The sequence below is a fragment of the Schistocerca cancellata genome, chromosome 8 (genome assembly GCF_023864275.1).
Source record: "Schistocerca cancellata isolate TAMUIC-IGC-003103 chromosome 8, iqSchCanc2.1, whole genome shotgun sequence".
NCBI classification, from domain to species: Eukaryota; Metazoa; Arthropoda; class Insecta; order Orthoptera; family Acrididae; genus Schistocerca; species Schistocerca cancellata.
The window spans coordinates 63,521,210-63,665,388 of NC_064633.1; the positions used below are offsets into that span (position 1 = coordinate 63,521,210).

At 43.9% G+C, this 144,179-nt stretch overlaps 1 protein-coding gene and 1 non-coding gene across 2 annotated transcripts; one reads left to right on the top strand and one right to left on the bottom strand.

The window, feature by feature from the left end:
• Window positions 1-30,032: 30,032 nt before the first annotated feature.
• LOC126095242 (myrosinase 1-like) lies at window positions 30,033-109,327 on the bottom strand. Its single transcript, XM_049909994.1, has 11 exons — window positions 109,188-109,327; window positions 97,773-97,906; window positions 95,882-96,016; window positions 83,060-83,182; window positions 74,004-74,187; window positions 60,758-60,855; window positions 58,193-58,340; window positions 46,096-46,244; window positions 40,449-40,583; window positions 40,210-40,316; window positions 30,033-30,251 (listed from the first exon to the last, which is right to left on the bottom strand). The coding sequence occupies exons 1-11, from the start codon at window positions 109,324-109,326 to the stop codon at window positions 30,110-30,112; spliced, it is 1,494 nt and encodes a 497-aa protein (XP_049765951.1). The 5' UTR covers window position 109,327; the 3' UTR covers window positions 30,033-30,109.
• Window positions 109,328-113,796: 4,469 nt separating this feature from the next.
• On the top strand, window positions 113,797-113,871 carry Trnas-cga (transfer RNA serine (anticodon CGA)). The gene has a single exon. It is a non-coding gene; the product is annotated as a tRNA-Ser (tRNA).
• Window positions 113,872-144,179: the final 30,308 nt, after the last annotated feature.

Here is a 144,179-nt window from a genome sequence, read left to right on the forward strand (position 1 = left end):
TCCTTGCCAGGTTTTAGTAAAGCCACCACTCTCGCCTACCGCCATAGTTTTGGAATATTCAGCTCTTTAATACAGGTGTTCATCATTTGTAGTAGTTTCGTGCTTTGGGCCCAAACTGTTTTATCTGCTCCGTTCTAATGTCATCAGTTCCAGCGGCCTTATTTAGTTTCATACTCTGAATGGCGTCTTCCAGTTCTGTTGCTGTGAATGAAGCATTGAGGATTCCGTAATCTTTTTGTTCTTGGGGTATAACTCTTTTCCCTTTAGTTTTTCCATTCTTCAGAAGTTGGCTAGCAATCTGGTTTGCTGTTACCCCATTGTTCTTCTGCTGGTGGTCAGTTGGGTCCCCACTTAAGTTTTTCAGTAATTTCCATGCACGTCTGCTGTTTTGTTTCATGTCAAGATTCTCGACTAGTTTGCACCACCGTGATGTCTTATCCTCAGCAATAGCCTGCATTAGTTCCTCCCCAGCCTCCATCGTATCTTCGCTGAAGGGGTCCTGAGTGAACAGCTTTTGGTACCTGTCAAGTAAGACCTTGCCACTGCCGGTCAGACCCTGGATGTACTGGGTACGGCAACCCCTTGGGATGTTTTTCCTTGAGATCCCTTTCACAAGATCGATAAATCTACCATACTCATCTGGTCGAGGAGGGATTTTCTCAGTCTCTTCGTCCAATTGCTCTTTAAATTTCTGCCAGTCTGCCTTTTTGAAATTAAACCGTCTTTGGAAAGGCACCTCCTCTGGTTTAACCATGGTATTCACAACAAAAACGACGGGTCTGTGTTGTGTACTTGGGATAGGTTCTTCAACAAGCTTCATGCACTGTGCTGCCAACTTCCTACTCACAAAGATGTTGTCAGGATTATATCCCCTTCTCCATCTTCTGCTGTTGAACGATGCTGGCTGTTTTGGGTCATGAATGAGTTGTAGGTCATTAGTGTCAGCCCAGGATTCAAGCTGTACACCATTCTCATCAGTCTCATTATATCCCCATGCTTCACCATGGCAGTTGAAATCGCCCATGACAAAATTAATATGGTCATATGTAAAATTGTTTGGTTCATGGAAAACAAAGTCCATATCTGGTGGTTTGTAAACTGACGTCACAGAGAACTTCTGGGCGCGATTGGTAAGTACTTCAATGTTATTTACTTCTGTCATTGCGGCTGATGTTACGTTGAGCCCGGGTCTGATGAAAATCGCACTCCCATACTTGTCGTGAGGTCTTTCAATGGCCAAATCCATTCCTGCTATTTTAGGTCTATGGCTGGTGCCTCCCCGGTGTGTTTCCTGCACCAACAATACGTCGCATTTATGCTTATAGCACATGTCTGCTAATAAAACACTCTTACGACTAGAGAATCCCTCAATATTATTGAGATCGTCACAAGGGGTGGTCTTGATAAAGGCCGTTGCATCTTGATGTTAATTTGGTTTTGGACTTTAACTTGATCTGGTGTTAGAAGGATTAGCCGGTGAAATCTTTCACCGTTTCCAGGGTACGCCCGATTGTGCCTGTCTTCAGTCTTTAGGCTCACAATCTTCTAGGAGGCTCCTTCTTTGTACTCCACTTACCCGGCTAAAAAAAGGGGAATGGTTCGCAGATCCTTACCTCGGAGGGATTTTCGGAATAATCTCTGACTATTTTAGCGTAATGAAAGACTTCACTTGATTTATCAATTTTAACATTTTTTTTTCATTTTCCGTCTTTTTTTCCTTTTATTTCTTTGCTCATCATGGGTGCTTTGTCCTCGAGGATCTCGATGTATTGCTCCAAGTGCCCGAGCCCAGTTACCTCCTGCTGTTACCGCTAGATAGTTACCCTCAGTACGCAGTAATTTATTTTCCGCCTGCCCTCTGTGAGTAAACGACAAATGTCGACGCGCCGCAGTTGTCAACAATGCGGCGGTCGCCGCGGCTACCGCGCCGTCGCTGAGCAACGGTTTGAGACGAGGCGACGGGCGAGCAACGCCTGCACGTCCGCCCCCTGCAAGCAGCATCTCGAGACGAACGTGATACTCAGAGGGAGCACGGAGCAGCTGTGGCAGTCAGAAGGTAAGACGCCAAAACACATACGAATTCCACCAGTCAGTTTACTCAGTCGTCAAAATCCGTTGTACCTTTTTGTGGATGAGCGTCACCACCACGTAGACAGGGGGACAGGTAATTTCCAAGAATGATTGCCTATCGAAGTCGATGGGTCCAATCGAATTTGCGATCGTAAATCGATCATGCGACTCTGGTGGCGGGCGTTGTAATCAATGATATGTGATCGTCATTTTTATCTGTTTTCCGTCATTCCCTTACTTGTCTAAATTACATACCTCCGCGAATTATTTGCAAGTTGCTAGGGAAAGCCAGACGATTTACGTCATTGGTGAGTCGGATGTCTGGTGTTCTTGATGTTTCTTCGGCGGATTCCCTCACATCGAACAATCTAATTCCATGTTTATAAAGCATAGAAAATTGTTCGACTTTTTGTCGCAAATATGAAGTACTACTGGACGAGGAAAGAAGGGACTGTGTAGACTGTGGTGGTGCGAAGGGTAAGAACAGTTTCGATGCTATACTGAAATACCGTTACAATTTCATTGCGGACAGTGCGGAAAACGAACGAGTATCAGGAAGAATACACGGTTCGACTCTTCCAAATTATCCATCCAGACCACCGTAATGGACTTCCACATGACGACAACACCGACGACTAGTAAGGTAAGTCATCTCCTTTGCAATTACAAGTATTTTTGTAACGCACTTCTTTTGTCGTTACTGTAGTGGCCAACGTAAACATATTCATAACGCCCGCCACCAGAGTCGCACGATCGATTTACGATCGCACTTTCGATGTGTATCGTTTGGACCCACCGACTTCGATACGCAATCATTCTTGCAAATGTCCCCATACTATTTTTTTAAAGGCAATTTAGATTTTTTCAGTCTTTGTCGACAACAAATTACACCGTTGAATGAAGTTTAACTAATCACACATACTAAAAGCTCTTGTTCTGCAATAATTAATAGTTTTCATGTTTTACCAACATGCCATTAGATCAAATCCATCTATATTATTCACTAAAGAGACAAAATTACACGTTTTAACGAATTGTGCTGGTACGAGTGGTGGAGGACCGGTGTAAATAAAGTAATAGTCATGCTTCCAAGGATCTCGGGTGTACTGCCGGATGCAATCGTCGAACGTCCGCGATATTTGGGCTAAAAACCGTTTCGCGATCATCAGGTGGTAAAATCCAATCAATCGAAATATCGTGGACCTTCGACGATTGAATCCGGCAGTACACCCGAGAACCTTGGAAGCATCATATACGCCGGGAAAGCCTCAGGTCGCAAATAATAGTCAGTGTATGCGTCAAGGAGAGTTGCTATGAAGAGAGTTCAAGGCAATTCATCGATGTTGATAGTATTGAAATGTACTGATTGATATTGATTACGAAATGATACCCAGTTTACTCGGTTTACCCTTGCAATGTACTAGATCTCCTAATTTATAAAATTTATCACCTGTTTTTTCGATGCGATGTAAATATAGCATATAGAATCAAGAATCAAGAATTTTTATTCACCATTGATCATTTTACAATGAAGCAGCCTTCGTTATTGTAGTATAATACAGGATATAGTAATACATACTGGCGCCATACATAATAGTAAAATAAACTAATGTCAATGAACTGTGCTAAACATAACCACAGCGATAGAAAATATACCACAGGAAAGTTTCTAAAAGCTAGTGTCAATAAGATATAAGAAAGTACGGTATAAACGTTGAGCATTAATGGTTGGATAGCGTGTACCGGACATAATTACACAAAACATAAAAAGGTAATGACACAAAAGATAACCACAGCATATAACAATACAGTAAACTATAGGAAAATTTGTTAAATGCTAATGTCCTTCTCAAACATCTCAAAGAATTCTTTAATATGATAAAATGTGTGACCTGATAGCCATATGTGCCATATAATTTTAAAAATATTTGTATTCATAGACCGAACAGAGATTGGCAATTTGTCAAAAATGTTCGAGTTTGTTCAGTTTGTGAGAATTTTCAGTTCTTGCTAACCTGTGGCTTGGTTTATCAAAATTAGCCTTAGCTTTGGTGCTGTGTACATGTATTTCTTCCCTAGCAGAAAATTATGATATACTAGTTTTAGAACAGAGCACAGACACATAGGTATGCATAAATTTATAATTGTGAGTATTGTGAGACTGGAAATAAGGTAACGACAGTGCACCATGTGACCTGTTTTATACATTGTGGATAAGACTTTTTTTATATTTTTGAAATATTCTTCATTTGAAAGGAGTGTCCCCACGATTTCATACCATATGATGAAACACATCAAAAAAAGTTTTGAATCACCTCGGTTCCGAGAGCAAAAACTGTACAGAAAATTGGAATAGAGATCAACGTAAATATCATTTCCGCCCTTTTTATTGTTCATGAAAGTCACACATTGGATGTTGTACCGCCATACAGCCAGACCTTCAGACGTACTGGTCCAGATTGCTGTATACACCGGTACCTCCAATACCCAGTAGCACGTTCTCTTGCATTGATGCATGCCTGTATTCGTCGTGACATACTATCCACAAATTCATCAAGGCACTGTTGGTCCAGATTGTCCCACTCCTCAACGGCGATTCGGCGTTGACCCCTCAGAGTGGTTGGTGGGTCACATCGTCCATAAACAGCCCTTTTCAATCTATCCCAGCCATGTTCGATAGGGTTCATGTCTGGAGAACATGCTGTCCACTCTAGTCGAGCGATGTCGTTATCCTGAAGGAAGTCATTCACAAGATGTGCACGATGGGGGCGCGAATTATCGTCCATGAAGACGAATGCCTCGCCAATATGCTGCCGATATGGTTGCAGTATCGGTCGGAGGATGGCATTCACGTATCGTACAGCCCTTAAGGCGCCTTCCATGACCACCAGCGTCGTACGTCGGCCCCACATAACGCCACCCTAAAACAGCAGGGAATCTCCACCTTGCTGCACTCGCTGGACAGTGTGTCTAAGGCGTTCAGCCTGACCGGGTTGCCTCCAAACACGTCTCCGATTATTGTCTCGTTGATGGCATAAGCAACACTCATCGGTGAAGAGAACGTGATGTCAATCCCGAGCGGTCCATTCGGCATGTTTTTGGGCCCATCTGTACCGCACTGTCTGGTGTCGTGGTTGCAAAGATGGACCCCGCCATGGACATCGGGAGTGAATTTGCGCACCATGCAGCCTATTGTGCACAGTTTGAGTCGTAACACGAAGTCCTGTGGCTGCACGAAAAGCATTATTCAACATGGTGCCGTTGCCTTCAGGGTTCCTCCGAGCCATAATCCGTAGGTAGCGGTCATCCACTGCAATAGTAGCCATTGAGCTGCCTGAGAGAGGCATGTCATCGACAGTTCCTGTCTCTCTGAATCTCCTCCATGCCCGAACAACATCGCTTTGATTCACTCCGAGACGCCTGGACACTTCCTTTTGAGAGCCCCTCCTGGCACAAAGTAACAATGCGGACGCGATCGAACCGCAGTATTGACCGTCTAGGCATAGTTGAACTACAGACAACATGAGCCGTGTACCTCCTTCTTGGTGGAATGGCTGGAACTAATCGGTTGTCGGACCCCCTCCGTTTAATAGGTGCTGCTCATGCATGGTTGTTTACATCTTTGGGCGGGTTTAGTGACATCTCTGAACAGTAGAAGGGACTGTGTCAGTGATACAATATCCACAGTCAACGTATATCTTCAGTTCTGGGACCCGGGTGGATGCAAAACTTTTTTTGATGTGGGTATGTGACTGGATCAGTCCGAAGTACGTCACACTAAGGTAATCCAAGATCACTAAATCTTTTAATTTCAAAATAAGTTATGACATCTGAGACCTTTTTTTACGTGCATGATTGATATTTTCCTCCCAGCGGAATGCAGAGTCAATATAAATACCTAAAAGTTTTACAGACTTACGAGCCACACATTGGATGATGTACCGTCATACAGCGAGACCTTCAGAGGTACTGGTCCAGATTGCTGTACACACCGGTACCTCCAATACCCAGTAGCACGTTCTCTTGCATTGATGCATGCCTGTATTCGTCGTGACATACTATCCACAAATTCATCAAGGCACTATTGGTCCAGATTGTCCCAGATTTTCTATTTCATTTGACGTTCCCGTTATGAGCTGATGGGGTTTATTGGGAGTTTTTATTATTATTTTATTAATTCCTCTAACTCCTTAAGCATACGGCTGCAACAAAGGATCGCCAGCTTGCTCTGTCTTCTGCTAGTGTTTTCACTTCTTGTCATCCTATTCCTTGCTGTTAACCATCTGCTTCAACTGATCGTATGCATTACAGTATATCCCTTATTATGTCTGTGTACATTGTTGTACGTATCTGTACGTATGTGCCGATATATTGTACTGAAGTGCAATTAATCGTGCAAAGAAAACAGTTAAACTTGAAATAATTATAACTTGAAGCTAATAGAGATGCATCATTGTCTAAATCTGTGTCTACTGCTCTACGCTGAAAAAGTTTGTGTTGTGAATATGCAAAAACTCTCTTGCTAATGCTTGAAAGTCTGAATTAGTAGAGCACGAATTACTTTTCTTGTTGTACCTCCACAGTCTTATAGAACATGAGCATATATCCTACACTCTCCGTCCGCCAATAAGATTCTAACCTAGAAACTATATCAAATCTGTAGTGGCGAAATATCGTTGATCTCGTAGAGCAGAAGCAACTGCACATCCTCCCGTCGCCTGTAAAACTTTTACTGTTCATAAATACACTCCTGGAAATGGAAAAAAGAACACATTGACACCGGTGTGTCAGACCCACCATACTTGCTCCGGACACTGCGAGAGGGCTGTACAAGCAATGATCACACGCACGGCACAGTGGACACACCAGGAACCGCGGTGTTGGCCGTCGAATGGCGCTAGCTGCGCAGCATTTGTGCACCGCCGCCGTCAGTGTCAGCCAGTTTGCCGTGGCATACGGAGCTCCATCGCAGTCTTTAACACTGGTAGCATGCCGCGACAGCGTGGACGTGAACCGTATGTGCAGTTGACGGACTTTGAGCGAGGGCGTATAGTGGGCATGCGGGAGGCCGGGTGGACGTACCGCCGAATTGCTCAACACGTGGGGCGTGAGGTCTCCACAGTACATCGATGTTGTCGCCAGTGGTCGGCGGAAGGTGCACGTGCCCGTCGACCTGAGACCGGACCACAGCGACGCACGGATGCACGCCAAGACCGTAGGATCCTACGCAGTGCCGTAGGGGACCGCACCGCCACTTCCCAGCAAATTAGGGACACTGTTGCTCCTGGGGTATCGGCGAGGACCATTCGCAACCGTCTCCATGAAGCTGGGCTACGGTACCGCACACCGTTAGGCCGTCTTTCGCTCACGCCCCAACATCGTGCAGCCCGCCTCCAGTGGTGTCGCGACAGGCGTGAATGGAGGGACGAATGGAGACGTGTCGTCTTCAGCGATGAGAGTCGCTTCTGCCTTGGTGCCAATGATGGTCGTATGCGTGTTTGGCGCCGTGCAGGTGAGCGCCACAATCAGGAATGCATACGACCGAGGCACACAAGGCCAACACCTGGCATCATGGTGTGGGGAGCGATCTCCTACACTGGCCGTACACCACTGGTGATCGTCGAGGGGACACTGAATAGTGCACGGTACATCCAAACCGTCATCGAACCCATCGTTCTACCATTCCTAGACCGGCAAGGGAACTTGCTGTTCCAACAGGACAATGCACGTCCGCATGTATCCCGTGCCACCCAACGTGCTCTAGAAGGTGTAAGTCAACTACCCTGGCCAGCAAGATCTCCGGATCTGTCCCCCATTGAGCATGTTTGGGACTGGATGAAGCGTCGTCTCACGCGGTCTGCACGTCCAGCACGAACGCTCGTCCAACTGAGGCGCCAGGTGGAAATGGCATGGCAAGCCGTTCCACAGGACTACATCCAGCATCTCTACGATCGTCTCCATGGGAGAATAGCAGGCTGCATTGCTGCGAAAGGTGGAGATACACTGTACTAGTGCCGACATTGTGCATGCTCTGTTGCCTGTGTCTATGTGCCTGTGGTTCTGTCAGTGTGATCATGTGATGTATCTGACCCCAGGAATGTGTCAATAAAGTTTCCCCTTCCTGGGACAATGAATTCACGGTGTTCTTATTTCAATTTCCAGGAGTGTAGGAAGTTGTATAGGATCCTCGGATACTGGTTCTGTAAGACTCAGTCCGCATTTGGTTTTATGACTCGTAGACTTTCGCAGATTTCTGTTAATAACAGAAAACACTTCCAAATTCCCTTGAGGGTGCTTGCAGATCCACCAGCGAGAATTATCAGCCAAATGTCTAATATTGCTATTGAAACCTAGGACAATTTACTTCCTCGAAATTCTCTTCAGAGAATAACTGACATGAGTTGAATTACTTGTTTTATATATATATTCTCGCACAGGTTTTCAGTGATAAAATCTCAGGTATCTCTTTCTTTATACATCTCGGTACCAGTTTATTTTTTACAGAGTGGTGCTCAACAATCGACACTTATGCGCACCTGATTGCTATAGGTCTGTACATTAAAACCACTTCTTGGTATCGAATTCCTTTTTCCGATCGCAGCCTTTTTGCTATGGCCGACCGCGCGCCACGGAGCGACTCTATTTCTCGGAGTAAACGCATCCCTTCCGCAGGCGAAATGCGCTGACTCGACGTATTTTATGTTTCAGTTTTAACAGTATGATAGTTAAAGAGTATTGTGCTCTCATTTAAACACAAGTCCGAAAGAGTCAGCCTACAGGAAATGTGAATCGAACCTTGTCGGCCAGGACCGCGTGCCACAAAGGGCGCAGATTCACCACGAGATGGGGAAACTCACAGGCGTCTATTGTCTATTGAGGCCTAGGCGCTGTAACGTGCGAGTGAGACGGACGAGAACCTACGTCATAGGGAAACCCAGCAGAAGGCTTTTGTGACCAAGGAGACGTAGCAGTCTTAAATATGGCGGACCTAAGATCGGCCATAAAGGGAAAGATTTAATTCTGTAGTAGTGCAGGGAGTGAACCCACAGTAATTTTAATCTGCCATCCTCCATAAATTTTCATGGTGATCCCAATAAAACTTGAATATTGATCAGATCTACAACAGTTTATAATTTACTGTTAAAGTGAAATTAATAAGTTTTGTAACAAAGACCTGAATGCTAAAGTCTGAACGCTTTGGTCGATCTTAACGATCGATATTTCATATAGAAGAGCATCATTAAAATGTGAAACGTTATAAATATCAACTCTGTAACTTTATTTGTTTAAAAGATATAGTAAATTTAAACTATCAGTATCATCAGTTAAGCGTCAGATCATCATTTCCTCCACACAAAACACATTGCACGATGACAGCAAGACACATTATTGAATCATTAGGTAATCGAATATCTGTTGTAAAGTTTAGACCATAATAGTTACTTTTGTTCTTTATTTATTTATCAGAAAGTACATTAGTACAAGGCTACTGGCTGTAGCATTCAAAGCTAAGAAGCTTTTATATAAAGGTTTTATATAAAAGAATTTAACGTTTATTATGTAATGGATATTATTGTTACTTTATTTATAACGTGAAAGTGGTCAAGCTTTGATTATTTAAACATGTTAAAATGTAAAGTAATGTAGAATGAGCTGTAGCCAACCAGATGGACGGCTCCAGGAAAGGGAACTGCCCTAGTCAGTTGAGTGAGGATATTCGGTGGGCTGGTGGAGACGAGAAAGCGGACGGTCAGTCTTTAGGTAGCTAGGAAGTGAAACGACTTAGAAAATTTCGCGTTGTGTGGTATTGCGGGACTTAGTCTCTGAGCGGTGAGCAGCCGCGCGCCTGTTGTGAACTCTCTAATTTTTCGTGTAGTTTAGGAGGCGGAGTACTGGACTTGTGTTTCGCGATGAGATTGTGAATAATCGAACTGGATCAAATAGATATGCGCCCGAGTGTAACAGCAACTCTAAATACGACCACTTTCGCTATTAGTTTGTTTTCTGAATAAACATTATTCTAACCAATTCGCAACTGCGTGGCCTACATCATTTATGGGTCGTTAATTTAGTTCCCGATATTATTATCATTGTTATTATATCTTATGCTAACATTGTATTTCGCAAACTTGCCATCAGCCAGACAATTTAACCAAAGGGTCGCAAGTGTCTAATTTAGGGCGTGTAATGCGACACGTGCGGGTCAACCCATAGACGAGTTTGAGCCAAGACATTTCGACGAAGAGCAACCGCATGTGAGCCCGAACATCTATGGGATGTTAGCTCGCAAGTAGAAGGTTCATTGATCCGTCAGCTGGTCATGCCAGTTTAAAAAGGACAACGAATAAAATATCTCTGTCTAGCGCGGATTTGGTCGAGATATTATACCACGTCATTGTGGGCCAGCCGTATCTCCGCCGTCCCTGTGGGATCCAATACAGTGTTTCCTTCGCAATATGTTCATTTGGTCTCCTAACCGTATGCCCAAACCATCGCCACTTCCCGCTTGTTATTTGCAGCTCAGCTGGCTTCTGGTTGGTTTTTTCCCAGGGTGTTTCGTTAGAGATGACATTTGGCCACCATACTCCAGGATGTTCCTAGGACATCGGTTGTTGAATGTCTGCACCTTTTGGATTACCTGCTTTGTCGCTTTCCATATTTCACTTTCATATAGAAGCACAGAAATTACATTAGTCTCAGATATCCGCCATTTGGTCCTCAGTCTCATTTCCTATGATCTCCAGATAAAGCAGAGGATTGTAAAAGCGCCTTTTGCTTTGTTGATGCGGCTGTTACTGTCCTCTGTTTCACCACCATATGGTGTAATCATACTTCTAAGGTAACAAAACTCATCCATCCTTCGATTACCTGACTTTCAAGCGTAAGCATTGAGATGTTGTTGCCATTTGCCCGCATGTCTTTTGTTTTTTGGGCATTAATTTTCGCACCACTTTTCTTCGCCGCCGACTTCAGAACTTCTGGTCTCTCTTTTCTGTCGTTGAGGTTCAAATGGTTCAAATGGCTCTGAGCGCTATGGGACTTGACTTCTGAGGTCATCAGTCCCCTAGAACCTAGAACTACTTAAACCTAACTAACCTAAGGACATCACACACATCCATGCCCGAGGCAGGTTTCGAACCTGCGACCGTAGCGGTCGCTCGGTTCCAACCTAGAACCTCTCGGCCACACCGAAAAATACACATTATGAAGTTTTGAAAGGTATTCTTGCAAAGCAATAGGTTTCCACAATTCTCTATGTTTTAAAAGCATAGGTTTGTACTTTAAACTACAAAATACATTTTGTTCTGGCAGATTACTTTCATTTTCTTAAACAGGTTTGAATAATCGAATTAATGCAGTACCCAAAAATGTAGTGGTCTTCATCTGTTGCATTTATACTCAGTAGTCGCAACGTACATTTTAATCCACGCTTAAATTGGCACGTTTAAGGAGTTGTAAGTGCCATTGAAATACACTCCTGGAAATGGATTAAAGAACACATTGACACCGGTGTGTCAGACCCACCATACTTGCTCCGGACACTGCGAGAGGGCTGTACAAGCAATGATCACACGCACGGCACAGCGGACACACCAGGAACCGCGGTGTTGGCCGTCGAATGGCGCTAGCTGCGCAGCATTTGTGCACCGCCGCCGTCAGTGTCAGCCAGTTTGCCGTGGCATACGGAGCTCCATCGCAGTCTTTAACACTGGTAGCATGCCGCGACAGCGTGGACGTGAACCGTATGTGCAGTTGACGGACTTTGAGCGAGGGCGTATAGTGGGCATGCGGGAGGCCGGGTGGACGTACCGCCGAATTGCTCAACACGTGGGGCGTGAGGTCTCCACAGTACATCGATGTTGTCGCCAGTGGTCGGCGGAAGGTGCACGTGCCCGTCGACCTGGGACCGGACCGCAGCGACGCACGGATGCACGCCAAGACCGTAGGATCCTACGCAGTGCCGTAGGGGACCGCACCGCCACTTCCCAGCAAATTAGGGACACTGTTGCTCCTGGGGTATCGGCGAGGACCATTCGCAACCGTCTCCATGAAGCTGGGCTACGGTCCCTCACACCGTTAGGCCGTCTTCCGCTCCGCCCCAACATCGTGCAGCCCGCCTCCAGTGGTGTCGCGACAGGCGTGAATGGAGGGACGAATGGAGACGTGTCGTCTTCAGCGATGAGAGTCGCTTCTGCCTTGGTGCCAATGATGGTCGTATGCGTGTTTGGCGCCGTGCAGGTGAGCGCCACAATCAGGACTGCATACGACCGAGGCACACAGGGCCAACACCCGGCATCATGGTGTGGGGAGCGATCTCCTACACTGGCCGTACACCACTGGTGATCGTCGAGGGGACACTGAATAGTGCACGGTACATCCAAACCGTCATCGAACCCATCGTTCTACCATTCCTAGACCGGCAAGGGAACTTTCTGTTCCAACAGGACAATGCACGTCCGCATGTATCCCGTGCCACCCAACGTGCTCTAGAAGGTGTAAGTCAACTACCCTGGCCAGCAAGATCTCCGGATCTGTCCCCCATTGAGCATGTTTGGGACTGGATGAAGCGTCGTCTCACGCGGTCTGCACGTCCAGCACGAACGCTGGTCCAACTGAGGCGCCAGGTGGAAATGGCATGGCAAGCCGTTCCACAGGACTACATCCAGCATCTCTACGATTGTCTCCATGGGAGAATAGCAGCCTGCATTGCTGCGAAAGGTGGATATACACTGTACTAGTGGCGACATTGTGCATACTCTGTTGCCTGTGTCTATGTGCCTGTGGTTCTGTCAGTGTGATCATGTGATGTATCTGACCCCAGGACTGTGTCAATAAAGTTTCCCCTTCCTGGGACAATGAATTCACGGTGTTCTTATTTCAATTTCCAGGAGTGTATATGATGTGAGACATCCAGAATGCTCCAAAATGCAGTTTTAGGTCCTAATTTCGTCATTTTTTTTCAAGGACGACTCTCGTTTAGACCCTCTTCTGAACTATATTCTATCTACTGAATCGCCCCCCCCTCCCCCCCCCCCCTCCCGCCAATAATTTAGTGGTTGTGTCGGACATGTATCTGTATAATGAAGATAGAGACTTCAAAGTGGCAGCTATGTTCTGGGTAATCTGATTATGCAAAACAGCGATCAAGAGTATATATCATGGCTCTCCGAAGCAGTTTGTGGCCGACAAGGCAAAATTTTATAGATGTTATATCTGCAAGAAAATCGGAATACTACAAATTTTTCGTTACGCGAGAAGTTTCTGTACCCAGTGCACTTCTGCATTCGCTTATAAAATGTTCGCCAGTTAAGAGTTTGTTACCACTGCGTCTTGAAGCACACACTTTCCAAGCATGTCCCATGAGAAGTAACATATTTTACAACAATTTCTAACGCAGTGAGCTATGTTTTTTGTCTGAAAACTAGTTTGCCATTGAATTCATGGGGATCTTAAAAAGTTTCAGGATAGTAATGGAATGAAATGCAGTTTGAAATTGTATTTTTGATTAAATGTAATATACAAAGTGGATCAGCATTGTTTTCTTAGTGGCAGCGCATTGTGTATCCTCAGTCCCTTTACAGTGCGCCTGTATTTACTACGTTTCTAGTCTTTCTTTTACTGAATCGGTAGAGGCTGCTGGAATTAGAGCTGACAACATTTTGATTCCTCTCGCTGCCAGCTTTCGTGATCAAACAGTTCCCAGAGCGTTTGAGATATGAAGCCAAAAATTAAAAAAAAATCGATTTTTCAAAAACATGTTCATTTTGTAGCGCATATCTTCCAAAGGTGTTTGATATACAAACAATTATGTTCGAGGAAATGTAAGAAATGTTATTTGGTTTTAAGTGTGCCAACGTGCAGTGCCTCGCCTCCTCACACAGCATTCTTCTATCGCACGTCACTGGATTTCGCTCTGTGGAATTCAAACGTGTATTTTTTGTGATGGAAGCCATCAAACCTGTATTCAGGACAGAGGAAATTAAAATGTCCTGTGGTGCCTCTCCTGCTCCAAGTTGCCGGTTTGCCACCCTACTCCCTTAAAAAAATAAAAAAATAAAAAAACCTCATAATTAATACTGGGTGGGTTTATTTGTGACCGGGAGAGTAAAAACGCTTCAGAAAATTTGCGCTTTCCATTGCCTGTTAGCTAATAACTTTCTCTTTTGTGCGACATAAAATTATATATAGATAACATACAATCAGTAAAGATAAGAGACAACCAAGACAGTACACATTTGTTCAATCCTTTCTCAGCATTTTGTCTCTCTGTCTTGTTATAGTTCTACGCGGTGTGATTTTCTTTCTTCGAAAGACTCAGTTACCTCATTAAGGTTCGCCACAGATCTTGGTACGTGAGAAATCGAAATGTTGTTGTCTGATACTGAAAAAGCTGTTAATACGAACAGTGCCCAAGAACTGGCGTGGTTTATCTATCTGAGTATGTCTATTTTGTCGCTGTCAACTAGATAAAACGAAATAGGCCCTTCTAATATTGGAGCAGTTGTGACACACGCCCAATAAGCTAGAATGTTTTGGCACAAATGATCAATTTTATGTACCTCACGTACATGAATAACACGACAGAAAATACTTCACGAAATACCAGTATCAAATGCCTATTAGACCTACTACAAACAAAAAGTTTTATGATAGGGAATAGTTTCATATTTCATTCGTACGCTCCGCTTTATCAAGCATGAGGTCGAAAAGTAGTAATACGAAATTTTTATATACATTTGCAGTCGTCATATCCTTCCATATAATTTGTGCAGTGTACATACAAGCAGCCTTTTTCCCTCGCTGTATTTGCGAGTGGAATAGCAAACTAGTAGTGCTACAGGATACCCTCCACCACACACTGTACGACAGCTTGTGAAGTAAGCATATACATGTAAATTTAGTCCATCTATTTACAGGTATACAACACTCGTGGAAGAATATTGACTCATATTTATTGCGAAAACAAAAGACGGAACTTCTGCTGCTGACTGTCTCTCTTTTGAAGCCTTCATATTAACCCTTAATTTTCTCATTGCAGTAACTTCGTGAGACGTATGTGGGAGGTTGTAATATGTTTGCCCACAATACCTAGAAGAAACGGTGTAGAACTTCCCTTTCGTCACAGTATCGCTTACCTGCCATATTCCCACGAATCTTCCAGTCTTCGACATATAGCATTTGAATAAACCAGGTTTAGATGAGTAAGTGATGGCCCCACCAAGTTAGAGACCCTGCTAATTCTCTTGGAACTCCATCACACTCCAAAAGCACTGTTCCATTACTTGTAAGGCTGACAGGCAAAGTTACCGCAACGAGAAAAATTGCATGCCAACCCACAGGAGGAAACTCATAACCCAGCAGAATATACATGGACTGCACAAAGAAATTCAGAAGCATAACAACTACAATTCATCGATATCGAATGACTGACTTCAAAAATCTCTCCTGTACATGATGTAGCCCCCCCCCCTCCCTCTCTCTCTCTCTCTCTCTCTCTCTCTCTTCTCGTTATTTTTGCAACACACAACTGAATAAAACTACGAATTATAAAAACTTCGCTAACTTCACCTGCTAGAAAACTCGATGAGATTTTACCACATCTCTCTGTTCCGATACATTGGGAAACGAATACCCTCTGTGTGTTGGCATCAATCATACGTGGTGGTCCCACTAAATATACATGTATTGGTCCTCTGGAGCAGACGACCAGTGATCGAAATTGCTTCCATGGAGCTGTGTTAAGTTTTGTTGCCTGTACTGGAGGAAGACCATATTGACTATCAAATATACAAAATCCTATGACCAATACACTGGATTTTCAGATCTACAGTGTACACTTTCTGGTAGAAATGTTGTAAGCAATTTGGCATCATGTCTCTCCATTCCTATGGAGATGTCTTTTAATGATTACAGCGACTGGTGAATCATATTCGTGGCACTTTCATATCTCGAAACAAGTCACCTTTTTGGGACCTATCTCCTAAGGTCTCCTTACGGCAAAACTCCAGCGTGGTTTTAGACAGTCCCTCTGCATCTTGTAACTGTTCCTCACAGTCTGCCCTGCCCTCCCTGCCACTTCGTCCATGTGATCATTTTAAGTCGTAACTGAGCAGAAGTCGGAGACCACTGTATCTAAGACTTTCTGCATTCCATGAAGAAACAGGATGAGCCGAGCTAATGCGACAGGACTGTGTTTTGACCACTTGGCGGAAATGAGAACATGTTGTCCTAGCTCTGCCAATTGTAATGCAACAGGAGCGTGTTTTGACCACTCAGTGGAAATGAGAACATGTTGTCATAGCTCCACGAACTGTGTACAATGTATAAGGCCAGTGCCACACGAAGCTTTCTCCTGCAATGGGAGGTAGTACACTGGTATGAACAGTTACAATACTATTTCTTATTGGGAAAATTAGGAAGACTCCACATCATGCAGGAACTGGAAGAAGGATGAAGATTTTGCTACTGCATTATGGTGCATCTCCAAACTACAGTAGATAAGGGTGCTACAGTCCAAAGAAGATCCGCATCCCTCAGGGTGCATTCATGTCTGTCACCCAAACATATCTTTATTCTAGTTATTTTGTACCATCCAACAGAGAAAAACTACAAACTATAATAGATCCACTGATGTCAACCAGTGGAGAACTTGAAAATATATTACTGAGTCCCTCTCTTCTGATATATCGAAAACAAATACCGTCTGTGTGCTGACATTGAGCATATATGGCGATCCTATTAAATATGTAGTTATTGCTCCACTGCAGTAGGTGGACAGTGATCGAAGTCGCTTGCACAGACCAGTGTAGAGTTTCGTCACTTGTACTGTAGGAGGACCATATTCCACTGACTGTCAATTGCAACAGAGATTACATGTGTTGTTCTTTCATAAACAGTTTGATACGTTGTTTTTTCTGCTGTAACAGTTCCGAGCAGTGTATGACTGGAGCTTTGTACAGCACCATATATTTTCTTTTTCTGCCACGGCTTCAAGGTCTGCGTCAGGTACTAAACTGACATTAACGCATTTCAATCTATTGGCTCTCACAGAAAGCTGAGCATCAGATGGTGTAAACTATGCTGCTCCCACAATACACAGTATGGTTGAAATAAAAGACAGGCGGTGTTTCTTATTGACAAAAATGCGGATGGCATCACAACATATGGAAACTGGAAGAGTTTGTTGCATTATGGAGCGTTTCCAAAAAGCTGCCCGAAGGTGATGACCTCTTCATTTAATCTCTCTCTCACAGTGATGGGATAGTAGATGTCTAGGTGTTCCATTTTGAAGAGACAAAGAACACTGATTCCTTATATTGCAGCCACTTCCACTATCACTATTTCAGTGCTGACCAACCCCAGAAGGTCTTGCTCCTGCCAAGACTCTCTATCTCAAACGAGTGGTATCAGGCAATCATTATCTGGTAATCAACAGCGTACAAATGGATCGATGGGATGGAGAAGATGCTGTCGATTTTGCACAATGCACTGTAATAAGCACCAAAGTTGATAGTGTGATCAATTTTAGCTATTTTACCAGCTTTTCTGTAGTTTCAACACCGACCAACGACACAACAGTGTGGCTCCCAATTTCTGAATATCATTTATCCACCCATCCACTACTTTGCATGTATCATATAATAGATTGCGAACATAGATAGATGATTGTGCAGTACGTACATTCATGGTTAATTCTAGAATATATACACCAAAGTATACCAGATAGCATCATATTCCGATACAGTTAGGTTATCTACATATTTCTAGCACTTCTATCATAATGCGTAATTTACAATTACGATTGTCCATCTTTCCCTATGTGGATGGACTCACAGAGCATTCTCGCATTCCTATGATAAAGTTGGAAATCGGAAGATCTTCTGACTTTGGACCGACCCTCCCTACAACACTGTCAGTGATTTAAGTTACAGCTGACCAGAAGAAGGAAGCTACCATATCCACTACATTCCACATCTCATGAAGGAACAGAGCAAGCCGAGTCCATTACTGCTGTACACCAAAGACTGTTCTGCACTAGTCTTACTCACGGCACCCATCCAAGTGCACAAGATCTCTCCCGACACACTATAACGTTTCCTGGTAAAACATGCTTTATAGCTATGCAGTTACAATTTTATTTATATATATGCATTGATTACGTCTGTGGACTGTGAATAATAATAGAATAGAGACAATTATGTTATATTTTGTATCTGTAAAGGATTCTGTAGTGGATTTGTGAAATAATATCTGTGTCGGCGAGTTCTGAAACCGCAACAGAAAAGAATTAATAAAGAAAAACTCAAAGATTTCATGACAATCAGCCATTGCATAAATAGTAGTGTAAGAATAATAATGTAGTTGTCGTCTTCTTGGGGTTTAACGCATAGGTAGCTTTCATTTGTCTGGATTGTAAGCAGGATGCCATTAGGCGCTGATTATAAAGAAAGGTGTGTGAACTTGTTATTATTCGAGTTTTAAATATAGTTATTTAATGAGAATTCGTATGGTATTATTAGAAAGCTTGCCTGGTATTTTACCCATTTGTTTAAGACATTTTCAGCTTTTTAAGAAGTGTTCGTGGTGCAGAGCTGCGACACGGCGGAACGAGCCGCCGCCGCGGCAGATTCAAATCTGATAATAAGTGCAATCATACCGCGATAAGCGGTCAGGTAAAAAGTGAATTTACTATTGTTTCTTACAGCAGTTCGAGATCGGAGTACAAAGTAGCAGATTTTACGTTGAGTTTCACAGGCGGGCGCGGGCTGCTAATATTGTAAGGAAATCTTGCTATTAAAAATTATGGACTGGTAAAAGTTATAGAAAAATCATTTTCTGCTTAGCAATGATAGTCTCATGCTCTAGTGTTAGCCGTGGCACTGATTAATAATTAATGTTGACGAAAAATCCACTGCAAGGTTTGAGGTTCTTTAAGCATTGAGTACGGTAACTTCATTATTTTTGATAATAGAAATAATTCCAGAACATTTTTACGATAGTTGCAGCAGAGATGGATATGTTGTGCATTCTATTGAGTTACAGTAACAAAACTGTTCATTTAATAAGGAGCCAGCTGCAGTATAATAATAATTAATCTTATTTGTTCGCAACACACAATTAACCAAAATAAACCAGTGTACCAGAAAAAATTAAAGTGCGAAAACACACATGTTGAGGATGTTGGCACCCCTTATCGGTGTGTTGTAGATATGAGAGTGTTGTGATGAAAAACAGACAGTTAAGAAAAAATCTGTGGTTTAATCATGGTGAAGCTCCAGATGGAGGGAGTTTGAACCATTTTACGTAAATCAACTGCGCTGTCAATTGTAAAGTATTGTTCTAGCGTCTGGGGTCAGTACCAAGACGATACTGCAAAGAGAGAAACGAGCATAGAAGATAAACACACGCACTCCTAAGGCTACATCTTTCTGCACTTAAACATACTATAACTTCGAAGTCATGTGCTTTTCGAAATATTAGTCATATGGAGTGCAACGCTCTCAATACTCTAATGCAGGACATGTATGTCCAACATCTGACATACACCAATCCTTCAAGTTTTATGTCCCACTCAATACAGTGACAAATTTGAAGATGGCAAAACTTTCTTCTAGATCAAAGAAAAACATCTTTGTGATACATGGACAATATAGCTTTCCAGAGGAGTATGGCACCCACTGTTCACATCCTATCATGGTTCAGAAATTATACTATGCTCACGTCAGTTCTATAAAATGATTGTCAGCAATGGACAATGCCTCTTACAAGGAAACAGACAAAGACATAGCAGCAGTGTCTGACATGTGAAATTACATGCCATGCAGCTCTAACTCCAGGAAGAGAACATAGTCTGTTTCACATACACAACATCTGTCAAGCAAATGTATACACATGGATTGCAGTACCTGACATACACCTGCCACTAACTTAGCATCACTGTAGATATGAAACTGAAAACTCGATTTATGTCCCAGATGCGCCAAAGGAATCGAGTACATTGCATATATCTATGTTCATCTATAGGAGGGCGCTGAAACAGGTGTTCCATTGATGGACATATTTCATCACACGTGCTTTGGAAGTCTTCTGCTGACTGTGATATGGAGAGGTTTACTGGTAATGATCTCAGATAGATGGTGCCCTAAGTCACACACAGAACAGGCAGTTGTCTTCAAGTTGAACACAGACTATATCGCACAACGGATACACCCTGCTAGAACAATGGGAAAAAATGCTTAAACACATGATAAATGACCTGCAGCAACATCTCCCTATCTCTATAATGCATCATCAGTCTAACATTAAATCATATCTTGTTACAACCCCATCTCAACTGATTACTCCATCCATTTGCTATCATCCTTTAACGCAGATACAAGTCAATTTAGAGGCAGATGGTTCTCTTTGTTAAGAAAGCAGCAAAGACAGCAATCAACACTATTACCTCCATAGACATACAGCAGAATGTTGTTAAAAAAACCATACAGCAACTGTTCTGTAACGTATTTGTTAGCTGACACCGGATGGTTGAGATTGGTGGAGAGTACAGTGAAGCACATAGTAAATACTTTTTGTTAGTATTTAAAACACCTAAACAGTCCTGCACAGGGTCAAACACGCGATCAATTCTGTAGTTGCATATTGCAGTTCCACAGCTGGTAATGCAACACTCTTTAGCTAAGGACATTTAATAAAAATCTATAAGGTAGTTGCCGATAACTTTGGGCCGGCCGGAGTGGCCGAGCGGTTCTAGGCCCTACAGTCTGGAACCGAGCGACCGCTACGGTCGCAGGTTCGAATCCTGCCTCGGGCATGGATGTGTGTGATGTCCTTAGGCTAGTTAGGTTTAAGTAGTTCTAAGTTCTAGGGGATTGATGAGCTCAGAAGTTAAGTCCCATAGTGCTCAGAGCCATTTGAACCATTTGATAACTTTGGTTTCACACCTGGGCTTATCATACGACATATATAAATTTATTACTTTACATTTGATGGTCATCCATGTTAAACATTCTATTCCAGCTGTCGCTGTCGACGAAAAATATCTGTTTCCATGTCAACTTTTTTTCATATTGGTCTTGCTGCCACATACTCATCCTCATGTACAAGAATTTTCTTGTGACAAGCACAAGACACTTCAGTCCCTCTCAGTTCCCCCGTATTTTGGCATATTTTCTCTCAGTTTATGTGTATTTTCCGCCGATTTTCGCAATTTTATCGTTTTATGTCACTTCTGCCCAAGCGATCATGACATCACTTCTCGCCATGTATTCTAAAATTGTTTGTTAATGTAGTACAACTGTCATCATCTAGCGCAAATACACGGTTTTCTGGTCGGACAGTGTAGTATAGCACTGTAGGGTAAATCTTGGTAATTTCGTGAAGATTTCTGTATTAAGTAAATTTAAATTACATAAAAAATATTTTGAGAGCCTGCTAAATTACATATGTAAGCCTGTCCTTCAATGCATTACTTAATATTCACAATGTTATGATTAGTTGATTCTACATTCTCTCCCTTATGATTTCATTAACTGAGAATTTTGTAGGTTATTTCGTGATACCCCTTGGTAAGTTCGTGACATTACTTGGGTAATTTCGTGATAATGTATTAATTAAATAATGAAAGCATTGTATTTCTATAAAAGATTTTATTTTGACATTTTACGACATTGAGGCTTATTTATGATAATAATTATAAAGTACTGACGAGTTAACGAGCAAAAACAGTGAATTGAGTTTACTGATTAAATGGAAGCCTCATTTCATTCTTCACCAGAAAGGTTTTGACACTTGTTACACATAAAAACGTCCTCACTCTCTTCAAAAGTATGTTGACACTTCGAATGGTACCACATTAAAAGAAAACTACACTGAATCCATAGCGCCACTGATTTTTTCCTCACGTCTTCTAAATAACTGTGGCCACAGGATCCACATTTATTGTCATCCTTCGCCCTCTTCTTTGTCACTCCAGAGGTGCTGGGTGGTGGATTTAATGTATCTTCCTCTCGTGACCTATCTATAAATCAATCAATTTCATTAAAATAAATAAATAGTAACTCAAAGGAACAATTATCAACCCTGTTAGTGAAGAACGTGAGATTGTATTTTAGAAAATGCATAGGCCTACCTCTGGTTCTTTTGGGAGTTGCTTCTTGAATTGGAGTCAGACATTTGGCCTTGCTACCTGTCTTTCTCCTCCACTTGCATTTGTTTCCATCATCTGTTAAGACAGGCAGAGCAAGAAGTTCATTCGCCTCTGAATGACTTTCTGAATCATCTAATGCTGGTTCCCGATTGTCTTCTGCAGGCTGGTCAGTCAGCTTTGATGTTGCTATTGCCTCATCAGTCACAGCGGCAGGATAAAGTGGATATATCCCAGTCTTCCTAAAAGCTGATATGATGGTCTCAGGACTGAAAGAACTGTAGTAACAGGTTTCAACAATTTGTGGAAATCAGATCTGTTGGGTCTGAGGCCTAGATTCTTGACCACGTAGCTATTTAAAGATTTTCCCCATGATCTTTTAAGTTGACTATATACCCCTACATCCAGTGGTTGCAGAATGTGAGTAGTGTAAGAAGGAACTGTCAGAAGAAAGATCTGGTTCTTCTTGGCCGGATCAATGACCTCCTCTGGAATATGGGATCCGTGGGAATCCATTATTAAAATTATAGGTCTTGCAGGAGGTATACATTGTATTAAGTTATTGAACCATTCCAGAAAAAGTTCTCCATTTATCCACCCTTTTGGTGATATTTTCACAATGGAGCCAGGAATTACGTCTTTCAGAAGATCTTTTGACATTCGAACATTCTTAAATATCACCATAAGTAGCATCCAGTGGCCACTAGCATTGACACAGGCAAGCAATGTGTGATTGTCACCTCGATCAGCAAACGTTCTGCTATATACATACTTTTTGACAGTTGCTGTAACGATCTTGGACGCTTTCACCGCATATGAGAGCCCTGTCTCATCGCAATTCCATACTAGATCTGGACGAGCTTGAACTCCTAGATCTGTGACTAATACTTCTAATTTTTGATAAAAGTCAGTAATTATTGACTTATTTCCCAATGATGACCTATAAGCACTATATTTTCAGGCACTCTTAAGATAAGCCCATAACGTATTTGAAAATCTTTCCGATACCAGTGCCCTGCAGCTTGTTCTTCTTCATTGAATGGATGTTTCCTACCAGTCGCTGTAGCTAGCTTATATGGCAGTTTTCGAATCTGAATTACAGTCAGTCCGAATCCTAATTCCTGCTTGGAAAGTATGTAATTGCACATTCTTTGTTCCATTTGTACAGGTAAAGCAAACGGTTTCCCTAATTTAGGTAGACCTACACATTCAGCTTCAGTCCTGCTAAGAAAGTCTTTCAGGGTAGACCATGGCACTTCACATTACTTTGATGCCTTGTAAATTGAGTACTTCTCCTCTTTTACCGTCCTTGCTGCTGTAATAATATTTTGGTTGGCATATTTGCGATATTTTGGAGGCATATAAAATGCAGAAGAAAAAAAACTGGTTAAGTTCGTGATAGCTTGGTTAATTTGTGATATGTAAATTTAATATATTATCTGGTTTAAAATGAAGTGCTTTATCTATACCACGGGCATGCTACAACAAATAATTAAATATCCGCTTTTAAATACGTTTATTAGCCAGTATTTGCGAAGACTGTCTGGGGTGGCGTAAGATGGCAGTTAAAATGTTAAGATTTTTACTAGCGCAGCTAAGGCTGTCACGTCTAAACTAACGAACGCAAAAACACAAACCTTAATCAGAAAAAATTATTTATATCACATAAACAACTGTGCAAAATCAAAAAATGTTATCTTGTTAATATGAGGAGTAATCAGCACTTTGAAAACACGTGCGATTCGGCAGCGCGAAAGCGAAAGACAACTAACCCCAACGGAAGAAAACAATTCACTGTGGTGGCAAGGCCGCGTGGCTTGAAATGCCTCTACCGGTATGGGACATGGGCTGTTATCTGTGGGTCAGCGACTGCTTTTCTAGCGTGGTTGATAAATCCGTGAAGAGGAATCGACAATGTATCACGAAATAAGCAATGCCACGAACTTACCAAGGTTTACCCTACTTGAATGCATCCAGTCACTTCCAATCGCATATTCTACAGTTGCAGTGCATTTGCTCTGTTTTCTGTATGTGTGTTGCAAATGGCTCGGGGAGGAAGTGAGCACAGCTTCTCGTCTGCTGCCAGCTCCATGTGGCGTGATCGGTGTGAAAGAAAGTGGTGAGGGTGGAGAAAGGCTGGGTTTTTCCCACATGACAGAAAGTTTACTTTTGTTTGGAGGGATTAGCACAAGCCCGAGCACTCTGCTACTTGCAGCATCTCTGGCCCTGGCGGCTGTGGAGCGGCCCAGCAACTGACACATGTTGCAACCTGGCAGAAGCCGAGACATATTGCCAGATATATTTTGTGCGATCTGTGACAGTATAATTATGTGTTTCGGAATAAAAAATGTGCTACAATTCCACACACTACTTTGCATCCCATAAATTGTTTAACCTGTATTCCACACACTGCAGTTGATTTTCTGCCAATCAAACACTATTTCCAGTACCCCCCAAGCAAAACTGAAGGATATCGATTAAATTAATTAGTCAATCAATTTGATAGAGTGGGAGGTTGGCTGTTTGACCAACCTGAAGCAACTCGTGAATATCAAAATTGGGAAAGTAGTCTGTTTCCTGCAACACGGATGAGGGGAGGCATATTATTCAGCACCCCAGTATTTACCCCAGAGACATTTAATCTCCCTTCTGGGATAGGACAATTTTGCAGGTCTGGAATCCTTAATAGCTGGGTGGCATTGGGAATGGTGGGTTGTCAGCTGGTGGCGGTACAGCCCTGACATGCGAGCAGAGGTTTGAGCCCCGGTGACAGCTGTTCACGTGCAATCCATGGATGGAGAAGAGAGGGAAACATCATGCTGCTGCCATAGACCAACAGATCTCAGCAGGATTCAGGATTAGATTGGGTGTAGTATACCAGTATTCTAAGTAACTTACTTCCACCAGGATTACAAGACAACCTAGGACTGAGTGCAAATAGTGTAGGATCTCTTCAGCTATTTGATGATGGTTACTACCCATTTTGGTATCAGATGATGTGTTTACATAGCCTGTGGGAAGCTTCCATGGTTGTCACAGAAGTGTTTGTAACAGTTGCCTGGCGAGTGTAATCCGATTGCAGGAAGCAAAATTACTCACTATGCGAAGGGTGTCTCATCATCAAATTAATTAATTAGCCTATCAATTTAATATCAATGTCGTCGCACTGACTGGGTGAATCAAGCCCAGGGTGTCAAACAGACATTCTAAATAAATATGACCCTGGCCCTGCAAGACAGCTAATTTCAGGTGCAGTTCATAACAAAAATGCTGCAGTCACGTACCTAGAATGCATGAATTAATAAAAGTGAAAGTTTGCGGTCTATTCTAGAAAGACAAAACAGCTATTCTCTTTTTTATTCCACATATAATTTATCAACTGTTGCTTTCAGGGGTCAAGTGCTAAACAACAATCATGTTCAATTGCTTTTGACACTCAATAACAAAATATTTAATTCTTGGACATATTGAAATGACGATTATTAAAATCGTTTTCTTTACACATGAAAATTTCATATCACAGGAAAGAATAATTATTAAATCCTCATCCGCTCATTTAAATCTACATTGTCGTAGCTGGTCAGTGCCCTGAATTGGTGGAGAATAAATTTACCTTTTTGAACCAATGAAAAAACTCTCATGTACTCAATGTGAGGGTATGTTAGTATCCTAGCTTTCGATATTCTATGGTCAAAGCGTACGCAAGTTGCAGTGAGCAAAATTTAGTCTCAACTTTTACTTTGGCCTAATGCGTGATGGTACTTTATCAAGCAGCATCTGCAATGGCGTTGTCTCCATGCTGGATCTGAAACATTGATTCCTCGTTAATTCTATACTCTGGCCTTGACTGAGTTCACTCTGTCACAACTTTCTTGCATATCATAGAACGTTAATCTCTCCTTAGTCGAAATAATGGCTACTGCACACGCGCTATGGGCTGGAGCAACGTGCACAATTTCTTTGCCTGAAAAAATTCCCGCAGGAATAATTAACTACCGCTTTACAATCTGTTGCCACGATATGTGAAGCATATCATCCTCACTTCACAGAAAGCAAACTCTCAATGCCTTCGCTTATTTCCACACACTTGTGTGGCCCGCTGCGAGACAGAGACAGAGATAGAAATTTTAGGTCTCAAAATGCTTTTATATGATGGGGATCTCCCCACCATGTCGCGTCTGCATCGCCAAGTATGGCTGCAGCCAATCACCGTCTCGCTAGATGTGAATACATTTTTATTTTTGTAGCTGGGTCGCAGCCTAGCTCTAGAGTCAGTGACGTGCAGACACTTACCCTCAGTCCCGGCCTTATTTACGTTAAACGGAATAATGTATTGTTCTGGCCTTATTCCTTTCTGCACTGAAGCTCACCATTCACTTGCTAAATGGGAGTTTTACGAAATCATTAGCCACCTGCTCGGTTCGCTCCAAAATGCATTTCACTTTAACTTGTTTGTTCATGCCAGTCCATATATTGGTAGATATTGTTTGTTAGTTTTCGTACATGAGATTAACTGCAATTGCGTTTTGTTGATATAGTATAATTATTATTTTCTGAGGATCTCATATTGTATTGTCCTGTCATTATGGATGAAGCTCATGTAAGGTCTGTAAAATCCGGATGCCTTACACTTTAAGAGAGTTCAAAAATGAGGAGGCATCCTGTGACAAAGGTAGAATGTGCTCTTAGCACTCCATCATGAGCCAAAAATGGGTGTAATATTCTAGCCCTGTGATGCAGGATGTGGCAGATAAGGTCATATTTTCCTACCCAATGAGAATTTTCACAACAGGTAACGATACTTACGTGACATGTAAACATGTGTATGATCCAATTTCTTTTATCTTCGAAAATAACTCGTATAAACGGGACGAATTTGCATTTCATGTGAGAAGTTTGAGGTGTACTGACAAAACAACATCGGTGTTTCGGATATTTTTTTAAACTTAGGAGTCTATATTAGGTATGGGGCTGCAGTTAGCCCGAGTCAGGCTGCATTGTGCTGTTGATGGCAGCAGGAGTGCTCAGGTGGCAGGAAGTAGAGGGTTAAGGCCCGTCCACACGCGACGATCTGTCTGCGCAAATGTCTGCGCACATCACATCTGCGCAGACAGATCGTTGCGTCTGGACAGAAGATTTGCACCGACCTGAGGTGTGTGCAAACCTGGAAGTTGGAGTTGGAGGTTTGAGCGAAACCTCTCAAATCTGTGGGTTCAAACCACATCTGCGCAGACAAGTTGGAGCGTGTGGACAGGAGATCGCCGCAAATCTGGCACGAAACAGCTGTTTACTCAGTCTAGTGTTTGTATTTGTGCGTACAGGGCATTAAAATGGCTGATACTCGTCAGTGTTCTCGAGAGTTTGTAAGTGAATTCATTGAAATATATAGAAACCACCCATGTTTGTGGAAGATTAAAAGTAAAGAATATAGTGACCGAGACAAAAAGACAGCAGCATACAATGCTCTAATTGAAAAATTGCGGGCAGTTGACGCCTCGGCAAACAGAGAAACGGTAATAAAAAAAAAAATCGTTGCGAACTGGCGAAATTATTTGCGGATGGATGTCTAAACTTATAATTATCTCTTAAAGCTTGTAACCCCTCATATTATGAGAAAAAATACTTGTATGAGAAGGGCAATGTCTCCTCATGAACGGCTGGCGGTAACATTAAGATTCCTAGCAACAGGAAGGAGCCACAAGGATTTAGAATTTTCAACTGCAATATCGAAACAAGCGTTGAGTAAAATAATACCCAACACATGTGAAGCTATTTACGCTGTCCTGAATGATGAGTTCATGAAAGCAAGCTAAGTAAATTAAGTCTGTCAGCGAACTGTTTACCGAAAAGAGTTATCCAAAGTTCAGAAATCTACAAGATCTGGTCTAAGAGTAGATCGCGTATACCAGCCAACGTTATGGTATTTTGATCTGCTTGGCTTTCTTAGTGATCAAGAAACGCCAAGACCAAGCAGGAGTACAATTGAAGATTAAATTGGAGTGTCAATGAGCCAGGAAATGGAACACGAGGTAATGTAAACCAAAACGGGTTCGCCCTGCAACTCTCGCAGTAAATGTACGTGAGAAAACTCCTTTCGCTTTAGCAACCACTGTCTACACCATTTTGACCGCCTTCTCTGTTTCCTGCGGTTGGTCTGAATATTTTTTGCAACACAAGTTGCGAACACAGACCACAACAGAACTTCCTCCATTTCTATATTTCAAAATAACTGAATTAAATTTTTGACGTTTACGGGGAGCGTAGTCGCTTGCCACGGGTTTTTCTTTTCTACACCGACAGATGGCGGGCGAGTAGTAGATTGGGGTTTGTGTCGTGTGAACACACCACATTTGCAGCGATCTTTTGCATGTACAGACATCTGCGCCAATGTCTGCGCAGACAGATCGTTGCGTGTGGACCGGGCTTTAGCTCGGCCTGTGGTGGGCGGCAGCTCACCAGCTGGCTGGCTCTTTGGGTACACGAAACACCCGGTAGATGGTGCTGGACTAGTCTGGAGGTGACAGGTCAGTTTTCTTTTTCATCTTGAGACACAAAGTTCAGGTAACATAATGGTCGCTACATTCATAAAAAATATTGTATAATATATTTCCCATTTTTCTGTTGGATAGGACGCAGTTTGCAATTTATAACTAAGTATAAGTATGTTTCATTCTGAAATGATGTTGCTGCAGGAGTCCTGTATGTAGAGCAGGCTGTTACAGGCACACTGGGACAGTGGGTCGCTGTTCTAATATTATTATTACCCATCCTAAAGTTCCTCCCAGCATCAGCTATTCACTTGTAGATCGTCAGGAAGCTACTTTCCTGTACTTCAGTCATAGCTTGCTGTCCTGTCATTATTTTCTATATGGGGCTATTGGCTAGACTGACTGGAGCAACTCTCAAATGCTAGACTAAGAGCAAAAAATTGACTCCACATCCACCAGTTACTGAAGAAACTGGATGCAGCTACTGTCTCATGCTAGATCAATTACAACTCAATTTGTTTAAATAAACGGTATATTGCACTGTGGTTAAAATAGAGTTATGACAGTCCTATCCAGCAGGCCATCACAGACTGAGTCCTTTTCCCACCAATTTACAGATGGGAGAGGATGGGGAATGGGAGTGGATGTGGCAAACAGTGCCATCTGGTGTTGGTGTTACAAACTGGGTCAGTTGGTCTCTGAACTGCATGGTGAACACACAAAATTTGATATTCCCGCTAGTAAATTTAAATTTTCCGCCATTTGTTCTCAGGCCATTATCTTGGACATTTCATGGGAGGGGAGGGGGAGGAGTGGGGACTGAGAGTTCGCTGAGGGTGACTCATGTGCTGGCTAGGGCACACCCATGATGTCATCAGGGGTGGGGTAATTAATTGACCAATTAATTAATTTATATAATTAATTTGATATTAAAGTGTGTCAGAATCCACTTTGACCCACTACTGTCGTAGTCTTCACCATGATCACAACTTTCTTACTGTGAGCAAATGAACTAGGTTCCTGCTACTGACTTGCTGTCTTTCAAAGTAGAATGTTATCCAGATTTGAAGTAAATAATGGTATCTTCCCATTGGTAATTTGATTACTGAAACATTTTATAAGTTGAGGGTAAATATCGTGATAACCATATTAAAAGTTAACGTTTCTGGTGTGCAATCCATAGAACACACATGAGTGTAAGCAACTGCAAACTCTGGACAATTTGTACCAAGGGGCTCTGTCATTCTGACCACGAAAGCACTGAAAATGAGTTAGAACAATATGTTATCTGCTGATAGTTTAATAAAGACACACAAAATATACAGGTTTTTAAAAGAATTTATTACAGTGTTAAGCAATACAGAGTACAAAATTGACAGTATAAACATGGACCAGTTTATGAACATCATGTTGTTCGAGTGCTGTTGAAATACTCCAAGGGCACAGTCCTGGTGCTATAAATGTTGCCCATGAACTCTGACGATGCCTTCGGGCTTCTGGGTAGGTTTGGATCGTCAGTGTCCACTTTAAAAACTCCCCACCTTGGCCTGGAAGCAAACAAAATTACTCATGCTGACGTCATACAAACATAGAGTGAACTTTGGAGGCAGAGAAAAATAACACAGTGGACAATTATCAATACAAACAATATAGGTTATATACTCTTAAAGTAATATAGTAAAGTTGGTGATATTTCTGAGTCCAGTGTTCCAGCACTGGTGACTTCGACAGCAGATATTCATCGGATTTTTTCAGGTTTTTTTTTCAATATTTTGGCTTATGTAATTTATACAAGGTGGTTCGGTAATTATTGCAAAGCAGAAAGTACTTGTTAACGAAATATGGAATTCAAATGTTAGAGAACAGTTTTAATGTTACGAAATGGATTCCTAAATTGTGAATCTTGTGTGCATCTTAATGACACATGAAAATTTGTGCCAGAGCTGGACTCGAACTCGGATTTCCTACCAAACACAAGAGGTCGCCTTAATAACTTTGAGTATCCATGCATGCTCCCAAGACAGACACAAACCATTATATGTCATATTGTCCGTATTACCTACACTCGCACTCTGTGATTCCTGCACAAGAAGAGAGAAATTTTAGTATGCCTTTGGAGACGAAATGGGAGATACGATACTGCGTGAAGAGTTTGACAGAGCACTGAAAGACCTGAGTCGAAACAAGGCCCCCGGAGTAGACAACATTCCATTGGAACTACTGATGGCCTTGGGAGAGCCAGTCCTGACAAAACTCTACCATCTGGTGAGCAAGATGTATGAAACAGGCGAAATACCCTCAGACTTCAAGAAGAATATAATAATTCCAATCCCAAAGAAAGCAGGTGTTGACAGATGTGAAAATTACCGAACAATCAGTTTAATAAGCCACAGCTGCAAAATACTAACACGAATTCTTTACAGACGAATGGAAAAACTGGTAGAAGCCGACCTCGGGGAAGATCAGTTTGGATTCCGTAGAAATGTTGGAACACGTGAGGCAATACTGACCTTACGACTTATCTTAGAAGAAAGATTAAGGAAAGGCAAACGTACGTTTCTAGCATTTGTAGACTTAGAGAAAGCTTTTGACAATGTTAACTGGAATACTCTCTTTCAAATTCTAAAGGCGGCAGGGGTAAAATACAGGGAGCGAAAGGCTATTTACAATTTGTACAGAAACCAGATGGCAGTTATAAGAGTCGAGGGATATGAAAGGGAAGCAGTGGTTGGGAAGGGAATAAGACAGGGTTGTAGCCTCTCCCCGATGTTATTCAATCTGTATATTGAGCAAGCAGTAAAGGAAACAAAAGAAAAATTCGGAGTAGGGATTAAAATCCATGGAGAAGAATTAAAAACGTTGAGGTTCGCCGATGACATTGTAATTCTGTCAGAGACAGCAAAGGACTTGGAAGAGCAGTTGAATGGAATGGATGGTGTCTTGAAGGGAGGATATAAGATGAACATCAACAAAAGCAAAACGAGGATAATGGAATGTAGTCGAATTAAGTCGGGTGATGTTGAGGGTATTAGATTAGGAAATGAGACACTTAAAGTAGTAAAGGAGTTTTGCTATTTGGGGAGCAAAATAACTGATGATGGTCGAAGTAGAGAGGATATAAAATGTAGACTGGCAATGGCAAGGAAAGCGTTTCTGAAGAAGAGAAATTTGTTAACATCGAGTATAGATTTAAGTGTCAGGAAGTCATTTCTGAAAGTATTTGTATGGAGTGTAGCCATGTATGGAAGTGAAACATGGACGGTAAATAGTTTGGACAAGAAGAGAATAGAAGCTTTCGAAATGTGGTGCTACAGAAGAATGCTGAAGATTAGATGGGTAGATCACATAACTAATGAGGAAGTATTGAATAGGATTGGGGAGAAAAGAAGTTTGTGGCACAACTTGACCAGAAGAAGGGATCGGTTGGTAGGACATGTTCTGAGGCATCGAGGGATCACCAATTTAGTATTGGAGGGCAGCGTGGAGGGTAAAAATCGTAGGGGGAGACCAAGAGATGAATACACTAAGCAGATTCAGAAGGATGTAGGTTGCAGTAGGTACTGGGAGATGAAGAAGCTTGCACAGGATAGAGTAGCATGGAGAGCTGCATCAAACCAGTCTCAGGACTGAAGACCATAACAACAACAACAACATTTGGAGGCAGATAGACCATTGTGTTTCAGAATGTTTGTCTCTATACAGTTTCTGTATGTAACATTACGATGTCTTTCAGACGTGCAGCATGCCTGTGTGTATGTTACAACGTCCTTCAGGCATGAATTGTAATGTCACCTACAGACGCTGCAGAAACAAAGACATTGTATCATCCGTCTTTAGTGTGACGAAGGCTGAGATTTTTAGGGTATAGAGGAGAAGCTTGCATGCTTCTTAGTCTGGTAATGAGAGACTGTGTTATTTAGATAGAGTCCACTTGTTCACATTGTTGCCATTACTGGGCGTAGGCGCAGAGCCTCGTCTGGGACTTTTTCCAACAACCGATTGGACATTCGGTTGTTTTTTCTTTCAGGTAGTTTTTTCTGTCTAATGAAAAAAAAAGACATCCAAAATGAATGGACACATTCTCCCGGCTTGAGTGGTTTCACTTAATGTGAGACAACTGGTTATTCCAGGTATATGAATGATAATTATATGAATGTTTCCACTCAGCCTCTGGGTTTTTTCATTCACCCTTTTTCGTCGAGTGTTAGGTGGGGCCGCGTGGCGCCGCCGCCGTAGCCTCTTCCTGCTTCTTCCTGGACCAGGGAGGCAGCCGGCGCAAGGAGGTGGCGCACCAGTGGCGGGACATGCGCCAGCGGCGATTGGCCACCTCCTCGCGCCGGCTGCTCCCCTGGCCCAGGCAGCAGCACGAGGTGTCACTCAGGTGGATTAATTAATTAATTTATTTATCCTCTCGCTTTCCTTCAGTAAAACAGAATGCAAACAGTCGCAAAATTTGGCAATATTCCTTTCTTCTTTGTGTACCCCTTTATGCTTGCTCAGCTTTTGTACTCTCAACGAAGCTGCTTTATTAGTTACGCATTCATTATTAATAGCACCTGGAATACACAACAGTCTGTTAGTTTTAAATGGTGAAAACAACAATTAATCTTTCAGTGCATAATTAAATAAATATTTATATTGTTTACTTCAATCTTGACGTACCCATTGAAATGTCTTTGTGTGCACCTGGGGGTGGGTCTATCTGGTGATATGTGTACCCCTGTTTCCGTTGTATACCACTGCTTTACTTCACTTAAAGAAAGCACAACAGACTGCTTTCACTCAGAAGAATAACTAGATAACACAGTCAACTAAACTACTAAGCACTGCTTTCAGCTGAATGAACGAATGAATACATGCTTCAACCGACAGAAAAAGTGAAGTGAAGACTGGTTTCACATGGAAAGAAAGGATTGAGTAACTCAGTCAGTACTCGTAACACCACCGGATTGTGTCAACTGTTTTCATTTGGAGCATCTCCTCGCAGAGACTGCTTTCATGCGAGAGAAATGAATGAACAGTAATGCAACAGATACGTAAAACGACAGCCAACTGGTTCGATTGTTTTCATTGGGTTGTTCCCATCACTACCTCGTCAGTTGAGGTAGGTTTTGCGGTGCGCTGTCGGCAGAGAGAGCCTGGCTAAGCAGCATCCCGTGACTGGCGTGTTTGTTCTAGTACAGCTACAGAGCTCTCATAAATCGAAATAGATTTCCAGGTACAATTTCTTCTCACGTAAAAAAAAAAAAAATGAAATGATCGTATGGCATTGTTGGCTGGGAGGCCCCATGCGGGGAAGTTCGGCCCCCGTATTGCAAGTCCTTTTTGTTGGCGCCACTTCGGCGACTTGCGAGTCAATCATGATGAAATGATGACATAACACCCAGTCATCACGAGGCAGAAAAAATCCCTGACCTCGCCGGGTATCGAACCCAGAACCCCCATACGTCGGAAGGGAGAACGCTACCACAAGACCACGAGCTGCGGACTTTCGAGATGAGAATGGCTGGAAGTCCGATAAGATTCTGTTCATTCGCTCCCAACTGCCAAAGCACATTTGTGATTGAGTGCATTGGCCTAAACAAAGATGTTCCAGTTTCTCCTTCGCTGCACAGGGTTCTTCTCGAGTATTGTGTCATCGACTTGGTTCAGAAGGCGTGCATACCGATCCTAGGTTTTCAGTTTACCTTGTTGTCATGATATTCGAACCACAGACTGGTTTGAGGCAGCTCTCCAAGCTAGTCTGCCCTGTGAAAGTCTCTTCATCGCTGCATAATTAATGCAGCCTGCATCCACATGGACCTGTTCTTGTAACCAAGCGGTGGAATTCCTCCACAATTTCTACCCTCCATCCCTCACACATCCCTCCACTGATTGCTCACGATGGAACTAGTATTATTACTCTTCTTTTAGTCAAATTCTGCCACACATTTCTTTTTTCCTCCATTTCATTAGCACCTCATACGTTGATTTACCCATCTAATTTTCGCCATTCTTCTGAAGCACCAAATTTCGAAAGCTCGATTTCCTTCTCTCTCTACTGCTTATCTTTCCACATAAGGCTACAATCCAGACAAACACTTTCAGAAAAGGCTTCCTAACACTTAAATCTACATAACGTGTCTGCATTTTTTTTAAGGTGTGTCTTTCTTGCTATTGGGAGTAGCTATCTATTTTATATCCGTTTTACTTCTGAAAACGTCATTTATTTTGGTAGCGAAATAGCAAAAATCATCTACCACTTTTAGCCTCTTGTATCCTAGTCTAATTCCCTCAGTATCATCCGATTTAATTCGACGACTCCCCATTCATTCCCCTCATTTTGCTACTGTAGATATTCATCTTATAATCTCTCTCCTTGACAATATGTGTTCCGTTGAGCTTATCTTCAAAGTACTTAGCGTGTATGACAGGATTATGTTGTCACTGGCAAACCTTAAAGTTTTTCACTTAGGCCTTTTAAATATGTCTATACAACTACTAAAAATGTACTTCGTTTTATCGGTCAGTGGTACCATTTCCGTCTGTTTTCTGCTTACATCAGGTATCAGCGTCTGTACGATATTTCTCCAGCCTTCGGCTCCGTTGACTTTGGTGTGTTATCATTCTGATATCTACATCCACATTCATATTTACATATGTACGCTGCGAACCATTGTGAATTCCACGGCAGAGGGTATATCCCAATGTGCCAACTGTTAGGGTTTATTACCGATCCATTTACACCTCGAGCACGGGAAAATTGTTGTGTAAATGCTTCTGTGTGTGATGTAATTAATCTAATTTTGTCCTCACGATCCCTATGAGAGCTAATTGTGGTGTTGTACTACTTTCTTAGAGACATCGTTTGAAACCGATTCCTAAAACTTTGTTAGTAGAGTTGCCCGGCATAGTTTTCGTCCATCTTGAAGAGTCTGATGGTTCAGTTCTTTCAACGTCTCAGTGACACTCTCGCGCGGGTCAAACAGACTGTGACCATCTGTGCTGCCCATTACGTTCAATATCTTTGGTGTGTGTCTCACACACTTGAACAATATTCCATGACGTGTCACGCGAGTGATTAGTAAGCACTCTCCTTTCTAGACTAATTGTTTTTCCCTAAAGCGAACTCTACTATCTCATTCACCCACGACTGAGCTTATGTGATCATTCCATTTCGTGTCTCTGTTAAGTGTTACACCTAGGTAGTTGTAGGAGTTTATCGATTCCAACTGTGACTCCTTGCTATTATATTCATAGGAAACTATGTTTTTTCGTTTTATGAAGTGAGCTATTTTATATTTCTGAACATTTAAATCTTATCAAGGTCTCACTGAATATTTGAGCAGTTTTGTTCACACTGTACTTCATTGTAAATAACTGCATCATCTGCGAAAAGTCTGAGGTTACTATTAATATTGTCCGCAAGCCCACTAATATACGGCGTGAATAGGGAAGGATCAGATACACTTTCCTGGACTACACTCGAAGTTGCTTCCACACCTGTCGATGTCTCTCCATCCAAGATAAAACGCTGCGTCCCCTCTACCAAGAAATCCTCAGTTCAGTCACAAATTTCGATTGTTGCCCCGTACGATTGTGCTTTTGATAATAAGAGTAGGTGTGGTACTGAGTCAAATGCTTTTCGGGAATCGAGAAATACTGCATCTACGTGACTGCCTTGATCCACGGATTTCGAGATGTGATGTGAGAAATGTGAGAGTTGGCTTTCACGTCATTCAAGTTTTAGAAATCCATCCTGATTGGCATGGTGGAGGCGGCCCTGTCCGAGATACCTCATAATGTTTGAGCTCAGAATATGAAATCGATGTCTATGATACTGGACGACTGTTACATGGATCACTTGTGCTACCTTTCTTGTAGTCAGGTTTGACCTGTGCTTTCTTCTAGCTGCTGGGCACCCTATTTTATTCAAGGAGTTTACAATAGATTATAGTTAACAGAGGGTCAAACTCAGCCGCAAGCCGGGTGTAGAGTCTGATAGGGATTACATCGGGCCCTTGGGCTTTGTTTACTTTTAACGACGTGAGATGTTTCTCAGCACCACTGACACTAATATCTATTTCACTCATGTTTTCAGTGGTACGGGGACTGAACTGGGACAATACACTGGTTTTTCTTTTGCAAAGGGGAGTTAAGGATTTCTGCTTTTGCTTCGCTACTCTTCTTGTTCATGAGTGATTTGACATTAACTTTGGTGCCACTAACAGCCTTTATACACGACCAGAATTTCTTTGGGTTTTGTGAAAGACCTTTCGACAATAGTTTGCTACGGTAGTCACTGAAGGCTTCTCGCGTTGCTCTTTTTCGACTGCCACACACGTTTCATTCAGCATGTCTCTACCTACAGTCCGTTGCTTTGTGTTATATCTATTACGCAGTACTCTCTGTTTATTTTAGAGGTTTCTTTACGGTTATTGTATGCCATGCAGGATCTCTCTCATCATGAACTGTTCTACGGGGTACATATCTATCCAGTGCTTGGTCAACTAATCTTTTAAACTTGAGCGATAGTTCCTCTTAGTACTTCTGCGCTGAGGTAAAAGTTTGAATCTCCTCATTGAGATTGCTGCTAGTGCTTTTTTTATCTAGTTTGTTGAACATATAAATCCTTCTATTTGTTTTTGTTTATCTTCCGTACTTGGTATTCATTGTCGCTATAACTGCTGCTCTAGGTAGTTTTCGGAGGAGGCATTCAGTAATGCTTCACAGGTCCACCTCTCACAGAACTGTAACCATCTCAAACGACTATCGGATGAATCAAGTCTCCCGCAATGACTACTGTATAATTGGGGGCTTATCTACAAGTGAAATGAGGTTTTCTTTAAAGTTTCGGCTAGATCAGGAGGTGAGGTTGTTGGTCTATAGAAGGATCCTATTGTAAGTAAGTTTATGCTCACCCTTTATACTGAGTCTTGCCCAAACAATCTAACATGCAGCTTTAGTTTCTATCTTACTGGATATATGTTTGTTGTCTACTGCGATAAATACACCACCTCCATTACTCTGTCCTTCATTTCTCCAAAAATCTTATTACTGTCAGCTACAAGTTTTAACAAACTTTCTGTGACATTCCTGTAGACAGGAGACAGCTGTGCTTTCTTCCACTTGCTGGACACTCTCTTTTGTTCCAGGGATTTACGATATATTCTAGTTAACAGAAGGGCTCACTCAGCCACATTCTGGATATGGAATCTGATGTCTTTTAGGAGAGCTTCAAACTCTGGCTCTTTGTTGCGGATGCTTCGACGGTTAACAACTAGGATTTTAATACTCTCACCAGCGGGAGGGCGCTTCTTTGGATCTTACTCCGTTACTTCCGGGTTTCCTACAACTAACGTTATTTGCGTAGAATGGAGATTTGCCTGATCTACAAAAAGAGCCTTGTGTGCACTCCACACACAGTCAGCTACCTGGATAACGGTTTCTTATGTGTGTTGCACACCCGACCCCTTTAGGTGGGTCCTACAACTCTCCATCCTACGGCACAATTCAAGGAAGTCACAGAACCTCGTCAATCTCTGGTTCAAGCCTTCCACTAGCTTCATGATCAGGGGGGTATGATCTGTTCTGGAGACAACGCTACAGATTGTGAGAATAATTGAAAGTCCATGAGCAAAACTGGTATTCTCAACCTTCTCTACTTGTCGCTGAATAATGATCCAAGTATGACTTGCGAGTCCAGACGACAGGCATAATGTGTTTCAACGTGCGTCACAGTCTGCAGTTCGTTACACTCTGACCCTCAACGGCTGCCGGAATAGCTTCTTCAGCATGCTGAATGAGGCCCCAAGGCATACACACTGAGCGAACCTGGTGCTCCCTCCCATGTCTTGCTGCCATTTACCAAGTGGTACATCTGAACTGCCGACGTTTAATAGGTCCCTACCCCTTTGCGTTCGCTGGCCCTTGGCACAGGATGCAGCAGGTTTCCCAACAGGTGAATCGAGTCTCACTGGTTCAGTTTCGGTTTGAGTGGAAGACGCCACCTCTAACTCATTTCTTAGTCCTGAGTCCTTCCTGATCTCTGTTTCCCCCATACAAGACGCCCAGACCTACCCCTACCACGCTGTTCACAGTCACATGGACGAGTGATGAAAGGCCCCACATTTCCTGCAGGAGAAACTGACTCAGCAGGAGAGGATAATGCCGGGTGGTTCTAATTAAAGTGCAGCTACTGACATAGGTTCATTGTGGGCTGTAATTATAGTATGGCAGAGAAACTTTGTAGATACTTTGTGTTACTGTGGAACACATGTGGAAAAAGTCGGGTAATGCTGAGGGAATTAGATTAGGAAATGAGACACTTAAAGTAGTAAAGGAGTTTTGCTATTTGGGGAGCAAAATAATTGATGATGGTCGAAGTAGAGAGGATGTAAAATGTAGACTGGCAAGGGCAAGAAAAGCGTTTCTGAAGAAGAGAAATTTGTTAACATCGAATATAAATTTAAGTGTCAGGAAGTCATTTCTGAAAGTATTTGTATGGAGTGTGGCCATGTATGGAAGTGAAAGATGGACGATAAATAGTTTGGACAAGAAGAGAAGAGAAGCTTTCGAAAAGTGGTGCTACAGAAGGATGCTGAAGATTAGATGGGTAGGTCACATAACTAATGAGGAGGTATTGAATAGGATTGGGGAGAAGAGAAGTTTGTGGTACAACTTGACTAGAAGAAGGGATCGGTTGGTAGGACATGTTCTGAGGAATCAAGGGATCACCAATTTAGTATTGCAGGGCAGCGTGGAGGGTAAAAATCGTAGAGGGAGACCAAGAGATGAATACACTGAGCAGATTCAAAAGGATGTAGGTTGCAGTAGGTACTGGGAGATGAAGAAGCTTGCACAGGATAGAGTAGCATGGAGAGCTGCATCAAACCAGTCTCAGGACTGAAGACCACAACAGCAACAACTGTGGAACCACTTTACGCTAGGAAAAAAAAAAAAAAAAATGTTCCCGTTTTGACCACCAGGTGCAAATCTGGCGCTGTGAATGCAAGTATTGTGACACGATATGTTACTTATTCATAGGAACTGTAAATCACTAACACTGGCTTATTACGAAATAGGTTATGTAAATCACTCATGGCTTACGAAAAGGTTTGTAAACGTCCGAACTTTGTAAAAATACAGCTTTTTGTCCCAAATATGTAATGGAATTTCGGAACTGTTAGTTGCGAACAGGAAAAATACGTTAAAATTGTACGTCAGTTTGTTATGTCTAAGTTTTCGAAATTAATTTATATGAAGACAAAGGAAATGCCGGTAGTTATATACACTCTCCCAGCCCTTAACGGTTTTCTGAACCTAGTAGCGCTACTCCTCGCTCAAGGAGTTCCCTTATTGGCATATTAGGACTGCATATGGGATATACAGGCCTTAAAGTACTTGAATAAAACAACATACTTCAACAATTTATGGACATTAATACTATATGACTTTTGTTTAGCTTCATGTTATTGCGCAAGACCCTAAATAAATTTATGTTCCTTGTACACGGTATTTGCTTACCTGAAACCCTGACCCCACTCAAGATTGTCAATAATACTCCATGCCATGTACCCAATCACGTTACTTCCGTCAATATTGATTGCTTTGAGTAGCTCCGCCAAGTAGTGCTAAAAAGAGAAGAAAATAAACAGGTAAGATATACATTGGAGGTAATAATAATTCTTGCAGGTCACAATTTCTTAATCTTTTGATGGAACTACTACACACTGGACACACGGGAAGAGAAAATGGTCACTCACGCCGTGGTAACTTATACGCTGGTCGTCCTGCGTTTCGCCCAGGTCGCTGAAGCCGTTCTCAGTCACGATGATGGGGTACTGCGGGTACGTGTTGGATACCCAGTTCATCAGCTTTCTGAATCCCCATGGCACCATCTGCGTGTCCAGAAGAAACAAATGACGGCGTTAAATAAAAATACCGCTATACAATGACCGATATACTCTTGGAAATAAAACTTGCATTTACAGAATCCTTATCTCATTTACAACTACTTAGCGGTGTTAGCTTCTCAGATGAAATGTAATTTTTTACAGTTCCAAATGGTTAATAGTTAATTTAATAGAAGATGCTTAAATGTCATTGATGAGAAATTAATACTTTAATCTTTGAATCTTTTAAAACCTCACGAGGAATTAACGGAGAAATTATTAAATCTTCGTCAGTTAGTTGGAATCTATAATTTCGTACACTATTTATTAATGCCTATTTATTCTGTATGTACATCGTAAAAACCATGTATGTGACTTGTATGGGTTCCTGACAAGTTGTGATTTACTGACTTCCACATTTGTGCAAGGTCCTTACCGAAAGCTGTACAATGGTTACAATGTTGCGATCGGTGGCGTGCTCGCACGCATGCGGAAACACGGTAGCCCTCCGTCAAACAACTACAAACGTCGTAACAGGTAATGGCGCGCGAGGAGCGGTCAGTCTTTAACAGCCCGCAGTTAATTGTGCGTTCGATGACACTCAACAGTGATGGTTAGCTCGTTCTTCGGAGTATCATGAACTTAAAAAAGTGAAATGAGCGAAGTCACAAAGGACTGTTACATTCTTGCCAAGAAGACGTTCTGTTCGAAGCTGTTGTCACAATGGAAGAAAGACACGGCTGCCTGATGAGTAAGCCAATCTGATTTGTTTATGAAAAGTAATTTCAGTTGACGTGCTGAACGAGAGTAGTCACCAGTTATAGATAATAATTTATCAAAAGGTAAAAATTAGTTTACAAACACAATTATTAAGACTACCTTTATTGAAAATTTACTATTTGTAATATTTTATTAAAAGTTATGCGCGTATGTGTAACAAGCATCTCAGATGTAATTGAGATATTCATTAAATACGTCTCACTGATATAATTTTGTTCCAAATCTGTTTTGTACGTTAACGTTCCTGAAGCAGCCATTAATGGAAAAATAAAGAGTTAAGGGTGTTTTTGAAGGAAAGATGACATTTTCCCCGATACGTTTGTGTTTGCGGAGACACGATACACGGTGTAACAGGTTTCGAAAATGTTTACCTTAAAAAATTAGATCAAATAGTTTCTTTTGATTAAGAAAAATCACTAGGATTCGTACCAGATCTGATCTCGTTCTACAAATTTGAACGAAACAACAATTACTGAAGTAAACTGACATCGTTTTCGATTTTTAACGCTGTTTCAGAACGACTGCGTTGAATGTTTTCTGGTTTGAGGCAACACAGTGAACTGTTTGCTAGAGAGTGATTGGTGTTATGTCTGTTGGCTATTGGTACTGTATCGACCGTAAGTGACTATCGTCGTTCAGACTAACGGCTGCCCAAGAAATTAACATCGCGGAAAAGGCACACTTTTTTAGAGAAGACTTGTCACTTATCGTTAACGCAGACCGATCCGGCAAATTTGGTAATACCCCACCATAGATAATATCAAGTGCTTGCTTGTTCCACTTCCGCATTTTGTACATTAGAATTTTTGTCCTTGATATTAAAGCATGAGTATCGATTTAACGACACTGTTAGAAATAATTAAAGGCAGCTTCCGACACTGAAATAGGCAGCTGTATTTGCTTTTAGCCGAAATATAAATTAGCAAACTATGGTCTCAGTGGAAGTTCAAAATAATAGTAAAAGCCTAGGCAAAGTTCTGTTTTTGTGTCAAACCGAACGTCATCTCGTCGAACATAATGTCAATGAACTTACTATGTGCAAATCGCATCCAGCGATAGGAAGCGCTGAGTGAAGCCCATCAGGACGTGCGTGGGCTGCAAACTACATTGGCGGTCCGTCGATCGGTGGGTGCGTGTTTATGGCATGTGTTGTCAGTATGCTCATCTGCTCAGGTACTGGTTACGGTTAACAAAGCCAGTAGAAGACGATTCTTGCGCTTGATAACCTGATTGTACCGATTCGTGTTCGCTGTTTCTCTGTATGACATATTTCATCTACGTAACAGAGTGTTTGGATATAACAGCGAAAATGCACAGAAAAGTGGTAAGGCTATTACGATTCTGCAAAGGAAAATGGGTACTGCACGGCAACACGGGAGCGTGTGAATACACGAGGGACGAGTGTCTGGTGCAGGTGCATTTGAAGGTCACGTTTGTGCGTTTTTCTTGAATAACTCGAAAACCGTGGCCTCCAGCGAAAACGTACCCCGGTACAAAACTTGACTATATTAAATTTCTTACAAAAAGAGCTTTCGCGTAGTAATTGAGAGAATAGTAAAATCCCGCGACTGGTTTATGAAGCCCAGCTATAATCATATCGGGTTGCATAAAAGGACGGTGACGGTGGTAGGAGAAGCTGAAAAAGGTATATATATATATATATATATATATATATATATATATATATATATATATATATATATATATAAAGGCACGTAAAGGAAAAAGAAGTGTGTTCCAATGCAGTGCAGTGTGCTAAAAACCGAACACCTGTGTGCAGAAGAAGGAAGTGTGAAATAACGTGGAAGCGAAGAAACATAACAATGGTCATTTTAAAGGTAAGAATTGTTTAAGACCTCGATTTGTCAGAAAAACACAATCTTTACAGTGACCGCTGAAAATTCCTTAAATAAAGCGCTACTCTTCTGGTCCTAATAATGGTTTATTACAGTCACTAAAGACGGAATAAGTTCCATATTATTTATAAACTAAACGGTGTTTTCTAAATGTTGTTAAAATGTGGTGTAAATGGAATGTGCGATAAAAGTGAAGGTCAAAAGAACTTATTTACCGGACGGTTTTATTGAAGGTCAGCAGCATATTACATGACCTCGAAAATCAGCTCAAAGACTTATCTTGCAAAATGGTGAACGACACATAGAAAGCAGTTATTATTTGTTTTACATATCGTTTTTCCACCACTTCCTATTCTCACTGGTGAAGTTCCATCTTTCTCGTATTTTGTATACATTGCCTTTTTTTTCCTGAAGTTGAGTGAGAGTTCATTTCTGTGAAACCAGGAAGTGAAATTATTTGTTTATGTACCTGCTCTTTTGGGCTGTCCCTAGCCTCTTTAACTGAATTTTCTGCAAGGAAAACTATTACCCCTTTATCATAGAATATGAGTTAGATGCATGGATCGGCCCTAAGTAATACTCTGTTAAATGATAGTATAAATAATGATTAGTTGCCATTAATTGGTACAATTTTGGGGTTTCTCTAAGAACACATTGTGATTCACACCATCAAATGCTTTAGGATGGCCTTAGATCGATGATATTTCACATTTATACAGGGCTATTACAAATGATTGAAGCGATTTCATAAATTGACTGTAGCTCCATTCATTGACATATGGTCACGACACACTACAGATACGTAGAAAAACTCATAAAGTTTTGTTCGGCTGAAGCCGCACTTCAGGTTTCTGCCGTCAGAGCGCTCGAGAGCGCAGTGAAACAAAATGGCGACAGGAGCCGAGAAAGCGTATGTCGTGCTTGAAATGCGCTCACATCAGTCAGTCATAACAGTGCAACGACACTTCAGGACGAAGTTCAACAAAGATCCACCAACTGCTAACTCCATTCGGCGATGGAAGCGCAGTTTAAAGCTTCTGGATGCCTCTGTAAGGGGAAATCAACGGGTCGGCCTGCAGTGAGCGAAGAAACGGTTGGACGCGTGCGGGCAAGTTTCACGCGTAGCCCGCGGAAAATTGGCTCATCCCACAACTGGAGACCGACAGCACCGACTTCATCTTTCAACAGGATGGTGCTCCACCGCACTTCCATCATGAGGTTCGGCATTTCTTAAACAGGTGATTGGAAAACCGATGGATCGGTCGTGGTGGAGATCATGATCAGCAATTCATGTCATGGCCTCCACGCTCTCCCGACTTAACCCCATGCGATTTCTTTCTGTGGGGTTATGTGAAAGATTCAGTGTTTAAACCTCCTCTACCAAAAAACGTGCCAGAACTGCGAGCTCGCATCAACGATGCTTTCGAACTCATTGATGGGGACATGCTGCACCGAGTGTGGGAGGAACTTGATTATCGGCTTGATGTCTGCCGAATCACTAAAGGGGCACATATCGAACATTTGTGAATGCCTAAAAAAACTTTTTGAGTTTTTGTATGTGTGTGTAAAGCATTGTGAAAATATCTCAAACAATAAAGTTATTGTAGAGCTGTGAAATCGCTTCAATCATTTGTAATAACCCTGTATATTCAATTATTTGAATGATGAATTAATATTTTATGTGTTCAGAGCTATGATCCTTATGCGAACCTAACTATAACAAATAGTTACTCTGACAGCTACAACTGCGACTGTAACATAAGTGTTGGAAGTACTGTGTTTCTGGGCTAAACATATAATAATGTAAAAAGGTAATAACTTGAGAAGTAATTCAGATATTTACTGACGGTATGTTTCTGCAAGTATCGTAATTCAAAATGAATTTTTACGGACCTGATTACATCTTGATATGCGCACTGTTAGTGGTGTAATAGACATCTAATTTGTACTCCACTTTACTCCAAGTTTCTTGCAGCATTGCAAGCATAAAATTTGCGATAGCTGTGCAGATCTGATGGCTCTCGGCCTGTTCCTGGTACACTTAATTCTTGGGGGGCCAAGCAATCGATGGACTACCTTTCCTGATCCAGCAATCTGCGATCCAAGAAATGCCACACAGAGTTCGCAAAATGACTTGGTGGCCCGTCTTTTTGAAAGACCGAGTCACGAGGAAGTTGTGGCTCTCTCCGCGAAAGAAAGCTCGCAGAACACCTTCTGCTGTGGACACCACACGGATACTGAGGCGCGTTTACGTGAACAAAGCAGGTGCTAGCATGCGCACACGGTACCAAATGCCGCAAGCAAACATAGAAAATATTCTGAGTTGCCATACTTGTAGAAACAAACCAACAATAAATACCTCAATTATGCCACAACTTACCACATTTTATACTATTAATTGTCTAAACCTGTATTTGGAGCGCGTCCGGAAAAAATACTCGAACGCCCTGAGGGCATAACACGTGATATCTGCAAACGAGAGATTGTGGTTTCTGGCATCAAGTTCCGCAGCAAAAAGTGTGTGTGTTGGGGATTGTCTTCGCCATTGTTGACATCAGCTTTCGCACAAGTGTGCGAGGTTTATTGCCCGTGTCCACACGACTCCAACAACAGAATAACAAGCTGCGGAAATTATTCTGCGGTGCTCCGTTTGTCCAGTCTGCACCACTATCAACGAGCGTCATCATTTATTCATTCATTTTCCTTTTTCATCAGACGTAAACAAACGCAGCATTTAGCAGAAAGTTATTCGCATGTCTACAGTCACGTTTAATCAGGTAAGCAAGTCCAGCCACGTAACACAACACGAACAGGAAGATGGTACAAGCAAAATATCTGCTGTGCACTTTGTGCTGTAAACGTGAGAAAGCATGATTCCTTACGTAGACGTAACCGCTGGCGCCGACAACCCAGGAAGGATCCCTGGAGACGATGACGCCCTGGTCGTGGGCGAAGGACGGAATGCTTCCCGTCTCGCCCAACGTCACCAGGCCGGTTCCGTACGTGTTGATGCCGATGAAGTCCGTCGTTCCTGTCAACACAGCCACAAAAGTTGCAGTTTATCCCCAGGCTGCCTATTTGGAAAAGCAGAACGCCTTCCCCCATGCTTTCGTGAGAGCAATAGCCAATCTGTCAGTTAAAAATATTTTACGTTAGTGTTTCATTTGAGTAATTAGAGCAAAAAAATGGTTCAAATGGCTCTAGCAACTATGGGACTCAACATCTTAGGTCATAAGTCCCCTAGAACTTAGAACTACTTAAACCTAACTAACCTAAGGACATCACACACACCCATGCCCGAGGCAGGATTCGAACCTGCGACCGTAGCAGTCCCGCGGTTCCGGACTGCAGCGCCAGAACCGTTAGACCACCGCGGCCGGCCAGTAATTAGAGCACTAGAGTATTAAAATGTTTACTCAAATGATTACACAAATAATTAATCTTTACAACAGACATGTCAAAATGATGAACTTCTTTCCGGTATTGTACTATTTTTTTGTGTAGAAACTCCCCGATGTTGGATATAATGTTTGGATGATGTTCTTATGGCGGTGGTCTCCATTCCGAGGGCTGGTTTGATGACTCTCATTACGGTGATCTATACTTACGAGCCTCCTAATCCGCACACAACTACAGCAACCTGAATCCACCTACGGTCCCTCCATTCCAAGTGAACTATTCCTTGATGTATCAGGATGTATTATATGATCCTATCCCGTCGTTTAGTCAAGTCAGTTCTCCTCTATTAGATTCAGAACCTTTTCATTATCAACTGAATTTGTCCACGTAATCTTTAGCGTTGTTCTGTAGTTCCCACAGTTCACGTGTTTCTATTCTTTTCTTGTCTGCACTGCCCTTCGCCCACGTTTCATTTTTCTACAAGATTTAGAAGGAACGCCTTGAGTGCGAGGTCACAGGTTCAATCTTTGATAACGCTCATTTGCATGCGTTGTGTTAACAGTTATGACAGGAAAAATGTTAGCTGCTAAGTACTCGCCATGTGCACCAGGAGGGCGACAGAAAATGGACCGAATGAAAAATGGCGCGACACAGTGACCACAAAGGTTCGTACTATGAAGATCGAAGCCGAACCCCTTGGGAGTTACGAATCGTGCAGGACGTTCAGCTAGGTATTCGGTCTTAAAAAATGGGTATAGAATTATATTGGTGTAATGGGGTGATGAGAAATAGCGGAATGTGATGGCATGCAACCGAATGTGAAACAGAGTGTCGGGAGCTTATCGTGAACTGGCTATTCTGTAAGGTGTAGCTGCAGACAGTGCGATAGCATGTTTTATAGGTACGGAAGAAACAAACATCAAGGACCTGAGTTTGTCCAATGGTTTCGGGTGCTATGAACTGCAATGTCACACAGTTTTCAGGAAGAATAGTTTGTCCTAAAGGAGCATTTTCATACGCAAATCAGCAATCAAGCAAAGGCAAGTTACTTTGACCAGCTATTGGCCAAAAGCAGTAGTGCTCATGCATGTGGCGGATACATATGGGGGGGGGGGGCGCCCCCCTCCCCCTTGCGGGGCCGGCCGCATTGCCACCCGCGCCGCCGCCCCCTCCAATCAGCCGGCACGCTATTCGTTCGTTTCTTTCGTCAGTAGACTCGACTAAATCGAGTTATCGAGTAGCTGTACTTTTCTATGTAGCACGCGCGTCCGCGTCATCGTATTTTATGCGTTTCTGTTTGGCACATATATAGCTAACACATACCTACGAGAAAAGTCGCGGCCATTCTAGTGATCTCGATACGTTAATCTGTCCGGCATTTGTTCGAGAAAAGAAGCGAATATTCTACTGTTTTCTTGCACAGAGGACCTTCGATACGTAGTGTTATAAATACGTACTATTCGCCGAATAGGAAGCTACTTAAATTGATTGTCCTATTGACGATGTAATTAACCAATTTGCCAGGGGGAATAGGCGCGTAGAATTCATCATTTATGGAAGAGAACCACATTTGTAACTTTCGTATGTCATAAGATGGCATTGTCTTGTATATGTGTATGGAAATGGAAATTAAGTCAGATGCTTCTTGGCAGAGCGTTGGTGAACGATGCGGGAGACCCGCACCGCCGTACTAATCAGTTTAAATAAAACTTTCTTAAATTTTGCATGTGACTTTTTATTTCTTATTGCGGTAAAAGTATAGGTAGCTCAAGGCATCCTTAGCGGCCCCTCCTTGAGGTTTTTCTGTATCCGCCAATATAGCACAATTGTAGTCCTCTTCCCCCCTTTTTCCCTCTCGTGCTTGCTGTGACCTAAATGTTCCCTACTGCCCTTGCAAGACCACACACACGACAAACAATCGTAGGAGGCAGAGCACCTCCAACCTCTGGCTGTACAATAAATAACTTTACCATGCAGATTAACAGTCGACATAATTGTCTACAAATGCATCAAGATACTGATGTTAGTTGGTCCAGGTACAGCTGTCTTGGCTTCTCTAATCCACAGGGTTTCTTTGATATGCATTTCTTCTTCAAACTCCGATTGTTCGGACTTGAAAACAAGCTCCTTGCTGAACGATGGGATAAGTTTGTCTATCTCACCTACAAATTTTCGGGCTGATTCCGCAGTTTGCCGTGCATCATCAAAAAATGGCTCTGAGCACTACGGGACTTAACTGCTGAGGTCATCGGTCCCCTAGAACTACTTAAAGCTAAATAACCTATGGACATCACACACATCCATGCCCGAGGCAGGATTCGAACCTGCGACCGTAGCGGTCGCGCGGTTCCAGACTGTAGCGCCTAGAACCGCTCGGCCACCCCGGCCGGCCGTGCATCATCAGTTCGACGCTTCGTTTGAAATTTCATTATCTTACGTCTTCCAATTCTGTAGTTCTGTTTGAAGTTATGCAACCATCCACTGCTTCCCTTCAAATCATTGTAACCTACGCCGCGTGCGGTCTGTTGTTCATAACGTAGAAGATCACAGTCATACACAACCTATCGATCGTCCTTCAAATGCTCAAACACCGGTCCTTTGCAACAAGTGTGCCTTGTCCTACCTTGAATATCCGTAGGTTTTCTTATGCACAACACGGTCATATTGCTACAATCTTATTCGAAAACTGTTCATAATTGTTTTTTTACTATGCTGTGGATGATCTTCCGTGTATGTAATTAGTTCAGTACCCGCCCCTCGGACAACAAATGTTCTTTTTGCTACGTTTGACTAGAGACGAGACTTGTGGCTCCATGTTGGACAAGCAGTGGCGGCTGATCAGAGGAGGCAAGGGGGGTTGGACCTCCTCACTTTTCTGTGGTGGTGGTAGTAGTAGTAGGAATAGTTGCTTTTACAGTAAACCTTTATGCACCTTCGTCAGCATTTCTTCTAAACCCTCGGGACTAAAGAGCAACTCAAAATGCGAAAGCAGCTGGAGGCGCGAAGCACGTGGCCGGGAGGCCAGAACCTTTCCAGGCCGCCTGCAAACGCTGGGTTGCCATTGTAACCTGACGTCACTATACGAACAGGAGAAGGGATGGAGGCTGTCGTAGACATACAGTGGTGCGCTTCGGTGGCGCGGGAGGCCAGCAGCTGTGGTACTGTCCCTCAGGGTTTCTCTTAATGTTAGTTGTCGCGTGTGCAGTGAATAGGGAGACTTAAATGGGCCGCAAATTAAGGTCTGTGAAATTGCCCCACCCTCCCCCCTCCTCCAAGCTCTTTTTACACACTGTTTTACACGTCGTGGAAATTTAGTTTTGCGGCAGAGCTGTTCTTGTATAACACCAGTAAGAATTTCCTAAGGGGGGTAGGACGTCAAACGGGCCGACTTGAAGCAGGAAAGGCGCCACGGGACATTTCATTTTCTACTGTCTATACTTTTACAAATAAATTCATAAAACTTTGTCAGAACGACAAGGAGGGATTCACGATTCAAACTCATAGCAGTGGAAGTGCAAAAACATAACAAAATAATTGTTTTTAGATATAAAATTTCATCATTTTTTTCACTTACTATTGGCTGCATTTGTTGCTATAGGTACATTTTTATTCACAAATAAGACAGATTCTTTGATGAATTTTGCACAGCACACAAACCATACTTACAGGTGTATAAACTCTAGAATTTTCCAAATCTATTAAAAACTGTGGTAAAAATTGAGATAATGAACTAAAAAAATTGATTTTTTTCCTAAACATAAAGTTTAAAACGTAACAGCTCATTCATTTTTTCACAAATTAAATAGATTCTAGAGTTTCAGACACCTGTAAGTATGGTTTGCATGCTGTGCAAAATTCATCGAACAGTCTCTTACTCATGAAGAAAAGTGTACCTATAGCAAACATCAGCCAATAATAAGTGAAAAAATGATGAAATTTCACACGTAAAAAAATTATTTTGTTATGTTTTTGAACTTCCGCTGCTACGAGTGTGAATCCTAAATCCTTCCCGGTCATGCTGACATAGTTTTATGAATTTACTTGTAAAAGTATAGACAGTGGAAATTAAAATGTCCTCTGGTGCCTCCCCTGCTCCAAGTCAGCCCGTTTGACGTCCTACCCTCCTTAAATTTAGTTTTGCGGCAGAGATGTTCTTGTATAATACCTGTAAGAATTTCTTCCACCAGTCTTCCAAACGCACGGCAATTCCCGACAGAGAATTCAAACAGGTGTACTTGGATGTATTGGACAATATTGTAACACAGCTGCAAACAAGATTTTCACATGGTGATGAACTTCTATTCGTTATATTAGGCGATGCTTCGTTATATTAGGCGTAGGTATGCCTACATGCTCAGTTCGCCATTAGTTCTCAGCACCCATTGTGGTGTGTCTTTCAGTCGCTCGCAGTTGCGCTCTGTCAGTTTAGGAGACGTTAGCAAATGAATGATTGAGAACGGGGTAGATAAAAATCTTCCAGAAGATTTCAAACTGTTTTGTCGAAATGCTTCAATTCGTGCAACAAGTGTTTCAGTTGAAAGGAGTTTTCATTGACTTAAACGCGTAAAAACGTATTTGGGGAACAGTGTGGCCCAGGATCGCTTATCAGCTCTTGCTTGGACGTCAGTTGAAAAACCAGTACAGCGAATACTTGGAAGCCGAGATAGAAGATATGACGATGTCGTCGAATGATTCGGGAAGAAGAAGGTACATCGAGTTTGCTTGTTACAAGTAACAACTCTCAAACGCTCAATCTGTTAGTTCGTTTGTAAATAAAAGTGAGTGTCTTTGGCAGTAGTAGTAGTTATGGTGGTGGTGGTCGTCGTCTTGTAGTAGTAGTAGTAGCAGCAGCGGTGGTTAGGGACGGTAGGTTCTTTCTTTCGCTTCTGCCTTTTTCCCGCAGGTTGGCAGGGTCGGCATGGTTAAACGGATGTGGCAATGTTAGTGGAAGGGGTGGCCGGATGCCCTTCCTGCCGCCACCCCGTACCCCCCGGGACGGAATTTGTGTACCCCAACTGTCTGCGATTAGTGTAATCCATGGAATAGTGCGAAAGTGTTCAAATGTCTGCGAGCCGTGTAACTGAGGCGAGATGTGGGGACCAGTCCGGTATTCACCTAGGGGGATGTGGAAAACCGCCTAAAAACCAAATCCAGGCTGGCCGGCTCACCGACCGCCGTCGTTAATCCACCGGGCGGATTCGAACGGGGGCCGGCGCGCCTACCCGAGTCCAGGTAGCAGCGCATGAGCGCTCTCGGCTAACCTGGCGGGTGGTTAGGAACGCTAGGTATGGCCACATAAAAAGAAAGGAAAGAGGATTTTCCAAAATGTTTCCTGACCTCCCCAGTATTTAGGCCCATGATCCGTGACAACAGACAATGATGATAAACTACAGGGCTCAACACCTGTTTCAATATCACTTTCACTTATTGAGCACCTATCATCACTATACAGGGTTCTTACAAATGATTGAAGCGATTTCGCAGCTCTACAATAACTTTATTATTTGAGATATTTTCACAATGCTTTGCACACACATACAAAAACTCAAAAAGTTTTTTTAGGCATTCACAAATGTTCGATATGTGCCCCTTTAGTGATTCGGCAGACATCAAGCCGATAATCAAGTTCCTCCCACACTCGGCGCAGCATGTCCCCATCAATGAATTCGAAAGCATCGTTGATGCGAGCTCGCAGTTCTGGCACGTTTCTTAGTAGAGGAGGTTTAAACACTGAATCTTTCACATAACCCCACAGAAACAAATCGCATGGGGTTAAGTCGGGAGAGCGTGGAGGCCATGACATGAATTGCTGATCATGATCTCCACCACGACCGATCCATCGGTTTTCCAATCTCCTGTTTAAGAAATGCCGAACACCATGATGGAAGTGCGGTGGAGCACCATCCTGTTCAAAGATGAAGTCGGCGCTGTCGGTCTCCAGTTGTGGCATGAGCCAATTTTCTTTATTCGTCGACTTCCGCGGGCTACGCGTGAAACTTGCCCGCACACGTTCAACTGTTTCTTCGCTCACTGCAGGCCGACCCGTTGATTTCCCCTTACAGAGGCATCCAGAAGCTTTAAACTGCGCATACCATCGCCGAATGGAGTTAGCAGTTGGTGGATCTTTGTTGAACTTCGTCCTGAATGACTGATGTGAGTGCATGTCAAGCACGACATACGCTTTCTCGGCTCCTGTCGCCATTTTGTCTCACTGCGCTCTCGAGCGCTCTGGCGACAGAAACCTGAAGTGCGGCTTCAGCCGAACAAAACTTTATATGAGTTTTTCTACGTATCTGTAGTGTATCGTGACCATATGTCAATGAATGGAGCTACAGTGAATTTATGAAATCGCTTCAATCATTTGTAATAGCCCTGTACTCCTCAAGTACATTGTCCGCACAGTCGAGCGCACACGACACCACACATTCCACTGATTCATCTTGCAGAAACGATAATATTTGATCTGCCACTTCTTTCTCACTTTGCGATAATCCTTGGGTTCCATTCTGAGAAAATCGTATGTGGGAGTCTACTGTCTTAAAGATCACAGGCCTTTTGCGACCCCGCCCTCGAGGGATTACTTGTAAATTCTAGAGAAATAAGTTCAGAAAAGCCTCCCAAAGTTATATTTGTAGGCAACCGCAAAACGCGAGGAACTTCCGCGCTGCCTCTCTCTTTCCATAGTCCAGACGAGTCCATACACGCGTAAAGGAAGCGCAGTTGAAAATAGAAGTACGTGGTTGGTAAAAGTGGACTATATGTTTAGCACTCCAATGTGGGGCATAGTTTCAGGTGCGTCTGCCCGGTTTGTCGGTCAAGACCTGTCTCCCCTAGCTCTGCCCTCGGCCGGCTGTCCCGCTGTGATAAGACCAAGTGGAAATCGTTACTTGCAACCACTGTCCGATCGCTGCTGCGACCTCGCGAGGGAACCTTGCACCAGTGCAGAGCAGTGTTAGATGTTAACATAATTATTTTTTTTTCAGAAAAAAATTTCTTACTGTTACCAGTCTACGTATTACTGTTGCCATCATCGGTTATATGCAACCCAAACAGCAAAACTCATCTTCTAACTTTATTGTCTTATTTCCTAATCTAATTTGCACATCATCACCTTGTTTCCTGTTTCAGATGTTCGTCGTATAACCTCAATTCATTGACATCTCTGACAGGATGAATCAGAGAGAAACCTTAGTTTTTTATTTCTTCTCCCAGAACTTCAATTCCTTTTCTTAAATTCCCCATTAGTTCACTTTTGCTGGTTGCCGAGTGTACATATTGAATAACATGCGGATAGATTACAGCCCTTTCACTATCTTCTCTATAAATACCTATCATGTCATTCGATTCTTCGAACTGCAAGGTAGTTTTCTGACAAGCTATGGATGAAGTATATTGGATAAAACATGAAATTTCATGTAATATCTTTGGTTAACGTTACCGGTTTAATAGCGATCTCATTTTATCACTAAAATTATCCAAACCTGGAACAGGTAAGAGAGAAACGCTGAAACAGCGATCATTTTCGGTGGATCATCCTGTGTATGTTTCACCTCTGAAACAGCTGTCCTGAAACTGTTCGTAATTGAGTCACGGTTGTCTACGTCTTTCAAAATATACTGTATAATGTTGAAAATTTTTCTGCGAATGTTTCACACCCATCTCACAACTCAGAAAAGTTCCACACCTGAGGAAATAAGTCAGGTAAGAAAAGTCTGTGTTCAGTTTCAGGTTAAGTGACACAAAATAATTGGTCCCTTACAGTTTCTAATTCATAATTGTCGTATTTTAGTAAATTTTACGAAATACGTAATCTGATCTCTTTTGTGATGGTTTGTGAACAATTCCGTGTGCGTACCTCCCTTTCCAAAAACTTAGGGCCTACTGGAACGCTGCCTAGCAGCAGCGGTGACTGCAGTAGCTGCAGATGTGCCTTGAAAGTAGTGGGATGTGTGTGACTATCTGGATGTTTGTACTGGGTCCGATGGGGTACGTTGATCGGTTGTGAAGGTTGAGATCGCACTAGAACACTTGGCCCCTGTGCAGAAATGTATTCCCGTTCTCAGACTCTGGGAGAGTCCACACATCGGTTCTGAAGGGGTGGCCGCCACAGTCTGCTGTCAGCTGATGAACCGTGCACTTTGTCCGTCACGAACGAAACATCCTCTGTCCACTTCAACTGTACTACGGCATTGGCGGAATGTGCATGCTGCCTACTCTGCAATGTTTCTCAAACCATTTGAAGGAAACTATTTGGTGAACAGATGATCCTCTCTGATCTCGGAGCCTCATTCAGCAGCTTTACAATGAAGTGCCTATCCTTCAGTTAACGGTCGTAGGACTAGTGATATTCTGACATTAAATAAGCTACTGCACAAAATTCGATTAGTTTGCAATGAAAAATTGGGATCACTATAAGTCTGCATTTGGTGCGTGTTGGGTCAATCATTGCTCTGAACTAAATTTAGGTAACATATTGAATTTTTATTTAAATTTGAGGCAAGATCTATTTCCAGTCCAGAGAAAAAGTTTTTTATGTGATGCACTCACTTCTGGTCACCCGTGCAAATGAAAGAGTAAAAATGAAATGTTCGTAACATCCCTCATATCTAGTAAAACGCTTGAGCTACTTCAACGAGTTTTTAACAAATGATAGCATTCAAAGTTAGTATGGGTTTACAATAACATAAGTGAAGGAATCACACATTTATTTACATTCAGAGCGTGAGCTTTTCATAAGCTATTGTTTGTTTAGTAACGGACCGTTTCAGCATTCTGTCACTATTTTAACCGTGTTAGCACGTTTTTGAGGTGAAATTATGTAAATATCGCTGTATTTTGGCAAATGAAACTAATTTTAATATGGAAACAAGAGAAAGAAGAAAAAGCTTGCAAGTCGTTTGAAAATAAATCGCTGCTTCTGTTGCAATTTCAGCATAATCCTGTGGCCCATTTCGTTTTCAATAATAAATGATTGACTTGTCAAATTATGGGTTATACTGGAATAAGTGTGAATACTATCGTTTTTAGACTCGTTAGTGTAGCATAGAAGATCTGTGACATTAGCGATTGTGTTAAGGCTTGAGCTAAAGTTGTAGAACTACTGTAGGCTTCCATAGACTACCACAAGTAAGTGCAGACTGTAGAAGTTTTCCTATTTGCTTTGGTCACTTGATACACGAAATGGATTTGCCATTGCGAACATGGACAACCATCAGCTGTAGAGTGGAGTGACGACAGTGAAAATCTGTGCCGGACCGGAGCTCGAACCCTGATGTCCCGCTTGTCGCGAGCGCTCGCCTTAGCAGTTTTACTCGTAACTGTTCGTCTTGTTTCTCCTGTGGTGTCTGTCTATTTGACATGAGATACGCCTGTCAGTATTCTGTGGCAAACTACGTCAGGTTTCTGTACAATTTCACTGGATAATTCGATACTGTTGATCTTAAAAGGAATAGAAGACGCTTTTAACTAATCTGTTGTTCCCTACATCCGGGATGATGGTTTATAACTACTAGATGACTAATGGGAGAAATAAGCACCTGGTGTTATAATGCATTTTACAGAACGTTTTTGTTCTACATACTCGTAGTTATCCTCCTGCATATTACTTAAGAATAAACACTATTTATGGTAAAACTGAAATTGCCGAAGTTTAGTTCGAAAATTGTTGATTTGTAATGTGAAACACAGGGATGTTGCAGTAAAAATAAAGAAAACAATACAGATTTATCGTTTAGCGCCAGAAAACGCGATTTACTCAAAAAAAAAGATAAAATAAAAAGAAAAGGAAAATAAAATATATCAAACGTAGCTTCAATACTTCGTCGAACTTGTATAAAACGTGTTTCTGTTAATCATTAACAGTTTCGTATCTATCAGTAATAACAGGAAACTCTTACTGTTGACCATGATGAAGAACGTTCTATTGAGCAGAAAATAACGGCAATAATTATGTGCATTTTTTAATATAAACGTAGGCTTCCGCTGTCATCGTCACATCCAATAAAATTTTTCTGGAGGTATTAAATACAGTCACGTTTGAAGCTGCGAAATATGGATGAAATTAAATTTTTCTCGGATTGCGACCGCATTGTCAATATATAAAACTACCGGTTGATAGATTCAAATACCTGGGGGAGTGGATCCAAGCCAATGGACTGGATAACACAACAAATAAAGAAAGAATAAAAAAGTTAGAATTTGCATATAAATTAACACAAAACTATTACAATAAGAAATCAGTATCCATACAAGCGGAGATTAGACATTATACTTCAGTTATTAGGGCACAAGCAACGTACGGATCAGACTGCCGAACACTGAATAAGAAAGGCGAATTAAGAGAACTAGAAAAAAGAGAGAGAAAAATACTAAGAAAAATTCTAGGTCCTGAAAAAAAAAACAAAGAAAATAGGTGGATTAAAAGGAGAAATGAAAACTTATACAAAAATACAGAAAAGATCAGAGATACAATAAGGAAGAGACGGCTAAAATTTTATGGACATTTAAAAAGAATGGAAGAAACACGGATTACGAAGAAAATTTTTAATTACGTTAGTAAGCTGAAAAAAAAACTGTAGGATGGATAGAAGTAGTAGAGAAAGACGCCAACAAAATAGGTGTTACAGAAGAAATAACACGTGCAGGAATTACTTCAGGCAACTGACAGAAAACGCAAACTACGAAGAAGAGGAGCCAAAACCTCGACCCAAGAGAGTGTGGACAGATGAGCAGAGACGAGCAGTTGACGAGAAAATGAATACTGGGAAGAACGGAAAAAAATAACACCATAAATCTTAACTTGTATGCGGTCCATAGCTGGCCAAATTCATAAAAAAAAACTACCGACGTTTCTGGGTGTGTAAACAAAAACATTTGCAACAGGGACCGAAACGTCGGTAGTTTTATATATTGAAAATGCGGTCACAAACCCAGAAAAATTTTACTGTACATTTTTCTATGTTTGTGCGTGTAAACTGCACTTGTATCAATAGCAAACGCTTTGGTTACATAAAAGCGCAGAAGTTACACAATCAAATAATTTCTATTACAAAATGCAATTAATTTTCTGTAAGGATATATAATACACAACGGACTAACACTGATTGATATCCCGTTCTAATTATGTGCAAAACAAATTACCGAACAAAAAAAAAGCAACAAAAGAAAGTTGTGGGCTCCAGTTTTCTCTCGTAGACATTCATTTACATTTCTTTCCCCGCCAGTTCTATCACCACTACCATTTACTACGTTATTCTACATTTCGGTAGTTTTAGTAGAGCGGAAATCTAGCTTCAGCTGCAGAGCTACACCTGGCTAGTGCCCTGGCCCGTCCTCAAGGGAAGCCCCTCCCCTACCGTACCGTCTGCGCAAGAGGGGACCAACTAATTTTCTAGGAACTCTAAATGAAATCTGTTATCCTAAACATAATCAGTCCCCCACATAAGCTAAAATTTGCTCAAACTTTCTATCTTCATTCACGTAGCTGATACAGTTGTGTGAAACAGGATGAATCTATTCGAAACGCCACGTATTGTGGTTGACGACGAAGGAACTGGACGTAACACAGTAGACGATACTCACCCCTGTTGTACTCGATCTCCTGCTGCGTGAATGTTGGCAGCCTTGAGCGGGGCCGGCCCTCGGCGGCGCTGTTGGCGTCGATGCGCTCCCTCATCACGGGCGGCCAGTCGCCCTCCGCCGTGAACAGGGCGTGTCCGAAGGCGCCGATCTGCGGACGTCAGAGAGGAGTGAATGTTTGGTCAGCTTTTACCAACTCAACTTTAGCTGCACTCTTTCACCAGAGGGGGTGTGAAATTGTTTCCAGGCAGTACGCGGGACAATATAAGGTGCTGCAAAACGCCAAGAGAATTGTCACACCCCTCTGGAAGAGCGATGAGATGATTAACGCGATGGGCGCCACAGTCTTTCCTCTGCGACGTACATCGGTATCGAGGCAATTATGCAAAATGACAGTCACAATCTCATTATTTTGTCGCCAACCAGTTTCAACCCACGATGGGGTCATCTTCAGGGCAATTTTCACCATTTGGTCGCCCGCTGGAGTCGTCACCCTGCCTGTGCATGCTTGGTAACTATGCATAGCGACCAAATGGTGTAAATTGCCCTGAAGATGATCCCATCGGGGGTTGAAACCGGTTGGCGTAGTTACCAACCGTGCACAGGCAGGGTGACGACTCCAACGAGCGACCAAATGATGTAAATTGCCCTGAAGATGACCCCATCGCGGATTGAAACCGATTGGCGACAAAATAAATAATGCGATTGTGACTGTCGATTTCAATAATTGATTATAAGTAAAATTCAAATGGTTTAAATGGCTCTGAGCACTATGGGACTTAACTTCTGAGGTCATCAGTCCGCTAGAACTTAGAACTACTTAAACCCAACTAACCTAAGGACATCACACACATCCATGTCCGAGGCAGGATTCGAACCTGCAACCGTAGTGGTCGCGCGGTTCCAGACTGTAGCGCCTAGAACCGGATTATAAGTAAACCAATCGCTGTTATCTCCACGCAACTATGTTGTCTAAAAATGTAAAGGTGTCGAGGCAACTGTGGAGGAGGGTGTCGCAGTGCGGCGCCCGCTGCTGTGCACATCAGATGGACAGTACTCGTTGTTGCAAGACGACAGATACCGATGCACAAAAGAATTTTTCTGTGGAGCTCAAGGACTTAGATCTGGTCACGAGACTTGATGGCATCTGCAGTCTTTATTTACAAAATCACATCGACTGTTTTTTTTTTAAATTTCAGAATGAGGTCGAAAATTGGTGGGCATCCACAGGTCGAGAGTCCACAGGGTGACAGAAAATTTTGGTCTCTGGAGACTGATAAGCGTTGGACAGTCGTTTTGAGAAATCGACAATTCTCCGTAGTCGTACTCACTGAAGTACCGCACATTCCGTAAACATCATAAAATCTAGAGAGATTACAAGCTGGTTGCCGTAGTTAGCAGTTTTTTGTAAGCACCAATCATATTGTCGCTTCCTACATAATGTCTCTTATATTATACTCATTGATAGACTAGGTGCTGCTGTCTTGCTGATTTCGAGCATGAATGGCTCATTCAAGCCTCCATATTTCCTGAGGAGAAATGACAGATCGTTTCCTAAGGAGAGAACATGAGAACATCAGTGTGCTACATGGATATCACTATGCTACATGGATATGTCGTGGTGTAGGACCCTGTGGATGTTCTGATTTGTTACATTTCACCGCAAGGCCTTTTCAGGCTCCTAATAGGAATCCACGTCAATAGTTGCGGAACTTTCTGGAACGTCAACATTGTGTCCGATCACAAAGACAGACTGCGATAGCTTTGTTTCTTACAGTTCTCCATGAACTAACACTCTACATACTTTGCTTCGTGACACTGTTCTTTGACTTGTGGGAGGGAGGGGGGGATGCGTGGGTTGAAAGTTTTCAATTCAGCCATTGCTGGAGACTACCTGATTGTGTGATCCCGAGTAGCTAAAAGCAATTCCATCCTCAGACATTGTAAAAAATCTCAAGCGACAGACATCTCGGACAAAGTGGTACTGATAGTCAAAACCATCATTGATGTGCCTGCATCAGTGTATCTTTTATCACACTGACGTGCCGATGTGGCGTTGTTGCTCCGATAGAAGCAGGATAAATGAGAATTAGAAAGAAAAACATACAAGGTGAACCAGAGCTCCACCGACTAACTTTCACAGCTGGTAGTATGAACCAAAACAACAAAAAAGTGTCTAGTATGCATGGGCTGTAAAAGGCATACCCTAAGAGTGGGAGCACTTACTCATCCTCACTAATGACGTACACATCTCTTCTAAGGAAAGCCTTTAGCTTTATATACTTTGAGAGGTCGTAGTACGGACCAAAATAAGAAAAAGTTTCCAGTAAACATGTTCTAAAGAGCTATGAGCACCTGTTTATCGTCGCCATTGTGAGACACATCTCTTCTACAGATAAGTGTTGATAGCCCCTGAGGTATGCGTTTTATAGCCCATGTTTACTTGATGTACTACCCACCCCTGACACTTTGTCGGTGGAGTTATGTTTCACGCTGTATTTGTCTGTAGTTGGTAGTAGCTATCGCTGGAGGTAGATGGTAACATCTTTCTTTCCCCCTGAAACTTACCCCAAACTGCAGACTCCTCTCCGAAGCCTCCTGGTCGGTGGGACTTGACGCGTTGAGCGGCTCGGCCCAATCGCTGTTGAGCGTGATGCCTACGTAGCCTGCAGCAGGACGAGACGACAGTAAGGTGAGAAAGAGCGAAGGCAGAAAAGGGCGCAGCTGTCGCTGAAAACGCATTAGTGCGCAAACAGTCTGTAGCACACTTACACTGCACGCCACTAGAACTGCAACACCATGAGGACGACATGCAACACTATGAAACTGGCATGACATCGCTAGTAATTAGCATTTCAGTGCGAGCGTATGTTTAGGTAGGACTGATGCCATCTACAACCCCCATGAACCATGGACCTTGCCGTTGGTGGGAAGGCTTGAGTGCCTCAGCAATACAGATGGCCGTACCGTAGGTGCAACCACAACGGAGGGGTATCTGTTGAGAGGCCAGACAAACATGTGGTTCCTGAAGAGGGGCAGCAGCCTTTTCAGTAGTTGCAGGGGCAACAGTCTGGATGACTGACTGATCTGGCCTTGTAACATTAACCAAAACGGCCTTGCTGTGCTGGTACTGCGAACGGCTGAAGGCAAGGGGAAACTACAGCCGTAATTTTTTACGAGGACATGCAGCTCTACTGTATGATTAAATGATGATGGCGTCCTCTTGGGTAAAATATTCCGGAGGTAAAATAGTCCCCTATTCGGATCTCCGGGCGGGGACTACTCAGGAGGACGTCGTTATCAGGAGAAAGAAAACTGGCGTTCTACGGATCGGAGCGTGGAATGTCAGATCCCTTAATCGGGCAGGTAGGTTAGAAAATTTAAAAAGGGAAATGGATAGGTTAAAGTTAGATATAGTGGGAATTAGTGAAGTTCGGTGGCAGGAGGAACAAGTCTTTTGGTCAGGTGATTACAGGGTTATAAATAAAAAATCAAATAGGGGTAATGCAGGAGTAGGTTTAATAATGAATAAAAAAATAGGAGTGCGGGTTAGCTACTACAAACAGCATAGTGAACGCATTATTGTGGCCAAGATAGACACAAAGCCCATGCCTACTACGGTAGTACAAGTTTATATGCCAACGACCTCTGCAGATGATGAAGAAATAGATGAAATGTATGACGAGATAAAAGAAATTATTCAGGTAGTGAAGGGAGACGAAAATTTAATAGTCATGGGTGACTGGAATTCGTCAGTAGGAAAAGGGAGAGAAGGAAACATAGTAGGTGAATATGGATTGGGGGTAAGAAATGAAAGAGGAAGCCGCCTTGTAGAATTTTGCACAGAGCGTAACTTAATCATAGCCAACACTTGGTTCAAGAATCATAAAAGAAGGTTGTATACCTGGAAGAATCCTGGAGATACTAAAAGGTATCAGATAGATTATATAATGGTAAGACAGAGATTTAGGAACCAGGTTTTAAATTGTAAGACATTTCCTGGGGCAGATGTGGATTCTGACCACAATCTATTGGTTATGAACTGCAGATTGAAACTGAAGAAACTGCAAAAAGGTGGGAATTTAATGAGATGGGACCTGGATAAACTGAAAGAACCAGAGGTTGTAGAGAGTTTCAGGGAGAGCATAAGGGAACAATTGACAGGAATGGGGAAAAGAAATACAGTAGAAGAAGAATGGGTAGCTCTGAGGGATGAAGTAGTGAAGGCAGCAGAGGATCAAGTAGGTAAAAAGACGAGGGCTAATAGAAATCCTTGGGTAACAGAAGAAATATTGAATTTAATTGATGAAAGGAGAAAATATAAAAATGCAGTAAATGAAGCAGGCAAAAAGGAATACAAACGTCTCAAAAATGATATCGACAGGAAGTGCAAAATGGCTAAGCAGGGGTGGCTAGAGGACAAATGTAAGGATGTAGAGGCTTGTCTCACTAGGGGTAAGATAGATACTGCCTACAGGAAAGTTAAAAGAGACCTTTGGAGAGAAGAGAACCACTTGTATGAATATCAAGAGCTCAGATGGCAACCCAGTTCTAAGCAAATAAGGGAAGGCAGAAAGGTGGAAGGAGTATATAGAGGGTTTATACAAGGGCGATGTACTTGAGAACAATATTATGGAAATGGAAGAGGATGTAGATGAAGACGAAATGGGAGATACGATACTGCGTGAAGAGTTTGACAGAGCACTGAAAGACCTGAGTCGAAACAAGGCCCCGGGAGTAGACAACATTCCATTTGAACTACTGATGGCCTCGGGAGAGCCAGTCATGACAAAACTCTACCATCTGGTGAGCACGATGTATGAGACAGGCGAAATACCCTCAGACTTCAAGAAGAATATAATAATTCCAATCCCAAAGAAAGCAGGTGTTGACAGATGTGAAAATTACCGAACTATCAGTTTAATAAGTCACAGCTGCAAAATACTAACACGAATTCTTTACAGACGAATGGAAAAACTGGTAGAAGCCGACCTCGGGGAAGATCAGTTTGGATTCCGTAGAAATGTTGGAACACGTGAGGCAATACTGACCTTACGACTTATCTTAGAAGAAAGATTAAGAAAAGGCAAACCTACGTTTCTAGCATTTGTAGACTTAGAGAAAGCTTTTGACAATGTTAACTGGAATACTCTCTTTCAAATTCTGAAGGTGGCAGGGGTAAAATACAGGGAGCGAAAAGCTATTTACAGTTTGTACAGAAACCAGATGGCAGTTATAAGAGTCGAGGGGCATGAAAGGGAAGCAGTGGTTGGGAAAGGAGTAAGACAGGGTTGTAGCCTCTCCCCGATGTTATTCAATCTGTATATTGAGCAAGCAGTAAAGGAAACAAAAGAAAAATTCGGAGTAGGTATTAAAATTCATGGAGAAGAAGTAATAACTTTGAGGTTCGCCGATGACATTGTAATTCTGTCAGAGACAGCAAAGGACTTGGAAGAGCAGTTGAACGGAATGGACAGTGTCTTGAAAGGAGGATGTAAGATGAACACCAACAAAAGTAAAACGAGGATAATGGAATGTAGTCAAATTAAGTCATGTGATGCTGAGGGAATTAGATTAGGAAATGAGACACTTAAAGTAGTAAAGGAGTTTTGCTATTTAGGGAGTAAAATAACCGATGATGGTCGAAGTAGAGAGGATATAAAAAGTAGACTGGCAATGGCAAGGAAAGCGTTTCTCAAGAAGAGGAATTTGTTAACATCGAGTATAGATTTAAGTGTCAGGAAGTCATTTCTGAAAGTATTTGTATGGAGTGTAGCCATGTATGGAAGTGAAACATGGACGATAACTAGTTTGGACAAGAAGAGAATAGAAGCTTTCGAAATGTGGTGCTACAGAAGAATGCTGAAGATAAGATGGGTACATCACGTAACTAATGAGGAGGTATTGAATAGGATTAGGGAGAAGAGAAGTTTGTGGCACAACTTGACTAGAAGATGGGATCGGTTGGTAGGACATGTTTTGAGGCATCAAGGGATCACAAATTTAGCATTGGAGGGCAGTGTGGAGGGTAAAAATCGTAGGGGGAGACCAAGAGATGAATACACTAAGCAGATTCAGAAGGATGTAGGTTGCAGTAGATACTGGGAGATGAAGAAGCTTGCACAGGATAGAGTAGCATGGAGAGCTGCATCAAACCAGTCTCAGGACTGAAGACCACAACAACGATGCCATGTACAGTCTGCATATAAGGAAAGACTGCAAAGCGGGTTACTCATTCAGAAATGGCTTTTTCAATGTCGTTTAGTCGTGAGAAGATCGTGTCGGTCCGCGGTACTGTTGCTCGCGTTGCTCGGAATGCAACTACTCTCAAGCAAATATGAAATCGAAGGGTTTCATGAAGGCCGTACCCAATGCCGTGCAGGATCTTAACGGCCCCGCACGGCTCTAGGGTAAGTTCGTAGCTTTCGCTCGACCGTGCACTACTGTACAGCCACGTCACATATCTTGAGTTGACGAGTGGGACTGTTAGCAGCAGACAGGGCGATGACGTCTGGACCACCAGGCATTGTCAGCAAGGTGACCATTGTTGCGGCTTCCCTTGTGGTCACAGTAGAGAGAGGCGAGCCTCTAGCGGTGCGGCCGACAACAATGGACACAGGGGGGGACTGTATACGTCTTACAAGACAAGCACCGGTCTGTGCACAGCGCTGCGATGCACGTATGAGGATATGGGAGCTACCAGGACAACGAACGTTACTAGGCTGCGTTCTTCTGCGTAATACGGGTGCAGCTCTTGTAGCGATGGTACGCAATACGACCACCTCTCGTCCGCATAGCCGGTAATAATGGACAGCAGGCATTATATCTCTGACGCATTAATACCGGTGGTTGCACTGTGTGATCCAAGTCCCGGAGACGATATCATTCAATAAGACCGCATGCGCTACCTCAGTACATACGGGGTTCATCTGTCGTCGTGGCCAACATATTCTCCAGATCGTTTGCAGTCATACGTTGTCAATGGGCTGGTACTCCGCCAGTTGGCAAGCACTACGGTACTATTTATGGGCTCAGTTACAGAAATTGTAAGGTGCTCCTTCTGTTAAAGCCACATTTTGTTTCCTCATTTCCCAGTTTCACAATTTTGTATCGCGTCTGCAGATATCATACAGCACTCAGTGAGCAAAGCGGACAAAGGCCAGAGTAACATTTTAGTTCCCATCTTGCTGAAGGAGGCGGTGGACCATATGGCGTTGCCAGAAGACTGTGGTGTGGGGCGCTGTGGCTAGACATGAGAACGACCGCTACGTCAGCAGCGAGGGACGTAGGGAAGGGACATTTATTCTGTCTCGAAGCAAGGAATGCCGCTTAAAAAATATTTGCTGATAAAAGTCGCTTTTTCTAATACAGATATCAGGAGAAGTTATAGGTCATAAGCACTTTCTTACATCGAGATGTACAACGCCAGAAATCGATCATCTTAACAAATAAATGAATAATGTTTAAGGTAACAAAAATGAACAAACGGTTACTGTAAGTACGAGCCACAGGCTGCGCCATATAGTCCCCTGTCGGCGATAGGATGCCTTCCGAGCTAGTTTTGCCGTAATTCCATGCTCTCAGGAAATAGTTAGTTTCCATTTAATCATTATTAATTCTGTCGATATTACCAGCTTATGGTGTTCAGTGAATAAATATATCATAATGGCATCCCTTTTGAACGTTAATCTGAATAATATAGCTTCCCGCTTCATCACTTACAATCACTGGAAGTAGACTTGCACTTTACAGGGAACCCGAGGTACCGATACTGCTTCTGCGAAGGACATAAACTTCGATAGAAAGCTTCTCGGCAAAACAGGTAAAAGGAATCCTACTTGGAGACAGACTAAGTAATCCAAGGACGGATTGTCTCAATCGGATAGAAAAGTACGGCCAGTCACACTATAACCCTCTTATACCATCTTCTACGGAGTCACTGGCTAAACTGAAACATTTCTCGAGGTTTAACGCAAGTGGGAGTTTTCTTGCAAGGTGAAGTAGCAGGGAATGACTCCACTGCTGAGGTGACATCTCTATGCGCTGAATTTCGCGCAGTGTATGTGCCCAAATCACCTAAAAATTTAATCTTGTCTTCTTCCTACTGTTCTTCATATTTGATATTTTATGGTGCTGCAATTTTAATCACGTCCTGTACACCCCAAGTAAGTTTTTTCAACCTAACTATTGATATAATTGTGGTGTCACCGCCAGACACCACACTTGCTAGGTGGTAGCTTTAAATCGGCCGCGGTCCATTAGTACATGTCGGACCCGCGTGTCGCCACTGTCAGTAATTGCAGACCGAGCGCCACCACACCGCAGGTCTAGAGAGACGTACTAGCACTCGCCCCAGTTGTACTACTACTTTGCTAGCGACTACACTGACGAAGCCTTTCTCTCATTTGCCGAGAGATAGTTAGAATAGCCTTCAGCTAAGTCTATGGCTACGACCTAGCAAGGCGCCATTAGCCTTTCAGTGCTTGTAGTTAAAGACTCTCACTTGTATTATCAAGAGCGATGTACCACAAGGATGAATTAAAGTTAAGTATTCTAGCAGCTACGTACTTTTCTTATAGCATTCATTACGTATCCTGTTTGAGACATCACGCCAGCCGGCGTGTGTACGCGTGCCTTTCGGTTACCCGTCACTGTGGACTGGCTGTCTTGTCAGTCCACAACAATAATTATAGTCCGTTCCTAGCTGTGGTATTTTCTCATCTATCCACAGTATTTTCTTGAGAGGTTTGGAATTCTGGCCTTTGCTGTTAAAGAGATTGCCAGCTACGGGATACTATGTGGTGCCGTCTGAAGAACGACGTAGCATGACAAAGTTGGTACCTCTCGACGGAAACACCCGTAAGTACGCTCGCTGCCAGACGCAGGGACGAATGAGAGACGTCGGCGTGGACGTACTCCGCGGCTGCTGAAGACTTGAACATACCCCAGAGCGGAGTGTCGCTCAGCCCCACTCCCCAATCGTCGCCGAAGACGACACTTCCATATCACTACGCAGCCAGCTCTTCGAGAGTTGTACGAGGTGTGGCTGGAAAGTTTAAAGAATGGATCCGCTTCTGCTTACTGGTTGGCAGGCAGGTACACAGAGGGTGGGCAGTGAGTCATTGCCTTGTCCTTGAACGCCCTCTGACAGCGAACTGCGTTTCCTTTATTCAGTTCGTTGTGGCACATGGTTGAGCTTGGGTCTGTTAGGGCTTGTTGCCGGATTCTGTCAGCGTGAAAGTGGACGTAAGAACGGAGCAACGAGTTTGCGTGAAATTTTGTTTCAAAACCGGAAAATCAGCTTCTGAGACTTACGAACTATTACAAACAGCTTTTGGAGATAAGTGTATGAGCCAGTCAAATGTTTTTGTCTGGTTCAACAGATTTAAAAATGTTTGCGAATCATTCGACGATGAACCACAGTCCGGCCATCCTTCCACCTCAAAAAAAAAAAAAAAAAAAAAAAAGAAAAATGAAAATGTTGTGAAAGATCGCGACTTAGCACACTCTGATCATGCGGGATATCTGATGAACTTAGTTTAAGTTTCTATGCAGTTCAGTCAATTTTAACTGAAGACCTGAACATGCGTCGAGTGCCCGCAAAATTCATTCAAAAAGTGTTGTCAAGTGACCAGAGACAATAGCGACTTGAAGTGTGCCAAGAACTGATTAATCGGACTAAAAATGACACAGATTTGTTAAACAGTAGGCACACCATTTACAGTACTGTGGACACGCACCAACTGTGATTTGAGGTTGTACCCAATAGCACCTCAGAACATAAGGCCTTGAGTTAGGGCTGTATGCCTTTTGCGAATGCAGTCACTCTATGCCGCACCTCCTTTCTGTGGCGATCCAACATGCGACCATAATTTTCAAAGATTCTGAACCTTGATTCGTCCAAACACACTATCTGATGCCATTCCTGTTCCCAGTGACGTCGTTCCATACACCATTGCCGTCTAACATGTTTCTGTACATTTGTCAAAGGTAGTCGGAGAAGTGGGCGACGCACACGTGACACATGCTGTAACAAACGGTGACGGACTGTCGCCCCCGATAATGTACGATGTGTTACACTGTTCCAATGTTGCGCCAGAGCTGAGGAGGATACAGGTGTGTCCTGCAATGCCATTCGTATGAGGTGTCGATCTTATCGGGGGTTGGTCTGGGTGGTGCGACCTCACCCATCTCGTCGTGTTCTACGGCCTTCCGTGAACCACTCTGCACATAACACTTGCACTGCCGAAACGTTTCGTCCCACAGGAACTGCAGTTTCCCAGATGGATGGATCACATTCTCTCATGCCAATAATGTGCCGTCTTTCAAACAGTGATTTGACGGTATGGTTCGTGCATATGTCTGCGACGCGCACGTCTGCTCAAGTGACACTGACACATTACCTGCGGTTTATTGCGACAACGAGAGCTGCAGACACATTTTACTGGTAGGTGATGCTGCGCCGCTATATCGATAGTGACCTCGAACGCGTAGGCCGACAACGTTAAACTGCTAATCATTTCAAGATTTTCATGATCTCTATGTATATGAAAATAGTCGATTACGCAGTGTAAAAAAAAATGTAACGGAATTCTAAGATACTGCTGGTATGTCCTTATAATTTATCTTTTAAACGGGGAAATGTTACAATACTTCTTTCACTGGAATAAAATTTGTGTCGCTTCATTCTCTGGCTTCATCTTGGCTGGAAGCATATTGTGGTACTCACGAAACCAATTTTTGAATGGTTATTGAATAATCTGAAAAAGTGTTTTATTTGGTAGAAATGTTTCAAGTACCCATTTGCATACCATTATCTAACCAAAACTGTAAACTCTCATGTACACAGAAGATCGTTTTCAATAGGACTACAACCTACACCGTTCAGTGACGGGACGATTTGAGCTTCACGTGTTTTGTTTTCGTTAATCATTCTCGCATTCGAGAAATAACTTATCTTTGTATGAAACAGTCTGATCATATTAAGTTTTCTCCTGTTTTACATTTTCACATTGTAACAATTTCATGAAAATTTCACGGCCAAAAGGTTTACTGAACAATGTTGAGTGCCATCCATTATGCATTCGCCTAACATTCAGCTATGGGAAAAAAGTAAATACAGTTATTTAAGATCCAAATTTTTTTTTTCTTGCGGAAACTACTGAGATAATGAGAAACAATCACATAGTAGTTGGAATGTGCTTTCATGACGTGGCAAAATATGTATTCGAAACATTTGAGTTACTCTTATACACTCCTGGAAATGGAAAAAAGAACACATTGACACCGGTGTGTCAGACCCACCATACTTGCTCCGGACACTGCGAGAGGGCTGTACAAGCAATGATCACACGCACGGCACAGCGGACACACCAGGAACCGCGGTGTTGGCCGTCGAATGGCGCTAGCTGCGCAGCATTTGTGCACTGCCGCCGTCAGTGTCAGCCAGTTTGCCGTGGCATACGGAGCACCATCGCAGTCTTTAACCCTGGTAGCATGCCGCGACAGCGTGGACGTGAACCGTATGTGCAGTTGACGGACTTTGAGCGAGGGCGTATAGTGGGCATGCGGGAGGCCGGGTGGACGTACCGCCGAATTGCTCAACACGTGGGGCGTGAGGTCTCCACAGTACATCGATGTTGTCGCCAGTGGTCGGCGGAAGGTGCACGTGCCCGTCGACCTGGGACCGGACCGCAGCGACGCATGGATGCACGCCAAGACCGTAGGATCCTACGCAGTGCCGTAGGGGACCGCACCGCCACTTCCCAGCAAATTAGGGACACTGTTGCTCCTGGGGTATCGGCGAGGACCATTCGCAACCGTCTCCATGAAGCTGGGCTACGGTCCCGCACACCGTTAGGCCGTCTTCCGCTCACGCCCCAACATCGTGCAGCCCGCCTCCAGTGGTGTCGCGACAGGCGTGAATGGAGGGACGAATGGAGACGTGTCGTCTTCAGCGATGAGAGTCGCTTCTGCCTTGGTGCCAATGATGGTCATATGCGTGTTTGGCGCCGTGCAGGTGAGCGCCACAATCAGGACTGCATACGACCGAGGCACACAGGGCCAACACCCGGCATCATGGTGTGGGGAGCGATCTCCTACACTGGCCGTACACCACTGGTGATCGTCGAGGGGACACTGAATAGTGCACGGTACATCCAAACCGTCATCGAACCCATCGTTCTACCATTCCTAGACCGGCAAGGGAACTTGCTGTTCCAACAGGACAATGCACGTCCGCATGTATCCCGTGCTACCCAACGTGCTCTAGAAGGTGTAAGTCAACTACCTTGGCCAGCAAGATCTCCGGATCTGTCCCCCATTGAGCATGTTTGGGACTGGATGAAGCGTCGTCTCACGCGGTCTGCACGTCCAGCACGAACGCTGGTCCAACTGAGGCGCCAGGTGGAAATGGCATGGCAAGCCGTTCCACAGGACTACATCCAGCATCTCTACGATCGTCTCCATGGGAGAATAGCAGCCTGCATTGCTGCGAAAGGTGGATATACACTATACTAGTGCCGACATTGTGCATGCTCTGTTGCCTGTGTCTATGTGCCTGTGGTTCTGTCAGTGTGATCATGTGATGTATCTGACCCCAGGAATGTGTCAATAAAGTTTCCCCTTCCTGGGACAATGAATTCACGGTGTTCTTATTTCAATTTCCAGGAGTGTATTTAAATGTTGCATGACTGGAGTATTTTTCCTTTGACGTGATCTTCTCTATCTTGAACGCCCACGTCAGCATCTCGTTGTTATTGCGATAGACAGATATCGCCTGTACGTCAGATTGCAGCGACCAGCCTACGAGCTGCTGCGACTTCTCCCGGCCTGGCTATAGTAAGCCCAGTGCCCGAACGTAGTGTACTCATCCCGAATAGCATTGCCAGTTATTTCACGTGTCCTCAATAAATGAGACACTTAAAGGTAGTCTAGTGATTAGGAACTTTACGTCACCACCTCTTCTCCCCTTGCAAACCAAATACTTTTTCCTTTTCTCGCATCTTTGTTCCGCATCACCGCAAGGTCTACATGGTTCTTAACGGACTTTGCACGGATAATTCCCTTTCTGTCGCAAGGTGTCGCACAGCTCGCAGTGTTCAGTGGTGGGTCGAAGAGCACCAGGATGAGCTGACCACATCCCCTGGCCACCATACTCCGTGGATTCAAACCCAGTCGAGAATCTGTGGGACCACAGTTCACGCCATGGATCCTCAACAGCAAAATTTAGCGCATCTGGACACAGCACTGCAGTCCGCAAGGCTCCAAATCTCCGTCGGTACAGTCAAGAACCTAACAGACTCTCTTACTGCATATCTCGCAGCTGTTCGCGCTGGAAAGGGTGGCTATTCAGGCTCTTGACAGGTGGTGACATTAGTGTGGCTGGACAGTACATCTGCACCGTGCTGTATGTCTGCTACCACTACCCAGCAGCACTACCCAGTTGCTCCTGGAGCACTGGCCACTCTTCGTGCTCTGCAGTCACCGTTAACACAGATAGGTCCTAGTCTCTGTAGTTGTACAGCTTGTCATGTTTCTGATCTTGTAGTTTGCCCTGTTTTTCTGATGGTAGATTGACAATAACATGTGATAAGGTGGAAGAAACCTTGTGTTTTGTGAGAAAATGAATAAAACGAATTTTGAGCGATTAAAAAGAGCGACAATAAAAAATGAGTATTTTAACATATTTGAAAGAACAGGAAGCAAGATTACAGCCTCAGAAACCATGACAAACTGTATAATGTATGGTACAGGTCAAAGTACAAGCACAAAATTGCTATGGTCTCATAAGAGGCAGAATAGTAAACAAAAAACGACTGAAGAAAGTGCAGAAACCTTTGGAAAAATAAAGAGACTGTATCTTTTGCACAAGGCGTAATTTCTTTCAAACTTTTGCGTTCAAAATACGAGGGGACTTCAAAATGTAAGTTACCACATGTCGTCCTGCTGTAAGACTACCGTGCACCAAAACTGGCATGCTGTCAGAAGACAGTATATCCTTTGGGTTCCCTGCAGACGCATTTCTGCTGCGGTACGGTTCACAGGTGCTTTACAATGTTGGAGCGAAATGGCGCGGCAACTGCGAAAGTACTTCAAAGGTGAAGTGCGTGGGGCAGTACGATTCTTGGGGGAAACACGTGTAAATTGCCCACCGGTACACCGTGAAATTCTGGCGGCCTGTGGACGAAATGCGATGTCACATCTAGTCATTGGAAATGGTGCCAACAACTTGGCCAAGAGCGCACAGGCGTAGGTGATGCCGGCCAGGAACGAGGGCCGGCGACATCGAGCACAGAAGACAATGTCCAGGTTACCGACGAACAGATTCGCAGCAGTCACAGAGTATTGAGGACGTCCAGGCAGTGGTTCTCGATTAGTTCTACGACTGAGGAGCAGATTTGTGGTGTCGAGGAACTGAATGATTGGTAGAACGTCCCCACCGTTGATGACAGAGACTTGCTAATCCTGTTGGAAAATACTGTCATGTGTCTGTGTGACTATAAGTGTGGTGTGGCATTCAGTAAAAGTGGCTTGGCCTGTCACATTAACGTGCAACTTACGTTTTGGAGACCCCTCACAGCAAAGATTTGTAGCATGGTATGTGGTTCTCAAGCCAGCACGAGGGTTTACTTGTCGTACAGTATGGCTCGTGCAGGGTATGGTGGCTGATGCTCAGTGACCAGTTTTAGTCCAAAGCGCTGGCGAGTTCATTCGTTTGTTCGGAAGGGGAGGCAGACACGTGTTTTCCACCTTTTGGCCAGTCAGAGATCACAGAATAAAGGTGCGCACCCTGCAATCTTTCTCAGACGATTTTACAGAAACTATTCGGTAAAAAATTTCATTTTTGGTTTACTTGTAGCTTTATGGTTCAGGTTCATGATGACATGCCCATTGTTTTGTTAATGATCATAGCTACTGTGATGTTTATGTAGAAGTAAGACACTGTGCACAGTGAAGAATAGAGGTCAAGAAAATTGATCTGATTTAGCACACTCATTTGCGATCGCATCATGCCAGCAATACAGCCAGAGTGAAATATTCAGATATCGAAATGAGATTTTGGCAAATGATAGCAAGCAAAAGAGGAGGGTATTTTACCCTATTGTTGTTATGTAAAACTTCATTATCTACCATGTTATTCCAGTAACTATAGACGTTTTTAGTGAAAGAATGTAATTTTTAAGGGTCACAAATACCTGGTGAAATGAGAAATGGTACGGGTTTTGGAACAAGATATGTGAAGACATTACAAGTTTTTCTGTACTGAGGATGTGCATTTTCATAAGCTACTGACTTTACTTTTCCACTGTTCCTCACTTAATAAACTTAATAAACCACTGTTTCAGAAATCTCTCGCAACTGTGTCTGCACAAAATGTTAGTTAGGTGAGATAGTGTAAACTCCACTGTGTTTTGGTAAAAGAAGCAAATTTTGAAATGGAAACCAGGGAAATGTGTATGTTGTACTAAAAATTCGCCACTTATGACGCTTCACTGAAAATTGCAGATGGCTAAAAAGCCAGGCAAAAATAAATTGCTGCATTTTCGGCGGAATTCTTTTTAGGTGCTGACGAAAGCAGAGATGACATTGGATCTTTTTTAATGGTCACTATGCAAGCGTGCACATGGAAGGGCCCCACTTAATATTTACAAAAAATGTGAATGTAGGCTTCAATTTAGAACACGGCACTTCCCCTGCAGCGCTCGTCATTTCTCCTACAGCGCTCTGAGCGAACCCCCACCACTGCCGCTCTCCCCACCTTCCCCTGCCGACTGCGCATCTAGCGGCCACGGTATTTTGCGCGCACCCCTACCTTGCTGCGTGGCCCTGTACGTGTCGTTGTAGAGGTGCCAGACGCGCGCGTGCGCATTGATGACGGTGTAGTAGGTGAGGTAGTCGCCGATGCCGACGGCGTTCTGCGCCGGTGCCTGGCCACCCGTGCTGGCGTAGCCGCCTGCGAACACCGACGGTTCGTTGAACGTGATCCACCACTTCACCTGCAACAAAGCGGAAGCCACATCACGAGGTGTACGCCAGTACTAGAGTCTTAAAAAAAGTCTGTGGAAGCGAAGTACAACTGAACACACAGGTGCAGCCGGCTCACAGAAATCGTGATAAAGCACAATGGAAGCAGCAGAATGAGCCCTGTGCTATTCCGTATCACTAGACTATCGCTAGACTCAAGTCTGAACACCGTATGTCAGGGACACTTTCAAGCAGTTTTCTCTTAACGCGCGTTTATTCGCTCCTTTTCGTGTACAGCAAGAATCTGTGTAGATGTGCAGACTGCCTAAACTCGTTACTCCCACCCTGCTGCTACATGTAACAGTGAACCAAAGGCAAGTCTGTGCAGGGCGATTTTTTCCACCATGTACAAACTCTAGGGATTGATCGATGAGAGGATATGGAACGGAAAAGGTCTAATGAACTTCCATCCGGAAATGCATGGTTTCCATGCTAGAGACCATTCATTCATTCTTTGTTACAGAAACTGTGGTCTAATACACGCTGTATGATGCAGCTACAGTTGCAGTATGCGTGGTTTCCCCCTAGAGGACGGTACTGTTACTCATATGTCATGCCCCAGCACTCTCTCCTACCATAACACCTGATTCACTTCTGTAGCTGACTCACCTTGTAGTGAATGTGATACAGCACTGTACACAGTGGTTCTATATTCGAATCGAGAGCTTGCTGACGTGGTGTTTACTTACGGAAAGGCACATGGCATGGGAGGCGAGTAGCAAGGTTGTATCAGGAGACCTATCCCCGCAGATAGCAGCCACAGCATTCAATGTTTGCAACAGTGTCTCGCCGTTTGTCTGAGACAGTCATTTCAGGAAGCAGGAAATCATGAAGGACGTACCCGAAATGTTCGGATACCAGACTTGGAGGAAAATATGATAAAACTGTGGAAGACGACCGCTGTGGCAGTCAGTATCAGACAACTGACCCGCCAGTACAGGGTAAACCACAGGACCGTGTGAAACATTCTTCATGACAATTGTTACCACCCTTATCACTCACAGCGTCTGCAGGGCATACTAGCTACAGGATTTCCACATCGGAAGCAGTTTTGCCACTGGCTTCTTCACCAGGCAACCATCATTCCGGGAATTGTGTCATCCATCCTACTCACAGATGAGGCTGCCTTCACACAGAGTGGTGTCTTCAAATTTTATAACAGTCATCTGTGTGATAGTGTGCAGAACCCCTATGGTACGCTGACAGAGAACCATCAGCATGGGTGCAGCTGGAGTCTATGGGCCAGGATAATTGGCAACCATATTTTGGGACCAGTCTTCCTTCCACGTCGGATAACAGGCCGGAACTATCGGGGTTTCTTGCGGGTGATTTTGGCTCCTCTACTGGAAGAAGTGCCAGTGATGATCAGAAGGGTTATGTGGCTGCTACATGATGGTGCTCCAGTCCACTTCGCCGTTAACGTCCGAACGTATCTCAGTCGTGTCTTCCCTGTTCGATGGATCGGAGGAGGGAGTCCACTTGCATGGCCTTCTCGTTCACCAGATCTCACCCTGTGTCGTTTCTGGTTATGAGGCCATCTCAGAAGTATCGTGTATGCAGAGCGCATTGCAGGTGTGGAGACACTGGTTATACGTACTCATGCTCCCTTTGAAACTGTTCAAATGCAACCCGGCCGACGTGAATGTATACCACGGCACGTATAAGCATGCGTTGAGGCACTCGGAAACCATTTTCAGCACATACTGTAACAGTGGCTGAATGGTACAGCGCGTATTAGACTGCAGTCTATGTAACGATGTATGACTGAATAAATGGTCTGTGGTGTGAAAACCATAGATGTCCAGACATAAGTTCAAATGGTTCAAATGGCTCTGAGCACTATGGGACTTAACATCTGAGGTCATCAGTCCCCTAGAACGTAGAGCTACTTAAACATAAATAACCTAAGGACATCACACACATCCATGACCGAGGCAGGATTCGAACCTGCGAGCGTAGCAGTCGCGATGTTCCGGACTGAAGCGCCTAGAACCGCTCGGCCGCAACGGCCGGCCCAGACATAAGTACACTAGACCTTTTTTTGTTCTGTATCCTCTCATTGATCAGTCCCTAGCGTTTGTACACTGTGGACAAAACCACCCTGTATATATGCCCGAAGGCACATCAGATGATACACAAATGTTGCCGGTAGCAGCAAAAGCGTTGAATTAGAGTCTCTGCTGTGAAACACTGTCAACTGAGCTGATAATCACAATCCGTCTCAATATCAGCACATTCCTCCTCTGTTAAGTCTATTTGTGTCATTACGTGACGCATCTCGTTGTAGCGAATGTTTTCAAAATAAACATTTCGCTACCGCTAGCGATGACTGAAGACAAGCAAGTAATGTACCCACTCACGTGCGTACTTTCCAGCAGATAAGACGTCTGTTTCATACATGAGGCGCACTAACAAACTGATTTCGAGAAGAATAAACGTAGAAGTTGGCAACTTGCCGCAGAGAACGCGTGAGTGTTTTAATTAAACAATACGAACCGAAACCGTGTTGTTTTGACGACAAAAATAAAGGTTATCACAACAGCAACAAACGTGATACAGCATCAATCGTAATATTGTGCATATTAAAAGAGTGTAGGCCGCAGACAAAAATGGCTCTGAGCACTATGGGACTCAACTGCTGTGGTCATAAGTCCACTAGAACTTAGAACTAATTAAATCTAACTAACCTAAGGACATCACACACAGCCATGCCCGAGGCAGGATTCGAACCTGCGACCGTAGCGGTCGTGCGGTTCCAGACTGTAGCGCCTTTAACCGCTCGGCCACTTCGGCCGGCGCCGCAGACAACGGTGGAGGGAATAATAAAAATAAGAACTCGGTGTTCACAGTACTGCCGAGAAACATGTGGCACTGTGACCCGAAGAGAATTGGTACTGGCAGTGAGGGTGTTTACATAACGAAAGTACAGTTACTTGACAGACTTCGATTCAGAAGTAGAATCTTAAAGGTTGCCGATTACTTCTCAGAAAAAGTAATCGCTTTTCTCGTCACATTCTCATGCTACGTTAATTTCTGTTGGGCAAGGTCCAGTAGGATTTGATAATTATGTTCGGTCATCCCCAGTTAATTTCGATACAGGTCTTTCCTCTGAATTTATTTTAGAAGAAATGTCAAGCTTTTCGTCTCCTCTTGTCTGCTCAGCCGTGATTCGCCCATAAAGACTCTTTCCTACTTTTAGCGCTGTCCAGAGCCATAGAAGATAATGCAGCGGCCCCCTTGTAGGACGCGACGCCGCGACAGCTCCCTCCTTGAGCACGCAGCAGTCTGTCTCGCCGACAACGCGGACTGGCCGAGGTGATGCAGTGGATGTACACCCGACACAAAATCAGGGAGGTAGTTGTCCAAATCCCCATCCAGCCATCCACATTTAGGTTTCGCTAGATTCTCAAAAAAAAAAAAAAAAAAAAGGTTCAAATGGCTCTGAGCACTATGGGACTTAACATCTATGGTCATCAGTCCCCTAGAACTTAGAACTACTTAAACTTAACTAACCTAAGGACATCACACAACACCCAGTGATCACGAGGCAGAGAAAATCCCTGACCCCGCCGGGAATTGAACCCGGGAACCCGAGCGTGGGAAGCGAGAACGCTACCGCACGACCACTAGCTGCGGACGATAGATTCTCCTATATCAGTTAAGACCAATGCTGGGATGGTTCTTTGAAAGCATACATCGGATTTCCTTCCTCAACCTGAACTTGCACTCCTTTCTCGCTGCCGACGGGGCACGAAACCGTAATCTTTCTTCTTTCCTTTCGTGCGCCACGACATTATCGTGCCAATTCGCAAACAGATTTTCCATGTACGTAGTACTGTCAAACAGCGAATGGTACTGATTGCACAGGATATCTTTGCCCCGGCGCAGAAACGCATTCTCTTCCTGATTGCGAGTCATGGAAGAACAGACAGGTTTTAATTACCCATTTGGGCAGTCGACCGATTTTTCACTCAGTCCGTTTTTTCAGTGGAGTGAGACAACGGAATGAAGCTAGTCCCTGTGGGCACATCAACTATATCAGTGTTTCGCGCTCACCCTCTTGGTGTGAGTCGTTTCTTTTTAACATGAGACTATCAACTGATCCAGTGTCTGACGGCACGTCAGTCATATCAATGTTTTCCCTCGGTCTCCAGGTAAGAGTGCTTTCACTTGCATGCTTGTTCAGCATTTCCAGTTACACATTAGCCATGATTAGGCCTGCCAACCGTTTTGGAGATAAATAACGTATATTATTAAAAGGAGAGGGAAATAGAAACTATGTTTATAGTGACGAAGTATTTTCAAAATTTATTATTTATTTATAAGGATCAGTGAAGAAAAAGCGAGACAAATGGATAAAATAAGTAAACTGTTTATTATTTCAGAAGTAATCACCATAACTATTAACACATTTATCCCACTGTGAGACAAAACAGTCAATGCCTTAAGGGAAAATGGTTGGAATTGCCTGCGGAACCGTAATCGTACTGAGGCGTGCAGCTCTCCGTACGAAGCAAATCGACGGCTGCGAATGCCTTTTTTCAGGGCTCCAAAAACGTGGAAATTGCATAGGGAGAAATCGGGACGGTATGGAACTGAAGCAGCGCAGTCGATACAACAGGCACACCATTTCCGGGAAAGTCAAGATGACCTTTTCCTTTGATTGCAACAGCTCGCTGCTCGATGACTTTTCGGAACAAGGCGCCACAATTAACGCTCACCGCTACGTGGACACACTGCAAGAACTGAAGCGCGCCACCGAGGTTGACAGACATCACTCTGTTTCAGGACCAGTGCCAGCTCGTATGTTCCGAAGATTGCTTCGATGACGCTGCAGCAGTATCGCTGGGAAACCCTGACACATCCTCCATACAGTCCCGATCCCGCCCCAAGCTATTTCTGTACTTTTAGAGCCCTGAAGAAAGACATGCCTGGCCGTCGATTTGCTCCGTACCTAAAGGTGCACGCCGCGGTACGATCATGGCTCCGTAGGCAATCGCAAACATTTTGCCATGGAGACAGTGACCGTCTTGTCTCACAGTGGGATAAATGTGTTAATAGTTGCGGCGATTACTTTTGAAATAGTAAACAGTATACTTACTTTTTTCTCGTTCTCGTTTGGCTGCCCCTTATACTTAAATACGAATTGAATATAAATGTTCGGTTGGTTTGAAAAGTTTGATAACTGGTGTTATATGGTAAATTTACGTTTAAATAAATGAACATTTAATTTTTTAATTTAAATTTATGAAAGTTCTCTCTCTCTCTCTCTCTCTCTTTTTTGCAACCATCACCGATAATTATCTTTTGTTCAATGCCGAAGTCTTTGGTGACTTAATTATCGTTTTTAAGCGTATGCTATCACTTGTAGAAGTATTTTTTCGCACAAAATATTCATCACCATTCGATAATTTTCCTTTAATGGTTAGCGAGCTCAGCATTTACATCGACGAGTGAGGCGAAACCGTCGAAAACCAGGCTCAAATTGGACAGACGAAACGACAGAAATATTACAGACTGGTTTCACTTGAAAAGGTAGGATGAATAATTCAATCAAAATGGGAAACTACAACAGATGGTACAGACTGCTTTCATTCGGTTGCTCCCACATACCGGTTCCACTCGAAAGAAATGAATGAATGAACTCACGAATGGACACTAGTCCAACCGATACGTAAAAGTACTATTGAATGAGTCGACTGTTTTTCAACAATAGATAGAACCTGTTGTTTCAATTCGATTGTTCTGAACACTACTCATTGCTGAACAGTTTGTCAGGAGACTAATAGATAAATAGTAGTGGCACATAAAAAGTGCCGATATTAAAGTCGTTAATTCCACTACTCGGAGAAGATAAGTCTTTAAAGGAGGCATTTTGTCACCACGATCCGCGCCACACAAGTTAGGCTTTACGCACGTCAGTTTTTATTCTTTTTGTTTCTCTTTTATTTACATGTTTGAATGCTCGTATAATGAACACTGTGTAACACTACCCAGATGCAAAAGGTCATCAGATAACAGAAACGTGCTACTTGAACCTTTAGATATACGAAATAAATATATCCACTTTTTGAAGAAAGTGAGAAATTATCGTAAAAAGGGCAGATCTGTCATGTATGAATTATTCACAGTTCTGACACTAGACCTAAGACGTGTGGTCAGATGAATCGAGGGAAGGAATAAAAGCGCCTCTTTCAAAAGAACAACGTCTCACACTCGTAAATATATTATATCATGTGAATGTAAGGTTGTGCAGGATGCAATAAATGTTTTCGTCTTTCGAAAATAAGTAAATGGTTCTCACTACGGGAGGAAAGTAAGGTTTTACTCCAAATGGACTTGCAATGTTCAAGTCAGGGAGTAAAATGTAAGAGTACCATGTAGAAACGAAGGTAATTATTTGAGCCGTTGCTATTCTCTTCGTATGTCTGCATAAAGCGGTATTGCAGTTCGCCTGAATTACTGTCTATTTTCTATCAAGTGACTGGAACAGAAATTAATACTCAACTTACCAAGTAACTCCATTAGCGTGCTTGAAAATGCCAGTTTGGACTTTTGTATTAGTTGACGTATTGGTCGTATTAACATAACATGATAATTGGCAGACTCGGTAACTGGTGCTTACAAGTTTTGTGAGAGGTGACTGTGCAAAGGCAGCTACGTCTGACCTGGAGCTGGGTATAACCCAGTGGCTCATCACAACATGGTGGCAAGGCTATCACTGGAGTGATGCTCTACAAAACTAGTTGGGTATGCACTTTGCCATTAGCTGTTATACTCTCAAGATTTTACATAGAACTGTATCACTGAACTTAATGCTCATATACACTCCTGGAAATGGAAAAAAGAACACATTGACACCGGTGTGTCAGACCCACCATACTTGCTCCGGACACTGCGAGAGGGCTGTACAAGCAATGATCACACGCACGGCACAGCGGACACACCAGGAACCGCGGTGTTGGCCGTCGAATGGCGCTAGCTGCGCAGCATTTGTGCACCGCCGCCGTCAGTGTCAGCCAGTTTGCCGTGGCATACGGAGCTCCATCGCAGTCTTTAACACTGGTAGCATGCCGCGACAGCGTGGACGTGAACCGTATGTGCAGTTGACGGACTTTGAGCGAGGGCGTATAGTGGGCATGCGGGAGGCCGGGTGGACGTACCGCCGAATTGCTCAACACGTGGGGCGTGAGGTCTCCACAGTACATCGATGTTGTCGCCAGTGGTCGGCGGAAGGTGCACGTGCACGTCGACCTGGGACCGGACCGCAGCGACGCCAAGACCGTAGGATCCTACGCAGTGCCGTAGGGGACCGCACCGCCACTTCCCAGCAAATTAGGGACACTGTTGCTCCTGGGGTATCGGCGAGGACCATTCGCAACCGTCTCCATGAAGCTGGGCTACGGTCCCGCACACCGTTAGGCCGTCTTCCGCTCACGCCCCAACATCGTGCAGCCCGCCTCCAGTGGTGTCGCGACAGGCGTGAATGGAGGGACGAATGGAGACGTGTCGTCTTCAGCGATGAGAGTCGCTTCTGCCTTGGTGCCTATGATGGTCGTATGCGTGTTTGGCGCCGTGCAGGTGAGCGCCACAATCAGGACTGCATACGACCGAGGCACACAGGGCCAACACCCGGCATCATGGTGTGGGAAGCGATCTCCTACACTGGCCGTACACCACTGGTGATCGTCGAGGGGACACTGAATAGTGCACGGTACATCCAAACCGTCATCGAACCCATCGTTCTACCATTCCTAGACCGGCAACGGAACTTGCTGTTCCAACAGGACAATGCACGTCCGCATGTATCCCGTGCCACCCAACGTGCTCTAGAAGGTGTAAGTCAACTACCCAGGCCAGCAAGATCTCCGGATCTGTCCCCCATTGAGCATGTTTGGGACTGGATGAAGCGTCGTCTCACGCGGTCTGCACGTCCAGCACGAACGCTGGTCCAACTGAGGCGCCAGGTGGAAATGGCATGGCAAGCCGTTCCACAGGACTACATCCAGCATCTCTACGATCGTCTCCATGGGAGAATAGCAGCCTGCACTGCTGCGAAAGGTGGATATACACTGTACTAGTGCCGACATTGTGCATGCTCTGTTGCCTGTGTCTATGTGCCTGTGGTTCTGTCAGTGTGATCATGTGATGTATCTGACCCCAGGAATGTGTCAATAAAGTTTCCCCTTCCTGGGACAATGAATTCACGGTGTTCTTATTTCAATTTCCAGGAGTGTATGTCTTAATGATAACTCATGTCTCACAATATTTGTATCGCTCAGATACAACTGTTTGTGCTCTGATGCTCAAGATAGCATACGCTTTGACTATCGAAAAGTACAGGCTAAAGATACAGGACGAGTGGGGCGATGTAGTGGTATCCAGCCGCAGAAATTTCAGCATTGAGTGACGAATAGGAGACTGTAGCGATTTCCTTACGTATTCAGAATGGAAACCAATTTGCCGAGCTCGAATTTACGAATTTTATTTTTGTCACTGGCTACCTTTCCCTACCACCTACTAAGCGCCTCTTCATTTCCAAGTCCTACAAACAGTCTCGTGTCTATTTTAGCGTGTTAACAGTTTGCGTATCCTCTGTATGAAGAAATAGTGGAGGCTACATCTCAGAACCAAAGCAGGGCAAAGGTTGTTATTTCGGTGCAGCGACTCTGTGTGAAATTGCGTCCCTTTCTTGTGGCGCGAGATAACATTGGTCTGTACAGTCATATTCCTATTACAGTTACGGTATCCATGCCACTTAAATCGACAAGGCGTCCATCATTCTACGAGCAGATTAAGAGAGTTCACCGTTGTATAGAAGAAAAGAGGCGAACTCGTACTCACCCTGTCACCGTAGGTGTCGAAGAGCAGTCTGGCGTACTCGACGAAGTAGTCCGCCATGATGGGGTTGGGCCAGCCTCCGATGTACTGCAGCGCCTGCGGCAGGTCCCAGTGGTACATCGTCACCTGCGCAACCAAATAACGTCCTGGTGAGAACCCTGTAGCAGCGCCTACAGATCAGTAGTAGTATAGGTCCATCGAATGGAAAATTTAATTGTAAAAAGCACACCTCTACTTCTGAAACTCGACGTTTATTAGTCTGCTGAGGACATAAATACTGGTTATGATCAAATTGTGTATTATCATACAGTAACTAACTTTTTGGAATGACGATGTAATATGTCGGCTATACGAGACGGTTAGCCTGTCGCCCATATACAACAGCAGCCTGACACTGAAGCAGGCAACACTGTGCGGCTTGGAGCCAGAGGCCCTACCACGGCCACTATTATACGTCCGAACAGGTATCGAATCTGTCGTGGACCAAACCGCATTTTGGCATGCTGAAGATGCAGATGTAAAGGCGCTCTTAAAAGGCAGAAATGACAAAACGGACGCATCCACTGGATACGAGACGTTAATACTTAACAGACGAAACGCAACTAGACAAATGAGAGAATGCCTTCTAGTAATAACGTTGCTGGCGGTTGTGTGTGGTCTTACCGTGGAAATTGTGTGTGGTATGCAACAGTTAAGAAAGCTGTTGCAATATGATCTGCCCGATAAAGAACATAAGCTGAGCACCAGGTGCCAGACCGTGCCAGCAGAGAGATGTCGGCAGAACTCTGGGAGAGAAGTCGTCCTTGTGAAGAATTTGACTTCGAGACAGCAGAGTAACTCCTTGATTGTTAGACTGCACAGTACTCCTGGAGACGCCAGAGGAGGGACGTTGACGGAGGCCTTGACGAGACTTGGCTGCTACCACGCCGCCCGTCCCACCCAGGTCGCCGTCGCCGCTATTCGCTGCCAGCCGACCGCAGCGCAAATTCAGCCCGCAGTCATCCATGGCCAGGTAAACGACTTTCCATTGCAACGCTCTCATCAAAGTCCGCCTACCAGATCTCTCCTAGCAACCATAATTTCAGGCCCTGGTAACGACCTTCAGAGGTTCTTATCGATAGTAGGCACACTGTTTTTTATTTTACTTCTACACTGGTGTGCTAACCTTAAGGGCGAAAGTAGCTTTCGCATGATGTGCCACTTCCAAGTAAATACGTTGAAGATATTTGAACCATACATAGACAGAACTGTCAGAGTATAGTACAGAAGGTACTGTTGTTGTTGTCGTCGTCTCCAGTCCAAAGACTGGTTTTATGCAGTTCTCCATGTTACTCTATTCTGTGCAAGCCTCTCCATCTCCGTGTAACTCCTGGAACCTACATCCTTTTGAATCTGCTTACTGTATTCATCTCTTGGTCTACCTCTACGATATCCCCGCCCCCCTCCCAGCCCCCCCTCTCCCAAGCGTTTCCCTCTATTACTAAATTGGTGATCCCTTGATATCTCAGAATGTGTACTACCAGCCAATCCGCTCTTCTAGTCAGGTTGTACCACAAATTTCATTTTTTCCCCAATTCCATATACCCCTATAATCGTCAGCATTCTTGTGTAGCATCACATCTAAAAAGCTTGTATTCTCTTGTTGTCTAAACTGCTTATTGTCCATGTTTTACTTCCATACATGGCTACCCTCCATACAAACACTTTGAGAAATGACTTCCTGACACTTAAATCTATACTCGATGTTAATAAGTTTCTCTCCTTCAGAAACGCTTTTGTTTCCATTGCCAGTCTACATTTTATAATCCCTCCCCCCTACTTTGGCCATCATCAGTCATTTTGCTTCCCAAATAGCAAAAATCATCTACTACTTCAAGTGTCTCTTTTCCTAATCTAATTCGCTCAGTATTACCTGATTTAACTCGACTAGATTCCATTATCCTCATTTTGCTTTTGTTGATGTTCGTCTTACTGCTCCTTTCAAAACACTGCCGATTCCATTCACCTTCTCTTCCAAGTCCTCTGCTGTTTCTGACAGAATTACAATGTCATCGGCAAACCTCAAAGTTTTTATTTCTTCTCCCTGGACTTTAATTCCTACTCCAAATTTTCCTTTCGTTTCCTTTACTACTTGCTCAATATACAGATTGAACAACATCGGTGATAGGGTACAACTATATCTAATTCCCTTCTCAACCACCACTTCCATTTCGTGCCCCTCGACTCTTAAAACTGCTATCTGGTTTCTGTACAAATTGTAAACAGCCTTTTGCTCCCTGCCACCTTTAAAATTTGAAAGAGAGTATTCCAGTCAACACTGTCAATAGCTTTCTCTAAGTCTACAAATCTTATAATCGTAAGTTTACCTTTTCTTAACGTGTCCTCTTTGAGAAGTCGTAGGGTCAGTATTGCCTCCCTTGTTCCTATATTTCCCCGGAGTCCAAACTCATCTTCACCCAGATTGACTTCTACCAGTTTTTTCACCTTGGAACTGTGAGTTATTAATCTGATAGTTCGGTAATTTTGGTAACTGTCAGCACCTGCTTTCTTTGGAATTGGAATTGCTATATTATTCTGCACTGGAACTGAAATAAATACGCGACGAAACGAACAGAAACGACAATTTTGTCCAAAGATAGTGATATTACAATGAAGCCATCACGATGCATGATGTCCACTGGACGTTACAGGAGGTGTGGCATGGTTTTAATACCATGGATGGCAATGCAGGACCTGCACCGTGCTACTATGTGGCCACGGCCTGGGTAAGGAGTTGTTGCACCATGGCGTGCCACTCCCCCACCACAGCGGTTTACAATTGCAATCGTTCGTGCGTGTGGACGCGCTGCAGTTCATCTCCCCAACACACTTCCCACGGTCTTTATGGGATTTAAGTCGGCGAAAGGGTGGGCCAGCCCACTCGCCGAATATCCTCTATTTCCAAGATCTCCTTCTTTTCGATGCGGTCGCTCGTTGTCACCCATAAAAATGGAGCCAGGACCGAATGCATCCGTCAAAAGACGGGGTAGGAGTACGTTGACCCCTGAGTGTACGGTGTTCAAAGATTTGCAGGTCAGTGCGCCCGTGTAACATTATGCCCCCGCACCATACCACCTGGCCGACCAAAACGATCATGTTCGACAATATTCGTTGGCGCATTAAGTGTTCCCATTTCTCGCCGTATGAGCGTAAGTCAGTTGTAAGGTGGCAGAATAAATGGTCAGATTTGCACCTTACATGGGACCTTTACAAATCGCAGTGAGAAGGTTAAGATGACACCTAACCTAAATCGACAGTTATGAGAACATTTGCCTATCAAAATGTAATGCAAAAAGGGATGACAGTCAATCGACGGTAATTAACACACCATTCCTATAAATGCATGTCTTTGAGCGGAAGGTAGAACATGGAACGCTAGTCTAGTCGCTTTTAGTTTTGAAAAGCCAAGTTCACAATGGCATAGCAAAGCCGTGCTGTGGGAGTTACGCCGGCGACCACTTAAAGGGGTGGCAGAAAGGAGGACAGCGAACCCAGGCCAGGTGATTCAAGCTGGAGGGCCGCCTGTAGCGAGGGCATCGGTACAAGAACAGAGAAGAAGCTTTAGAAAACTGCGTTTCGAAATTCCAGTGGGATACGAACAAAAGCAAGTGACGCATTTTCGTCCACTGACTGCGACACACAGAAAGATCAATATACTCTAGGCGTCTGGAACGGGCACAAAACATCCAATTGGCGGAAACTCACTAGGAAGTAGAAAAGTACTGAAGTTTCGACGCAGTTTGATAGAAGGGACGTAGCGATTGGTAGAGGGTGTTTCTACAAAATGAGAGGAACGCTCCTATTGGTCGAAAAAAGCCGTGACCTGGAAAAGGAACCCAAGTGGAGGGAGGCAGTTCTGCCATGAGAGGACAAGAGAGAAATTTTGTCTGAGGGACTCTTCTCTGGACTGGTGTCAAGTGCAGAACGGAGCGCTTAACGCTCCGTACGACGCAGAGACGAAATTGGTGTGGACACTGCGCCCACAGCGGCTGCAATCCAGCTAGAATTTAGCTGTAGCAACGTTTAGCTCCAAATGTGGAGAAACGAACCAGCCAAAGTAGTTAATTGTTCTTGGGAGAACTGAGAGGCCACTATAATTTGCACGCTGCTCCAACCATGCGCGTGTATATCACCATACAATAAGACTAGGGCTGACTACCTGTTTTCTCGTATAAAGAGAAACATAGAGAAAGTTTCTGCTGGAAAGTTCAGCAAAGGCCAGGTTAGTTTTGTAGGAATTTCAGTGGGAGAGAGCGGCCTTGCAGACAGCAGCAAGTCGCAGCTTAAGGTAAATATCGCGTGCAAAGGCGTAAACTTTGTTGTGTCACCAGCTTGCGTCCACTGTAAACTCGAGCGGCCTTGGGTAATCTTGCGCTCAAATTTGTCACTTGACTAACCATCCACTGTAGACTTGATTGTCATCCTAAATAGTACCGAACTTTGAACCGGAATCGGACGATTTTCGTAGTACTGACCAACATCATAACGTATGTGTAGGAGCGATTTTGTAAAGAAACGTCTAATTATACCTTCATATTATTGTGCTTAGGATTAATGTAAAGAAACTTCCAATTAAACTTTCATAATATTGTGCTTAAGATTAATGTTCTTTCAGAGAGTTAATATTTAACATTGTTGTGTATGGACTTATTTCACTTTTTGATGTTGGCAAGATGTGTTATCCATTGCGCTGTTTTTATGTTAGCGAGTTGAAAACTGTGTGAAAAGCTGTAATTTGGTGAGAAATATTGTGACATTAAACTTGTCATTTCACCTCACACAGTTGTTCTCAATTCAAGAATAAGCAATAACGAAACCCCGATACCCTTACACAGTCATTGTCGAAAATGATCGTCTTGCTGGTCCAGGTGTTACGGTAAGGAGAGGCATAATGTTACATGGACGTACTGATGTCAAAACCCTTCAACACGGGCCACTCAACAGTTGTTATGACACTGTTGTGGGCGTCTTTTCAGGTGTGCGTTCGGTCCTGGCTTCACTTTTATGAGTGAAAACACCGAACGCATCGAACAGCGCTTTGGAGGATCTCTTGGAACGAGACGGTATTCAGTGAATGGACTGGCTTGCTCGTTCACCCGGCTGAAATCACACTGAGCACGTGTGGGATGCTTTGTGCAGATGTTTCGCAACACCTCCACGTAAGCAAATGACGCCCTCGCTGTTGTCAACCACGCTGGTAGAAAAATGCAACGCCCTGGTACAAGAACTCCTCACCAAGCTTGCGGCCAGCATGTCTGCACAGAATGCAATGCAGTCCCAGATGATCACACGGCGTTTAGGAACCAAGGCCCACCTTTCGTAATGTCCAGGACACCGCCATGAATCTGGATGACTCCAGTGTATTTATCATCTTTGAATGAAAGTGTTTCTTGTGTTCGTCGTACTGCGCATTTCTTTCAGTTACAGTGCCTTCCGTACTATATTATGACAGTTCTTTCTATGTGTGGTCCAAGTTTCATCGAGCTATGTTACCTGGAAGTGACACATCATTCAAAGCTTTCAATGTGTGTGAATTCCTAAGGGACCAAACTGCTTAGGTCATCGGTCCCTAGACTTACGCACTACTTAAACTAACACAAACTAACCTATGCTAAGAACAAGACACACGCCCATGCCCGAGGGAGGACTCGAACCTCCGGCGGGAGGGCCGCGCAGTCCCTGACATGACGCCTCAAACCGCGCGGCCACTCCGCGTGGCGACATATCATTCGAAAGTTACTTTCGTTCTTATGTTTTGCTCATCATTGTAGCAATGGAAGGAAGTCAGGTATTTTCTAACAGAAATTTGTTAGGTTTCTGTAGTTTTGGCAGAAAGCACTTTTTTTTTGTCGAAATAAATGTCTGCGACAACCTGATTACGTTCTTACAACTGGCGCTCTCAATCCCTTTATTTGTTATCCAAATGCCGCACCCACGTGCATAATAATTCGTAACCAGTGAACGTCACAGAGTAAAAATACAGTCACTATAACGTATGATTACTTCTGCCCGTGAATTACGATTGTCATGATTTTAACCATCCCGATTTCCAGATTGTCACTCCATGTATGTTTCTGATTATGGTGCAATAACACGTATTTATAAATCAGGACTACTGGATAGTAGCCATGCCATGTACGTTTTCGATTATGATGTAACATCATTTCTACATATTTACAAAGGGGTCTATCATTTATTTCCTTTCCTGTTCGAAGAAAGAAGAATTATATGGCCTGTTACTTCTACTCTGTAACTACGCTTCCCTAACCCAGTAGGAACGTAATAGATCAGTGAATTTCTCCTAAGGAAACGAAAGCGTTAGTAACAACACACCATTTCAGCATCTACACTCCTGGAAATGGAAAAAAGAACACATTGACACCGGTGTGTCAGACCCACCATACTTGCTCCGGACACTGCGAGAGGGCTGTACAAGCAATGATCACACGCACGGCACAGCGGACACACCAGGAACCGCGGTGTTGGCCGTCGAATGGCGCTAGCTGCGCAGCATTTGTGCACCGCCGCCGTCAGTGTCAGCCAGTTTGCCGTGGCATACGGAGCTCCATCGCAGTCTTTAACACTGGTAGCATGCCGCGACAGCGTGGACGTGAACCGTATGTGCAGTTGACGGACTTTGAGCGAGGGCGTATAGTGGGCATGCGGGAGGCCGGGTGGACGTACCGCCGAATTGCTCAACACGTGGGGCGTGAGGTCTCCACAGTACATCGATGTTGTCGCCAGTGGTCGGCGGAAGGTGCACGTGCCCGTCGACCTGGGACCGGACCGCAGCGACGCACGGATGCACGCCAAGACCGTAGGATCCTACGCAGTGCCGTAGGGGACCGCACCGCCACTTCCCAGCAAATTAGGGACACTGTTGCTCCTGGGGTATCGGCGAGGACCATTCGCAACCGTCTCCATGAAGCTGGGCTACGGTCCCGCACACCGTTAGGCCGTCTTCCGCTCACGCCCCAACATCGTGCAGCCCGCCTCCAGTGGTGTCGCGACAGGCGTGAATGGAGGGACGAATGGAGACGTGTCGTCTTCAGCGATGAGAGTCGCTTCTGCCTTGGTGCCAATGATGGTCGTATGCGTGTTTGGCGCCGTGCAGGTGAGCGCCACAATCAGGACTGCATACGACCGAGGCACACAGGGCCAACACCCGGCATCATGGTGTGGGGAGCGATCTCCTACACTGGCCGTACACCACTGGTGATCGTCGAGGGGACACTGAATAGTGCACGGTACATCCAAACCGTCATCGAACCCATCGTTCTACCATTCCTAGACCGGCAAGGGAACTTGCTGTTCCAACAGGACAATGCACGTCCGCATGTATCCCGTGCCACCCAACGTGCTCTAGAAGGTGTAAGTCAACTACCCTGGCCAGCAAGATCTCCGGATCTGTCCCCCATTGAGCATGTTTGGGACTGGATGAAGCGTCGTCTCACGCGGTCTGCACGTCCAGCACGAACGCTGGTCCAACTGAGGCGCCAGGTGGAAATAGCATGGCAAGCCGTTCCACAGGACTACATCCAGCATCTCTACGATCGTCTCCATGGGAGAATAGCAGCCTGCATTGCTGCGAAAGGTGGATATACACTGTACTAGTGCCGACATTGTGCATGCTCTGTTGCCTGTGTCTATGTGCCTGTGGTTCTGTCAGTGTGATCATGTGATGTATCTGACCCCAGGAATGTGTCAATAAAGTTTCCCCTTCCTGGGACAATGAATTCACGGTGTTCTTATTTCAATTTCCAGGAGTGTATAATAATGCAGTTACATAGCAGCGTATCTCAACAACGCCACAGAAAGTTCCAAAGCCTGGTGCATGCTTTACGGAGAGCAAACATTACCGCTACCAGTATAAATCAGTATCGCGAAGAAAATAAGTATTATACTCAATAAAGAAACTAACCATATATGGTTACAAATTATATATCGCATAAGAAAGGATTAATAATGTATAAGCATCAACGATCCACTGGTAAAATGCCCTCCTTCTTCTGAACTTGATAGACTAGCCTTTAAACATGTTAAATCTCTTCGTATTATGTTTCCAATTCTTCCTTGGTCGTTCTATATTATTCTGCCTGCAGGTTTATAAGCTAATACTAAAATGGGTAGATAAATGTTACCCATTCTCCATATGTATTCATGTTAGATGTTGCAATATATAATTAGACTATATTGCGCTGATTACTTTTTTAGACTTTCGAAAATCGGAAAAAATTAATGAATAAGTTTTTAAACCGACTTTAAACTTATTTTAATTTAGTAATCACGACATCAATTACACAGCCTTATGGCACGCTCTCTGGCGGGAAATCAGGAAAAGATCGGCAACAGAAACTCATTCCATCATACGACACGAGCTGCCAAAACATGATACAAATTTGTGATGTCAAGATTTATGAGGTATGTTGACGGCAAATTGTGATAAATCTTCATTACACTGGGCACATATTCTGCAACTATGGTGTTGAACCCAAACAAAACAAAAAAGACCAGAATCAACGAGTTTCAGCGTGGAAGCCCCTTAGATCATGAGAAACAGCAAGCGAACCTGGTGATTTATTCATATCTGCCGCGATATGGAAAAACTGGCCCTTACAAAAGCATAACTTGCGGCTTCGTCATACAACTCGACGAGCTGTAATTTGGCACTGCTTTATGTAAGACTCATATCTATATCCCGTAAAAATTTCCTCCAACTAGGAGAGGGTCGAGTGATGACCTTATTTAAATTTTGGGCCATTTGAGATGAAATGACGCTATTAGGAATAACTACGTTTTAAAGGTACGCTGTACAAGCCTAGACGCAGAAATTTCGAGAGCTATATTGTGTAAGCGTTTCATTCAGACACCCAAGTAAAGCGTCATATCACTATACTCCAGTTTTTAACAACTCTTGAAAGCCTTTGAAAACGTACGTCGTCGTATTCTTAAGAAATACTGTTTATTCATTATTAATTGAGATAAAAATTGACGGGTAATTAAGGATATAATAGTGTAAAGGGGGCAGTGGTGTGCCACAAGATTTTTTATGCAGGTCAACAGCTTTGCTTGATTTGTATCAGTTATCAGCAACCATAAACGAGTGAAAACTGTCTATCATCTGGTCGCTTGTAGAGGACAGAGTGTCAAATGGGACAAAGCAAACCGCATTCAGTTTCTGCCATAGAACTCTCATAAATCTGAAATTTTGTTGGCTCTTATTGATCACGTAACGTGGAAACTCGTATTCTCAAACTCGTAGGACTGAAAACAGATGAGAAGCTTCCTTAGAAATATCACGTTCATAATATTGTACGGAAACTGAATGCTGCCACCTTCGATACGAGAGTAGTCTCTCGTTTGCTGATTCACGCTTACGGGAAGTTTTTCCTTCTGTAACTGTATGATTGTACCCATGTCAGTTTTCCTATTAAATATGATACATCCTACACATTAACGCAGCTAATTGTTTTCTTATTTTCCATATTACTTGATACCACGGGACGTGAGAAAAATAAATAAAAATACGGGAAAATCGGCGTCTCTTAGCGTAATACAGGATGATTCAAAAAGAATACCACAACTTTAGGAATTTAAAACTCTGCAACGACAAAAGGCAGAGCTAAGCACTATCTGTCGGCGAATTAAGGGAGCTATAAAGTTTCATTTAGTTGTACATTTGTTCGCTTGAGGCGCTGTTGACTAGGCGTCAGCGTCAGGTGATGCTAAGATGGCGACCGCTCAACAGAAAGCTTTTTGTGTTATTGAGTACGGCAGAAGTGAATCGACGACAGTTGTTCAGCGTGGGGCACTGAGAATCCGCGAGAAACAACTCAGTATGAACGTGACTCGCCTAAGGTGAACGTTTTCTGTGCCATTTCAGCCAATAAAGTTTTTGGTCCCTTTTTCTTCGAAGGAGCTACTGTAACTGGACTACAGTATCTGGAGATGTTAGAGAATTGGCTGTTCCCTCAGCTCGAACAAGAAGCACAACAATTCATATTTCAGCAGGATGGAGCGCCACCACATTGGCACTTATCTATCCGTAACTACCTGAACGTCAACTACCCGAGGCGATGGATCGGCCGCCAGGCAGCCCGTGACAGAGCACTTCATCACTGGCCTCCAAGAAGCCCTGATCTTACCCCCTGCGATTTTTTCTTATGCGGGTATGTTAAGGATATGGTGTTTCGGCCACCTCTCCCAGCCACCATTGATGATTTGAAACGAGAAATAACAGCAGCTATCCAAACTGTTACGCCTGATATGCTACAGAGAGTGTGGAACGAGTTGGAGTATCGGGTTGATATTGCTCGAGTGTCTGGAGGGGGCCATATTGAACATCTCTGTACTTGTTTTTGAGTGAAAAAAACCTTTTTAAATACACTTTGTAGTGATGTATAACAGAAGGTTAAATTATGTTTCTTTCATTAAATACACATTTTTGAAGTTGTTGTATTCTTTTTGAATCACCCTGTATATTACTGTATCCAAGGGGCACTGCGGCGTTCCGCAGCACAGCTGTATCTGCAGGGCTGCCTGCTCGCCAGGCGTAAACGGCACAACCAAAACGTGGCACCGGCCAGGCTCACGGCCAAGAGGCGATCGTTTCACGCATTGCTTTGCAGCGGCAGTCACGTGCGCTGAACTAGAGCGTGCCAGTATCCTTCCGCTCATCGGGTATTTAGAGAGCCGAATAGTCCACCAGCAGAAAGTTTTTCTCGCTCTCTCCTCTAGTTACTCGTATAAGGTGTGCCGAAATGAAAAGGAAACTACTGTTATATGTACAGAAATTTTTAAGAACAGTGTTACAGTTACACTTCATGTGGAAACCGTCGGGTTGCTGATGAATCCAATTTCCCACAGTGTCGTGTACTTCCTTGCCACAGATGAACCTCAGACATTTCAGAGATTGATAAGCGAGCAACAGGGGGGGGGGGGGGGTATCGGCGCTGTAAGGTGGATGCTCCAGGAACTCCCATCGGAATTTTTGAAGGAAGTAGAGCTCTTCTTGGCCACATGTGGCCTATCGTTGTCCTGGAGTAGTGATATCTCATTCGAGAGCTTGCCCCTAAGCTTGTTGTTTAACCTCAACAACACGGTGCGATACTGCTCAGCATTAACTTTTGCACCTCGTGGTCGCCAGTGGATGAGTAGACAACCTTCTTCGTCCAAAAAGAAACTAAGCAAATTTTTTCTCGCCTTGGAGGCAGAGTGGGCATTTTTTGAATGAGGAGAGCAGGGGATGCCGCCGTTCCATGCTCATTCGTTTGGCAACATGGTCGAAATGTTTGACACAACGTTTCATCAAATGTCATAGTCTGAGCAACGAAATCCGTTCCTTGTTCGAGGTATATCAACACATGGGCCCGGTAAACATCCACTGTCACAGTCCTTTGATTCTCTGAAAGATGCTAGTGCACCCAATGCGCACAGCCTTTGCCATAACGAAGCTTCTCGTGGTTTATGTGATGCACAGTTCCTTTGCTTGTAGACAGTGCAACAGGAATGTTACGTGTGGTGATCCGACGTTTCGTCAGTTTGAGTTGTTCCACAGCCGAAACTGTGCCACCAGTGGTGACAACGTGTGCCTGTCCAGGGCATGGCGTGTCATCTGTGTTTACAAATCTCGCTTCATAAGGCTGATACCACCGAAATATTGTGCATCATGCGAGATACTACTCTCCGTACACCTCTTTCATCCTGCGATAAATTCGTGAAACATGCTACCCTTCTGAGCGAAGAAATTGGATAACCGCTCTTTATGCTTATCAGGAGGAATCCGTCATGAAATGAACTGCGGAAACAACTCTCCAGAAATGAGGAAATTGCTGCGAAGCAAATGCGCCTAAGCAACTGGGAATACCACCTCGCCATCTCTCTGCAGACAGTCACTCACTGGGATCATATACAACGCTGCTACAGTGAAGGTCTACTTCTCAATTCCGGCATACCTTTTATCAGCGGGTTGTCTGCAAGTTGTACACGAATGTGATCAACTGCTGTACACGGATCTATAAGTGTTTACTTTCTGGACGACCCCTGCAGACCAATGTCCCTCGAATGGACTTAATATATGGGACGAGTAAAGTAATTTTCCTTAGGACTTTGTGATCATTAGTGCAATTGCATATTTTACGTCGATAAGATTATGTAGTCAGAATTGTATTTGCTGATCTTGTAGTGAATGTGCTGAGTTTGTTTCAGCTGTGTCACTTAGTAACTGTGTACCTACCTTCACAATCTGAGGCAATAACTTCTGAACGTAATGCAGAGCATGGTTATGACAGCCACAGGACATATCTTACTTTCTTAATGCAGATCCGATTTTGCTTTAGTGGTAACGTTAATTGTCACTGCCCGGTCCTAAGGTTGCGGAACATGTATTGAAATTCAGAACCACGTCTTATTCGCAGCGACGTAACAGGTTTTGTAGGACACAGCTTCCGTGAAGTAGGTCTAATATGAGAGCAGTGCTCAACTTGCTTTTTGACACTTTGTTTAGAAAGCATTTTCAAGCAAACGAAATATCACTGTCGGAGTCAAAATACTTTGAACAGATAATTTGGTTCATACAAATGACAATTTTGTAATTAATATTAATTAATTTAAACATCGATAAAAATGCCTATATAATTTGAGAGATACTTTGCTTTACTGCACACAAGATCAGGGTACACCCTTCATCTTAAACGTATAATTTTCTGAGGCACGAAATTGTTACAAGTGGAGCCGAATTCCACATGATTGAAAACTACAAAGATTTTGCGTAAGCTGAGGGCTTACCAGAGGCTGGATGTTGTTGGCGAGCAGCAGGTTGATGAGGTTGTTGTAGTAGTCGATGCCGGCCTGGTTGATGTTGTCAAGGTCTCCAGTCGGTAGTATCCGCGGCCATGAGATGGAGAACCGGTACGCGTCGGCCTGCAAGAGAAGTGAGCATCAACTATTTAACAGAGATGGACGCCTCCAATCCACATCTACATCTTACTTCGCAAGGAAAGGTACTTTATGTGCCACTGTCGCTTTCCGCTTTTCCTGCTCCAGTCACGTATGGTTTGCGGAAAGAACGATTACTGGTAGCACTTCTTGCTCGCCAGGGAAACAGTCGAAGACCCTCTTTATAGAGGTGGATCAGAATAGCATGGGTAACATATGGAAATCGTTATCGCAATGAAAGGGATCATCACGGAAACTTGCAGGCAGGCCATACAACTATCGGGCTCAGCATATACTGGCTGCTGACTAGATTACCGACTATGCGAACTAAGGTGATAGTGTGGCGTATCCAATGGCATCCCATTACTACTACGCGAGGTACTGGACCCATTGGAGTTCTTTTCCTTCAGCTATGTAGTGACAGCTCTGGGCACTACATAGTTATGTGGAAATGGTTCAAATGGCTGTGAGCACTATGGGACTCAACATCTTAGGTCATAAGTCCCCGAGAACTTAGAACTACTTAAACCTAACTAACCTAAGGACATCACACACACCCATGCCCGAGGCAGGATTCGAACCTGCTACCGTAGCAGTCCCGCGGCTCCGGACTGCAGCGCCAGAACCGCACGGCCACCGCGGCCGGCAGTTAGGTAGATTTCAGAGTCTTGGGCGATGTCGGGAAGAGTATTTACATACTTTTCTGGCACGACACTCAAATTGCTGTGAGTATCGAGTAAGCAGGTAACGTTTTCCAGACGCTTGCCAAACCCTATGCGTTCCACCAAACTTAGCAGAGTATCTCGCGATTCTTCACTCCAAATCACTAGATTCCAGGCATCGACTTTCCAGTGACGTCGCTCTTTACGGCACCTCAAGCGTCGCTTAGCTTCGACTAAAGAGGTGTGTGGCTTATGAGGAACTGCTCCATCACTGTATGTAATTGTTTTTAACTCCCTACACACAGCCATTGAGCTAGCGGGACTACTGGAAGCACTTATGAACTCACAGGTAGGTCCTTCTGTTGATTTCGTACGATTTTGTGGAACCCCTGTCCACAATGATCGACAGTCGTTGTCCGTCGCTGCATGAGGTCTGCCTGGCGCTGCTTTGGCTGAGGTTGTTTCTTCGAATTTCAGCTTCGCAGTCACATCCGCATCCATCGACTTGGGCAGCACCAGGAGCGTCTGAAATGTCCCTGGTGGTTCTGTTTCTCAGGTGACATCCAGTGACTGGTCCACCTTGGGAATCACTAAGCTCTCCTGACTGGCCCATTCCGCTCTTATTGCTTCTCTACTGACAACACGCTACACCCTACCTCCTTCTATATTGGCGGTCCACATCTTGTGGCATCTAGTGGTCCGATACAAATCACAAAGGGTTGTCCGGATACTTTTGATCAGGTAGTGTTTGGTCAGGAAAGTTGAGTCGCCGCACCAAGAGCAACAGAACTTACTTTTTTCTTTTCTAAGTATTGAAGGATTATGGGGACCATGTTATTCATGTATTTGATACATTTTTACCATATTACAAAGTTACGAGTTGACATGGAACAGGGCTTTAAGAAAATTATAATAGCAAGCTGTGTCACAATGTGGGAAAGAAATGGAAGTGCTAAGGTGACAATGTTCATCAGACTGTCAAAGACAATAAAAAACCAACCGCTAAGAGAATCTACATAACCTTACAACAGCTGCACATCAGGCGGATGAAATCCAGCTGTAGGTGGCCAGCGACTTACCGAGGCGTTCACGAGACACTCCACGTCGTCGGCGTACTTGTGGTACGAGTCGCAGGCCACGTCGCCGTTCTGGCCGTTCCAGCCCCACTCTGGGTGTTCGTGCAGCATGTGGTCCCAGATGCTCTCGCCCTTGCCTGTGGGAACACATCAGGAACACCACTTCAGCACTGTATCAAAAAAAAAAGGTCAACATTGTTACCAAAGGACTACTTTAAACATGTTTTGAAAACATTGTGCCCCCTCATACATGTTTCGGTGACGTTTCATCATTTTTGCTGTGTTTGACTTTATTTTTCTGTCAAACAGTTGTACGTTACATGAAAACTGAACTATGGGAGCAAGCGAAACATTTAGAAAGAACAGAGAAATTAATGATAGAGAAACTGAAGTCCACGTTCGAAATCACCGAGTCCACTCTGCTGTTACTGCTTTTCTGCTGACAACAACCTACTTCCTTTTACACAGGGCTCAGTCACCTTAATGTGATCACGGCCTATGTTCGACGTGAACGTGCAATAATCACTCACCTGACAGGTGGCACCACTAGCACTGGAGGGTACCGGGTGATCAAAAAGTCAGTATAAATTTGAAAACTGAATAAATCACGGAATGATGTAGATAGAGAGGTAGAAGTTGACACACATGCTTGGAAGGACATGGGGTTTTATTAGAACAAAAAAAAAAAAAAAAATACAAAAGTTCAAAAATGTCCGACAGCTGTGACTTCATCTGATCAGAAGAGCAATAATTAGCATAACAAAGTAAGACAAAGCAAAGATGATGTTCTTTACAGGAAATGCTCAATATGTCCACCATCATTCCTCAACAATAGCTGTAGTCGAAGAATAATGTTGTGAACAGCACTGTAAAGCATGTCCGGAGTTATGGTGAGGCATTGGCGTCGGATGTTGTCTTTTAGCACCCCTAGAGATGTCGGTCGATCACGATACACTTGCGACTTCAGGTAACCGCACGGAATGAGGTCTGGGGACCTGGGAGACCAAGCATGACGAAAGTGGCGGCTGAGCACACGATCATCACCAAACGACGCGCGGGAGAGATCTTTCACTCTCCTAGCAATATGGGGTGGAGCGCCATCCTGGATAAACATCGTACGTTCCAGCAGGTGTTTATCAGCCAGGCTGGGGATGATGCGATTCTGTAACATATCGGCGTTCCTCTCACCCGTCACGGTAGAAGCTACTGACGTTTTGCTGTCCAGCGCCATCTGTCGGACATTTTGTGAACTTTGTTTTTTTTTTTTGGGGGGGGGGGGTTCTAATAAAACCCCATGTCATTCCAAGCATGTGTGTCAATTTTTACCTATCTATCTACATTATTTCGTGGTTTATTAAGTTTTCAAATTTATACTGACTTTTTGATCACCCGGTTGTAACATTATGTGATTGTCTTATCATTTTAAATCATTCACTAATCGAGCAGTCGCTCGGCAACAGCTACAGTTAGCAAATAATGTTGCGAGAATGTAAAAGGTGAACGACCTGTGACGTAACTTGTTTATTGTCGAAGCGCCGTCAGAGATGCAGTGAGTTATTGACTTTGAAAACCGCGGCGCGAAAAACGGACAGATGAAGAACACTTTTACACATTTTTTTTGAGGTACGAGATATTCTCGATGAACAGTTACTCATTCTTCTCTTGTCTCCTGTAACTTGTGTCGGACGCGCATGTTTTGCCGCCGTATTATTATTGTTAAAATTAATATTGTTCTAGTGTAAAGTAAATGTGTAATACTAAAAGTGCCTAGCAGTAGATTTATTGTGCGACGTGTATGTGACAACGTCAGAGGAATTGTTTTCATTAAGAGAAGTGCCAGTCAAAACGGCATCCATGTTAAATCCGTCATTGCAGTGTAAGTTTGTCTATTACTTACCATAAATTCAGAGTTAAATGGAACTGGTGTATGGACTATTCATTTATTATAGAATCTATGTCACACTTCTTCATGAAATTATTTAATTTTCTATATGTTTCTGCCAAATAGAGAGTTCACAGTCACGAATTCTTTCGTCGAGTTTGGACGGAAGTTGCATGCGGCGAAATATTTTCTCCGCGCCATATTCTACTGGTAAATGCATGATAAAATAATTATATTTTGAATAGGCATTTACTCTCCTCTGCAATGCAACTTCCGACTGATCAGACGATCCAACAAGAAACAGCCGCACACGGTCGGCGTTCGCAAATATGTTTCCACCGCTGATTATAGCTATATGTTACAGCACAAAAGTAACATATTGTTATAATTAGAGACTACGAACGGGGACATTTATAACTGTATGTTTATGTATACACATTACGTAAACATATCGTTATACGGTATGTAAGGAGTTTTGGGGAGACGTGGTAAACAATGCAGTCGTTGCTGTAATGCCGAAATGGAGCGATTTACCTGAGGTACAAAAGGGCATGATAGTTGGGTCTTGGGCCAAGGGTGGAAGCATTTACGAAATGGCTATGTTTTTAAATTTGGTGGTTAAAGTACAGTGTGATTCTAAAGTCACTATACATTTCAGTGATATAGTAACGGAATATTTGTTTCTTGCAGGTACTACGACAGGATGCTAACGAAAGAAGAACGAATCGCTGTTGTTTCTGCTCGTCTTCGTGGAATGACGTATGAACAGGTGCGGACAGACTTTGCCCGTCGATTCCGGAAAACAGGCCCCACCAGGCTTGCTATCAAGACCCTCGTCAATAAATTCCAGGGTACTGGTAGTGTTGCAGATGACGAACGTCCAGGGAGGCCGGCCATAACGCCAGACACCGTGCAAAGTGTGTAGGATGCGATCACACGTAGCCCTTCCGCATCTACCAGAAAACTTAGTAGGGAGCTTTGTATTCCTCAAACCACTATGTGGACGGTTCTTCGTTACAAGCTCCACAAACGTGCGTACCATATCCAGGTCGTACATAAGCTTGAAGCGGAGGACTACGCAGCCAGACAAGTTATGTGTCATGACCTGCTACAAGCTGTGGAAAATGATAATTTGATGCAAAATGTGTTGTTCAGTGATGAAGCTACATTTCATACATGTGAACAGACACAACTGCAGGGTCTGGGCAGACGAACAACCGAGTGTGCTGTAGGAATGACAATGGGACACAGCAAAAGTGAATGCGTGGTTAGGGATAACGAGATCAACAGTGTATGGGCCCTTTATCTTTGCAGAACAAACCGTTACTGGAACCACATACCTAGATATGTTGGAACACTTTTTGGAGCCCCAGTTGATATCTGATGGGATTATGGATACTGTTGTTTTTCAACAGGATGGTGCACCACCCCATTTTGCCCTCGTTGTTCGGGATTATCTGAATCAAGCATTTCCCGGCAGATGGTTTGGTCGTGCCTCTCTACGGATGTGGGCACCCCGCTCTCCTGACTCGACACCCTTAGACTTTTTTGCATGGGGGTTTATCAAGTCTAAGGTATACCAGGTGAAGATCCGCAACACTGAACACTTAACACAGCGCATTCGAGGCGCAGCTGCTGAGATTACACCAGATAGGCTTGGGCAGGTTTTTCGGTCTACAGTGGAGCGCTGGGGGGATGTGCCTAGACATGCAAGTTGGTCACATTGAAATGTACTGAAATTAAGTCCTATTGCAACAAAATGGTTCAAATGGCTCTGAGCACTATGGGACTTAACATCTATGGTCATCAGTCCCCTAGAACTTAGAACTACTTAAACCTAACTAACCTAAGGACATCACACACATCCATGCCCGAGGCAGGATTCGAACCTGCGGCCGTAGCCTATTGTAACATAAGTTGCAGTGCCATTACATATTAGTTAATAAAATTTGTTTAAGTACAAAATGTACAGTGACTTTAGAATCACCATGTATACCGTACATGGCAAAGCGGCGCTATCCAAAACCGGCGCCACGGCAACTGTGGTTCAACACGGGCTGTAGATGGCAGGGGTGAGCGCCGGCTGCGGAGGTGTGTACGGGCTAACAGACGTGCAACTGTTGAGCAACTGGCCGCTCAGATGAACCAAGGGGCTGGCAACAGTGTCTCCTCAAAAACCGTTCAGCGAACGTTGCTGCACGTGGGCAGCAGACGCCCAGTTCATGAACCTGTGCAGACTACTGTCCAGGGTGGAATTTGCACGCCAATACCGCAACTGGAAGTCCACAGCTGGTCTTTTCAGATGACACATGGCCTTTGTCGTGTTCGGCGTGAAACTTCTGACAGCAAACACCCCTTAACAATCGTCAGAAGGGTCCAGGCCGTAGGAGGGAGCATTGTAGCGTGGGGAACGTTTTAGTGGCATTTCTGGGTGGCCTCATCATTCTGGAAGACTCAATGTATCAACTCAAGGATGCATCTGTCCTTCGGGACTATGTCCATCCATGCATGCTGTTTACTTTTCCACGGCAGGATGGCATCTACCAGCAGGACAATGTAACGTTTCACAAAGCTCGCAGTGCACGTGCGTAGTTCGAAGAGCTCCATCACGACTTTGCCGTATTCTCCTGGCCAGCAAACGGGCGTTTACCTTACTCCCCTGGCTACCAAACTCTCTGGATTGAAAACCAATCGAGAAATTGTGGGATCACCTCGACTGGGCTGTTCGCGTCAAGGATCCTCAACCGAGGAACACGGCATTGGAGTCGGCACGGCTCCACATCGCTGCCGGTACCTCCCAGAGTGTTGTTGACCCTGTTCCTGCACGTGTCACAGCGGTCCTCGCTGCAGAAAGGTGGTTATTCAGGCTTCTGACACGTGGCCACCATAATGTGACTGTATACTCTACTAGCAGGTCCACGTGACATTAGTGGCCATGACCGTCTTACATAGCAACGTCCGGATACGTTTGACCCGATAGCTTAGTTGTTGCTAAAGGGGTGGCCTAGATTAAATGCTGGCATTATAATTTTGACGCTCTATAGCGTCTTTGGATGACGTTTAACAACAATAGTTTTCGTCCTCGGTTTGGCTCTCAAGGCACCATGTAAGTAGGCTGCTGTTTATGTTTTCTTATTGGCAACGTTACGTAGCGCTCTCTGTATGAAAATCACTGGCTGTGCTGTGTGCAGTCTGTGGCTAGTTTGCATTGTTGTCTGCCATTGTAGTGTTGGGCAGCGGCAGCTGGATGTGAACAGCGCGTAGCGTTGCGCAGTTGGAGGTGAGCCGCCAGCAGTGGTGGATATGGGGAGAGAGATGGCGGAGTTTTGAAAGTTTGTAAAAATGGTTGGCATGAACTGCTATATATATTATGATCATTAAGGTAAATACATTGTTTGTTCTCTATTAATATCTTTCATTTGCCAACTATCCCTATCAGTAGTTAGTGCCTTCTGTAGTTTGAATCTTTTATTTAGCTGGCAGTAGTGGCGCTCGCTGTATTGCAGTAGTTCGAGTAATGAAGATTTTTGTGAGGTAAGTGATTTGTGAAAGGTATAGGTTAATGTTAGTCAGGGCCATTCTTTTGTAGGGATTTTTGAAAGTCAGATTGCGTTGCGCTAAAAAATATTGTGTGTCAGTTTAAGCACAGTCTTGTATAATTTGTTCTAAGGGGACGTTTCAACCATAAACAGCCTTTCGAAGCTTCTCCTACCCTGTGTTCAGTTTCCGACACTGTGAAGAGTAAAACACGTAGAGACGGAAAAAATTTAATTGCTATTATTTTTTAATATTAGCAATCTTTTATGAAAGGTTGGTAACTAAGAATTCACATATGCAATGAAAAATGGATTTTTGCGCAATTTACAACTTGAAAGAAGAACAAGACGTTCATAAAATCGTGAATTTGTGAGAGATGTGTTAATTAGCATTTACTTGATGAATTTTACATTTAAATGACGTTGGCATTTCAACTGAACGAAAAAAGAAAAAAATGACCGAAAGAAGATTCGATCCAGAGGTTACTAGTCTAAAGAGCTTCCGATTTTTTTTCATCTTCACGGAAATGCTCGTGGAACATTCACCTTTGTTTAAAAATTTGATTCGTCGGGCATCGACCTGAGACCCCCCAAAGACAAGCAAGCTGTCTACTGCAGAGCCACATTCCTTTTCGAAAAATTTACGTTATTAAATGTGCTCGGAAAACTTCAAAGTAGATTTTCCCGAGAATTTTTGAGATTTGCATCGAACAGCTTTGGGCAACTGATGTCTCACGTGCCATAAATGTAAAAACAAAATTACTGAAATCGGGTTAGCGTGTCGTCTCCTTGTAAGCCTGTAACAGTAACTGTGAAATACCCCTATGTACACATACCAGGTGCCTAGAAACAGTTCCTGGCCAAGCGACTCTGTGGTGTGGTGCTTGGATGACGTTTCCTTACAGGGGTTCATATCCTCCCTTTGTTCTTCTGCATATCCTCTACATGCTCCAGAAGTCTGTCAATATAGTTTTGTTACATCTGCATCTACGTAGATACTGGCGGAGGGTACCCGGTACCACTGTCATTTCCCTCCTCTTCCACTCGCAAATACAGCGAGGGAAAGGCGAGTGCCTATATGCACCCGTATGGCCCTAATTTCTCGTATCTTATCTTCGTGGTCCTTACGTGCGATGTACACTACCTGATCAAAAGTATCCGGACACCTGGCTGAAAATAACGTACAATTTCGTGGCGCCCTCCATCGGTAATGCTGGGTGTTGGCCCACCCTTGGCCTTGATGACAGCTTCCATTCTCGCAGTCATACGTTCAATCAGGTGCTGGAAGGTTTCTTGGGGAATGGCAGCCCATTCTTCACGGACTGCTAGACTGAGGAGAGGTATCGATGTCGGTCGGTGAGGCCTGGCACGAAGTCGGCGTTCCAAAATATCCCAAAGACGTTTTATAGGATTCAGGTCAGGGCTCTGTGCAGGACAGTCCATTACAGGGATGTTACGGTCGTGTAATCGCTCCGCCATAGGTCGTGCATTATGAATCGATCGTGTTGAAAGATGCAATCGCCATTCTTGAATTCCTCTTCAACAGTGGGAAGCAAGAAGGTACTCATAACATCAGTATAGGCCTGTGCTGTGATAGTGCAACGCGAAACAACAAGGGATGCAAGATCCCTCCATGAAAAACACGACCACACCATAACACCACCACCTCTGAATTCTACTTTGGCGCTACACACGCTGGCAAATGACGTTCACCAGGCATTCGCCACACCCACACCCTGCCATCAGATAGTCACATTGTGTACCGTCATTCGTCACTCCACACAACGTTGTTCGACTGTTCAATCGTCTAATGTTTACGCTCCTTACACCAAGCGAGGCGTCGTTTGGCATTTACCGGCGTGATGTGTGACTTATGAGCAGCCGCTCGACCATGATATCCAAGTTTTCTCATCTTCCGCCTAACTGTCATAGTACTTGCAGTGGATCCTGATGCAGTTTGGAATTCCTGTGTGATGGTCTGGATAGATGTCTGCCTATTACACATTACGACCCTCTTCAACTGTCGGCGGTCTCTCTCAGTCAACAGACGAGGTCGGCCTGTACGCTTTTGTGCTGTACGTGTCTCTTCGCGTTTCCACTTCACTATCACATCGAGAACAGTGGACCTAGGGATGTTTAGGAGTCTGGAAATCTCGCGTACAGACGGAGCGCCCCATTCTGCTCTCTCACGATGTCTAATGACTACTCAGGTCGCCGATATGGAGTACCTGGCAGTAGGTTGCTGAACAATGCACCTAATATGTTTTTGGGGGATCTCCGGATAAAAAAATGGTTCAAATGGCTCTGAGCACTATGGGACTTAACATCTGAGGTCATCAGTTCCCTAGAACTTAAAACTACTTAAACCTAACTAACCGAAGGACATCATACACATCCATGCCCGAGGCAGGATTCGAACCTGCGACCGTAGCGGTCACGTTGTTCCAGACTGAAGCGCCTAGAACCGTTTGGCCACACCGGCCGGCTTGGTCTCCGGACACTTTTGATCACATGGTATATGTTGCCGGCAATGGAAGTGTTCGGCAGTCAGCTTCAAATGCTGGTTCTCTAAATTTTCTTAATAGTGTTTCCCGAAAAGAACGCCGCCATCTTCCCTCGAGGGTCTTCCATTTGAGTTCCCGAAGCATCCCCGCGACACTTACATTTTGTTCGAACCTACCGCTAACAAGTCTAACAGCCCGCCTCTGAATTGCTTCGATGTCTTCCTTCAATCCGACCTGGTATGGATCCCGAAAACTCGTTCAGTACTCAAGAATAGGTCGCACCAGCGACTTATATGCGGTCTCCTTTACAGGTGAACCACTCTTTCCTGAAATTCTCTCAATAACCGAACATTAAACGGCTTTACTGTGTCAAGCTGGACACTGGTAATACGGTACCCGAACATTACAATTTGATCTTCGTACTCATCCACATTAACTTACATTTTTCCGCATTTAGGGCTAGCTGCCATTCATCACACCAACACATCACACCAATTTCGTCAAAGTCGTCTTGTATCCTCCTACAGTCATCTTACCTTACACCACGGCATGATCAGCAAACAACTGCAGACTGCTGCCTACCCTGTCCGACAAATCATTTATGTATAGAGAGAACAACAGCGATGCTGTCACACTTCCCTGGGCACTTCTGACGATACCCTTGTCTCTGATGAACACTCGCCGTCGAGGACAACATACTGTGCTCAATAAGTTAAGAAGTCCTCGAGCCACTCAAATATCTGTGAACTTATTCCATATGCTCGTGCCTTCGCTAACAGCCTTAGATGGGCTGTCGTGTCATATGCTTTTCGGAAATCTAGAAATATGGAATCTGCCTGTTGCTCTTCATCCGTATATCATATGAGAAAAGGGCAAATTGAGTTTGCACGAGCGATGCTTTCTAAAACCTTGCTGATTCGCGGACATAAGCTGCTTAGCCTCAAGAAAGTTTATTATATTCGAATTGAGAATGTATTCAAGGACTCTGCAGCTAACAGAAGTCAGGGATACTGGTCTGTAGTTTTGCGGGTCCGTTCTTTTACATTTCTTATTTAATGGAGTCACCTGCGCTGTTTTCCAGTTGCTTGGACCTTTGTGCTGGTTGAGAGATTCACGATAAATGCAAGCTAAGCAAGGGGCCAATGCCGTAGAGTAATCTTTATAAAAACAAACCGGTATTCCATCTGGACCCGGTGATTTATTTGTTTTCAAATCATTAAGTTGATTCTCTACGTGAGGTATGCTTATTTTTATGTCATCCATACAGGAGTCTGTCCAATGGTCAAATGACGGTATGTTTGTACAATTCTCCTGCTCGAACGATTTCTTGAACGAGAAGTTTAAAACTTCGCCTTTCGTTTTGCAACTGCCGCACCAAACTGGTCAGCAAGGGACTGAATGGAAGCCTCACACTCGCTTAGCGATTTTACGTACGACCAGAATTTTCTCGTGTTATCTGCCAGATCTTTTGCTAAGGCGTGACGGTGGTAGTTGTCGTATGCTTCGCGCATAGATCTTTTCACAGACGCACCAACCTTCGCTTGTCGTCGTTTGTGTGTCCCCTTTTGAACGTAGAGTGCAACAGCCTTTGCTTCATCAGTATCTCCCGAATTTCGTTATTAAACCATGGAGGGTATTTTCCATCCTCTGTCCACTTACTAGGAACATAATTCTCCAGACCACGATTTACAATCTGCTTAAAATTTGCCCCTAATGCCTCTATGTCCATTTTCCTGGAACTAAGAGATGTCAATTCACTGTATAAGTAAGATGCTAACAACTGCTTATATCTTATTTCTAGCAGAAACACTCTCCTGGCCTTCTTGACTTATATATTAACTTTCGCAATCACAGTTGCTGTAATGACATCATGATCGCTAATCCCTCTCCTCTCCCCCGTTTCAAGGTCCTGCCTATTTGTAGCTACAAGGTCTAAGATATTTCCATTGCGTGTGGGCTGCCGAGACAGCTGCTGAAAAAAGTTTTCAGAAAACATATTCAAAAGTATTTCGCGTGACCGTCTGCCTGTACCCACCGCAATGAATCGATAGACATCCCAGTCTATACTCGGCAGGTTAAAGTCGCCTCAGACGCTTCAGTCTGGAACGGGGCGACCACTACGGTCGCAGGTTCGAATCCTTCCTCGGGCATGGATGTGTGTGACGTCCTTAGGTTAGTTAGGTTTAAGTAGTTTTAAGTTATAGGGGACTGATGACTTCAGATGTTAAGTCCCATAGTGCTCAGAGCCATTTGAACCATTTTTGAAAAGTCACCTCCAACTAGTAGGGTATTTTCGCGCTACTGGTCGTAGACTTCCGTTGAATGACTGTTACAGCAGAATCGGGTGGCCGGTAAGAACATCCAAAATTAACTTAGTTTCAGCTACACCTGTTATACGCGACCAGACGACTTCACTGTCACGCTCAACAACTTCGACATCAATAGAGACAATATTTTTGTTAACTGCAATGAAAACTCCCACTCCTACAGCCTTTAATCTGTCTTTCCGATATGCGTTTCGTGACCCGCTAAATATCTCAGAGCTCTGCTCTTCGGTTTTCAGCCAGCTCTCAGTCCCAAGTGTAAAGGATGAGCCAGACAACAGGGGATTTTACTTTATTATATGAGCACCCAAATGGTAACTTCATTTTTCCATTGCGGCCAAGCCACGGCCGGCAGTGTTAGCTACCTGTAAATTCTTTCGTCCCACGGTTTAGCAACAGGAAGTCAGCACCGATGAAGGGCACCTTGTTCACGCGCCTCTCTCGTGTGCTGACGAGGTAACGCCGCCCCAGACGTAGCTTAGCAGGCAACGCTCTGGAAAGTTCCATGCCGCCCGCACGGTTTTCTCGGTCCTGACCAATCAGGGCGGAGGAGGCCGCGTGGTGCGTCGAATATACCCGGCCGCCCGTCGCCGGGCTCGCTCTCTTGTATTCTTGCTCACCCGCGATTCGGATGCGCGCCCTGTAGCATCGAACATCTCCCGCTTCTCCCGGTGCTGCGGCGCTGTGGACTTAGTTTTGGCAGACAACAACTTTCGGTAGCTTCGCGAACAATGTTCGCCAAATTCTAAGCTCTGGCTCACCCTCACCTCCCTAGGCCTATGTAGCCCCTTTCAACATGCTTTAGCCAATAAATGGCCTTTCTCTAAAATTAACCCTAATCATTCCATAACGCCCACCGCCTGCCTATACGCCCATCTTGTACACAAGAATAATTAGAGGGCGAGAACTTTCCTCGAGGGCGGTAAATTCGGGAACTTTATTACGATTACTTCGACAGTTTACTGAAAAAATTGTGACAGTCGAAGTGTCTGTATTCCTAATACTGCGGGAGTTATGGCGTACAGACAGCAATACTAGAATTCGTTTCAGTACAGAATACGCGTGCCTTACTCTGCCATTACGTTCATAGCCCACCCCATCATCGGTGCTGTGTGTGTGTTCATTACGATCAGCTACGTGCGACCAAGGAGCCTGGGAGCTGCAGTACGCACCATCCTCGTTCCAGGCGCCCTCCACTTGGTAGGCCGCGGTGGCGTAGCCCAGCATGAAGCCGTCTGGGAAGCGGTTGTTGATCTCCTGTGCGGAGGCCGAAGCCGCCGCCAGCACCACCAACAAGCACAGCGACAACATCTCGGCCGGCGCCATTGTTCCGGTTTGTCGCCAGTTGTGCTCTTATACTGGTGCAGGTGTCCGTATCACCGCTCTCCATCTAATCTCCGTGTGAATATCTCGAGCGCAGACCGCTGCTTACACCAGAACTTTCGAGTATGTTTTCATCTTTCGACCGTTGATCACCGAAAATTTTCCGCTACGTGACCCCGCTGACAGCAGGGTAATTTGAACGAGTCCTGTTTATACGCAGGTGGCCTGTTATTCCCCAGCGATGGTAAACACTTTTCCCGGCGACCTCTCTTATCGCGTTGCTATCTGAACACCGTACTCTTATCAGAATTTCTCCGTTCATCAACCGGCATAGAACGTGACTCACCATCAACCCACCCATGATGAACTTTCTTTGGAAGCAAATATCGTCGACAAACAGCTCGTGGCACGTAGCAGAAAGGAGAAAGGGAGGAATATTACGGTTTTCCTTCAGGTCATTAGAGACAGGATGAGAAGATGAGGATGGGGAAGATCGACCATGCCCTCACAAAGAAACCGCCCGATTTAAACGAATCACGAGCAACCTCAATCTGATCCGCTTTGCTCCCGAATATCAGTCCATTGCGCCACCTCGCTCTGCCATTCTGTAGTAAGATCTGCCTATAGTCCGCCGGCTTAGCTGTGTGGTAACGTGCTCGCCTTACATACAAGCGGCCGCGGGTTCGATTCTCGGCCGGGTTGGAGATTTTCTCCGCTCGATGACTGAATGCTGTGTTGTTTTCATCATTATTTCATCACATCATCGGCGCGCAAGTCGCCCAATATAGCGTAGACTGCAATAAGACTCGCCCTTGGCGGCCCAACTTCCCCGATGGGGCCTCCCAGCCAACGATGCCATACAGTCATTCCATTTTTTTCCTGCCCATAGTCTTAGATAGTAGTGACGTATGTAAGACTTAAAATTTAAAATACTTCTAATTATGGCTAGAAACTCAAAATATGGCAGGAACATAATTCATTATGCAGCCCATCATACAGAAATGGAACTAAAAATCTGAAATTTTAGGCCTAACACATATGTAGAAAAAATTTCTATTCATAGTCTATAATTAAAACTCTGTGTTTTAACCCCCTATATACAAGGGTTTCTAGAATCAGTATTTTACATACTTTGTTCGTAGATGGTAACATTTGTATCTTTCAGAAAGTGCAGGAGTGGCCTGTATTTAAAGAAAGATTGTAATTTGTCCGTCATGGTTTAACGGCACATATTAATATCGCCGAACGAAACTTGACACAGATTAAATTGGGTTGTGTGCTGCACTGACACTACTTAATTTAGGGATGTTGTGCGTGAGCTGTGGAGAAATGTCGATTACGGGTTCCTGACGTGCTCAGGTTCTCGGGCGATGGAGTGCTTCACAGTTTTTAGGGCAGTGTTTTTCCGACAGCCGTTACTCGTGATTATAGGCTGCTGCGACACGAAAGTGGGCGAGGGGATGAAATAAAATTACTAAAGTTTTCCCAGCTGTTGTGCCGTGGTCTTCTGGGATCTGGTAGATGACCAAATGTTTCCTCCCCGTCTGCAGAGAGAATCATCGTCGTGGGTGGGGGGAGGGGTGTGTGTGAGGAGGTCGATGTTGGCGCGGAGCGCACGGCGGCACACAACGGCTGACGGTAAAGTATTCTGTCGGATACCGGGCAGCGTAACATCACATGAGTGACGAATGCGGGCGCTGTTCGACCGCTGATGGTTGTTGTTGTCAATGTCCTTGTCACCCCATTGCTGAAGGCCTGTGCATTTCTTCAGAGCCCGAAGTACTTTTAACCTTTCCAGCTCTGATACTTTGCATTTTACGAGAAGTGGAAGAACTGTTACCTTGCACACCGCTACACCTGAGGTGCCTGCTGTTATAAGTGGCTGTTTGCGGCTGCCAAGACCTGCGTCATGCATTTCTGCCGGCGACTCACTGTTCACCCTGAGCAACGGCTTTATCTCGACGGCGAACCTCTTGCTGCGGTGGAGACGCATCGGTTTTTGGGATTGGTTTTCGACGCCCGGTTGACTTGGCTGCCTCATATGCGGCAGCTTAAACATACGTGCTGGCGGCATCTTAGCGCTCCTCGTTGCTCGAGTCACACCAGCTGGGGTGCCGATCGGTCTACCCTTCTACGGCTGTACCAGGCGTTTATTCAGCCCCGTCTAGGTTTGGGAGCCTGGCTTACTGTTCGGCATCCCCTTCTGCATTGAGGTTGCTGGACCCCCAATCCTTCACAGTGGGATCCGACTCGCCACTGGAGCTTTCCGGTCAAGCCCTGTCAACAGCATACTTGTGGAGGCAGGTGCCCCCCCCCCCCCCACCCATTGCGGTTCCGGCGCCAACGATTACTGGCCGCTTATGCTACACACGTTTGTAGCTTGCCTGGGCATCCCAATTATCGTCTCCTGTTCCCTCAGTCCGTCGTCCATCTTCCGGAATGGCGGCCCAGGTCAGGGTGTACGATCGCGGTTCGCATCAGAGCTCTTCTCTCTGGCCTTGATGTTTTCCGTCTTCCACCGCTTTTCCGGGCCCCCTCCGTATACCCCCGTGGTGTGTGCCCCGCCCATGCCTTTGGCTCGATTTGGCACAGGGCCCGAAGGACTCAGTCCCTCCTGAGGCCCTCCGCCGCCGCTTTCTTTCAATCCTTGCTGGGTTTCAAGGCCCTGTCGTTGTATATACTGACGGTTCGATGGTTGCTCTGGTTATGCTCTTACTCTAGGGGATCATTATGAACAACACTGATTGCCGGATGGCTGCAGTGTTTTCACTGCCGAGCTGGTCGCCATCTCTCGCGCCCTAGAGTATATCCGCTCCTACTCAGGTGAGTCCTTCGTTATCTGTAGTGACTCCCTGAGCGGTTTACCAGCTCTCGACCAGTGTTTCCCTCGCTCTCGTCTGGTGATGGCTATCCAGGAGTCCCTCCATCCTCTTGCCCGTTGCGGCCGCTCTGTGGTCTTTGTGTGGACCCCGGGTCATGTCGGCATCCCGGGAAATGAACGTGTTGACACGCTGGTCAAACAGGCTGTCGGTGCTCCAACCTTGGAGATATACCTTTCGGAGAGTGACCTCAGATCAGTTTTGCGGCAGAGGGTATTTCGCACCTGAGGTGAAGAATGGCGCACCCTTCCTTCACCCAACAAACTTCGGGCCATCAAGGAGGCTACTGGTGCGTGGCGCAAGGACTCTGTTGTCCTCTGCCGTCCACGCATTGGCCACAGCTGGATAACACACACCTATTTATTGCGCTGCGAGGACCCACCTTTATGTCGCTGCGGGTCAGCTTTGACGGTGGTCCACATCGTGTTGGACTGGCCGCTTCTAACTCCGCTCAGGCAGACGTTTGCGCTGCCTGATACGCTTCCTGCGCTTTTATCGGATGACGTTGCGGTGGCAGATTTAGTTTTGAGTTTTATTCGTACAGGGGGTTTTTATCGGTTGATTTAAGTGTTTGTCCTTTATTTGTGTTGAGTCTGGCCGCTCGCCTACGATTTTAGACAGGGGTTTTTAGTGCATTTCTTTGTGTTTGGCTTGTCCTTTTTTGTTTCGATAGTCGGTCAACCACTGCCACACTCCGTGTGATTTTAATTCCTTTTGTCTGGTCTCTGTCTGTCTCTTTCTTGTCCTGTGTCATTGTTTGTTCTTATTCTCTGTGGGTGTTTAAAGTTCGTGGTAAAAGGGACCGATGGTCCTAGTAGTCTGGTCCCTTCAATCCCACAAACCTTAACCTTTAAGTGGTATTCGAGACGTTTTCGTGGATCATTCGTACCTTTCTACGTTGGCTCCTGCAACTGCAGTAAGGATATCAGCGGAAAAACGGCGACCTGCGGTAGAGTCGACGAAAGAAGGCCTCTGACAGCTGTCCGGCTTGTTGCCAGCTTTCAACAGCGAAGTGTAAACTGCTGCAGGCGAAAACAGTAGTCGACTACAGAACTGCGTTGCCATAGAGACATGTACGCAATTGCGTTACGTGCTTAGTTGCGGTAGGCACGCGAAGCATCCGCTCCAAGTCCGCTGTAATTGTCAGGGATTTTCTGTCGCCGGGTCTACTATGGGCGAAGTGAGTAATGGAAGCTGAGCGCTAGTCGCTGTGGATGAGAAACTAAAGGCCAAAAGAGAACAGTTGGGAAAGCGAAGGGAGACGGATGAAGTCGAAGTTACAACTTAGACTCATTTCTGAATAGCACCGCTAAATCCTCTTACGCCTCGACTAGCATAACTTTGTTACTAATAAAACTTCCTGGCAGATTAAAACTGTGTGCCCGACCGAGACTCGAACTCGGGGCCTTTGCCTTTCGCGGGAAAGTGCTCTACCAACTGAGCTACCGAAGCACGACTCACGCCCGGTACTCACAGCTTTACTTCTGCCAGTACCTCGTCTCCTACCTTCCAAACTTTACAGAAGGTAGGAGACGAGGTACTGGCAGAAGTAAAGCTGTGAGTACCGGGCGTGAGTCGTGGTTCGGTAGCTCAGTTGGTAGAGCACTTGCCCGCGAAAGGCAAAGGTCCCGAGTTCGAGTCTCGGTCGGGCACACAGTTTTAATCTGCCAGGAAGTTTCACATCAGTGCACACTCCGCTGCAGAGTGAAAATCTCATTTTGTTACTAATGTTTCAGCGAGTTGAGTGATAAGCGTCAGCCGGCCGATGTGGCCGAGCGGTTCTAGGCGCTTCAGTCCGGAACAACGGCCGGCCGTTGTGGCCCAGCGGTTCTAGACGCTTCAGTCCGGAACCGCGCTGCTGCTACGGTCGCAGGTTCGAATCCTGCCTCGGGCATGGATGTGTGTGATGTGCTTAGGTTAGTTAGGTTTAAGTAGTTCTAAGTCTAGTGGACTAATGACCTCAAATGTTAAGTCCCATAGTGCTCAGAGCCATTTGAACCATGTTTGAAGTGATAAGCGTCAGCTGCCACTCAGTCGTAGCACTTGATAACCACCGCTTCGGTTTTGCGCCTTACCTTCGTAGTGCAGTCTTTAAAAGGTGTTTTTGAGGAAACCATTGGGTTAATAAATTCGTTAATTATCATATTATACTTGCATTGTACTGCTTGATAATGATCAGGCTCCATTTTTCCTACCGGTCATACTACTATGATGCTTCGATATTAAGTAATATATCGTATTCTTCAGTGAAACAGGTAGTCACTGGGCACTTAGGTGCAGTTTTGGGCATACATTTATGCACAGGAAATGCGACTAACGTAAAGAAATTTTAAAATTAGAATAAGAGCCACATCTGTCTCCAGTATCGAGAATAGAATCTGAAATAAAGAGTGGAATAGCTTATTAATCATTTCACAGAATGGTCAACTTGGCTGTAACATTAACGCCACTTATTGTAGGGGCATATTACGTATGTGGTGTTTCTCTTTACTTAATTGGCTCTCACCTTACATTTCGTGACTGCTGCTTGCCCACCTCCCGCCCCTGAGCGCTTAAACATTAATATAGTTCTGGTTCAGGTGAAACGTACATTAACATGACCTTAACACACAAAATCCATCCACTCCCCGCCCTCCTCCCACATGCGCCATCGATAATTGATTAAACTATTTGCGGTTCTAAAAGTGCCTCTGCCTGTGCATTTAATAAAGCTCTTCCTCATGTAAAAGTTTACTGTCCAAAGAATCTCTGTCAATTCCACAGACTGCATAATTCCTCCGCAGTTCACGCAATATTCTTAAAGTGAATAAAAAGCACTGCAGTCATGCAATAAATTGCAAATGCGCACAGTCACTGATACTTTCTCCAAAATACGAAGAAAACGAGCGAATTGCTAGCATAACAAACTACAACGTATATTCTTGAAATTAAACATTACAATCACCGCGCCTTCCTGGCTAACTCTTACAAGGGGAGGCCGCCAATTGTGAAATTCAGATTCGATTCATACTGCGCATAATAAAAGCTGATGGCCAGAGGTGTAATGTGGCAAAGCACCAAGATGCACTTCTCAGCCGTTGTCGAGAAAATCGACAGTTAAAAGAAACCGTTGCGGTGAAATACTCTCTACGATTAATAATTTTCTACAGCGTCGTGGTGCAGCGGTAAGCGCTCGGGTTTGTAATCCGAAGGTCGCCGGATCGAATCTCGCGCCATGCCACCTTTTTTTTAAGTATTTGTTTTTTGTAATTCAAATGTGTATATTCCCGGCAATCAGTTGCAACAATTATGCATATAATAAGTTGTTGAAAGTCGTTTGTCGTGGAAAAACTGGCAACTTCGAACATCATTATGTTTTCCGCAAACAAAGTTGTATTTCACAAATGTTATTAATTGTCTTCATAATGTTAACCACATATAGTTAACGTAAGACGTAGAAACGATATTCCGAAACGAATACGTATAGCGTAAGTCAAACGTTCGAATTAGAATAGAGACCCCACGAACACAAATTTGCTTTGCATTTTGTTCATTATTGATCGTTGTGTTTGGTCGTTGCGGATGTCGCAGGACATCCTGTTCAAGTTCGGTTGTTGATCCTTCCACTCAGTTTTTTTATTACAGAGGCCAACCGGCTCTCTGACCGAACACGCTGAGCCACCGTGCCGGCGTGATCCGCCTTCACCAACACGCATAAGCAATTCATTAATAGTATATATATGTATATGAATTACAAAAAACTAATAATAAAAAAAATTGCATGGCGCGAGATTCGATCCAGCGACCTTCGGATTATGAACCCGAGCGCTTACCGCTGCGCCACGACGCTGCAGAAAATTACTAATCGTAGAGAGTATTTCACCGCAACGGTTTCTTTTAACTGTCGATTTTCTCGACAACGGCTGAGAAGTGCATCTTGGTGCTTTGCCACATTACACCTCTGGCCATCAGCTTTTATTATGCGCAGTATGAATCGAATCTGAATTTCACAATTGGCGACCTCCCGTTGTTAAATACTTCACTCAGTATTCATAGCAAGGCCATTCGTATAAAGTGGCCTGTCGCAAGTAATATGATTACACCAGTCCAGTACTTATACGATGCAGCTGCCGAGCCATACGCGGTTTGGATCAGATCTCCACGCCTCCACACGCTCTTCTCTTTGCCCCTGTCGTGCTGCCGCGGCCATGCACGCTGCTACGCCCAGGAACTGTTTTCCCCAGAGATTCGAATTAATCCGCGGCGGCGCGTTTTTCACTAAAAGAGTTTACAGCAATACTGATGGAAGCTTTATCCGTCACTTGTGGTTTAATTCTGTAGCTCAGCAGCATTTTTTTCCACTTCATCCTAACCTTATTATTTAACAGGAGGAGAAAAGGTGCATGGACGGCCGATGTAGGCGCACAGTCACATTTATTAAACCGAGTTTTTTTGACCAAGATCAACCAAAATTCGTATTTTCGCAGCAAAATTACTTGCTTATTTATTTCCCAATTTGGTATGCAACCCGCAACGCTGTCAAAAAACCACTCGCGAAATTTTCATATTGTCTCGCTTGCTACACGTGAAGTGCTAGTTCTACAGAAAGAGGACATTTTTGTAGGAAGTTTAATGTAGTTAAATTTTGTAGTGGGACATGTTTACACCAGAGGTCACAGTTTTCGATTTATTCAAGAGAAACGCGTTTGAAAGTCACTTTTGAACGTTTTTCTTGAATAATTCGAAAACACATCTCAGTGCAAAATTTAAGTACATTAAATTTCGTACAAAAAGGTCCTGTTCATTCTTTCTGTAGGGCTAACAGTTCGCGCATGGCGAGCGAAAGAATATGAAAATTTGGTCGTGGTATTTGTAGGAGTTGCAGGTTGCATAATACCCATAAGTAGGGGCAGCTGAATCATCCCGTGTACAACCGTATAACTCGCTAACCCCGTCATGGAGCTTATTACGTCATCCGCTATATCATTTACATACACTGTAAAGAGTATCGGTCATATCACACTTCACTGGCGTACTCCTGCTGTTACTTTTATATCTGTCAGGTTTGTTCCGTTGAAGAGCGATGATGTAAGTTCCCTCTGTAAGGATCCAATCACAAATCCGATCCGATGCTCAATAAGTTCTTATGTTCATCTTTTGGTTCTGAAGCTTTTGTCTTTTCTTCCATGTTTTCAGTTAAATTATAGGAAATAGATTCAGCCTTTTTGGAAACACACTGCTTTTTCATTTTACCAGACATGTCTCAGTACCTCTTTGCCATTATCAGTGGGTTTTTGTTTACTGAAAACTGTAAAAAGTGAACATACTTTAAGTTGTAACTGATCTAACAAATTGAGGCTTAAACAAAGTTTTTGTTCGTTTTGCCTCTAACCGCGTTCTGCGAAGTAAAAAGGCGTTTACAAAAAACGAAATTACACAAAGTGCATTAATATGTGTGTGTAGTGTGCTCAGAACGCAAAAGAAGAAGAATCAGTCACAACAAAACGCGAGTAATAACAAATATACTCACAATGACTCGCCAAAATCACGTTTTTTAAAAATCAAGGGATGTGTTAACTCGCTTATGAAATTCACATTTATTTCGTTTGGTTTGCAAATGACAAGCTATCAGCGCAGGACACCATACAGTTGTTCCTGCAGAACCATGTAATGCAAAATCATGGTAAGAAGCAAAACGAACAAAAACTTTCTTTACTGCTGAATTTATTAGATCAGTTACAATATAAAATATTTTCATTTTTTTACAGTTTTCGATAAACAAAAACTCACTGATTATGGGACAGAGGTGCCGAAACATGTTTGGGTAAAAAGAAAAAACAGTGTGTTTGCAAAATAGCTCGAATGTTGTTCACTGAACGAAAATGTGAAACTGTATGAAATCCCTTTCTGCAGTCAAGAAACACGGAATCCACATGGGCGCCTTTGTTCACGAAGCTCTGTACCTTATCGACGTAAAGAGCGAGCTAAGTTTCGCAAAGTCTGAGTTTGGAGAATACACGTTGATTTGTATAAAGGAGAATTCCTTTCTCCAAATGTTTAATAATACATGAGCATACAACGCGTTCCATAATTCCACAACAGGATGACGTCAGCAATATACGCTGTCTGACAAAGAAAGCGAAGTACCCAGAAGAAAAGCGTACATGTCAGTGTAAATTTGTACACGTATACACCACCGGTACGGAGGCATTTTCTATGATTTGTAGAATGGCCAACAGAGTGCATTAATATTGTTCTTGTTTATTGTTGTTACCAGCCCTGGTAAGGTGTATAAGGGACATAAACTGCATCACATAGTGAGCCACCACTGTCAAGAACAAGGACATGCGATATACCTGTATGATACAGCGTCATCGTAACTGACAGAATTCGTTAGGAGTATCATTCTAGGCCTCCATTTGGCTGTCCGATCGAATTGTGCAACGTCCATATTTGTTGGGCGTTCTTATATGACGGTGGACCGATATCGGACTGATTAGGAACGTGAGGGCAGGCATACCTATCGTCAAGGTTCAAGTCGACAATGTCTGATCACCACAAAGGAGAGTAGCTGTGTTGTGCACCACCTACAGTGCCCGTAAAATGCTGTGGCAGCTAGATGCGAAGTTGGCCAGGGATGTGTGGGAGGGGAAGTGCCGTTCTAAACTGAAGTGTGCACTCACATTTTTGGTAAACATTATATGGAGCCCCTCCAAATCCGCACTTGCATGATGACCATTCCAAATGGTCTGTTACATCTCCTTTTATTAGTATCTCAAAAGAATTCCACCGAAATTAAAGTGATTTATTTTCACCTGTCTTGTTAACCATTTGTAACTTTCAGAGGAGAGTCACGAGTGGGGAATTTTTAGTAAATCCTACACATTTCTTTTGTTTCCATGTTAAAATTTGCTTCTTTTGGCGAAACTCAGCGGAGTTTGCACAGTCTCACTGACATGTTGCGCAGACATACAGAAGTGCAATGACTTATGTTATTCCAAAACCAATAGCATTTCTCGTTTCACCAGCTATCGATGGCCCTTAAAAATTACATTCTTTCATCGGAAAAGTCTGTAGTTAGTTGAATAACACGGTAGATAATGGAATTTTGCATAATAACCATACAGCAAAATACTCTCCTATTTGTGTGCTATCAGTTGCCAAAGTCTCATTGAGATATCTCAAACCGTTTATGAAATGTGAGGAATATTTCACTCTGGCTTCATCGCTGGCACGGTGCGATCGCAAATGAATGAGCTACGTCAGATCAATTTTCTCGTGATTGGCGACAGACAGAGACCTCCAACCAAATCTAAAGAAAAATTCAATATATTAGCAAAATTTAGTACGCAGCAACATGTCATATAATATGCACCAGACCCTTGGTGGTCTTGGTGGTCAAATCATGGCGACCCTTATTTTTCATTGTAAACTTTTTCGAATTTCCCGCTGTGCCTTACTCCCACATAAATATCCCAATAACTATGACCGTAAACGGTATAATGGGCACAGCATGATGAACCTGACATTAAAAACTACAAATAAAGCAAAAAATGAATTTTTTACCGAATAGTTTGTGGAAAATCGTTTGAGAAAAACTGCAGGCCGTGTTCATGTGGTGTCATCGCCGACCGACCGAAAGGTGGCAAACACTTGTTGGGCTCCCCTTCTGAACAACCGAATGACTTCGCCCAGCTCTTTGTACAAAAACTGGTCACTGTCCATCGGCCACTGTATCCTGTGCAACCTGTACATCGTAACCGCATCACGTGTGCTCCTGCCGTCCGAGAACGAGTATTGGACTGCGTGCAGCATTCTATGCTATCAACGCCATTGGTCAGTGAGTAACAGCAACTCCATTAAGGACTTCTCGTCCCACACGAATGCTGCCGCCAGCGCTACACTGCTTTGACTGAGGATCACGGACTTGTGGTGAGTGATGCCGCACTGTGTTCAGCGACGAATCGTGATTCTGCACTACCAGCCCAGAGGACCGTCGTCCGTGAGTATGGCGACGACCTCGGGAGAGCTCCCACACTTCCATTGCTTTGGGAACGCACGGAGGTGATACTCCTGGCATTATGGTGTGGGAAGCCGTCGGGTATGTCTTCAGGCAACGGCTTGTAGTGACTGAGGGAACTATGACGGCACAACAATAAGTCACGGACGTCATGCGTCCTGATATCTTACCTGTCATGTGGCAGTGTAGAGGTGTCATTTTTCAACAGGACAATGCTCGTACGCACATGGAACTTATCTCTATGAGCGTGATGTTGAGGTACTTCCGTGGCCAACAAAGTCCCCAGGTCTGTGCCCAGTACAATATGTGTAGAGCAGTGCGTTCGTAAACTCCGTCCCAGCGCCACTATCAAAGATAACAAGGAGCACTTGCAACAGCTGTGGGTCAGATTGCCTCAGCAGAGGCTGAAACATCCCCCTGAAAAATTATGAATGACTTTACTGGTAAACCCCTTACGTTATTTGATTTTCAAACAGCTGAACAAACTGAACGTACTCAAACAGTTTTCTCTTTACTTATTCTGATCAACACTAAACTGACACACAATATTTTTATCGCAACGCAATCTGACTTTCAATAATCCCTACAAAAGAATGGCCCTGACTAACAATAACCTATTCCTTTCATGAATCACTTACCTCACAAAAATCTTCGTTACTCGAACTACTGCAACACAGCGAGCGCCAATAATGCCAGATAAATAAAATATTCTAACTACTCAAGGCACTAACTACTGATAGGCATAGTTAGCAAATGAAAGATTTTGGTAGAGAACAATGTATTTACCTTAAGGGGCTCCGGAAAGGCTCAAAATCATGAAAAGTTCCATTTTTACTTTTTTGCGTTTTCTGAATTTGCAGACTATTACTTTTTAATAGATATATAATTTATTCAATTCCGAAGACTACAACTATTTTTAAATTTTTTTTGAAATGTGTTCTACATGGGCGTGACGCACTGTGGCGCTGTTAAACTGCTGTCAAATGGTGTTATTATTAACGTCCGTGTTCATCAGGTACATTTTAGTGATGTGAGATAAAGTATGTGTTGTGGCTAACCTGTGATGGTTCAATATATAACGCTGGTGTGATTGTCGATTGTTTCATGTTTATTTACTCTGTCGTTATCTCGAAAATATTCGTAATTAATTCTGTTTCTTGAGTCTCTGTTTTGTTGAAGTATAATAATGAGTAAAAGTAACGTTATTAGAAATTAGAAATCCAAAGTGTCGACGAAATGAAGAAGGCTGTTTGGGCTCTTTTTTTTCATACTTCTTCAACCGATGAAAATCCCCAACATAGCTTGTGTCCCAAAGAAGAAGACAGTTGGTGTAAATATAACAAAGGATTGCTAACTGGTGAAGTGTACACTCATAAGCATAGTCTGCCTCATGCAATAATGGAGGTGATAAAACCTATTTTCAGAGACTTAGCAGCACCTGAACTGTTGAAAAAGTGTATTCACGGAAAAACTCAAAACCCCAATGAAAGTGCAAATAGTGTTATATGGTCGAGAATCCCCAAGACTATAGTTGTTGGAATAGAAACACTTCACTTTGGTGTGTATGATGCTGTTGCGACTTTCAATGATGGCAACATTGTAAGGTGCAAGGTATTTAGAAATATGGGAATGAAGATAGGTTCTAACATGGTACGAGCGATGCTTGCTTTAGACAAGAAACGCCTTTGGGCTGCAGACAGGGCTGTAAAGAGTCTAGAAATACAAGCAAGAGTAAACAGGAGGAGGAACAAGAGGAAGCTGGAGGAGGATTTTGCAGAGGATGAAGATAATCCATCCTATGGACCTGGAATGCACTAAAAAGTTAATCCAATCTTTGTCGCTCGATTCCCAAAACTTTTATTTTCTCATACTAATTACATGTTTTCTAAGGATCTTCCGAACATATTTGTTTCAAACTTTCAGGAAATGTTACACAGTACCTTCTGCATAATTTAACACAGCCTTTTTCCAAAAAACTGTATATTTTTGAGTATATAAATAAAAAATTGCAAAAAAATGTTGTGAATTTTCATTACAATTGAAAAAAAAATCATCTTTAATAACTGAACAAAAATTTTGTAAAATCCCTGTGTTAAGTTGTAGCCCATATTCCACTAAATAATCTGTAAAAAGTTCAACTTCCTACCTCAAATACTTTGTGAGGAAAGATGTAATTTATAAGCGTTATTTTAACATTGCAAGTATAGGGCGTTCCGGAGCCTCTTAATAATATTCAAAAGTCATCATATAAATATATCAGTTCATGATATCCAGTATTACAAATTTACTCTTTCTGATGGACACACGTCCAGATCGTCCGCTCTCAAAGTTCTGCCATCTCTCTTCCCACATCCACCACTGCTGGCGGCTCACCTCCAACTGCCCAACGCTACGCGCTGTTCACATCTAACTGCCCAACACTACAATAGCAATATTCGAAGAATGCAAATCAGCCACAGACTGTACACAGCACAGTCAGTGATTTACATACAGAGCGCTACGTGGCGTTACCAACATAAAAACCTAAACAGCCTACTGACACGGCTACTACGGTTTGATGAAACGTCCCTGACGGAATCAGTGCAAGAATGCACGCCAGAGAGGGTACTTCTTCATACTGACGATTGGACTCACGCTGCCAATTTCTCTGTATATTTTACGTGGCTTTGTAATCACTGCTATAACATAGCCTCTAAACTTGTAAACTTCTTTTTTCAGTTTCGTCCTCTTCCACTGCGTGCTTCATTTTATTTGTTGGGCAGTGTATTTGCCTATATCTTCTACTACCCTTCTCGAAAATGGCAAAAACTTGCGCTTTTCTCCAGTCGCTATTTTCTGCCTCGTTGCTCCAGTGACGTAGGGTACTCTGCTTTCCTACAATCGCTGTAGCGTCTCATATGTATGTCATCGGATTTTTTCAATATTTTCAAGAGTGTCTGTAAAATCTCTTCTTCTACTTCTAGAGTCAAATTTGTGACAAACTGTCTCAAAAACGATCTTTTGTTTTCTGTTGAGCTAAATGAAAGTAGGGTGCCTTGTTGTAGATTAGAGAGAGCATAGTTTCTGATATCTCATTATTAACTATGACTTTGATTATAACCGTTCATCTAGATTCTTCTAGAAACTGGAGACAGTTTTGTAATGTTTTAACAGCGGGAATGAGGCAACACATAAGACCTTTGTGCCTCCATATTTCTGTGGACACTCGCCTTTAGGAGTCCTCATGGTAGAAGTTGTGAACTTCAGTATTTGAGCATAAAATTCGGGAGGGATGGTGATCTACAGTTCATGATGACTCAAATTATGCTTGTCTTCATCGGTATCTTACGAATGTAGATTGTAAGGGAAAGTGCAGCCTGATGGAGCTGTTGCACTGGATGGGTTCGAAAAGACAGGGTGTATCGTAAGCTGGAAAAATTCTGTCACACAAGCGTCCCGTGAACAAAGTGTAAGAACGAAAGAGAATGAAAAGTTACGTGTTATCTAAAAACACGGATTACCCACAGTTGTAAATAAATGTGAAACTGCAGAAGGAGAAAGAACACTGAAGTTAAGTTAACGTTGTATATGGAAAAATAAATGCAATTATGTATTATCTATGCATTGTAATAGTCCAAAGAAGCCACATTCTAGAAAGTCATTGATAATGAACTAAATCTGTAATGTTATAGAAGAATGCTTTCACTTTTGCTCTGAAAATGAAAATCTACGGCCGTATTTTCTTGTACAGGTCAATGTATGTAAGTGTCTTTTCACAATATACGAGTATATATTAAACGTAATTGTGTGTTCCTTCATTTCATATCGCTACATGTGAAATAAATAAGAAAATAATAATGTAAGAATCTGGTAGCGAGATTCTTTTGGCCATCTGCTTTTCGTTTGTCGTTATGGCGCACAGGCATCCATTACGATAAACTTAGAACCATTAATTATTTACTAGCTTCACCCGACAAGGTAAGCGTAGGAAATAGTTCAAGCCAGTTTCACGTAATGTTTCAAGGCCAATACATTAAAGTCAGACTGATTACAGTCTGAACTGAAGTGACAATAAAAGCTCTAACCTGTATCAGTAATAACATCTTTTCTCAATAACAGTGAAATATCAGTTTTGATTTGAAAATTTAAATACAGAAAAGCATTTCGCCGTTAAAATCAGGTCAGAACAGAATACTATTATCACGATCGTTGCCACAATATAGCTACTCAGTTGATTCTATCGTTTCTCTCCGTAACATTATTTTGTATCGGGAAATATTGACACGATTTTTTAACAAGCTACTCGTATGCTATATGCTGGTAGCGTTTAGGGAAGCGAACTTCCGCAAAGAACAAATTTAAGCTGTTTTGGCCTATGTAGCGTATTTCATTGCTGCCAGCATATAAAAGTAGCCTCTCATGCAAACGTGCAAAAACCCAAAAGGAAAATTATCGACACACTTAATTAAAGGAGAGACGGACGATATAATTGGTGCCCGAACATTGTGGGGCTCGAATCAGATGACATATGTGTTAAATAGCTGATTATGTTGTGGTAATTATTGTCCATTTTCTTTTCCATGTCAAACATCGATAACGAAAAAAGTCAACAGAGAGTCATTCTGGGCAGCAATAAAGACAACATAAGCGCCAAGGAACATTAAGTATTTAAAAAAATGGTCGAATCACACCAATATATTCAGGGAAGAGCACTAATTTGTGCTAGGGTGATCCATGGTATATTTCCTGTGTTAGAGAACTTAGAATCTTATATGCGCCAAGAGGCGGTATTTCATGATTAGTGAGTTAAGTATGATGTTAGACTGAAGTACGACCAGGAGTAGTGTATAGTACTGCTCATAGTCGTATTAAAGTTTGTTTAAAAGTTAGTTGCATTTTCCGACAGGATAGTCGGTATAAAAGAATAGAATTACCTTCCATAAGAATGAATCGTGTTTGAATTCGTCAACAGGTGAAAAGCAAAACATACTACTGGTCTGACAGAGTCTCTCAATACAATATCTACAAAGCACAATGTGAGGACAATGAGTTAGTATATCCTTCTTCCAGGACATTAATTCAGAAACTGAACCAGTTCTGTCCAGGGAAAGTGAAGCAGAGAATGTTGTGTTGGACGTGAGTAGTCGGCAAAATATAGTATCCAATTGTACAGAGACAAGAGTAGATGCCGCATTGACTAATACGATACTGACAACAACGTCCAGTTAAAGTTTTTTGTGGACTTCTTCGGCAGATCTGAAGCTAAAGGAAAGCAACGCGAGCGTCGGACAGCTCTCAAAGAGAAAGAACGCGAGGATCAGTCAGAACGTGAGGATGTTAAGAAAAGGAACGTGACGAAGCGCTGTTGTTGATACTAAGTTGCAACAGGAAGCTCGTGATAAGCAACGTGGAGATATGTTAGAACAGAGAGAAAAACTGAGAGACGAAAATCTCACCAGTCAGACAAACGAAGTTTTGATAAGGCGAGACGAAACTGTAGTCAATAAAATCTACACTCCTGGAAATTGAAATAAGAACACCGTGAATTCATTGTCCCAGGAAGGGGAAACTTTATTGACACATTCCTGGGGTCAGATACATCACATGATCACACTGACAGAACCACAGGCACATAGACACAGGCAACAGAGCATGCACAATGTCGGCACTAGTACAGTGTATATCCACCTTTCGCAGCAATGCAGGCTGCTATTCTCCCATGGAGACGATCGTAGAGATGCTGGATGTAGTCCTGTGGAACGGCTTGCCATGCCATTTCCACCTGGCGCCTCAGTTGGACCAGCGTTCGTGCTGGACGTGCAGACCGCGTGAGACGACGCTTCATCCAGTCCCAAACATGCTCAGTGGGGGACAGATCCGGAGATCTTGCTGGCCAGGGTAGTTGACTTACACCTTCTAGAGCACGTTGGGTGGCACGGGATACATGCGGACGTGCATTGTCCTGTTGGAACAGCAAGTTCCCTTGCCGGTCTAGGAATGGTAGAACGATGGGTTCGATGACGGTTTGGATGTACCGTGCACTATTCAGTGTCCCCTCGACGATCACCAGTGGTGTACGGCCAGTGTAGGAGATCGCTCCCCACACCATGATGCCGGGTGTTGGCCCTGTGTGCCTCGGTCGTATGCAGTCCTGATTGTGGCGCTCACCTGCACGGCGCCAAACACGCATACGACCATCATTGGCACCAAGGCAGAAGCGACTCTCATCGCTGAAGACGACACGTCTCCATTCGTCCCTCCATTCACGCCTGTCGCGACACCACTGGAGGCGGGCTGCACGATGTTGGGGCGTGAGCGGAAGACGGCCTAACGGTGTGCGGGACCGTAGCCCAGCTTCATGGAGACGGTTGCGAATTGTCCTCGCCGATACCCCTGGAGCAACAGTGTCCCTAATTTGCTGGGAAGTGGCGGTGCGGTCCCTTACGGCACTGCGTAGAATCCTACGGTCTTGGCGTGCATCCGTGCGTCGCTGCGGTCCGGTCCCAGGTCGACGGGCACGTGCACCTTCCGCCGACCACTCGCGACAACATCGATGTACGCCCCACGTGTTGAGCAATTCGGCGGTACGTCCACCCGGCCTCCCGCATGCCCACTATACGCCCTCGCTCAAAGTCCGTCAACTGCACATACGGTTCACGTCCACGCTGTCGCGGCATGCTACCAGTGTTAAAGACTGCGATGGAGCTCCGTATGCCACGGCAAACTGGCTGACACTGACGGCGGCGGTGCACAAATGCTGCGCAGCTAGCGCCATTCGACGGCCAACACCGCGGTTCCTGGTGTGTCCGCTGTGCCGTGCGTGTGATCATTGCTTGTACAGCCCTCTCGCAGTGTCCGGAGCAAGTATGGTGGGTCTGACACACCGGTGTCAATGTGTTCTTTTTTCCATTTCCAGGAGTGTAATAAAATAATGTAAATTGAACATAGATACATAACAATAAATGTTGAACTATATTACAAAACAATAAGATCGCATAAAGTTGAGATTCCAGTATTTTCAGCAATCACAATTCCACACTTAGATTCTGCAGCCACTCCACAGCTTGTGGTGTTGCCATCAGGAAGTCGTTATCCGTGCCGGTGAACGCCCTCAGTGGACACTCGCTGACGATTTGGTGGGTGGGCTGTTCTTTGGCACCACAGTCGCACCCAGGGTTATGTCTCTAAGTTCCGTCTGTACATCGACGATCCGCATCGGTTATGACCTGTCCGTATTCTGTTCAAAGTTACCCAGGTTTTCCTTGGGAGGTGAAAGCCCGCTGGACGGTTGGGGGTCTCAAATAAAGTATGCCATCTTGGATCGGCTCTGTTTCTCCAGTTTATTCGCCAGATTTCAACGCCAGCGTAGTTTTGGCTCAGAAGTTGCTGTGCAGTCTTCACAGGAGGACTTCTGGATTTGAGTCTTCTAAATACAGTAAAGTCCTGGTAGATTGACAGGGCTGTATTACTGGTGATTTTTTTAAACTTTCTTGTTATTATGTTGCATCGTCGTAAATAAGGCGGTATCCAGTAGAGTGAAGTGGTTTTAATAGCTCCAGCAGTTATTCTCATCGTCTGCTTTAGCACCACAACTACTTTTCCCACGTGCGGGTTGTTTAACCACACCGATGCACAGTATTCAGCTGTTGAGTAGACCACGCTTAGAGTGGTGGTACAGAATGTATCTGCACCAGCTCCCCAGGTCGTTCCCGCTAATTTATGGAGGATGTTATTTCGGGATTTCAGTTTTGCGGCCAGGTCTGATAGGTGTTTTTTATAAGAGAGAGTGCGATCCAATGTTACGCCCAGATATTTTGGATGGGTATTTTAAGGAAGCGCAGTACCATTCAGAGGTATTTGTAGAGGTGTTCCAGCTGATGTATTATTTAGCTGGAAGCATGAGGTACCCGTTTTGAGTGCGCTTGGGATTAGTCGCCATTTTATGAAGTATTCAACCATCAATTCCAGATCTTGGGTGAGAGTCTGTTCAAGAGCAGTCATATTAGTTCCTTGGCATATAAGAGTGCTGTCATCTGCCTAAATAAATTTTCGGGATGTGATAGTTGGTAGGTCAGCTACATAGAGATTGAACAGCAGAGGTGCAAGCACTGATCCTTGGGGGAGACCATTACTCAGGAGTTTTGATTTGCTGAAAGAGCCACTCATTGAGATCTGCAAGACTCTATTTGACAACATGTTCTCTAAAAGAGACGTCATCGTTTTACATCTAGTTGCTTTTAGGAACTTATATGTTAGACACTCTCTCCAGGCAGTATCATACGAGGTGTGGCTAGAAAAAAAACGGACTAGTACTGGTGAAACAATAAAACGAATGCAATAAGGCTGAAAGTCGCGTGGCCTGTCACGTGACTCTCGCTCCGCCTATTGCTCGAGTTTCATCTGCCTCCTGCACTCAGTCTGCCCGTGGCGATTGTTTTAAGTAGTTGACGTTTTGTCTGTGCGTCGGAAAATGTTGAGTGTACAGAAAGAACAGAGTGTTAACATCAAATTTTGTTTCAAACTAGGAAAATCTGCAAGTGAAACGTTTGTAATGTTACAACAAGTGTATGGCGATGATTGTTTATTGCGAACACAAGTGTTTGAGTGGTTTAAACGATTTAAAGATGGCCGCAAAGACACCAGTGATGACACTCGCACTGGCAGACCATTGTCAGCAAAAACTGATGCAAACATTGAAAAAATCGGTAAACTTGTTCGACAAGATCGCTGCTCTGCTCTGATTGTTAAACGGCGATCTGACGCACAGACAAAACGTCAACTACTTAAAACAGACGCCACGGGCAGACTGAGTGCAGGAGGCAGATGAAACTCGAGCAGAAGGCGGAGCGAGAGTCACGTGACAGGCCAGGCGACTTTCAGCCTTATTGCATTCGTTTTATTGTTTCACCAGTAATAGTCCGGTTTTTTTTCTGTCCACACCTCGTATGCTGCTGTCAAATCGACGAAAACGGCAGCGTTACCAGGCGCCTGACTGCTAGTCAGACACATGCAGGGTGCGTGTAGTATTAGTGAGCGTGCTGTCCGTATGTAGAATGGGGAAGGAGCGCGATCTATCTGAGTTTGACCGAGGGCAGACTGTGATGGCCCGGAGGCTCAGCACGAACATTTTGGAAACTGCAGGACTTGTCGGGTGTTCGAGGAGTGCTGTGGTGAGTGCCTTCAACACGTGGTGAAGCAGAGTTGAAACCACTTCCAAACGTCATGCGGATGGGCGGCCACCCGTCATTACAGATGTCGGACGTCGTAGGCTGGGTGGACTGATAAAACAGGACAGGCGACGAACTGACAAACTGTTATGGAACTAACATCCGACTTTGATGCTGGGCAGAGTAGAAGTGTGTCTGAACACACAGTGCATCGAACACTCCTAACGATGAGCCTCCGCAGCCGACGACCCATCCTAGTGCCAATGTTAGCGCCACGGCATAGGCGACTACCACTGAAATGGGCACATCACCATCAGCACTGGTCGTTGGGGCAGTGGCAGAGCGTCATCATGCCGACAGGAAGGGGGGGGGGGTGAGAATCCGTTGTCTTCCATAAGAACAGCTGCATGACACCTGTACAGCGGGACAGAGACAAGCTGGCGGCGGCTCTGTTATGCTCTGGGGAACATTCACGTGGGCACGCATTGGTTCAGTGAACCTCGTGCGAGGCACCAGGACGGGCATGCAGTATCGTGCACTGGTTGCAGACCCTTTCATGACGATCATCTTACCCGACGACAGTGGCATTTTTCAACAAGATAATGCACCATTTTACAAGGCTAGGTGTGTGATGGAGTGGTTCAAGGAACACAGTGGCGAGTTCCAATTGATGTCCTGCCCCCTCTCCCCCACCCCTCTACTCGCCAGATCTGAACCCGATCGAATACATCTGGGATGTGATTGAACGTGGCATCAGATCTCATGGCCCCCATCCGTGGAATTTACGGGAATTAGGTGACTTGTGTGTGCAGATGTGGTGCCAACTCCCTCCAGCAACATACCAAGGCCTCACCCCTTCCATGCCACGACGCGTCGCCGCTGTTATCCGAGCCAAAGATGGGCATACCAGGTACTCGGTAGGTGGTCGTAATGTTCTGGCCGATCCGTGTATGAAGGCTCGGACACGAAAATAGAAGACGAGGTGACTACGTGGCTAGAAAATAAAGACGAAGAAATAAAGGAAAATGTAACTGCTGAAACTCAAACTGTAGTTCAGAGAGTGCCAATGGAAACAGCGTTCGGTAGCGGGGAATCTACTACTGAATTAAGATCAGAATTAAGTCACGTTCCTCAAACCTTATACAGAGCTTCGGCAATGGAGGGCGGAGAAAACGTCAGAGATAGCACTGATAGAGAAAAATGGATCTACTCTGTATGACGGTGAGCGAAGTGTGGCGCTGGACAAACGAAGATGTGGTCACGAGTGCTGTTATACGTCAGCCTCTTTACCTGTACCTACTAGTCATAGTTGTATTCGTGAAAATACAGCAACAGCTGTTAGCTTTTACCCAATTGGTCAAATATCAAACTACAGGAGTCTAATTAAATACAGACAATTTCAGAATTTATAAAACGTTTTAAACGTGTTCTGCCAGAAGTTTGGACGGAATAACAAAAAATACAATTCGTCACATCACACATTGTTGGTGACACTGCTCTATGGGTATGGAAGCAGTCCGCTGTCATACGCCAGAGCAGTTTAAAAAACTGTTTCTGGCCAAGTACTGGAGTACACGCCTTCAGGAGAGATTATGCAAACAAGTTTATAGTCCAGAGCTGTACAGCCCAAAGCAGGGTAGTATGCGTCGTTATACTGAAAGTTACATTAGTGAAACCTGTTATTGGGACGAGCCAATATCCATACAAAATATAATGCAAATACTTAAGCCTACAGTGCCCAATTCGGTAAGGGAAGAGTTGATAAATGTACTCGATACTGACACTGAATTGCATTGACTCCACACACAGGGCTATAAAACGAAATAATGGAAAGGGTGACCGTTATTCTCTTCAACACGGAAGAGACAATAAAAAGTTATCACAATGAAAATGGCAACGGCAGTCGTAGGAGAGACAAGTACCGGAATAATAATGAAAATGGTGGTTACGAACAATCACAAGGCAGTAACGCGTTCCAAACTCCAAACCAAAATCAATACGACAACAATCCGCAGAATGGAAACTGGAAGATCCTTGGAAACGCTACTGGTTTCCAACATTCGTAAGCGAGTAGATGTAATTCTGACAAATGGCAAACCCGACAGGCAGGTCAGTCGAGTCAGAATAAAACTGGGAGCCACTCACCGGACAAAATCATCTTCTAAGCAACCAAGAAGAAGGTAACTGCAAGGGCAACGCAGCCACGTATCGCGGCCCAATCAGGATCAACGAGGAGGAATAGCAGAGCTCATAGATGAGAGACAGCCTGGCCCGTCTATGCAGTTAAACTAAAATCGACCACACCTTGCCTTCGCGTAGTGGTCCTGGATTGGAGCGAAGACACCTCATTGTATGAAATAAACATGTTGAGGTACAGTGACGGCATCGATATATTAGCGAACTATGCGCTGAGCTGAGCATGTCTCAAAAAACTGGCAGATATACAGGGTGAGTCACCCAGCATTACCGCTGGATATATTTCGTAAACCACATCAAATACTGACGAATCGATTCCACAGACCGAACGTGAGGAGAGGGGCTAGTGTAATTGGTTAATACAAACCATAAAAAAATGCACGGAAGAATGTTTTTTAACACAAACCTACGTTTTTTCAAATGGAACCCCGTTAGTTTTGTCAGCACGTCTGAACATATAAACAAATGCGTAACCAGTGCCGTTTGTTGCATTGTAAAATGTTAATTACATCCTGAGATATTGTAATCTAAAGTTGACGCTTGAGTACCACTCCTCCGCTGTTCGATCGTGTGTATTGGAGAGCACCGAATTACGGAGGGATCCAAAGGAAACGGTGATGGACCTACATTATGTCCACATGCTAACACCCTTTTATTGGTCTTTTTCACTGACACACATGTACATTACCATAAGGGGTGAGGTACACGTACACACGTGGTTTCCGTTTTCAATTACGGAGTGGAGTAGAGTGTGTCCCGACATGTCAGGCCAATAGATGTTCAATATGGTGGCCATCATTTGCTGCACACAATTGCAATCTCTGGCGTAATGAATGTGTGTACAAGCCGCAGTACATCTGGTGTAATGTCGCCGCAGGCTGCAACAATACGTTGTTTCATATCCTCTGGGGTTCTAGGCACATCACGGTACACATTTTCCTTTAACGTACCCCACAGAAAGAAGTCCAGAGGCGTAAGATCAGGAGAACGGGCTGGCCACTTTATGCGTTCTCCACGTCCTATGAAACGCCCATAGAACATCCTGTCAAGGGTCAACCTAGTGTTAATTGCGGAATGTGCAGGTGCACCATCATGCTGATACCACATTGGTCGACGCGTTTCCAGTGGGACATTTTCGAGCAAGGTTGGCAGATCATTCTGTAGAAACGCGATGTGTGTTGCAGCTGTTTGGGCCCCTGCAATGAAGTGAGTGAGTGAGTGGTCGCCAATGATTCCGCACCATACATTTACAGTCTACGGTCGCTGTCGCTCTACCTGTCTGAGCCAGCGAGGATTGTCCACGGACCAGTAATGCATGTTCCGTAGATTCACTGCCCCGTGGTTTGTGAAACCCGCTTCATCGGTAAACAGGTAGAACTGCAACGCATTCTCTGTTAATGCCCATTGACAGAATTGCACTCGATGATTAAAGTCATCACCATGTAATTGCTGATGTAGCGACACATGAGACGGGTGAAAGCGGTGTCGATGCAGTATGCGCATGACACTACTTTGAGTCAGTCCACCGGCTCTCGCAATGTCCCGTGTACTCATGTGTGGGTTCATGGCAACAGCAGCTAACACACCAACTGCACCCGCTTCTCCTGTGACGGGCCTGTTACGGACCCGTTTGCGTGCTACGACCATACCTGTTGCATACAGTTGGCGGTAGATGTTTTGCAATGTCCGGCACGTTGGAGGCTCTCTGTCCGGGTACCTTTCTGCATACACCCTGCACGCTTCAGCTGCATTTCGTCGACACTCGCCATAGATGAGTATCATCTCCGCCTTTTCAGAGTTCGAATACACCATGGTCACAATTCCTACAACATTACACTATCACAGACGTCTGGTAACACGGTGTACTATAGTTGGTCTGCGTGCGGAGACGAATGCAGAATAACAATAGCAGCAAGCGCTACATGCGGACACTGCGACAGCTAGACCAAACCGCAACAGTGCACTACAGCCACACTCGTAAACACGGTCGTCATCGTAAACATGTCCCTGCAGATGCTGCTCGTCGACCGTGGCCCGTGTTTGTTACAACACACAACTGAACGTCGGAGGTTTCAAGCGTCAACTTTAGGCTACAATATCTCCGGATGTAATTAACATTTTACAATGCAACAAACGGCACTGATTACGTATTTGTTTATATGCTCAGATGTGCTAACAAAACTAACGTGGTTCCATTTAAAAAAACGTAGGTTTGTGTTAAAAACATACTTCCGTGCATTTTTGTATGGTTTGTATTAAACAATTACACTAGCCCTTCTCCTCACGTTCGGTCTGTGGAATCGGATCGTCAGTATTTGATGTGGTTTACGAAATATATCCAGCGGTAACGTTAGGTGACTCATCCTGTATAGTAGAAGCTTATGTCTGTGCAAAGATAGGAGATATTCCACTTGCTGTGGTAATCAATACTGTAGCTACGACGTGTGGTGAGTTATGCATTTTAAAGAACTGTGTAACGTACACAAAATACTGTCTTTTCCAGTCCAAGGATGTAGGGTAGTTGGTGCCTTTGGTGCCAAATCGCAGGTAGTTAAGACTCAGATATGAGTGGAGCTGTTAATGGGAAACGGGGCCTTTAAGTGAATGCTCGTAGTGATAAAGCGTTTATCAGTGGCTTTTATTATGGGTTGGGATTTCATTAGAAAGAGGAACGGAAGAATCGACTTCTCGTCTAGCACTTGTATGCTGATAATTTGGGTGAAAGAGTTGTATTGGAATTGATTGCCACTGAGGAGGTACATGGCAAATACTGTCGGCGTATCTGTGTTAAGTATAACAGACCAGTGTTCTTGTATATGGATAATACCTTATCTGCAAAGAAGAACTGTAGCTTAAGGCTCAGTCAGGATGGTGAAATAAGTGCCACTATGGAACTGATTCTACAGAAAGTTGCCGAATCTGAACGTTTGGATGTGCAGCAGAATGTACAGCTTGCGTGTTTACTAACATAATATGCAAGATATTTTCTGAGAAACGGAGAACGATTAAGGGATATGTTTATGACACGGAGGCGTACCCAAAAAAAACTTACTGTCGTGCAACGTACTCTGTTCCCCGGGATGATAAGGAAGCTGTAGCAAGGGAAATTAGGAAAATGAACGAATGGAGTATTACTGTATCATCCTGTTCCCCGTATAGTAGTCCGCTATTGGCTGTAGCGAAGGCAGACCGAACCATCAGGCTTGTGTTAGACGCCAGAGATATAAATTGAAAAATCATACCGATACGCACAAGGCTAGAAAATCTCGAGAAGCAGATTGAAAAGCTTTTTTTTTTTTTCTTCAATCTCTCTAACTAGTGTTGATGTATGATCCTCATATTGACAGACTGTACTGATTGAGGCCTCGTGTGAGTATACAGCTTTTTGCTGGTAGAAGTTACCAATTTAAAGTCCTACTCTTTGCGCTTAATATTAGCGCCGGGGTATTTATCAATACTCTGGATACTGTGTTGGGGCCGGAGTTAGTTGATAACGTCACACTATGTATAGACGATTTAGTAACTGCTAGGCCTACACGGAAAGATCATGTAGAAGTAATAGAGGAAGTGCTCACAAAATTCCCCAATGCTGACGTTACAGCTAAACAGACGAAGTCAAAGTTTGGTAGGACCCGAGTAAAATTTTCGGGACATATCATATTGGCAGAGACAATAGTTAGAACGAGAAAAAGGCAAATGGAATTCGTTAATTACCGCCACCCACAACAAAGAAACACCTGACAACCTGGTAGCAGACGCCCTATCGCGCCTGCCATGGGGGCTCCCTAAATTTACGGAACTGTTGGAATAAACAGGACGCCAATTATATAGTCTCTCTCCTTCAATAAATTAAGTGTGTCGATAATTTTCCCTTATGAATTTTCGCACGTTCGCATGAATGGATAGTTTTATATGTTGGTAGCAATGAAATAAACTACCTAAGGCAAAATCATAATGATAATATTCTTTATTAGTAAGAATAGAGATTGCTGGCAAGGGGAGCGACTGTTAAAACTAAGGTTTTGAAAATAGCTACAAGTCGCACTTAGTATTTTTTATCTATCGTTTTCGTTCTTCAGATATACAGTTGAACGTTGACTGACAGCACTAAACATTAAACTGCCTGTCTACTTACGTTTACAGTAGTAAATAGTGACATTGAGAGCTACTGTAGCGAGTGTTTATGTTCTTGGAAACGAGCTGGATTAGAAGAACGAGTTCTGCAAGCCGTTGGTCGATGGACCTGTCTTTCTCGAACCCACCCACTTCAACAGCTCCATCTTACCGCACTTTCCCTTATAATCTGCAGTCATAAGATACTGCTGCACGTTAAACGTACTTTAAATTGTAGTTTAAGTACTATAAAACAGAGTGTTTAATTTTTAGAGCCGTTAGCAAATTTTAAACGCAGTTTTTAGTGCTGTCAGCCGTTTTAAACTAACCTCCTGGAAATGGAAAAAAGAACACATTGACACCGGTGTGTCAGACCCACCATACTTGCTCCGCACACTGCGAGAGGGCTGTACAAGCAATGATCACACGCACGGCACAGCGGACACACCAGGAACCGCGGTGTTGGCCGTCGAATGGCGCTAGCTGCGCAGCATTTGTGCACCGCCGCCGTCAGTGTCAGCCGGTTTGCCGTGGCATACGGAGCTCCAGTGCAGTCTTTAACACTGGTAGCATGCCGCGACAGCGTGGACGTGAACCGTATGTGCAGTTGACGGACTTTGAGCGAGGGCGTATAGTGGGCATGCGGGAGGCCGGGTGGACGTACCGCCGAATTGCTCAACACGTGGGGCGTGAGGTCTCCACAGTACATCGATGTTGTCGCCAGTGGTCGGCGGAAGGTGCACGTGCCCGTCGACCTGGGACCGGACCGCAGCGACGCACGGATGCACGCCAAGACCGTAGGATCCTACGCAGTGCCGTAGGGGACCGCACCGCCACTTCCCAGCAAATTAGGGACACTGTTGCTCCTGGGGTATCGGCGAGGACCATTCGCAACCGTCTCCATGAAGCTGGGCTACGGTCCCGCACACCGTTAGGCCGTCTTCCGCTCACGCCCCAACATCGTGCAGCCCGCCTCCAGTGGTGTCGCGACAGGCGTGAATGGAGGGACGAATGGAGACGTGTCGTCTTCAGCGATGAGAGTCGCTTCTGCCTTGGTGCCAATGATGGTCGTATGCGTGTTTGGCGCCGTGCAGGTGAGCGCCACAATCAGGACTGCATACGACCGAGGCACACAGGGCCAACACCCGGCATCATGGTGTGGGGAGCGATCTCCTACACTGGCCGTACACCACTGGTGATCGTCGAGGGGACACTGAATAGTGCACGGTACATCCAAACCGTCATCGAACCCATCGTTCTACCATTCCTAGACCGGCAAGGGAACTTGCTGTTCCAACAGGACAATGCACGTCCGCATGTATCCCGTGCCACCCAACGTGCTCTAGAAGGTGTAAGTCAACTACCCTGGCCAGCAAGATCTCCGGATCTGTCCCCCATTGAGCATGTTTGGGACTGGATGAAGCGTCGTCTCACGCGGTCTGCACGTCCAGCACGAACGCTGGTCCAACTGAGGCGCCAGGTGGAAATGGCATGGCAAGCCGTTCCACAGGACTACATCCAGCATCTCTACGATCGTCTCCATGGGAGAATAGCAGCCTGCATTGCTGCGAAAGGTGGATATACACTGTACTAGTGCCGACATTGTGCATGCTCTGTTGCCTGTGTCTATGTGCCTGTGGTTCTGTCAGTGTGATCATGTGATGTATCTGACCCCAGGAATGTGTCAATAAAGTTTCCCCTTCCTGGGACAATGAATTCACGGTGTTCTTATTTCAATTTCCAGGAGTGTATATAATCTGATGATGCTTTTGTTCACTTGAAAACGAAACCGTTAAATAAAATATAGTAAGTGCGACTTGTGGCTGTTTTCAGAAACTTAATGATAACATCCAGTTCTAACCTGATTTTAATGGAGAAATGCTTTTAAGAATTTTAATAGAAATTATTTCATTTTTTAATGACATCTGTTATCTCACTGTTATTGAACAAAGATATTAATACTGATACAGGCTAGAATTTTTATCGTCGCTTAAATTCAGATTTCAATCAGTCTGACTTTAATATAATGAGCTACAAATATTGCGTAAAACAGGTTGAAACTATTTACTACGCATATCTCGTCGGGTGAAGCCGCTAAATAATTATTGTTTCCAAATTTAACGCAATGCTGCTTGTGCGGCATTACGACGAACGAATAGCAGATGTACACAAGAATGTCGCTACCAGATTCTTATATTATTATTTTCTTAATTATTTCACATGGAGGGAGATGAAATGAAGGAACACAGTATTACCTTTAATACATACATAGTGAAAAGACACCTACATCTGTAGGAGGAATCGTAGTGTACAGTTCATGATGACACATACTGTGATCATCTTTCTCGGTATCTCATGAACGCAGATTGTAAGGGAAAGTGCGTTGTTGAAGTGCAGAAAGAAAGCGCCGTCGATCAGTGGCCTTTTAATGCAGCGCATTCCAAAGGACATAAACACTCGTAGAGTAGACGGTGAAACTTCTGGCACACCCAGGCTGATGGAAGGCGATAACTCGTAATCTTCACTAACATCAAGACGGGAATAAAAGTAATGCACTTGTTCACTTTCCCTGTAGAATATTTACGTGCTTGTTATTGAGATAAACATATAATCGTGATATGTAAGTTGGAATAGCCATCGGGTGTTTTATCTACTCACAAATTACAAGAGAGACATACGAGTGTGATCAGACGAATATGAAAAAAGTTGGATTTATAGTTCTGTTATTCGATATAGACAGCTGAAGTGCCGTCTTGTCGCCAGCTGGCTTGTCAGTGTGCAAAGGTTTATCGACTTCGTCCTCCGTGGTACCACACCGTCGCATACGCGCTCTGCCGTGCTCACCGCCGCAGCCGCGATGCACGCACTCACGTTTTAAGGTGCGACTACAGTGCCGCGGCTACATCTCTGTCGGAAGTAAAAGTTTGTAACCACCCACTGGTATCATAGTAATGAAGTTTTATAAAGAAGAAAGCGTAGGGTGACCAGATGCAGGCGTGTAAAAAAGAGAACAAACAGCTTCAAAAAGGAGCACGAAGTTGGAAAAAAGTGAACACACGGAAGCATACGTTCAAATTTCATAAATGAATTAGTTAACAGATATAACATACATTCTTTAACTTTTACTGCTACTTCTCTGAAGATCCAGTTTTATGTAGAAGTGTATGTTTGTTTAGGAGATAGGCGGCGGGGTGGCCGTGCGGTTCTAGGCGCCGCAGTCTGGAACCGAGCGACCGCTACGGTCGCAGGTTCGAATCCTGCCTCGGGCATGGATATGTGTGATGTCCTTAGGTTAGTTAGGTTTAATTAGTTCTAAGTTCTAGGCGACTGACGACCTCAGAGGTTAAGTCGCATAGTGCTCAGAGCCATTTGAATCACTTGTTTAGGAGATAATTGTAAAAAGATACACAGAAAAATTGTTTTAAATTATAATGGACCATCAAAATATCTTTAACAGATTCAAAGATCAACCTATCCCTCCGTGTCATCAGTCCACTGTGTTGCAATGAGCGAAATTGCAACTATTCGGCAAGTTTTAACAATTCTGAGTGACATGCAACACACTTAGTTTGTAACCTTCCCGTAAAATATATAAAATATAGATGTGTAATCTTCCCGAACAGAAAGTAAAAATAAAAATAATTAAATTTGGATAATTAAATTCTGACGTATGAAAACTGATAAATCTTAACTTATGAAAAACTGATAAATTTTGACGTAAACAGCGCTACGCCATGGACTGTGAAATCAGTCTGAATCTTTCCGTGAGAAATAAACTGAAAAATTCTTACCTCGTGATGGTATCGCCGGATAACGCTGTCTATATATCTGCTCGTAAATGGCACACCTTAGCGCAATGCTGGCCTATCTATTAATACTGGATAACATTTGTCTGAGATCTGAATTACTAGAAAAACTGACTTTACTTAGTGACACAGCTGCACAGCTGTACTAAAGAACACATGACTATGGTCTGACAAAAATTTTGGAATATTTTAATTTAGATAAATGTCTGCATCGGCACTGGTAATGACTTAAGGGGAAATTATACTTTTATAGTTGACTGATAAAAACAATTATATTATGAAAAATTTTTACGTTATTGATAAAGATCTACAATCTATTACATGGAAAAATTGAATATATTACAAATCTGGGTCAACTGTTGCTGACGAATCACAAAAGAAAAGATTGAAACAAATTCACATGAACATCTCAGATAAGTGACTCAACTACACGCTGTAACAATAATGTACCTATAATAATTTTTTTCTTTATGAATTTAGATAAATTTTTCTTTCTGAATTTATGTAAAATAATGTAAATAATGTTGTGGATTTTTTTTCTTTTCGTGTCATGTTAAAGATACTGTACACAACTTTTGAAATGAATGTCATTACTTATGTTAGATTTCAAGCAATTTGAGAATCAAAGGGAAATGTATTTAATGTTAAAGCTATTGTAAAATGTGAAAATTGTAATTTAAACACTTGGTCCATACGTAGGTAATGCATTAGGATATGTGTAATAGAAAACCTGTGGTGAATACCCTACCTGTAGGGGCGCGGGGAAAAGGTGGATGCAGGCGAGCGCGCGAAAACGCACACTGGCGCGGTTCGGCACAACGGGCTCAGTAACACAGTCGGAGTTGGGCATCGGTCAGAGGAACATGTACTGTACCGAGGAGGCTATCTAGGAAAAGTGGATTCCATTGAGCCTCGGAGGGACCGATTCCGACGACTACTTGGCATGGCTATATTCTCAGGCACAAAACTGGAAAGATTACGACGCCAAGAAGAATGAAAGTGCCGATACTGTGAGAGCCTTAGCCGTGCTTGTATGTGTGCTGTGCTGCCCGCTATCTCGCGGCCCGCCATCCGCCGCACCGACGTGCACAGGTCAAACATTTATTTCTTCTTTAGAAGTGTATCTGTGTGGACCAGTGTTGTTCAATAATAACGTGACTTTTACCAGAATTGCCTTAGCCATCACTTATCCTTATCATTGACCTAGACAGGGTCCTTACCACATATTGTGCAACCCGAGTATCCCGAATTGAAAGTTTACAGTTAGTAATAAATCATCTGCAGACTAATCTATGCTATAAAGACGTTTAAATTCATGTTTGTTAACGCAGATGTTAGTAAAGAACAACAGAGTGATCAAATTGAAAGATAAATTTTGAATTGAGCTAGCAATGTTATTTAATCCATTTGAGACTGAAAGAATGATAACTAATCGATTCAATAAAAATAAGACAGAAGATTAGTTCTTCACAGATTGATAACTTTGAGTGTTAATTTACCTTCAGGACTTACTAGTTGCAGTATAACGACCATAACAGTTTCAGCCCCCTCCCCCTTTTTCTTGCCCATTCTTGCACATTTTGAAGTGTACTGTTCAGAATTGAACAGTAAAATTAATTTCTGTATTAAACCTAAGTGTATTAGTGTTTTTTCCAAATTTAATAGTGACATTGTATGTGTGTTTTCAAAATTGCTGATTCTAGAGTAATCTATGCCCGATTTCAGTCTGATCAATATACAAAGTGCAGCTGGTAGTAATCATTGCTGTGTGGTGTTGTGAAATTTTAACTCATCCAAATTAGTACAAAAGAAGAAAACTTTAGTTCAGTGGATTTTTCCTATGCCAAACTCTGCCATATAACGCAGCAGAACTACGTGTTGTTATGCTTGTACATGCACACACTTGTACAAGGAAAAACTCACTCAATGCCTAATTAGGCTGGCGACCGTATTATTTATCATTGGCAGTATCTACTGTGTGTACTTCTTGTCTATGCGAACGCGTAATTATACTTTACATTTGCTTGACGCATCACTGTAGTTACTAACTGAGTGTAGGTTCGATCTTGTTTCCATTAGGTACACGCGGTCAACTTATGTACTAAATCCTTGTTTACAAGGTGAAGCCCGTGAACTTATTACAGTACAGGCTTTATTGAGCTAACGCACGTCCGACAGGGCGGTAGTGTTACAACGCATGCCAATAAAAATTATAAAATTTACCTTACAATATATGGTTGACTTAATTACACTGTTGATGTTTCATTATATTAACAATTATTCATTTGTTCATCATCATCTGATTCCATGGTATCATTTAGCTCTGCAGCTGATCGCAATTATCATTTAGTTTCATATAGTAAAAATTTACAATTTGTTCTGCACTGTGACTTTAACAAATACTAACTACACTCCTGGAAATGGAAAAAAGAACACATTGACACCGGTGTGTCAGACACACCATACTTGCTCCGGACACTGCGAGAGGGCTGTACAAGCAATGATCACACGCACGGCACAGCGGACACACCAGGAACCGCGGTGTTGGCCGTCGAATGGCGCTAGCTGCGCAGCATTTGTGCACCGCCGCCGTCAGTGTCAGCCAGTTTGCCGTGGCATACGGAGCTCCATCGCAGTCTTTAACACTGGTAGCATGCCGCGACAGCGTGGACGTGAACCGTATGTGCAGTTGGCATGCGGGAGGCCGGGTGGACGTACCGCCGAATTGCTCAACACGTGGGGCGTGAGGTCTCCACAGTACATCGATGTTGTCGCCAGTGGTCGGCGGAAGGTGCACGTGCCCGTCGACCTGGGACCGGACCGCAGCGCCACACGGATGCACGCCAAGACCGTAGGATCCTACGCAGTGCCGTAGGGGACCGCACCGCCACTTCCCAGCAAATTAGGGACACTGTTGCTCCTGGGGTATCGGCGAGGATCATTCGCAACCGTCTCCATGAAGCTGGGCTACGGTCCCGCACACCGTTAGGCCGTCTTCCGCTCACGTCCCAACATCGTGCAGCCCGCCTCCAGTGGTGTCGCGACAGGCGTGAATGGAGGGACGAATGGAGACGTGTCGTCTTCAGCGATGAGAGTCGCTTCTATGATGGTCGTATGCGTGTTTGGCGCCGTGCAGGTGAGCGCCACCATCAGGACTGCATACTACCGAGGCACACAGGGCCAACACCCGGCATCATGGTGTGGGGAGCGATCTCCTACACTGGCCGTACACCACTGGTGATCGTCGAGGGGACACTGAATAGTGCACGGTACATCCAAACCGTCATCGAACCCATCGTTCTACCATTCCCAGACCGGCAAGGGAACTTGCTGTTCCAACAGGACAATGCACGTCCGCATGTATCCCGTGCCACCCAACGTGCTCCAGAAGGTGTAAGTCAACTACCCTGGCCAGCAAGATCTCCGGATCTGTCCCCCATTGAGCATGTTTGGGACTGGATGAAGCGTCGTCTCACGCGGTCTGCACGTCCAGCACGAACGCTGGTCCAACTGAGGCGCCAGGTGGAAATGGCATGGCAAGCCGTTCCACAGGACTACATCCAGCATCTCTACGATCGTCTCCATGGGCGAATAGCAGTCTGCATTGCTGCGAAAGGTGGATATACACTGTACTAGTGCCGACATTGTGCTTGCTCTGTTGCCTGTGTCTATGTGCCTGTGGTTCTGTCAGTGTGATAATGTGATGTATCTGACCCCAGGAATGTGTCAATAAAGTTTCCCCTTCCTGGGACAATGAATTCACGGTGTTCTTATTTCAATTTCCAGGAGTGTATAAACTGCGCTGTACCAGCGACAGACTGCAACTACAGTGAAGCAGCGAGCGACTGCAACTGCCGCAGAGACTGCTCTGACCTGCGACTCCATTGCAGCTCTCTTGTAACAGGGGCAAAGATATTTTATGTCTCAGGCAGCGCCTGTGAATTTTCGTTCTAGCAAGTGAGCAATACATCGAGTTTACATTTGCTCCAGCAGGGTAGTGAACCCCTTACAAGTTTCACAAAAATACTTGGCCCTTTTTTAGCTACAAGCTAACCCACTAATTTCGGTATCGTCACTACTCTGTTTCAGAACTTGGCTAAAATTACCGAATTGGTCAAAACATTTTACATCTTCAATTTCAAAAGCTTTACATTCATCTTGTAAATACAGAAAGCTTTTAGCGTTTTTAAGAGAGATCCATTTGAAACTGGAAAAGACATCATCAAACATACAGAGTCATCGTTTTAAATGTTTATGAGACGATTGATGCAGGAACATATGCTTCTCCCATACAAAGAGTAATTTCATTACCAAACCTTCCTTCTGTTGCAATTTCCAGTTTCTGTTTAACCTTTAGGCAAATGAATTTTTCATTCAATCGGTTCCCAAGAACCTTACATACGGAATCTAAAATTTCAGTCTCATCAAGCATACAATTTTTCTTCTTTTCTGTTTGCAGAATATTTGAATTGAACACAGTCATCATAGAATGCAAATGCCATAAGTCGGCTTCGGTTAACCCAGTCTCAAAAAACTGAAAGAAAACTTTTGGTGGCTTGATTTCAGACAGAAAGTAAGATTTCTGGGCAGGATATATTTCCAGTACCCTTTCAGGGGTTTGGAAAAGAGGCAATCAGTTAGTTTTCACATGCTGTTCCTTTCTAGCAGTGTACATGGAAAAGTAACGACGAATTGTCACAGT

What these genes read in the sequence shown, in the direction of transcription:
- LOC126095242 (XM_049909994.1), bottom strand. Translation starts at nt 109,326, where the DNA reads ATGTTGTCGCTGTGCTTGTTGGTGGTGCTGGCGGCGGCTTCGGCCTCC. An exon ending in GGGCGCCTGGAACGAGGATG is followed by an intron (nt 97,907 to 109,187) that starts GTGCGTACTGCA and finishes GTGTTCCCACAG; the next exon opens with GCAAGGGCGAGAGCATCTGG. An exon ending in GTACAGGGCCACGCAGCAAG is followed by an intron (nt 60,856 to 74,003) that starts GTAGGGGTGCGC and finishes GTCCTGCTGCAG; the next exon opens with GCTACGTAGGCATCACGCTC.